The sequence below is a fragment of the Adiantum capillus-veneris genome, chromosome 5 (assembly GCF_014529385.1).
Source record: "Adiantum capillus-veneris isolate H3 chromosome 5, ASM1452938v2, whole genome shotgun sequence".
Classification (NCBI taxonomy): domain Eukaryota; kingdom Viridiplantae; phylum Streptophyta; class Polypodiopsida; order Polypodiales; family Pteridaceae; genus Adiantum; species Adiantum capillus-veneris.
This window is the reverse complement of record NC_140935.1, coordinates 104,392,777-104,536,955: the sequence shown is the minus strand read 5'-3', so window position 1 is coordinate 104,536,955 and position 144,179 is coordinate 104,392,777. Positions and strand designations below refer to the sequence as shown.

Sequence of the window (144,179 nt, the reverse complement as noted above, 5' to 3'; positions counted from 1 at the left end):
CTCCCCCCCCCCCCCCAAATCCCCCTGCCCTTCTCTCTCTCTCTCTCTCTCTCTCTCTCTCTCTCTCTCTCTCTCTCTCTCTCTCTCTCTCTCTCTCTCTCTCTCTCTCTCTCTCTCTCTCTCTCTCGCCAAAGGTGGAGTGGGAAAACCCATCGATAGACCTTTTTGGAACACTAGTTAAATGCTATACATGAAGCTAATACTAGACCAGTTTCTCTTAGTGACGTGGTGTCCGTGGTCGCCCCTCCATCAAACACTGCCACCTGTAGGTCGCCACCAATTGTGACTTTAGGAGGTACATGTGTTGCAATTCAAAAAGTCATTTTTTGGGCTACCCCATGTTGCAAGCTTTAGCTTTTGTCTCTCTCTCTCTTTCTTTGTCTTGGCCTCCAATCCCTCTCCTTATGCCATGTGGCAAGGGTCTCCATAGATATAGTAGAGAAAGTGAACTTACAATGGGTGGGACAGTCTTGATTGTTTGTTTACTTGGTGAGCCAAAGGCCCTTTTTTTCTTTTTTAAGTGCACAAGTGACCACGTGGATGCCCAAATCCATGAAAAGAAATTGCATTAAAAACAGCACAAAAGCTCCTATGTGCAATATAAAGGGTCTTTCCCTCGCCAAGGTAGGCCTCTTTGTGACTCTTCTATTGGAATTAAGTTGCAGAGAAATGCACACAGCTTGGAGAAGAAAAAGGAAGCTCAAGGCACACAATAGAGAGTGTGTTACTTAGTGTGCCATGGAAAGATAGATAGCCCTAGAGTGATGGGCGTATATACAATGCTCGGGGAGCAAAACCTCCTAAAGAGGGAAAAAATGCCCCGGCGGTCCTAGTGTGTTCACACACATCACTACCACATGTATATGGTAACAAATCCCCCCTGGAGTGATGCAGTGAACGAGAGCTGGCACATGAGTAAAGGGAAGTGCCATGCCCTGAGGACATGATCAATCCACAAAGGGGAGTAAGCCCAAAGCTTTGCGGAAAGCTTCAAGCTTCTCACGAGACAATGCCCTTGTGAAAAGATCTGCAAGGTTGTCCTATGTTGGCACATAAGCCAAGTTGATCTCTCCTACTAAGAGCCTCTCCCTGACATCGTGGTAATGCACCTCAATGTGCTTTGTGCGAGCATGAAAAACTGGGTTCCTCGCAACTGCCAATGTGCTCTGACTATCAGTGTAGATAGTGTTGGCAGTGTCTTGTCCAACACCCAAATCAGCCATAAGGCGTCTGAGCCATACACACTCAACCGTAGCTGTGAAGACTGCCCTGTACTCATCCTCACAACTCGAAGAGACCACAGTAGGTTGCTTCTTGCTCAACCATGATATACATGAACTGCCAAGCATGAAACAACAAGCATGTTGTTTGGACACTCACGTGTCAAAACAACCAGCCCAATCTGAGTCCGAAAAAGCATGTAAGTCTGGCGGCAATGATCCCCCCTTGGGATAAAACAAGCCAAGATGTAAAGTGCCACTAAGGTAGTGGAAAATACTCTTGACAGCCTGCCAATGCTTAGACCCTGGGCTATGCATAAATCTGCTGACCTGTGAGACTGCAAATTGAATATCCGCCCTCGTGTTGCATACATAAATGAGGTAGCCAACAGCAGTTTAATAAAGAGTGACATCAGCAGGATTGCCAGCATCATGTAGACTCAACTTCAAACCTGTTTCCATGGAGTGGCAATAGGTTTGCAATCCTCAAGTCCAAACTTACATAGCAATGTCTCTATGTAACTTTTCTAACACAAGGCAATACCACCATCACACTGCTTAAATTGTATACCCAAGTAATGATGCAACAACCCCAAATTTTTCATCTTGAAAGTAGCATTCAATCAACCTTAAATTCAGCAATATGTCTCTCATTTGGTCCAGTGATTAGCAGATCATCGACATAAAGAACCATAATGAGAAGTACATCACCCTCACGCCTTACATACAATGTGCTTTCTGTTGGACTGTTACGAAAGCCTCGTTTGACCAAATGAGTCTCAGCTTTCTCATACCAAGCACAAGGAGATTGCTTCAACCCATACAAAGCCTTCTACATATGCACACTTTGACCTCTTGTCCTTTTATGACAAATCGCGAGGCTGCGTTACATAAACTTCCTCAAATATGTCACTATTCAAGAAAGTAGTAACAATGTCTGATTGATGCACATCCCAACCAAAATGAGCTGCCAATGCACATTGAAAATGCACAGTAGTCATACGAAAAGTGGGAGCAAAAGTCTCTTCATAATCTATGCCTTTTTGCTGTGCATAACCCTTTCCAACAAGTCGAGCCTCATGGCGATCGATCTCACCATCTGGCTTGTGTTTCAACTTGTAAACCCACTTCGTACCAATGGCCTTTTTTCCAGGATGCAAATCACATAAAGTCCATGTGTCATTTTCTATAAGTGCATCATATTCTGATTGCATGGCATCCATCCAATTTTCTGAATTATGTGCTTCATCAAAAGAAAGAGGCTCCTCAACATCATGTAAGCTAGACACAACCAAAGCATAAAAATCTGATGCATAAGATGCATGGTGAGAGCCTGAACAAGTACGACTAGACAAAGGTGCATCCAATTTACTGTCACACAAAGTGTGCACCAGCCATTTTGGCATACCTCTAGCCTGCTCATTTTCAGCCCTTTCCTCATCAAGTACATCATGTACATCTGCATCAGTAATAGGCTAATCTGTAACATTTTCAGAAACCCCCATAGGTTGTACATTTGCCTCATTAGAACTTACATTCGTATTTCAACCACCAAAAAGAGGCAACAGAGTGTCATAAATGTCATGTGAGCTTACATTACTATGTCTAGTACATGACAGCAAGGGCTGAACAGAATCTTCCACAAACACTACATCCCGTGAAACCAGAATACGTTTTGTTTGCAGATGATACAACCTGTAACCTTTGCTTTCATCACTATAACCAACAGAAATACATTTGACAGCCTTATCATCCAATTTTCTGCGCTGTGTTTGTGGCACCAAAGCATATGCCAAACAACCAAAAACACGCATGTGCTCAATAGAAGGCTTTCTATCATGCCATACTTCATATGGAGTAATAGACTCCAAAGCTTTCGTAGGACACCTGTTTAGTACATAAGTGGCACACATGATGGCCTCAAGCCAAAAAGAATGCGACAAAGCTTGACTTTTGACCATACATCGTGCCATTTCTGTAAGTGACCTGTTTTTCCTCTCAGCAACACCATTTTGCTGAGGTGTATAAGGCACTATACATTGGTGTTTGATCCCACGACTAGCCAGAAATGCATTGAATTCATGAGACATATACTCCCCCCCTCGATTGGAACAGAGGGTGTCCATAGTACATTTCGAGACATTTTCAGCCATAGCCAGAAATTGTTTGAAGCACATTAAAACTTTGGACTTCGCTTTAAGCGGAAATACCCATGCATGCCTGGAGTAATCATCAATGAAAGTCACGAAGTACAGGTAATTGCCCAAGGACGGAGTTTGCATGGGCCCACAAAAATCACTATGCACAAGCTGCAACCTGCATGTGGCCCTATCTGAACCATCTTTTGGAAACTTAGAACACTGCATTTTACCCAGAATACAGCCTTCACAAACATGTTTGACAGGTGCTTCAAGAGGCGGCAAAGAAGCAACCATATCAGATTTCTGCAAACGCAGCAAACTGGCAAAATTCAGATGACCAAAACGTGCATGCCAAAGTTTTGCATCTGAAATAGCCCTTGAATCTGCAATTGCATTTGCAAAATTTTGTCCACACTTGTCATACAAAGTGAGCTTATACAGCCCAGGGCACAAAAGGCCAGATGCAACAATTTCATCACCAAAACTGAGATCATGAACTGTACATTTGTGATCCACAAATTTGACTACAAGTCCAAGTTTAGCAAGTGTGGATACAGACAAAAGATTCTTCTTGATCCCAGGTACATAAAGTGCTTCAACAAGTGTGAAAGAACTGCCATTAGCAGCAGTAAGCACAATCTTTCCAACTCCTTGAACCAGATAAGAGGCATTGTTGGCACAAGTGACTGAATTTCCATGAGGGACAGACTCGAGAGAGGTGAACAATTCATGATGTGAGGTAATGTGCTTTGTAGCACCACTATCGAAATACCACACATGTGAATATGTAGCAACTGACAAGCATGCATCATGGACAGCAGGATTGTAAGTGCACTCTGCGCTAAAAGCCAATTCTGCATCAACATCAACATTACAATCCCCTTTTACAAAAGAGTCAACAATGGCTGCATTTGTAGTGGAACCAGCATTTGCAGTGGAACCACCCTCTTTCTTCTTAGCCTCTTTGGCCTTCAACTTAGGACACGACTTGATCAAGTGATCATTAGCTTTACAATAATGGCAAACACATCTTCTTTTTTACCTTACCACCAGAATCTCCAGACGAAGTGCTGCCAGCAGAAGCATTGGGAACATAAGTTTTGCCACTCTCGCAGCAGAACCATAAGAAGTGGTTGCATTGCTGTTACCACCCTTTCTTTGAGAAGCAAAAGTGACTCTTGCAACAACAATGTGCATAATGCATCAAACTTGACAACTTCTAGATTTCCTTGGGTCATAGGTCTTTAAGTACTAGCAAAAGTCTGGTAAGAATCAGGTAAGACATCAAGAACAGTCTGCACAAGGGAACTGTCTAAAATGACTTCACCTGCAGAAATAAGTTGCCATTGATATCCTTGACACTAGCAAGGAAAGTGTCCATATCATCTTCCTCATGCATAATCTTCAAAGTCCAACTCTTTACGCAGCAAAGCAATTTTAGCTTCATTGCGACTTGCATAAAGACCAGCCAAAATATCCCAATTCTGTTTTGCAGATTTTGCTGAACGGATGTGAGGAACAATGGTGCACTTCACAGACAACACAATCAATGCATGAGCATGTGCATCCTTTACATCCCAACAAGCTTGTTCTGACGTAGGTAAAACAACTCTAATAGCAGCAATCCTTGCAGCAAGACCTGCAACATCCTCAACATCGCCTGCATCCTCAAAACCAGGACGTGTTAAGTATGGAGCTTGATTTACCCTTGTAATTTTCTGTGGTAAAAGCGCACATTTGTAAGGCTCCCACTATGAGGAGAAGCCATCGTGCGTGAAGGAAAATCACTCACCGGAAACCAAAATTTTCACGGACAACAATCAGGGGCAACTTTAAAGGCCTTTTCTTTGCTAGAATATTCTTTTTCGCCGGAATATTATGGCCGGACGGCGGCCTGAAAGTGGTCGGAAAACAACCGGTCGGTTGGCCGGTAGTCAATGGCCGATGGCCGGTGGTCGGAAGTCAGTGGCCGGTGGTCGGAAGTCAATGGCCGGTGGCCGGTGGCCGAATTCAAAAGCGGACTTGTCTTCTCAAGGGCGGCCACACATGGGCGGATTGGAGGGTCCGATTTGGACTTATTCGCACAAGGGCGGCTACACATGGCTGTCTCTCATAAGAGAGGGCAGCCCTTTTGGCCTATAAAAGGAGGCCATTTCTACACACATTTCATAGTGTGAAGTTGATGCAACAAGGTGAGTGTGAGGTGGTGAGAGTGAAGCAAGGCGGGAGCTCCATTAAGGGTATAATCCCTTTGTAAACTACTTCTTGTTTTGAAGTACTAAAGCCATTGAGTGGTTGCTTTCCCGTGGACGTAGCCCACATTGGGTGAACCACGTATATCGTGTGTACTCTCTCTCTCTCTCTCTCTCTACTCTATAATCTCGTGTATATAAATCTGTCTCTCTCCATTAAGTAATCTACTCAATTATCTATTTAGCTATGTCTTATTTCCTAACAATTGGTATCAGAGCAAGGTTTGCTCGTAGCTAAATTATCTCAAGGAAAGGATTCCTTGAATTGTGTGGGAGTTATGGCGGAGGAAGGGAAGCTCAAGATTGAGAAGTTCAACGACAAAAACTACCAACATTGGAAGATGCAGATTGAAGACTATCTCTACCAGAAGGACCTCTATTTGCCACTAGGCGGTCTTGCGAAGAAGCCCGCAACAATGGCAGATGAAGATGGATTGTCCTTGATCGAAAGGCACTGGGAACAATCCGGTTAAGCTTGGCGTCAATGGTGGCCTTCAATGTTTCGGAGATGAAGACCACGGAGGACTTGATGAAGTCACTTGACGACTTCTACGAGAAACCATCGGCATCCAATAAGGTATTTCTTATGAAGCGCTTGTTCAATCTAAAGATGGCAGAGAATGGTTCAATTGTAGAACACCTAAACGACTTTAACATAAACATAAGTCAACTTCGATCAGTGAAAATCAATTTCGATGACGAAGTGCAAGCTCTCCTTATACTATCATCTCTGCCGGATAGTTGGGACAGCCTTGTGATGGCTGTAAGTAATTCTATCTCTGGCACAAATACTCTTAAGTTTGATGATGTTGTGGGTGTTCTCCTAAGCGAGGAAATGCGAAGGAGAAGCAATGGAGAATCATCAAGTGCTGCACTATCAGTGGAAACAAGAGGAAGGCTTAAGAAGAGGTTCAAAAACCAAAAGGGTCGTGATCGCTCAAGGCGGAGCAAGTCACGTACAAAGTCAGCTCTTGAATGTTGGAACTGCGGCAAGAAGGGCCACGTCAAGAAGGATTGCTGGTCCAAGAAGAAGAAGGAGACAGAGTCTGAAGACAATAAGCCAACATCGAAGGCGAATGTGGCAGGTAAAGTAGAGCAAGATGCTCTAATTCTCTCATTAGACAATGTGTCTAATTCCTGGATAGTAGATTCCGGGGCTTCATTCCATGCGACACCACACAAGCAACATTTCCAAGACTACACCAAAGGTAATTTTGGGTATGTATACTTGGGAGATGATGAAGCTTGTGAGATTGTCGGCAAAGGTACAGTTTTTGTCAAAACTGCTAACGGAAATGAATGGAAGCTTAAAGATGTTAGGCATGTTCCTTCTCTTCACAAAAATTTGATCTCTACAGGACAATTGGACGATGAAGGTCACAACATTGCATTCGGAAACAAACGGTGGAAGATCTCAAAGGGATCTTTGGTGGTTGCCAAGGGTGAAAAAGTCGGTACACTTTACTTGTGTACTGTTAGCACACAACCTTCAGCTTGTGCAGTAACTACAGAAGTTGACAGTGCGGTGTGGCACTACCGACTTGGGCATATGAGTGCCAAAGGAATGCAAATCCTTCAAACAAAGAAGCTTCTACCACGTTTGAAAGAAGTGGACTTAGAGTTCTGTGAAGATTGTGTTTATGGTAAACAAAAGAGGGTAAAATTTCAAAAATCAAGAAATGAAAGAAAAAATAAAAAACTTGAGTGGGTTCATTCTGATGTTTGGGGTCCTGCAAGTACACCATCACTTGGTGGCTCATTGTACTATGTAACATTCATAGACGATGCGACTAGAAAAACATGGGTTTATGTCATGAAGAATAAATCCGATGTATTTTTCATATTTCAAAGGTGGAAAGCCTTTGTGGAGAATGAAACAGGTACCAAGGTTAAATGCCTCAGATCCGACAATGGAGGAGAATATTGCAGCCAAGCTTTTGAAAGATTTTGTGCTAGCAATGGCATTCGGAGGCAAAGGACAACCCCAAGGACACCTCAACAAAATGGGATTTCGGAAAGGATGAACAGGACAATCATGGAACAAGCACGAAGCATGCGGCTACATGCAGGCCTACCGCTTGAGCTTTGGGCGAAAGCTGTAAGTACGTCTGTGTACTTAATCAATCGGTCACCCTCAACGGCATTGGATGGGGGAGTTCCAGAAGAGGCATGGACAGGTAAACCGGTGAATTATGCATTTCTCAAAGTGTTTGGGTGTGAGGCTTTCATGCACATAGATAGAAGCCTAAGATCAAAGTTAGATGCAAAGTCCAAAAAGTGTTTCTTCATTGGCTATGGAGAAGGAGACTTTGGGTATCGCCTATGGAATCCTGAAGATGGTAAAATCTTAAGGAGTAGGGATGTAATTTTTAACGAACAAAATATGTACAAAGATTACTTGGAAAGAAAACAAACAAAATAAACAGGTGATGAGTACATGGAGCTTGAGGACGGTGAAGACTCAAGGACTGCAAACGGTGACAATGTGCAACAACGTCAACCAAATGAGGAGCCTCAACCTATTCCCCGAAGATCTACAAGAGCAAGTAGACCTCCAAAAAGGTTTGTTCCTTCCTTCAACCATCTCTTGATCTCAGATTCTGGAGAGCCAGAATCATATGAAGAAGCTATGCAACATGAATCCAAAGAAGAATGGACGAAGAGCATGCAAGTGGAGATGGACTCACTACATCGCAACCAAACATGGGAGTTGGTTGAGTTGCCTAAAGGTAAGCAGGCACTTCAAAACAAATGGGTGTACAAGCTAAAGGAAGAAGAAGGTGGGAAGAAAAGGTACAAGTCTAGGCTTGTGGTAAAAGGTTTTTCTCAAAAGAAAGGTATTGACTTCAATGAAATATTTTTTCCTGTTGTAAAAATGAACTCAATTAGGCTTGTCTTAAGCCTTGTGGCTGCTCATGATCTAAATCTCGAGCAAATGGATGTAAATACGGCATTCCCTCACGGTGACTTAGAGGAGGAAATCTACATGCTTCAACCAAAGGGGTATGAAGTAAAAGGTAAGGAGAAAATGGTTTGCAGATTAAAGAAGAGTTTGTATGGTTTAAAGCAAGCATCAAGACAATGGTACTTGAAGTTTGATCGATGGATGTTGGATCATGGATTCACAAGATGCAACTCGGATCACTGCGTCTACACGGAGAATTTGGGAGATGGGAAATTCATCATCCTAATGTTGTATGTTGATGACATGTTGATTGCAAGTGCTAACATGCAGGACATCAAAGACCTAAAAGAGGAGCTGTCCAAATCTTTTTCAATGAAAGATTTAGGTGCTGCAAAGAGGATACTTGGTATGAAAATATCAAGGGACAAGACGAAGAAGACAATAAAGCTATCTCAAGAAGATTACATCAAGAAGGTACTAGAAAGGTTTGCAATGCAAAATGCAAAACCAGTTTCTACACCTTTGGCTGGTCATTTTAAACTAACGAAGGATATGTGTCCAAAGACACAAGAAGAGATAGCCTATATGTCTAAAGTTCCATATGCTGCAGCGGTAGGTTCTCTAATGTATGCTATGGTCTGGACAAGGCCAGACATTGCACATGCAGTGGGAGTTGTGAGTAGGTTCATGGACAACCCAGGTAAAGAGCATTGGCAAGCTGTGAAGTGGATACGTAGGTATCTAAAAGGGACAACAACAAATGCTTTGTATTTTGGAGGAACTGATATTTTTCTAAAAGGGTATGCTGATGCAGATATGGCAGGTGACAAAGATACTCGAAGGAGCACTACTGGCTATGTGTTCACGGTTGGAGGCACAGCAGTAAGCTGGGCTTCAAAGCTGCAGAAAGTGGTTTCACTTTCTACCACGGAAGCAGAGTATGTAGCAATGACGGAGGCAAGCAAAGAAATTATGTGGCTTCACAGATTCTTAGAAGAGCTTGGATTCAAACAAGACAATTGTGTCTTGTACAGGACAATTGTGTCTTGTACAGTGATAGCCAAAGCGCTATCCATCTTGCGAAGAACTCAGCCTTTCATTCAAGGACAAAGCACATTGAGGTGAGATATCACTTCATACGCACTCTTTTGGAAGAGGGACAACTAAAGCTAGGAAAGGTGCATACAAGTGAAAATCCTGCAGACATGTTTACAAAGGTGGTCAACAAGGAGAATTTGAGCTTTTGCTCATCTTCAATCGGCATTCAAGGATAAGAAGCCATAATGGAAAGCAGTCACAAGTTTGGTTTGGAGATCAGTCTCCAAGTGGGAGATTGTTAAGTATGGAGCCTGATTTACCCTTGTAATTTTCTGTGATAAAAGCGCACATTTGTAAGGCTCCCATTATGAGGAGAAGCCATCGTGCGTGAAGGAAAATCACTCACCGAAAACCAAAATTTTCACGGACAAGAATCAGGGGCAACTTTAAACTCCGCCCCCGAGACTTTTTTTTTGCCGGAATATTCTTTTTCGTCGGAATATTATGGCCGGACGGCGGCCACAAAGTGGTCGGAAAACAACCAGTCGGTTGGCCGGTGGTCGGAAGTCAATGGCCGGTGGCCGGTGGCCGAATTCAAAAGCGGACTTGTCTTCTCAAGGGCGGCCACACATGGGCGGATTGGAGGGTCCGATTTGGACTTATTCGCACAAGGGCGGCTACACATGGCTGTCTCTCATAAGAGAGGGCAGCCCTTTTGGCCTATAAAAGGAGGCCATTTCTACACACATTTCATAGTGTGAAGTTGATGCAACAAGGTGAGTGTTGTTACCATATACATGTGGTAGTGATGTGTGTGAACACACTAGGACCGCCGGGGCATTTTTTCCCTCTTTAGGAGGTTTTTTCCCCCGTGCATTGTATATACGCCCATCACTCTAGGGCTATCTATCTTTCCATTGCACACTAAGGAACACACTCTCTATTGTGTGCCTTGAGCTTCCTTCGTCTTCTCCAAGCTGTGTGTGTTTCTCTGCAACCCTAATTCCAACAATTGGTATCAGAGCAGGTCACGTCCTCCCGGGCTTAGTCGCCAGCTGCTCCAGCACACGCCTGCTCACTTTCTCCGATTTCAGTGAGCTTTGGCAAGCGTTTGCAGGTCGACAAATATTTTGGGAAAGCTCGAAGAGCTTGGTCTGCTCAGAATTTTGATTTGGGCTCATTTCGGCCTCCGTTTCCACTACGGGCAGTACTGCACAGGTTATTTCGTCATTTTGTGCAGATTTTCTGTCAGTGCCGTTTTCTGCATAACAGGTGCCTTATAGTCTTCTACGGTTTGTGCTATATAGCACAAGTTGTTCCCGCTCCATTTCTCCTATTTTCGGGCAGTTTTCACATCAGGTGCAGCATTTACCATGGCTGACAACAACAACACAGATGTGTTCAAGATGTTTGCTGCTGAGGACAGGTTGGATGGGGACAACTACCCTATGTGGGCTTATATGATGCAACACGTTCTTGTGTCAAAAGGTGTCTGGAACATTGTGCAGGGCATTGATGTACGTCCTGGTTCTGAAGATGTAGGCGATATTGAGGATGTTGCAGGTCTTGCTGCAAGGATTGCAGCTGTTAGAGTTGTTTTGCCTACAGCAGAACAAGCTCGTTGGGATGTTAAGGATGCGCAGGCTCATGCATTGATTGCGTTGTCTGTGAAGCGCACCATTATTCCTCACATCCGTTCAGCAAAATCTGCAAAACAGGCTTGGGATATTCTAGCAGGTCTTTATGCAAGCCGCAATGAGGCTAAAATTGCTTTGCTGCGTAAAGAGCTAGAGTCGAAGATTATGCATGAGGAAGATGATATGGACACTTTCCTTGCTAGTGTCAAGGATATCAATGAGCAACTCATTTCTACAGGTGAAGTCATTTCTGACAGTTCCCTTGTGCAGACTGTTTTTGATGCCTTACCAGATTCCTACCAGACTTTTGCTAGTACTTGGAGACTGATGACCCAAGGAAATCCTGAAGTTGTCAAGTTTGATGCATTATGCACATTGCTATTGCAAGAGTCACTTTCTAGAAAAAACAAGACTAGGCAGCGTGCAGTTGAACAGGCTTTTATTGCTTCTCAAAGAAAGGGTGGTAACAGTAATGCAGCCACTTCTTATGGTTCTGCTGCGAGTGGCAAAAATTCTGTTCCTAATGCTTCTGCTGGCAGCACTTCGTCTGGCAATTCTGGTGATAAGGGCAAAAAGAAGATGCGTTGCCATTATTGTAAAGCCAATGATCACTTGATCAAGTCGTGTCCTAAGTTGAAGGCCAAAGAGGCTAAGAAGAAAGAGGGTGGTTCCACTGCAAATGCTGGTTCCACTACAAATGCAGCCATTGTTGAGTCTTCTGTGAAAGGAGATTGTGATGCTGATGTTGATGCAGAATGGGCTTTTAGCGCAGAGTGCACTTACAATCCTGCTGTCCATGATGCATGCTTGTCAGTTGCTGCAGATTCACATGTGTGGTATTTCGACAGTGGTGCTACAAAGCACATTACCTCACATCGTGAATTGTTTACCTCTCTCGAGTCTGTCCCTCATGGGATTCAGTCACTTGTGCCAACAACGCCTCTTATCCAGTTCAGGGAGTTGGAAAGATTGTGCTCACTGCTGCTAATGGCAGTTCCTTCACACTTGTTGATGCACTTTATGTACCTGGGATCAAGAAGAATCTATTGTCTGTATCCGCACTTGCTAGACTTGGACTTGTAGTCAAATTTGTGGATGACAGATGTACAGTTCATGATCTCAGTTTTGGTGATGAAATTGTTGCATCTGGGCTTTTGTGCCGTGGGCTGTATAAGCTCACTTTGTATGACAAGTGTGGACAAAATTTTGCAAATGCTGTTGCAGATTCAAGGGCTATTTCAGATGCAAAACTTTGGCATGCACGTTTTGGTCATCTGAATTTTGCCAGTTTGCTGCGTTTGCAGAAATCTGATATGGTTGCTTCTTTGCCGCCTCTTGAAGCACCTATCAAACATGTTTGTGAAGGCTGTATTCTGGGTAAAATGCAGCGTTCTAAGTTTCCAAAGGATGGTTCAGTTAGGGCCACATGCAGGTTGCAGCTTGTGCATAGTGATGTTTGTGGGCCCATGCAAACTCCGTCCTTGGGCAATTACCTGTACTTCGTGACTTTCATTGATGATTACTCCAGGCATGCATGGGTATTTCCGCTTAAAGCAAAGTCCGAAGTTTTTATGTGCTTCAAACAATTTTTGGCTATGGCTGAAAATGTCTCCAAATGTACTATGGGCACCCTCCGTTCCGATCGAGGGGGGGAGTATATGTCTCATGAATTTAATGCATTTCTGGCTAGTCGTGGGATAAAACACCAATGTACAGTGCCTTATACACCTCAGCAAAATGGTGTTGCTGAGAGGAAAAACAGGTCACTAACGGAAATGGCACGATGTATGGTCAAAAGTCAAGCTTTGCCGCATTCTTTTTGGCTTGAGGCCATCATGTGTGCCACTTATGTACTTAACAGGTGTCCTACGAAAGCTTTGCAGTCTATTACTCCATATGAAGCATGGCATGATAGAAAACCTTCTATTGAGCACATGCGTGTTTTTGGCTGTTTGGCATATGCTTTGGTGCCACAAGTGCAGCGCAGAAAATTGGATGATAAGGCTGTCAAATGTATTTTTGTTGGTTATAGTGCTGAAAGCAAAGGTTACAGGTTGTATCATCCGCAAACAAAACGTATTTTGGTTTCACGGGATGTAGTGTTTGTGGAAGATTCTGTTCAACCCTTGCTGTCATGTACTAGAGACAGTAATGTAAGCTCACAGGACATTTATGACACTTTGTTGCCTCTTTTCAGTGGTGGAAATACGAATGTAAGTTCCAATGAGGCAAATGTACAGCCTATGGGGGTTTCTGAAAATGTTTTAGAACAGCCTATTACTGATGCAGATGTACATGATGTACTTGATGAGGAAAGGGCTGAAAATGAGCAGGCTAGAGGTATGCCAAAATGGCTGGTGCACACTTTGCGTGACAGTAAATTGGATGCACCTTTATCTAGTCGTACTCGTTCAGGCTCTCGCCATGCATCTTATGCATCAGATTGTTATGCTTTGGCTGTGTCTAGTTTACATGATGTTGAGGAGCCTCTGTCTTTTGATGAAGCACAGAATTCAGAAAATTGGATTGCTGCCATGAAATCACAATATGATGCACTTATAGAGAATGACACATGGACTTTATGTGATTTGCCTCCTGGCAAAAAGGCCATTGGTACGAAGTGGGTTTACAAGTTGAAACGCAAGCCGAATGGTGAGATCGATCGCCATAAGGCTCGACTTGTTGCAAAGGGTTATGCACAACAAAAAGGCATAGATTATGAAGAGACTTTTGCTCCCACTTGTCGTATGACTACTGTGCGTTTTCTATGTGCATTGGCAGCTCATTTTGGTTGGGATGTACATCAATCAGACATTGTTACTGCTTTCTTGAATGGTGACATATTTGAGGAAGTTTATGTAACGCAGCCTCGCGGTTTTGTCATAAAAGGACAAGAGGACAAAGTGTGCAAATGTAAGAAGGCTTTGTATGGGTTGAAGCAATCTCCTTGTGCTTGGTATGAGAAAGCTGACACTCATTTGGTTAAACGAGGCTTTCGTAACAGTCCAACAGAAAGCACATTGTATGTAAAGCGTGAGGATGATGTATTTCTCATTGTGGTTCTTTATGTTGATGATTTGCTGATCACTGGACCAAATGAGAGACATATTGCTGAATTTAAGGCTGATTTGAATGCTACTTTCAAGATGAAAGATTTGGGGCTGTTGCATCATTACTTGGGTATACAGTTTAAGCAGTGTGATGGTGGTATTGCCTTGTGTCAGAAAAGTTACATAGAGACATTGCTATGTAAGTTTGGACTTGAGGATTGCAAACCTATTGCCACTCCCATGGAAACAGGTTTGAAGTTGAGTCTACATGATGCTGGCGATCCTGCTGATGTCACTCTTTACCAAACTGCTGTTGGCTGCCTCATTTATGTATGCAACACGAGGCCAGATATTCAGTTTGCAGTCTCGCAGGTCAGCAGATTTATGCATAGCCCAGGGTCTAAGCATTGGCAGGCTGTCAAGAGGATTTTCCGCTACCTTAGTGGCACTTTACATCTTGGCTTGTTTTATCCCAAGGGGGATCATTGCCGCCAGACTTACATGCTTTTTCGGACTCAGATTGGGCTGGTTGTTTTGACACGCGAGTGTCCACAAGTGGTTTTTGTTTCATGCTTGGCAGTTCATGTATATCATGGTTGAGCAAGAAGCAACCTACTGTGGCCACTTCGAGTTGTGAGGCTGAGTACAGGGCAGTCTTCACAGCTAAGGTTGAGTGTGTATGGCTCAGACGCCTTATGGCTGACTTGGGTGTTGGACAGGACACTGCCAACACTATCTACACTGACAGTCAGAGCGCATTGGCAGTTGCGAGGAACCCAGTTTTTCATGCTCGCACAAAGCACATTGAGGTGCATTACCACTATGTCAGGGAGAGGCTCTCAGCAGGAGAGATCAGCTTGGCTTATGTGCCAACACAGGACAACCTTGCAGATCTTTTCACAAAGGCATTGTCTCGTGAGAAGCTTGAAGCTTTCCGCAAAGCTTTGGGCTTACTCCCCTTTGTGGACTGATCCTGTCCTCAGGGCATGGCACTTCCCTTTACTCATGTGCCAGCTCTCGTTCACCACATCACTCCAGGGGGGATTTGTTACCATATACATGTGGTAGTGATGTGTGTGAACACACTAGGACCGCCGGGGCATTTTTTCCCTCTTTAGGAGGTTTTTTCCCCCGTGCATTGTATATACGCCCATCACTCTAGGGCTATCTATCTTTCCATTGCACACTAAGGAACACACTCTCTATTGTGTGCCTTGAGCTTCCTTCGTCTTCTCCAAGCTGTGTGTGTTTCTCTGCAACCCTAATTCCAACAAGTGTGAGGTGGTGAGAGTGAAGCAAGGCGGGAGCTCCATTAAGGGTATAATCCCTTTGTAAACTACTTCTTGTTTTGAAGTACTAAAGCCATTGAGTGGCTGCTTTCCCGTGGACGTAGCCCACATTGGGTGAACCACGTATATCGTGTGTACTCTCTCTCTCTCTCTCTCTCTCTACTCTATAATCTCGTGTATATAAATTTGTCTCTCTCCATTACGTAATCTACTCAATTATCTATTTAGCTACGTCTTATTTCCTAACAGGACGTACATCAATGCCCTGCACAATATTCCAGACGCCCTTTGACACAAGAACATGTTGCACCATGTAAGCCCACATAGGGTAATTGTCCCCATCCAACATGTCCTCAGCAACAGCAGCAAACATCTTGAACACATATGTGTTGTTGCCAGCCATGGTAAATGTTGCACCTGATGTGAAAACTGCTCAAAAAGAGGAGAAATGAAGCGGGAACAACACGTGCTATATAGCACAAACCGTAGAAGACTGTAAGGCACCTGTTATGCAGAAAATGGCACTAACAAAAATTCTGCACAAAATGACGAAATAGCCTATGCAGACTTGCCTGTAGTGGAAACGGAGGCCGAAATAAGCCCGAATCAAAAATCTGAGACGACTGCGAATGCTCGCCAAACCTCAGTGTAATCGGAGAAAGTGAGTAGGCGTGTGTTGGAGCAGCTAGCGACTAAGCCAAGGAGGACGTAACCTGCTCTGATACCAGTTGTTGGAATTAAGGTTGCAGAGAAATGCATACATCTTGGAGAAGACGAAGGAAGCTCAAGGCACACAATAGAGAGTGTGTTACTTAGTGTGCAATGGAAAGATAGATAGCCCCAGAGTGATGGGCGTATATACAATGCTCAAGGGGAAAAACCTCCTAAAGAGGGAAAAAATGCCCCGACGGTCCTAGCGTGTTCACACACATCACTACCACATGTATATGGTAACATCTTCTCGATACCCCTTTTGACCCTGGTGACCTCAGTACCGGCTTTCGCACCTCTCAAGGCCGACATTTGCAGCTTCGTGAATAGCTCTATAGCCAGCTTTGTGAATAGCTCCACAACCATTTGTGAATAGCTTTGCAACTAGCCAGTCCATCAAACACAAGTATCTCTCTCTCCAATAATTGATTGCAATATCCTTGTTCTCGTTAACAATCATGTTGAGAGTGAAGATGTAGGAGGACAAATCCATGTTTCTCGCGGGCCAGTTACAAGCCTAAGGCTTGAGTTTTTATGTCTATATCCTTATAATAACTCGGTAGAAATCCTGTATAACAAGACCACTATGGGTGCTAATGAACAAATAAGGGACCACCTCCTTGCTACGCAACACCTGCTTGCAAATACCCGTAATAGAGACACCCAGCTTGTCTATATATATGATCAAAAACCAACCCACAAAAACCTTGCAAAACTCAGCCATGTTGCATCCTAAGAGGTAGGTGGAAAGGCTCCACAAAGAGGAAGTGACCTAGCTTACTCTTGAGGTGCAAATTTGAAATAGATGAGGCGATGTGCATATACAAAAAGCTTTGCAACGTTCATGGGTATGCCCAGACCACTACGTGCAATGGCTCTATTTTTTACATGTTCAGGGTTTTTGTAATCCTCGTATTCTTCTAAGGTATTCTCAAGAAGTTGTACAACATCTCTTAGCCTCCTAGCAAACTCTCACATTACAAAGGCCTTGTCAAGAAGGCTTCTATGCCTCTCCTGGTCCAAGTCTTGGAGGTTTGTGATGTCTCCCATAGAGTCAAGTGGCATCAAGCACACGTGGACATGGATTGAACACCACAAGTTGATCTTGATGATCAATCCAAACATTGAAGGCTCTGCCCTTGTCGTGTTTAGGGTTTTTGTAGTGCTACTTGTACTCTACTATGGTATTCTTGAGAGGTTGTACTACATCTCTTAGCCTCTTAGTGAATCCCTGCTTTACAAAGCCCTTGTGAGAAAGGCTCCTATGCCTCTCCTTGTTCAAATCCTAGAGTGTGTAAATTGCAAGATATGCCCAAAATGGTTGCAACAAAGGAACATGGGGAAACACAGCCTTGGTCTATCTTCCCAAATACAATAACCTATTCTTGCATGTTGAAGACTTTTGACATTCGATAAGGCATTACCTCGTTGAAACAAGTCACAATGAGATTGCTAGTCGCCTCTTATTGGTGCTCTGGTCTTCTTGTATGGATTAGTGTTTTATGATGCAACAAGCATATTTCACAAAGTAGTCCAACTAGCAATGTAGACAAGCATAAGTTGCACCAGATGGCCTCTCACCAAGCACTTGGGCAAGCCAATGTCAAAACAATTTTTTTTGGAATGCGATAATTGCCATGATGGGCAAAAATGCTTCGGGCTGTTCGCACTTGATGCAAAGAGAATTCCACACTCTAGATGCAATCACCTTTGCTTGCACCTTGATGCTTGTGCAAAAGGTTGACATGGTCAAGAGATTTCATGATGAGATTGTTACTATGATGGTCTCTAATCCAGCACACGACAAGCTGTTAGTAAAGCCTCTAAAGCTTTTTTTTGTCAAAATGTTGTCCCTTGGAATGCATTAAGGGAAAAATGTCCCAAACATGGCCGTGGAAAAAATGCTACGAGGTATTTTCACTAGATGCAAAGGCCAAGCCACTCTGCAGATACAATCAAATTTGCTTGCACCTTGAAGCCCTGGCCTTATGCAAAACATCGACATGGTCTCTGACCCCAAGCCAATAATGCCTCTAAAGCTTTCTAGCAATTTTGTCAATGCTTAATATCTATCAAACATTTTTAAAGCTTGTCTCTTGGTTGCATCTCGAAGGCTAGTTGCCTTATGCAGCACATTGAAATAGGTGAGAGAATTCTTGTTGGTCAAGGGATGCTGAAGAAAGATGCCATGCTTGGCAGTGCTTTGGTTGATATGTATGCCAAATGTAATTCCGTCACAAAAGTAAGAAATTTAAGGGCTACTGGACAAATATGTGCTTCATAAAGCTTTGGTCAAGATGTATGTCAAATGTGGTGCCGTTACAAAATTAAAAAAATTTCTTGATGAGCATTTTTTCCAAGAGCGTATTGGAGAGTGTATATGCCAAATGTGATCCTCACAAAAAGATGAAAAGTTCTCGATGGACTTTTTGTCCAGAATGTCATCACTTGAAAGTCATTGATTGCATAGGCAGGTAGTTGATGTGGCTGTTAGTCATTCACAAAACAATCGAACATTGATGACCTAGTACTGAACATCACCTCCACCAATGCTCGATAGATGGCTTGATACTGTAACACTAGATGGTCGTCCAACATCTTTAACTTCACCAACTAGCCCCTCATGCTCTCTCTCTCTCTCTCTCTCTCTCTCTCTCTCTCTCTCTCTCTCTCTCTCTCTCTCTCTCTCTCTCTCTCTCTCTCTCTCTCTCTCTCTCTCTCTCGGGAGAGGAAGGTATGTATCTAAGTGCGTAGTGACATATGATTTGTTGAGAAAGCATGCAAGACAAACAACTTATACACGATAGCACTGCCTATAACTATTTAGTGTATTGGGATGTTTAATAAGATGCATATTACCATTTTGTAAGTAGTTATAAAGTAGGCAATCAATCAATAGGTTTCCATTTGGGCTAATATCTTGGACCTTAGACATCGGGAAACGTAGAGTGCCAACATAGGACTCCAACTCGATGGGAGCGAAGGGGGTGTTTGTGGAATGGGGAGAAACTAAAAAAAAACACTTATAAGAGAGTGGGTTATGAAATATCAGCCTTGAGCCCTTTAACAATGAAGCTGCTTATAAGAGAGTGGGTTATGAAATATCAGCCTTGAGCCCTTTAACAATGAAGCTGCTTAGAACTTGTCTGGAGGACCCATTCGGGTTCGGTGACCTGAGCCAATTTTCCCTTATAAAAATTTAACGAAATGCAAGTATGGTTTGCAAGATGATTGCAGAAAAGCAGCCATAACTTTATGTAGTGGACCCTTGACATAGAACATAAAGTTAGATTTGCTTCTCTTTAAGCTCAATCAATATTCCGCATCTTTTGTATTTGTCTTAATGCGTGTTTTGTGTCTGATAGAGAGGACGGTTATTCAAAACAGTGGACGTTTTGATTACACAAGCATGACTCCAACTTAACAACACTGCAAGGTCCGTTATCTACATCCAGCTCTTTGTGCCTATGTGTTTGCTTGGTGTAACACATAAATGCTACGGGGCAGGGCACGATATCCATTTCTTATGATTTTTGGAGAGACCACGGTGCCAATATGGCACTTTTGCATGATGTACAATGTATACTTAGCATTTTTATTATGTGACGCTTCATTGCAAGACGAAATGTTTAATTATTCACATTGCTTTTCTATAGCTTGACTCAAAGATCGGTGTGGAGTTTGGACAATCAAAAAGCACCTATACAACATTGCAGGTCAGTAAAGCACTTCATTTCTTATTGTAGTTTGTTGATGCTTTATCCATTTGTTTGTTTTAGAATTTTGCACATTGCTTCCTTTAATTTAGTTCTAAATATTAATGCCATACTATATATTTCCTCGTTTCTCCCATATAGGTCTCAATATGAGGTTTTCAAGGCCTACAAGACTATAGTCCAAGCATCAAAAGACTAGGGAGCGAGCTGCAATCAAATTGAAACTAGCTCATCGTAGGTCATGGTTTGAAATTACTGCATTGTATAAAGATTGGACCATGCAGTATGACATTCTTGCTCACAATCTAGAAATATGTCCCTCTTGTGCGGTGACAGACCTCACATATAACGATAAACAAAATTATTAGACAAATGAAATAGACAATCTTGTTGCATTCACATCAGTACTATTGCTTGGTGCTTTGGAACACGCAGAAGTTAAATACTCATGGATGACTTATGCTTCTTATAAAAACATCTAATTCCCATCCAAGATATGTTGTCATCCATGCACATGACTACCATACAACAAATTCTCTTTGCACGACGACTACATACACAATCTCTCAACATTATCAACGTATTGATTAGTGTGACAAAAACTACACATGCAATAGCTCGAGGATTACTAGAGCGAAGGTCGTTGCTAGGTAACTCACCAATATCTTGGTCAAGTAATGCTAGTCTACACTCTACAAACTCATGGACTGTTTACCTCAACCATTTCAAATGTCCTTGCTTTCGACATAAAGAACACCCATATATTGCAGAGATATAAGGCCAAAAGACCTCACAAAAGAATATGATTGTGCATACTGTCTGAAGAGGTTATAGGCAAAATGATCCGTTGCCATTTATAGCTATCACCCTTTGACCTAATGGATAAGGCAAAGAACGAAAGTAGTTTCTTGATTTTGGAAACATTGGTTGAGCCATCAAGACGACACACATATACTACATCCGATACGCATGAATTTGGCTCCATACAGCTTCTCAACAAAGATATGCTTCTTGGATGTGTTGCTTCCTTCATGTACAAATGGCTTGCCAAGCCCAATGCCAAAGTTCAAATACATCATAATAGAGTCGGTTGTTTTTCCATTCTTATTTTCATTTGGACATGGTCAGTACAATGGACATATTTGATTCAACGACTACATTTGAATAAGAGTCCACACCCTATTCCCTTTGTATACATTATACAAGCCATATCTCCTGCTCATCTACCAGTTGAAGCATGCAATCTTAATCGCGAACAACAGAAAAAATACTGTTATGCACATAGATATTGACAAGTATAAAAGAGCGCACAAGAATGCAAGCAACAAGGAAGCCATCCAGAACATACTTTGCTTCAACTTTCTAGCGACGATTGCTGGCAATCCATCATGGCATAAACGTTCATTGAAGGACTTGATACACATGGTTGATGCATGGTTTACAAAACATATTCATTACATTCATAGATAGCTGATGAAGTGATCACCACAAAATGGAATGAGGTCCACCCAATTGAGAAGAGCGCATCCGCATGCGGGGGTGCTACCCCCGCCCATCATGCATCAGCAACAAGGATTTCCTTTCTCAACTCTGTCAATTTTGGCAGAGTTGGTGCTACCCCCACCTTGGCCAACACATAAGACAAGCCCCACGATCAGCTTTTAGCTTTTGTCGAACGATTTCCTCCAAGCTTGTTGACGTTAGCTTTCCCCCGATGCCCTTGTGTGTGAAATTTCTTGAAGATAGTTCTAACATTTAATCTCGAGTATTCTTGGAAAGACTGCTCAATTGAATGTGCGTTGCTCTTCCACAATTGAGTAAAATAGTTCATGAATCTCTACATCTTACATGGAAGTTAATCCTAGGACGCATTCATCAACACCTTGTGTGGGATGAGATCTAAAACATAGGATCTCTCCATGCCCATGTCATTCTATGGGTGGATGAGAAAGGACATCGAGCAAACAACATAAATTATTTCAGTTCATATCCCTCTCACACTTGCCAATGACATGCATGCAATGAAACTTTGTGAATTCATCCTCAAGAAGAAAATGCACGTGTGTTGTGATGCATGCCATCTGCACCACAACAATGGCAAGTGCAAATACAGATTTTTGTATGATATTCAACCAAATCCTCATCTAGCTCTAGATCCTCATTCCTTGAAGTGGATGTACTATTGGCAAACTTATAAATATTGAAATGTGGTTCCTTACCATGCAACCGTTCTTCTCCTTTGGGGTGCTCATATGAATATCTAGTGTGTCACAAACTCATCACTATCATATTATCTGCTCAAGTACACATTGAAGACTGAAGAAATTGGAACATTAAACATATCTGCAGAGGTAGCCACATAATTAGGCTTGGAAGGACTCGACCAGATTAAACTACGTTGATAGTTGATGCACTTTTGATGAAGCCAATTTCAGCCACATACGTTGCTTTGAACTGCTTGTTTGCAGATTCAAGTTATAACAAAAAGTGATTATGTGTTCTACATAGATTCATCACCTCTAGAACTTAGATAACATATCATGTCCAAATCACACAATGTTGTGATGCACCCTGTTGATTTCTATTGTGCTTGACCAATTGCCCTTGAAAACTTAACATTCTTCGAGTACCATAAAAACCACATTGTTGAAAAACAATCATCACAGAGTGGACAATCCACACCTTTATCGGACAACTATGGAAATGCCATTAAACATAATAAAAGATTGGTCAAGTTCACCAAATACCATCCATGACACCACACAGAGGCCTTCTTCTACGACAACTTGCTATGTCATGTATGCTTCCAAAGAGAGGTCGAGCTATTATCCTTTGATAATACGACGGGCTCTTACTTCATTGAGTGTCATACAAGGAATCTGATCGAAAGCAACGAGGACTTGGAGATGTACATTACAAAGCATATACAATGAAATATACTATTCACTAAACAAATATACCAGCTTGTCCATATGATACTTCAAAAGACTATGCTACAAAGAGCAAATGAAACTATGACATCTTTGAAAGACAATGACTCAACCATGGACCACCATCGGCTGAAGTCACCGGCGATATTAAAGGAGTAGCGTTGTTGTCAACAACTTAGAACTCACAATGGAACAATTGAACATATACAAAAAAAATTTGATCGATAGGAATGGTTTGCACATTGTGATAGGCACATCTAATCAGATATTTGACGTATGAATAAGATGAAACATGAGCGTCATACTTACTGCATACACCAGAGCGAAAACAACAAGGCTTAGCAGCATCGTATCCACAATTCATTACCAGTTCAAGATACCAACCAAAAATCAACAATACCCCCTCTCTATTCACAAGATCGATGAGAGATTTTTGGACATAAAAGAGGTGGATGTTATAATCATAGAAGACGAGCTATCCATGTCAAACCAAACGACTTTGACCTTATCATAAGACAAATTGTCAACGTAATAAGCAGTACATTGGCAAATACTTTTAACAACAAATGTGTTGTCTTGCTTGGTGATCTTGTCCAAATACTCCCAATTTGTAATCATGCACAAGAACTTTGTTACCCATGCCATATCACAAGCTCGGTCCACTGGCTACATGCAACTTTTTACAATATGTCATGCTTTGTAAAACATGCAATGGACCTTGAATTGCTTCAATTCTTGACCATTATTCATGAAAGAAAGCCAACCGTACATGAGATCAATTGTACCTTGGGTGCATGTATTATAGATGAATCACATGTGCATGACTACATCAACAACTCCACTACGATAATATGTACTCATAGATCAGACGGTCAACACTATAACAACCTTGCCTTGACTAAGTTATACAACCAAACTGATATTACACAGGTTGAGATGAAGATAAATGCAAGCAACATAAATGTACTTTATCGGTGGCTCCTAGACCCTAAGTTCAACGAGCTGGACTCGATTGCAATTGGTGCTTGCTGCATGATCACTAAAAACATCGACTTGACAATCAGTGCAGCAAATGGTGCAACATGCACTGTTGATGCGATGACACAAGGTCAAGTTACATGTATCAATGTCCTCATTCATGGCAGTGGGAATAAGATGGCGCTATGTCAAACTAAGCATAAGCGAACATCGGTCAATATATGGGACATGGTACCATAAATCCACATTCCCCTTGACACTTGCATACACCATTACTAGACACAAGGCACAGGGTGCAACAATTTCCATCAAAGTTCTTCTTATCTTTAGAGATGCATTTGCACCAGGCCTGGCCTATGTCACGTTGTCATGAATCACAGACCGTCGAAACCTTAGATTCTCAACCTACCAACTCCTAATATATTCCGCCCTATTCCACTTGACATTGTGCACGAAGTTCATTAGAAACATTTAAGCAACCAGTTGAATATGTATTCTACTAGTTCTTGAAATTTCTCCACGACTTTGTTTTGTAGCATTTGTGCAACAATTATTATGTAGCTTACTGATATCTCGAGAGTTCTTTCTTTATCTTGTGCATCATCATTAGCCTTTAATTGACTCTATATAACTCTGTCCTGCTTTGATTCGTCTCTATTGTTATGACCGCATTCTCAACTCTTTCACATCGTTAAACTAATGATTTCTCACTACAAAATCTAATCTTGTCACAATTGTAAGCAATGTAAACATCCAACATAACACAATGAGCAACTTGAAGGTATACTATTCTATAAAATATAAGATTAGTTCATCGTTGTTAAAATACTTGCAACTTAATTTAAACCAACAACATCTTCATGTGTAATATCAATCTTTGTTCTCTTTAAAATCAACTAGCTTTCAAAAAATCAACCTTATTTTTTCTATTACTTGATGCGCTTAACATTGTGCCCACTTTGTGTCCTCCCATAAACATAATAACGTTTTTGGCATGTCCAAAGGGCTAAGGCCATAGTGATGTGTTCCCTTTTTCCTAATGAAAAAGGAGAGGTTATTTAAAAAAAGGTACATTTTTTTCATTGGTTAGTTGCCAAAGCAGACACTCATTATAAAGATATATAAAGATAGAGCTTCGTAGACACTCATTACAAGGATTTTTGGCCTGCCCCAAAGGGGTGAGGCCCTAGGATAGGAAATGAAGAATCCGAAGAAAAAAAGATTTCCTGTCGTGGATGAATCATGAGATTCAAAGATTGTAAAGATATCCAGCCCTTGAGTTATTAAGTGTGACACCCTTGAGGTGCAGGTTGCCACATCTCTCACTCTCTCTCTCTCTCATGACATACACGCACAGACACAACCGACAATGATGGATAGAGAAAGAGGTGCATTGATGTTCAAGTTGAAAGTGGTGCTAAAAAGTAAGCGATTTTGCACGCAAAAGATTGATCTCAGCTAAGATGGGCCTTTGACATAGGACAAGTACCTTGCAACTATTGCTAGAGCAGGCTCAATATGTGCTAGTACTCTGCACATTCAAAGACAAGCTTCAGCAGCATGTGCGAGTTCACGCACAAAGATGGAGGCAAACATCGGCTACTCTGACAAAGTCTTAGCAGAGTTTATCATCAACATTGTCCTGAAGAGAGAGAAGAAGGAGACGTTCACCGAAACCCTCAAAGAAATGATGTTGAGATACACACACACACACACACACACACACACACACACACACACACAGAAGAAGAGAAGAGAAGAAGAGAAGAAGAGAAGAAGAGAAATTTTAACGTCGTGGGAAACCATCCCAAGAGACCTCAAAGATCTATCCGACGAGAGTTGAACTCAAGACTTGTTATTCAAGAGGGAAATGAGAGAGAGAGAGAGAGAGAGAGAGAGAGAGAGAGAGAGAGAGAGAGAGAGAGAGAGAGAGAGAGAGAGAGAGAGAGAGAGAGAGAGAGAGAGAGAGGAGGCTCGATGACTCGGAGAGGACTTATAGGTCTTTGTGGCATGACACGAATAGTCTTGTCTTGAACATAAGTGTGCACAGCTGTGAGAGCGAGAACCTCTTCTTGCCTCACATAAGACGATTCATCCATCTCTTCTCAATCCACGCAAAAGATTTTAATTGGTAACTCATCCAAAAACCTTGGAGAAAATGACGGTGCTCGCACACACCACACGGATCAATAAGCAGACCAACGTAACATGCATCCAAACTCTTTCGACAATGGAAGCGTTTCAAAGCTCCCACGCGAAGGGCATGTGCATAGAGTTAGAGAGGGAAGAAAAACTGCAAAGTTTCGACTGCCTTTCATAGAGGTGATATTACCAAGTAGAGCGTTGATGGGAAAACGGATGCCATTGTGAATGTTGTCAATACTCGTATGCTTAGACGAGGTGAGTTGATGGAGCAATACACCGGGCAGCATGACCTGCTTTGTATGATGCATGTTTGGAGCTCCCTTTGGTAGGAAAGAGCATTCGGTGTTGGACAGGAGATGCGATCATCACAGAGGGATGGGCTAGCTGATCTTTTCTGTTGTAGGCCAAAAAATTTCAGGTTTTGAAGTTATGTTTGGGGTGGACCGCGAATAACCAGTATGCCTCATTATCAATGCATAGAACCCCTGGCTTGATTGAGACCACCTCTCTCTCTCTCTCTCTCTCTCTCTCTCTCTCTCTCTCTCTCTCTCGCTCTATGCCATCAAATTCTCAGATATCGTTGTAGTCACAGCCACCATAGGCGTGGAAGGCATGTAGGGAAGTTGTGAGGCAGGTGTATGGCGTGGACTAGCATCAATTGTAAGCTGAGTTGTGGGGCAGTGCTCTGGTCAATATAGAGAAGAACATGCATGACATCTGCAGGTTGAGGGCTATGATGGCCTGCTGAGCAGATCTCTCTCTCTCTCTCTCTGTGTGCAGGCCTCGAGGAGAGAGAGAGAGAGAGAGAGAGAGAGACATGAATCATGATATAGGGAGTTGTTAAGCATGAGAGTCTCTGTGCAATGGTGGTGAGCTATAACATCCATGCATAATAGATGTATGCTAGTTGTAGCCATGAATAATACCTTGTCCAATAGCCTGCAATAATGAGAACTTTTCGCCATTGTAAGCTGATCTCTCTCTCCCCCCTCCCCCTCCCCCTCCTTCTCGTGCCCATCCTCTATGTAGCTTACGATTGAAGCTATGCCACCGTCACGATTGAACCTTCCTCCATAAGATCAACTTTATCATATGACCAATAGAATCCAAAGCATCTTCAAGGCACCGCATTCTTTTTTATTGAAAAAACATCTCGAATTAACGTGATGTTTAGAGATTCAGAGAGAAGTTTTCTTCACATTATCCTCGTGATTTTATTACTAGCGGCCAAATTCCTCTCAACTCAATAACGACACCCTCACCCTCGCACCCTCAATTATATTCAATTAGCGGCCAGATTCCTCTCAACTCAATAACGACATCATCACCCTCGCACGCTCAGTTATCAAGTCAAACAAAACAGCCTTGCATTAGATTCGAACCCCCCACCATTCGGAGGTTAATTCTAACTTCTGAAGACCTACACCAACTGAGCCTCATCATTTGGTTGCTCTCGGAGAACTCTACCTAAGATAAATAAAAAAGTCATTTTGCTGTTTGCTTCCCCCTCGTCCACCTCCCCGCACCTTGTTTCGCCGCCTCGCACCTGGCCAGGTCTACTGCTTCATCCCCGTCCTTGTCCCCGCCTCCACCTTGTGCTTTGTCCCTCCCTTCTTGCTTCGCGCGACGGTGCATCTGGAAAGATTCGCCTGTTTGTATTTTTCCAAAATCGTTAGGACATATTCACTTGTTTTATTCATTACTTTACAAGATGCCTCGGAATCCCACCATTCTCCCCTTCCAAATGTACCTTGGCCATCCTTGCTACCATTCAAAAATGTTGGACTCCGATTAGATCTTTACACCTCCCGTCTCGAAGTCACTCTCTCAACCACTCCAGCTATCGCATCATGCTGCACTCAGTAAAAGTCCTTAGCAGTAAAAAAAATAAAAAAAATACCCCTCCCACAGCTCATCTCCAAGGTGCACCCCTGCTACTCCATGTGCACAGCCACGTTCAGCACCCGCAGCCCCAACAGCTCGCCTTGCGCTTCTCGCCTCCGCCTTTTTTTTTTCCCCAAAATTAGTAGCGAGCATCAACCTGGATTCGCGTCTTCTTTTCTTTTTAAAAGATCGGATCATCTACTCACTTGTTTAAACATGTATATGCCTCTTAAATCAGCAAGACTTGGAGTACGGGATCGAACGTCGTCGCTATATTTAGGTTACAATCCTATCACCAGTTAGCTGAGTCTGCTGCGTCTGGCGGCTGATTGCATTCACCAAAGTCCACAACGTGAGACTGGTTGAATGAGCAGCAGGGACCCACAGGCTTACAGCTCGAGGATGGGACGTACGTATGGCTACAGTCGCAAGGTTAGCCATTTTTCTGTCTTTTTTGCATCATCTGACGTATCTTTTTTAAGTCAGTGATTGCAATAGATGCGTTGTGTGCTTCTTGGGTTTGTTTTGATTAGTACCCTAATATTATGGCATCATCTCGCAATTGTTTGATTGGAGAGAAGAGTACGTTAGGCTAGTTTGTCAAGTGCATCTTCTCCCATGTGTGCACAGGAAACAGGATAAGGACGGCTGTTGTTTGCAAAGCCCCTGGTTGTACACAACCTGGGCCCTCTTGAAAAGGCATTTGTAACTATCTGAGCTCAATATCTTGAACTGTGAGGTGATGCTCTAAGCCTTTGCAAAGAACAAGAATAAGAAGGGCACAACACGTGGGAAGCTAAGAGATCTCGTCGATGCAAATCTTGGCCCTCTCCCCCTAACAATCAATACCTCGTTGCAAGCAGGCTGGTTGCGAGTAGTGGAGTTAGTGTTGCAACGCTTCTGATCTAGGCTTCAGAGTCGTCCATCCTCGCATTGTACTCTCAAAAAATCTCCAATCCATATGATCGTAAGCTTTCTCAAAGTGAAGTAGCAAAATGTTCAGCTCCGCACCCCACATGCAGACAGAACAAAGCTTTTGCCTCCTAGAAAGTGAAGATGTCGTCAAGGATGCTATGCTCCTTGACAAATCTAGGCTGTGTATCCTGGGTCAAATCCCCAAGGGGTGGATGGACCTCAAATTGAGAGCTAGGGCAAGTTTAGGATTGTGATAGGCCTCCACTGCTGAAGAGCCATCTAAGGGGCCACCTTGCTTGAGGATGAGTTAAATCAAACCTCTGTTAGACTTTGTTGCATCACACCTGTGTCCATACTGCAACACATGTTGAAATCCATTGCATAAACCAAGCCCAAGCAGCAACTTCGTTTTGCGTCCCAGAAATGCCGTTTCTTGTTACAATGGCTCCAAGACAGGCATTGAAACATGTACCCGATCTGCCGCATATCGGATGAACAAGAGACTACCGAAGCCGGAACTGAACCTTGCATGCTTGGATGGAAAAAAAAAAAAAAAACAAAGAACATTCTCTCCTTCTAGGAGGAAAGAGATCCCCCTTTGTCATCCATAATCCACAATCTGGGTTTATGTCCTTATTTTAGGCGGTTCAATAGAAAGTATGCGGAGATTACTTTGCCATTGTATACCTTGCCTTAGAAAGGTGTTCCGTTCTCTTGGGGATCTTAAGAAATTGCAGCATTCATGTTTTGATTTTACCAGATTTGCAAAGGAGGTAGTAGTTTGGGAGCAGTCTTAATGCAGAAGGGCCATGTCATCACTTACAAGAGTAGAATGTTCTCTAGTCTTGAGAGGGTTGTAAGACCTACGAGAAGGAGCTGTTAGCAGATATACGCTCTGACTGAGAAGTCAATATACAAGGAGTAGATTGACCAATAGGTGGTTGATACAGAGTGGAGGGTTCTCGGGATGGAAAGCCAAAACGCCAAGGCTGCAAATGCAAAAACACTGGGGCTGATCTGGCGTTGGCTGATTTGATGAAAAAGTGCTATGGTTGATGCTTATTTTATACTGAATTTTTAGTGCCAAGTCGGGAAAATTATGCCAGGTCAAGAAAATGTGCAAATGTGTGCACATGGGAGTTAACTTAGTGTTCTGTGAATCATTTACCGAAAGATTTAGTCCGATGTCACAAAATGATGACGTGGCAGTACTGCCCGGACATGACATATGATGACATGGCAGATAGTATGGAGGCCCCAAATTTGCGTTGACATGCCACGTGGACCAATAGTCTTTTCGCGTTGACATACTGACGTGGCATACTGTACGGAATTATGAAAATCACGCTGTCTGCTTTTTGGCAGGTTTTGAGAACCAATTGCTTTTGGTACAGTTTGCTTTTGAGTTTAACTGATTATGGGGCTCTGCTTTTGGCATTTCGTGTAAGAATAAAAAGGACCCAAGGGCCTCACTCTTCAGAGCATCTGGACGGAGAGTCTGAGAGCTGAGGATTCGCGAGAGTTGTACTTTGCTCAAAGATTAATACAAAAAGAAATACCGAAAGGGACGCCAATCTCTCTTGGCATGGAACTACGTTGGGCCATGTTGACCAAATTAAACTGTGATTTTAAAGTTGTGAGGTATTTTAGGCAAATCTCTCGCGTGTCGCAATAGAAGTTAGACTTAGGGTGTCCATGTAATAGGCTTAGACACTCCAAGCGAGAAATCAATAGCAACACACGAATAGAAACTTCAGTGATCTTAATGGCTTATGCCCTGTAAGACATGAGCGGTGAAGACGGGAGCGCGCCCGACGCACGATGTATGAAGGGTGGGAGTGGCTAATAAGTCCGGGGTCCAGACCCGAAGATACTTCAAGTAAAATTCCAATAGCTCTGTCTGCTCTTTTGTAGGACCGGTATGCTTTCAGAAAAGCACACGACTAGTGCTCTGATACCACTGTCACAAGACGGGCACCACGTGCCAATAGAAAAGAACGGACTTTTAGCACTTCAATAACAACCGAACTGAGAGAGAGAGACGACACGCGACACAGAGTGGCGGAGTTCCATCCCAGAGAGTATTGGCCCCAAACCTTGGTGCCCCTTTCGGTATTTCTTTATATTGCATCAAACACAGTACAAGCTGGTACTCTAGACTCTGCACCTTCTCCAGGAAGCATGCCAGAGAATGAGCCCTTAGCACATATCTAAAGGCCCTTGGCCTGTCACAAACTGCTGACGTGTCAAGTCAGTGACGAGCAGAGCCAACCTTTAGATCACGGCCAAGGGGCCTAAACCGTAAGAAGAACAAGCAACAGAAGAAGAAGTCCTACCAACTTATGGGACCCCGTCGAATGGGGCCCAAGTGACATAAAAGATCAATATAAAGCAAGACCTACACACACACATAGCCCGGATTTTCCGCTGATTGCTGACATGACAGAACTGTACGGATTTCCGCAAAACGCGCTGACAATGCTTACGTGGCAGTTGTACGAAATTTCGTGATTTACGCTGACAGCTTTTGGACCAAAAGCTTTTGAGTTTGAAGGCTTTTCATGTAAACTGCTTTTGGGGCCTAGGGCCTTTAAATATGAGTCCATGGGCTCATTCTCTGGCATGCTTCCTGGAGAAGGTGCAGAGTCTGGAGTATCGGCTTGTACTGCGTTGATGCAATATAAAGAAATACCGAAAGGGGCGCCAAGGTTTGGGGCCAATACTCTCTAGGGTGAAATTCCGCCACTTCGTGTCGCGTGTCGTCTCTCTCTCTCTCTCTCTCTCTCTCTCTCTCTCTCAATTCAGTTGTTATTCAAGTGCTAAAAGTCTGTTCTTTTCTATTCGCACGTGGTGCCCGTCTTGTGACAGTGGTATCAGAGCATCAGTCGTATGCTTTTCTGAAAGCATACCGGTCCTACAAAAGAGCAGACAAAGCTATTGGAATTTTACTTGAAAGTATCTTTGGGTCTTGACCCCGGACTTATTAGCCACTCCCACCCTTCATACATCGCGTATCGGGCGCGCTCCCGTCTTCACTGCTCATGTCTTACACGGCATAAGCCATTAAGATCACTTGCAATAGAAGGGTCCAAGATTTGTTTCGAGTCACTGTTTTTCTCAAAAGTAGTGCCCTGCAGATGTGGAAAGTCTATAGCTACCAAGCCGCACACTCCAAAGACTTGGCAAGCTTTCAAGAAAATTTTTGCCCAAAGTTGTATGGTTTTTGACATCTTCCTTCGTAGTGCAACTTCTGGCAGAGTGGGGTATTCTGAAATGCTTGCCATGGAAACCCTAGCAGATTATATCTTGAAATTTCTCGACATCTCTCAGTAGATGTCTCTTCTCGAGCTGATAACCTTGGAGGTTCGGTGTGATTGCTGTTTTGGGATTACCATCGCCGCCAGAGGGACGCTGTCTGTCCAAGAGCTGATGGACCATGCTGCGGTCGGCTACGACCTTATGGAAAGAACCTAACCCTAATTTTTGGTGCAGGTTTTATGATGGAAAGTCAGTCGACTTTTCGAGCTCGATTGATGTCGAGATTGCTTTTTAAGTTTGAGTTCTGTTTGAGAACTTGTTTGGTGATCTTGTTTAAAAATTTGTTTAAAATGGATGGATGGTCTTGGTGTCGATGTGAACTGTTTGACTCTGGTTTTAATACTGGTTTTATTGATTGGTGATTTTACTAGTGGGTGGAGAAGTGAGAAATACTATTTTGGTATCGTTTGAACCTTGGAACGACGTAGGCCGATGCCTGGGGAGCGTTTTATTGTATGTTTGAAAACCTCGTAACGACGTAGGCCGATGCTTGGGGAGCGTTTCGTTGTATGTTTGAAAACCTCGGAACGACGCAGGCCAATGTCTGGGGAGCGTTCTGTTGTATGCTAGAAAACCTCCGAATGACGCAGGCCGATGCCTGGGGAGCGTTTGGTTGTATGCTTGAACCTCCAAGCGACACAGACCGCACTTGAACCTCCAAGCGACACAGACTGCGGTCTGGGGAGCGTTTGGTTGTATAGTCCTCTGAGCTCATGGCCCATACCTTTTTAGGTTATTTGCGGGGGGGTGCCGAGGTAGTCGTTGAGTAGCTTCGTTCCGCAGAACGTTTGTCTCGGGGGAGTGCTCAGTGGCGTTGTTTGTTGTGTCTTGTAACATGCATATGTAAGCATTTGTGTTGCATTGTGATGTGCCAACTACTGAATATTCCTAACTGGATGAGATTGCCTAGGTATGTAATTTTAGTACATCAAGACACCCGTGGAAGATCAGTGCGGTGTGGGTGTGATGACTAATTTAACTACGCCAGCATATCAAGAGTTCCGAACTGGACGAAAGGAGAAGCCAACTCCTTGATCAAAAGAGCCGAAAGAAGAAGCCAACTGCTTGATCAAAAAAGCCGATAGGAGAAGCCAACTCCTTAACAAAAAAATAGCAAACTGATTGTCCCTCGGAAATTTTTGAGCTAACTCGAGTTGTTTTGTAGATATGCTGTAATCGTGGACGATTACTCTCTTTTCTTTATTTATTAAATCAATGTCAAAGTACAAGAGAGCGGTTAGGGTTTCACTTTTAGACTCTGCGTCCAGATGCTCTGCAGAGTGAGCCTTAAACCACTTATTTAAAGTTTACAAGGGATGCCCAAAAGTAGAGCCCCAAAAGCTTCAGTTAAAAGCAAAAATTCTCTCTCTCTCTCTCTCTCTCTCTCTCTCTCTCTCTCTCTCTCTCAAAAATAAAGCAAATTAGTTCTCTCTCACAAACTCCAAATGCGTAGCCAAAAGCTGGCAATTTGCGTCGTTGGGCTGTATTTCCGTACGGTGACACATCAGCATGCTAGCGCATTTTTCGGAAATCTGCTTTTTCTGCTACTAGGGTTAGGGTTAAGGTTTAGGACTGGTTTTTTGGGTTAGGGTTTTTGGCAGATTTTAGGGTTTGCAGGTTTTAGGGTTAGGGTTTGCAAAATGAGGGTTTTCAGCAACAATCAAGATTAGGGTTTCTTGCATGCTCTCGGGCAGACACGTCATCACTTTGTGACATACCCCCCTCTTGAAAGCATTGTAATCGCCCTTGATTATGCCTGCAAAACAGACAGAAGCCATAAACTGTCTTAGCAGACACTGACTGTTAGTACCTACGTACTAGGAACACACATCTAGCACATGTACCAATCGAGAGTCACATCACAGGACATCACATGACATTCAACATTCATTTGGATCTTAGAGCATGATTTATCGGCAATGTAGCTGGCAATCGCATCTAGATCCAATCGGGACCTCATCGATGTCCGATTGACTAACTCCTATTGCAACCATGTCTATTTGAGATCAATCAGACCAAAATGCTGCAGTCATTTCGTCTATCAGTTCTTGCACTTGAAGAAGTCAAGAACAAATCAGTATCATAATCAAGAATTCCATCTCATAAAGTGATACAGCAGAATACTATCAGCTTTCAGTATCCCTGAAGCTCAAAGAGACATCAGTGACTCTAGTTATCTAAATCAAGGCATCTATTGACAAAGGAGCGGAGTGACTCCCCTCTTGTGCATCCCACTGCACCAGATCTCCGGCCAAGCTGAATTCTGGGTTCCGTTTGGAGTAGACTATGCTAAACCAAAAGCATCAAGGTAAAGTTTCACAATCTGAGGAGTATCTCCTAGGTCCTCCTCCTCCATCCACTTCACATCCAATGCACGATAGTTCTTGAACTTAACCAAGAACCGCCTTCGGATTTTACCTTTATTCTTAGTATTCTTATGTGCCAAAATCTGTTCAGGAACAAGGATCTCCTTGTTTTCTTCCACTTTGGGTTGCTGATCAGGCTCCCCATCATTAGGCTTATCACCTTTAAAAGGTTTCAAGCGACTCACATGATATGCATTGTGAATCCTTCAAGTATCTGGCAGTTTCAGTCGGAAGGAGACATCATTTATCTTTTCAGTGATCTGGAAAGGTCCGTAGTATCGCATACTAAGCTTTGGAAAAAGCCTCTCCTTTCCCTTTCTCTTTCTCAGGCGTGCCTTCTCAAAACGTAACAGCACCCAATCATCCTCCTTCAATTTCAAGTCGCGACGATGGCGATCCGCTGCCTTTTTCTGTCGTTCTTGAGACTTCTGCAAAGTCTCGCGAACCTTGGCAAAAGCCGTATCTAAGTCTCGCGTATATTCATCCGATTCAAAGATCTTATCTTTCGTGCTTAGGAACGGTGGAACCTTCGCAGCACCTTCAACAATCTCAAATGGCGCCTTCCTCGTCGAAGAGTGTATCGTGTTATTGTAGGCAAATTCCACCAAAGGTAGGTACTTTTCCCATTGAGTCTTCTGATCTGAGATATAAGACTTCAATAAATCTAGAACCACTGAATTTGCAATCTCAGATTGCCCATCAGTCTGCAGGTGGAACGATGACGAGAACTGCAACCGCGTGCCAATGTTCTCTCTCGGCCAAAAGAAGTATCTCTCTACCCCTTTCATGGTGGTAGCAATGCCGCGGTGACCCGTAAAAGGTGGACAGTGGCATTCAGTCATAACCTTTTCCCTCAACTGCTGTGTAACGCACAACATGGTTTTTCTTATCAAGTAGCCATCCCGAATGGAATATCCCGCTATTGTCTCCCCATCCCGTATCCGTGTGAAAACGTCTACAAAATCTATATCTATGGCATACTGGTCGACCATATCCTCGAAGCTCCTATGATGTATCGAGGAAATAGCCAGAACCAACGGCTTCTGAGACAAAGCATCTGCCACCACATTCTTCTGTCCCTGCACATGGACAATCTGGAAGTGAAACTGTGACAAGATGTTCGCCCACCGCATGTGTTTTTCCGATAGCTAGTTCTGTGACAAGAAGTAGCGCAAACTCTGATGGTCTGTAAAGACAGTAAAATCCTCTCCGAGTAGGTGATGCCGCCACTGAGTAAGAGCATGGATAACCGCCAAAAGCTCTCTCTCATAAATCTGTGCTGTCATCTCCGGCCTTGAGAACAATCGGCTCTCGTAAGCAATGACATGGCCTTCTTGCATTAAGACCGCACCCAGACTACGACCACAGGCATCACAATATACTTCAAATGACTTCAAGTCCGGCAAAGTCAAAACTGGTCCCGTAGTCAATTTCTCTTTCAATGTCTGAAAGGCAGTCACCTCTGTGGGTCCCTACGAGATAGGGACTCCTTTCTCTGTGAAGATATGCAAAGGGGAAGCAACCTTTGCAAACTTTCAAATGAACCGCCTGTAGTACGAACATAGTCCCAAGAAGCTTCTAACTTCATGGACATTCTTCAAATCGGGCCAATCACGGATAGTCTCTATCTCGGCCAGATCCATTTGCACTCCTGCTTGCTGAGACAATGTGTCCCAAAAAGTGCATCTCTGGTAGGAAAAATTCACTTTTCTTTGCATTAATCACTAACTTGTGATCTCGTAATGCGTGAAAGACCTGAACCAGATGATCTCTGTGTTCAGCCTCATTCTTGGAGAAAACAGTGATGTCGTCAAAGAAAGTGCCAACAAATAGCGTGTACTCTCGAAAAATCCTGTCCATCATTCGGTTAAATGTCGCAGGGGCATTGGTTAAGCCAAAAGGCATCACCAAAAACTCAAATAACCCAAAAGTCGTCCGAAAAGCTATCTTGTAGACGTCTCCCGGCGCGATCCTTATCTGATGATATCCACTTTTCAGATCAATCCTGCTAAAGCACGAGGATCCCTGTAACCTGTCGAGTATATCATCGGTCCTAGGAATCGAAAATCTGTTCTTGATGGTGATTTTGTTGAGAGCTCTATAATCGATGCACATTCTCCAAGATCCGTCTTTCTTCAAAACCAACAACGCTGGAGAGCAATACGGTGAAGTACTAGACTGGACAAGACCCTTTTCCAAGAGGTCTTTCACTTGGTTCATAATCTCTTCATTCTGTGCTCGGCTCACACGGTAAGGTGTTCGGTTCAGTGGTGTGCTTCCAGGTATCAATCAGATCAATGGTATGATCTTCAGGACGAGCAGGTGGTAACTCGCCTGGTAGGCCCTCTGAGAAGCAATCGGTGTGAGAGTGGAGAAAATCTTGGCGTTCTTTATCAAGTTTAGACATATCTGTCCTATCCTTATCACTCAATTCTTTCATAAAGATCGAGCAAACAAACAGACTGGATTTCATTAATTTAGAAATGGCCGAAGCCGATACAATAGGGATAGACTCGCCCTTCAATTTAATATCAAGTACAATGGTTTTGCCCTTCTTTGTAGTCAATGTCGCTTTCCTCGCTCGATAATCGACCACGGCGTTGTTCTTGTGGTACCAGGGAATCCCTAAGAGAACATTACAACCCTCCAAAGGCATTATGAAGAAGTCCTCATGCCCAAATACCTCTGACAATGCAACCGAAGTTTGCCAATGACAGGTGTAATGGCTACGTCCCTGCCGGGTGCTGCTAGAACTGCCTCCGCAAGTGGTCCCATCCGATTGGGAGTGATCTCGAGCTGCGTCGCCAATTCGGTGAAATGAAATTGGCCTTGGCTCCTCCATCAAAGAAGATCGGAGCCTCTTGATCTTTCACTTTGCCCCAAGCTCGGCAAAGTTCTGTACTCTCGTCCATGGTGTTGGGATCGGTACCCACACAATCTGGAACCAGTCCTGTTTCCATCTTGCCTTTTCGTCCACGTTTCTCAGCTGCTCTCGAACTCTCAGGCCTGTCGTCGTCCTCATCATTCTGTTCTTTCTGTGCCTTTTTAGGGCACTTCGCGGAGAGATGTCCATGTTCCCCGCATCCAAAGCACTTCCCCTCCTTGATGAAGCGAGCTCGCTCCTGAGGAGTAAGCTTGGGTCGTGCATCCTTTTTCTCTGGGTTGCTCTTTTTCTTTCTACTTTCATTCCCAGAAGTCTGTTCGGCTCGTTGTGTCATGGCCTCATCTGTGGGGTAGGTCAGATTGCCAGAGTGAATGCCAAAGCCCCGCTTCGCATGACTCATCAACTCCTGAATAGAAGCTGACTTCTGTTCCAAACAGTGATCTCGGATCTCTGTAGGTAGACCCAAGGTAAACCGCTCAATCTGTTCTCTGAACGAGATCTTCTTGAATGAAGAGGCGGGTAGAAAAGAGCTCCAGAATCTCTCACAGTAAGCATTTATTGTATCTCTCTTGGTCATCCGAAGATGGTTCCAAGCAGCTCGTATATCGCGTTCATACTCTTGCATCAACCAAGAAGAAATAAAAAGCTTCTTAAATTTCAGCCATTTAACTGACGCAGTCTTGTTTAAAAGAAGCGTGGACCACCAAGTGCGAGCATTCCCTTTAAAGTAAGAGGCAGCTCTCCAAATCTTGGAGTGCTCTGAGTAGCATCCTCCCGCGAAAGCGATATCAAACTGTTGTATAACAGACAAAGCCTTCGAAGCATTTGAGTATCCTGAAAAAGTGTCAAATTTGATCGAGTGTCCACCTTCCTTAAACTCTCAGACTTTCTTGCTTTTATCTTCCAGAAGGTCATACTGGTTGGCTTTATAAAAATTCTTCTTGTTCGCATAAAAGTTTTCGTCATCAGAGTCTGAGCTGTCTGTAGACGAGTCCTCTGTATTATTGTCAGTCAATCACTGGGCAAGTTTTAGGCTTTTTCTTGCCCTTTCCGAAGTGTTGTTTCTTGCTTCGCTTTTTGCCTTTTCGGTCTTCTTCGCTCGAATCTGAAGAGCTAGAAGAACTGTCAGAAGAAGAAGAAGAAGAAGAACTGGGTACTCCTTCAAAGTGAACATGCTTCTTCTGTTTCTTTGCTTTGTCAAATGTCGACTGACGACCCAAATAACCCGGGAAGTTAGTGCCTTTCTTCTGCTTTTTGCCGTGCTTTTTGGCTTTCTTTTGCGCGTCAAAAAGCTGAGCAATCCGTGCATCAACCACCTCTTCTAGTTCCTTCTCTGAATATTGCTTGCGATCAGAAGGTTTCTTGAGAGCGGGTTTTGGGGGTGGTGTAGTGGTTTTCTGCCACTGCGCATGCACTTCCTGAAAAGAAGTCTCGCTCGTATATTTAGCTAGTTTCGGATCCTTCGCAAAACTGAGCATCATCTTTGTTGCATCACCGATCAATTGACGACGCTTCATCTCTCTTTGCTCCGCCTCAATTGGCCGAGGCGGGCCATACTCTCTGCTTGGAATCTTCGTTGTGATCCCTGCTCGCATCTCCAAATGCAGAGGGAGTCCACTGATCCTTGCGTGAAGCCATAGGTGCCGCGGAAAAAAAATTGGGGATCGGATTTCCCGTAGAAGAGAAATCGGCCATGCTCTGATACATTGTAACAGACTTGGACACTCCAAGTCAAGAATCAATCATGACAGCACCAAATAACCACTTCAAAACAATTCACAGATCACAATAGATTTGCACTGGCCCGGCGGAGTTCCGTGCCTAGAGATATTGGCCCCAAAGACTGGCGCCCCTTTCGGTATTTCTTTATGTATTAAATCAATGTCAAAGTACAAGAGAGCGGTTAGGGTTTCACTCTCAGACTCTGCGTCCAGATGCTCTGCAGAGTGAGCCCTAAACCACTTATTTAAAGTTTACAAGGGATGCCCAAAAGCAGAGCTCCAAAAGCTTCACTTAAAAGCAAAAATTCTCTCTCTCTCTCTCTCTCTCTTAAGAGAGTAAAAATAAAGCAAATCAGTTTTCTCTCTCACAAACTCCAAAATTGCGTAGCCAAAAGTTGGCAATTTGCGTCGTTGGACTGTATTTCCGTACGGTGACACATTAGCATGCCAACGCATTTTTTGAAAACCTGCTTTTTCTGTTGCTAGGGTTAGGGTTAGGGTTTAGGACAGGTTTTAGGGTTAGGGTTTTTGGCAGATTTTAGGGTTTGCAGGTTTTAGGGTTAGGGTTCACAGAATCAGGGTTTTCAGCAGCAATTAGGATTAGGGTTTCCCGCATGCTCTCGGGCAGACATGTCATCACTTCGTGACAAAAAGCCTTCAAACTCAAAAGCTTCTGGTGCAAAAGCAATGCCAAAAAGCTGTTAGCGTTAATCACGGAATTCCTTACAAGTGCCACGTCAGCACTGTTAGCACGTTTTGCAAAAATTTGCCACGTCAGCATTGTCAGTGCAAAATTTGAAAACTGTCCGTACAGCTGCCATGTCATCAATTTTTGGCGCAAGTCTTTCTTTGTGGGTCCTGCTTTATATTAATCCTTTATGTCACTTGGGGCCCCATCGGACGGGGTCCCCATAAGTTGGTAGGATTTCTTCTTCTGTTACTTGTTCTTCTTAGGGTTTAGGCCCCTCGACTGGCATCTGTAAGTTGGCTCCATTCTTTAGGGCTTTGACACGTGAGCAGTTTGTGACACTCAGACTCTGTGTTCAGATGCTCTGAAGAGTGAGGTGTAAGGTACAGCGGAATGAATGTTGTATTTTCTCAAGATTAGTGATCTTTATTGCTCAAGGTTCCTTTTAGTTCTTAGGGAAAGAGAGAGCTTTCCGTCTTATGGAGAGTGCTATGATCACGAACAAAGTGAGTGGATTGTGCGTGCAAGTGAATGAGACTGAGAGGAGGAGAGAAAGAGATACGACACCCGAGAGGTTGTAAAACCCTCCTCCGAAGGCCCCACTCTTGTCGGCGAGAGTGGTCTACTTTGATTGCACAAAGGTGTACAATGCGAATGAAATGGACGGATGCAATGGGACTATGCCGATGCCGACGACGACTTGATGGCTGAATCTGTGATCTTCTTTGGCTGAACTTGTGGACTGTTTTCGGGGCTGAAAATGACTGGTTTCTTGCTGTGGTTATGGCTGAAAATGATTGGCAATGTCGGGGGTCATGCTGAGGATGAAAACGCTGATGCTGCTGCTCTTTAGGCTGCGTTTTTGGAGAGAGTTCCTTGGCTGAAAAACGCTGCCACAGCAGGTGCTATAGTGCTGAAAACGCTGGTCTGGAAGGGTCCGAATACTTGAACAAAAACGCTGAAGGGATCTGTCTTACTGGCGTTAGTGCATGGGCTGAAAACGCTGATGTTGGTGCTGAGGTTTGGTGAGCAAAACGCTACAATGCTGATGGTCTTGGCGATGATGCAAGGGGGGGAAGATGCTGGGGATTTGGTGTTGCCGCGGTACTGCAAGAGGACACGCCGTCTGATCTCTGTATCCAAAACGCTAGGGCTCTGATGTTGTAGGCGAGGATGGAAAACCAAAACGCCAGGCTTCTAGGGGGGTACTGCTGAGAAGTGACTTGTTGAGTGGGAAGCTCTTGTTGCCTCTTTTGCCAGAAAGTGCTAACTTGGGTTTGCTTATATATTAACTTAGCAAAATTGCCCTATCTACTTTTGTTGGAAAGTCACTTAAAAATAATAAGTGAAAATACCAATAAATAGGAAAATAGGCTAATTGCATTGGAAAATTCCCCTAACTGATGCTAATGGATTCTGATGGGAATTCCGATGATCATGTTGTGTGCAATCGGAGGATATGACTAGGCATGCACGGTCTACGAATAGACTCACAAAAGTGCCAGATCACTGCTAATCTAAACTTAACTTGATTGAGTGAACCCTGCTGTGATGTAGCTTGTCCACAGACACATAGGGTTGGGATGTGTCACGTGACATGAGGTCCTTGGGCTCCTTTTATTCTTACAAGGGATGCCAAAAGCAGAGCCCCAAAAGCAATTAAACTCGAAAGCAATGAGTCCCAAAAGCAACTGGCTCCAAAAAGTGCCAAAAACAGCCATCGCAATTTTTGGAATTTCATACAGTTTGCCACGGCAGCATGTCAGTGCGAAAGCGGAAATCTGTACTGTTGGTCCACGTGGCATGTCAACACAAATTTCGGGCGTCCGTACAGCTATCGTACAGCTTGCCACGTCATCTACCTGTCCGTGGGTGGTCATGCCACATCATCAATTTGTGACATACCCCTCTCTTGAAAGAATTGTAATCGCCCTTGATTAGTTGTCAGGGGATATGGGTTTGGAACGTGAGCCAGGTCAGCGTCCCCGACTGCTGGCTGTGGGAAAATTGAGAGCCATTAGTTGCTGCATCGCATAGTAAGGTAGTTATTACTTACTTGGTAATGCTAATGACGCACAAAAACTGCTTGAAAATTGACAACACTGACGAAACTGACGCACAATTATCGAAGCAGTGCCATTAACATCACCTGTTAATTAATTCAAGTGATGGTTTAGGAGTTTAAGTTCCCTTTTATAGTTTCCTTGGGTCGTTAACGGCTCCGTGATTCATCAAAACGGATTAACTAAACCTAAGTTGTCGTCGGTGATCAAATTTTTTTCTGTGTTGGGTTTCTAGATTCAGCCCTGCTTAACTTCATGTGAGCTTCTTGAGCCCTTGCTTACTGAGCTCCCTTCAACTTGCTTCGATCGAGTTCCCTTCCACTTGCTTCTTCAACTCTCTTGCATACCTAGTCTAGGTCGAGATCGAGAGAGAAAGTTCCCCGCTTAGCTTCGAGAACGAGGGAGAGAGTCTCCCCTGATTGCTCCTCCACTCCTTCCTTGCTTAGATCAGAGAGAGAGAGAGAGAGAGAGAGAGAGAGAGAGAGAGAGAGAGAGAGAGAGAGAGAGAGAGAGAGAGAGAGAGAGAGAGAGAGAGAGAGAGAGAGCCTCCTATCCTTACTTAGATCCGAGAGCGAGAGAGAGAGTGGCTCCTTTCCTTGCTTAGATCCGAGAGCAAGAAAAATGAAATGAAATGAAATGTTATATTAACGTCTTTAAAAGGCCAAAGTGACCTATGAGACCAGAAAGTTACAGTGTGGTGGATCTGATACGAAGTCAAAGTAACAAAAGTAACAAAATGACAAAATGAAAACACTATGCTATGGAATTCTAAACTGCTAGGTGTGAGGTGAACTAAGCAGCTAGCTGGGATAGCTAAATCACAAGAGAGATCACAAGAGAGCTGGTGGATCTCATCAATCTTCTCCATGGTCAATAGTCTGACCGGGCGTCGTGCATGTCGGGCCAAAGTGATTCGGATCCTCTGTTGCAACCTCCGTCGATGCTATGTAGTCCTCCACAGTCGTGGGCGTCTGGATCTCCCCATCTCGGTCGCTCCATCGATCAGTGTGCCTCTGGTGTAAGGCGACGAACTCTATTGTGGTGGTAGCTCCTCCGGGTGTCCAGTGTCTGCTCTAAAGAAGTCCGTGATCTGTCTCTGAGATTGCCTAGCCTGTCCTCTCGTCAGGCTCTCTCTGTGTCTGCGTAGCTCGAGCAAAAACAAACCCAGGCATCTTTGATCCTCGTACCGCATGACTCTGGAGAGTGGTCCAAATCCCTCTCTGAACAAGCAATGGAAGCGGCCTCCTATCTCGTAGTAGACGGGGCAGTGGCATGTGTAGTGCAACTCTGTCTCAGGCTCCATGTCACACATGGGGCATGTCCTGGCCTCTGCTGGTACTCCGCTGTATCTCCCAATCTCGATCTGTAGCTGGTGTGAAGATGTGCGTATCTGGCCAATAGCACATCGTATCCCATGTGACAAGTGGGTGTTCATGTATCCGGGCCTCCTCACAAAACCGTCCTCCGTAAGCTGGAGAAGATGCTCTCTGTAGAAAGCGATCTTCGTGCCCAGCTCCTGTACTGGCTGTTGAGTCAAGTCCTAGCAGATGAGCCTGGTGATCTCGGCTTGTGTAAGAGTCAGAGAGGGTGCATCCAGTGAGTACTGGAAGGGGGGCAATCTGTCTATGTTGAACCCATGCGCGTGAAACCATGATGTCATCTCCCCATACCAGCATGTTGTATCTCCCTGCATGGCTAACCGTCGAGAGGACTCAAGTGCAAGGCGGGCATATTTGTCTCTGGGAAGTTCCCACATGCGGCGTATGAAGGAGACAGATCTTGTGAGTGCCTCAACCACTAGTGGGGGGCAGCTAGCTCTGCTCGGATAATGGCACGTGGTATTGAAGCCTTGGCTCTAATGAGCCGCGAGATCATAGAGACCAGAGGCTTCTCCATGTCTCCCCATCCAATGAAGGTCCCCATATCTCAGCTCTATAGAGCAATGCAGAAGCCACCAAAGTGTCAAAGAGCCAGAGCTTCGTCTGCGGTTCTTAAAACTGAACCTGTGAACACATCCTCTCCAGTCTACCCAATGCTGCATGGGCTATGGTCAATCTAGTCTCTGCTGCTCTCCTCAGTGAAAATCCTGGTCCACTAAGTGAAAATGTTGGTCCACTAAAAACCACTCCAAGGTAAGTGTAAGCATCTGTATACTCCACTGTCTCCTGGCCGTATGTGAATGCGGGTGCTGACCTCCTGATCCACTGTGGGGTGCTATTAAATACCATGACCTTGGTTTTACCAAGGTTGACAGAGTCCTTTCATGGGCAAACCTATGCAAAGCATCCAAGTGACGTTGCATCCCCTCTGGAGAGTCAGAGATCAACACTATCATCAGCATATAACAATAGTGGAATCCATGTCCCTGCCTGATGTGAACCTCTATCACCATCTCTCTGAATGTAATCAGAAAACTCATCCATATACATACCAAATAGAGTAGGAGAGAGAGGGCAGCCCTTCTTCACCCCAATAGTGGAGTAAATTGGTGTAGAGAGACCCTCCGAGGTGCGTACATGCCCCACTATTGACCTGTATAATGCCATGACCCTCCAAACGAGCTCTGTGGGTACTCCTATTTCCTGTAATCTGCGCATCAATCTAGCTTTGGGTACTATGTCAAATGCTTTGCGGAAGTCCACAAAGCTACAATAGATCCGTCTCCCATGTGATCTGCCCTCCTCAATGAAGGCTCTGAGTGTCAACATATGGTCAAGAGTAGAAAAACCTCTCCTGAACCCTACCTGTCTGGCTGCGCGTATCCCCTCCCTCTCTGCCATCTACTCGATTGCTACTCAAGAATGGATGTGTGCAACCGTGCCAATCATGATAGTGCGATAATTCCCAAGCTCCATAGGGTCTCCTGACTTGAAGATAGGTACAATAGTAGATAGGCTCCAAGTATCAGGCAAGCCCTCACTGTAACTAAGTCAGACTTTGTAAATAATTAATTTATTTACGAGAACAGAATCATCTAATTAGTTGTGTGTACACCAGAATAGACCTAGCAGTTCTAAGGCCTCAGGTGAGCCTAAATGCGGGTCACAACACCTCAGAGGGACCTTAGCAAAAATTACCCTGAAGCCCTAGTGATTGGGAAATCGGGTCTTCAGAAAGGGGTAAGCAGTAGCCTCAGATTTTAGGCTCAGGAAAAATACGCGCGTTAGTACAAGCACATGAATGAGATGGGGTCCTTAGAACAGTGACCCTAAGGCTAATAAAGCTAATAAAGCCTTAGGGTAAGTTTCGTTAAATTAAATTTAACGGTCCGTGCCCGGGATGGCGGTCGGACAAGTGTTAACAGGTAAAGGCGGTGCAGTGCCAGTGCGGCATTGCGCGGGCAGACCTTTGGTGTTCTCATAAAAGAATCATTGGTAGCATTTGTTAGTTAGTTGCACATTTTTAATTAATGAGCTAGAAGTTTTTAAAGTCAAAAGTTGAATGGTTTTTAAGTTTTTAAAGTAAGTGTGCCAAGTGGCACACTTACCAATGCAAACTAACTCTCTCTCACTCTCACTCTCACCCTCTCTCTCTTCCTAGCGTCCCCTCTCCCTGATGGCTATTTAGGAGCCCCCCTCCCCCATGTTCAGGGCTGGCAGTGCACCTACCCCCCCAAATGTGAGCGTGCTCTACGCGGTGGAGCCCTCCATTGAAGCTTGAGAGCAGCCCCTTGCGACATATGTGGTAGCCTTGTGCTCCCATTGTCAAGAACAAGGGATCTCACAGTCATAGACACCTTCTGGTGAAGTTTCATCGCTAGAAGCTGCCGTAGACGCTCTCTTAGCAGAGTGCGGCTGCTGTAATTCTCTGTTTTCAGCCCCTAATCACCTCAATTAGGGCTGTTTTCAGCAGATCAGCCATAGAAATTCTCTTCTCTCTCCTTATTCTAAGTCTACATCAAGTTTGGCGCGATTCCATCGCGAAGAAGACCTCTGTTTCGGCGTAGGGGTGTGCACATGTAAGAATTTCAGGTTATGTGCAGAAAATTACAGCAAGCATGTGCGTGTGCATTTTGCTTGTTTGTCTTTTGTGTTCGATGCATGAATGAATGAGCATGAAGGCAATACATAACGGAAGATGGACTCTCCTCTGTGAGAGCTTCCGATGAGCTGTTTTGGAAGATAGACTCTCTTTTCGAGAGCTTCCAACCAGTCTCGCAGAAGATGGGAAATCCCCTAAGCAGAAAGAAAGTGGAAACACTTTCTCAGTCAGTAGTCAGAACAGAACATAATAGAAGAAAGAATAGAGGACGGGCGTATGCCCCGTTCCTGTGCTTGTAAAGATTCTCCCTTAGTAATAAAGATATTCTCTTTAAGGGGGGAGACCAACCCATCTTCTGGTCCCCAATGGAGTGTCAAGTTTTCTCTCTCCCTCTAATTCTCTTGAGTATTTGAAGTGCAATTAAACGTTAGTTTACGCTTCCGTATATTTTTTTTGTGACAGTGGTATCAGAGCAAGGTCCTCTCTCTCTTCCTGAAGGGATTGACGACTCTTGGCAGACTGCAGAAATGGGAGGACGCGAGATAGAGTTCTCTCTCCTTCAATAGCAGGTGGAAGAGTTGTAGAAAGCTCTCTCCCATCCATAAGTCCAAAAGATTCTCCATACTCTTGAAAAAGGGAAGGAGAAAATGCCGATGGGGTCGGGAGAAATCCCGCAGAACCCAAAGGCGCCACAACCAAGGAAAGATCCTTTGATTGGAACCTCCCGCATGCACGAGAGACAGAAGAAACCTCGAGAACGTCATGTGCGGTTTAATCCAAAAGTTCAAGAGCAGGATCCCCCTGATTCCCCTCAGTTCTCTTTCATGAAGGATCTGGATGACATAGTTGCTCCGGAAGACACGTTTCTCTACGATCCGTCGCAGCAAGAAGTGCATTCAAGGGAAAGGACTCCTGTCCACAAGGAGTCTAAGCATAGGAAGAAGGAGCACCATAAGAAGAAACACCATAGGCAGAAAACATTCAAGTCGGGAGATAAAGATGTGAATTTCGACACCTACAATGGAGGGCGTGATAATGACAAAGCTTTGGCTTTCATCTGCCAATTTGAAGTTGCATTTGCAGAAGGGAATTTCAAGGAAAGATCCAAGCTTCGCCATGTTAGTTTGTACCTGAAAGGCACCGTTAGCAATTGGTGGTTAACCCTTATCCTGGAAGATCGCAAACCCCAAGATTGGACTGCCTTCAAGAAGGAGTTCTACGCACAGTTCCTTCCTCCAGACTATGAGGAAGAGGTAAAGAAAGAATGGGATCGACTTTCACAGTCAGAGAACGAAATTGTTCCACGCTATGTGGATAGGTTTTGGGACGTTCTCTTGAAAGTCACTCCTTTCAAGAAGATTGACGATTCGGAGAAGATGCGCAAGTTTGAAGCAGGTTTGCATGAAGCCTTGCAAAAGGCTATGAAGCTTTACCCTCGAGGTAACTTGCAGATACTTATGGAATCAGCCCGCATAGCTGATGGAATACATGACAAGGGTACTCCCAGGAAGATGGAACGAAGCACTTACCATGCCAAGCAGAAGGCTCTCCATGAGCAGCCTACCTCTTCTACTTCTTCTCAAAAGAAGAAAAGAACCGCCTCCGAAGCAGAAGCAAAGCCAAATCAGCCCAAGAAAGGGAGATATCTCTTTCTTGCTGAGTTGCGAACCTACATTAGTGAAGGAAGATGCTTCAAGTGCGGACAAGTTGGTCATATGAAGGGTGACTGTCCAACCAAACCTCCACAACCACCCTCTTCCAATGCAGTCCAAGATGTACAGGGAAATACAACCAAGGATGGAAAAGAAAGAGCTCTTCTCAAAGCATGGGGTAGTATCAACAACCAGCGGGCTCTTATTTTGTTTGACCCTGGTAGTACAGACAACTTCATCTCTACCAAGCTAGCTGACGACCTGAACTTGCAGCCCAATCGTTTTGGAGTCTCTATTCAAGCGCAATCTGCCTTCAAAGGGCAGAACTCAAACTCTACTCCAATCATAGGGAAGTTGAATCTAAAGGTCGACGACTACAAGGATCAAGAGTCTTTCTTACTAGCTTCACTTGAAGGATGCGATGTTATCTTGGGAATGCCTTGGCACTACAAGATGCATCCCATTCCTGACTATGTTCAGAAAACCTTATCTTTTGCTCATAAAGGAAAGGAGTATCTTGTACTTGCAGATGCAGGTGATTGGCGTTTTCCTATCGCCAATCACATTGCCATCAAGAAAGAAATGAAAAAGTGTGTTTCAGCGTACTTGATTTTTGCAAGAGAGAGAGATGTGTCTGTTTCACAACTTTCTTCCTCTTTAGAGAAAAAAAGACTTAAGTTAATAGAAAGATATAAAGATTGTTTTGCAGATGAACTTCCAAATGAACTCCCACCTTCGCGACCTGAGGATCATACAATTGATTTGATCCCAGGAAGTTCTCCTCCAAATCAACCCCCTTATCGAGTTAGTCTAATGCAGCAAGAGGAAATTCTCAAGCAGGTTAACGAACTTTTGGAGAAGGGCTTAATAAGGCCTAGTACTTCTCCATATTGTTCACCTGTCTTGCTAGTACAGAAAAAGGATGACACATTCCGCATGTGCATACACTATAGATCTCTAAACAAGATCACAATCAAGAATCGATTTCCAATCCCTCGGATTGACGACATTCTTGATAAGTTACAAGGAGCCAGTGTCTTTAGTCGTATAGACTTGAAGAGCGGTTATCATCAAATCCGCATAGCTCCTCAAGATGTGCATAAGAATTCATTTAGAACAACCTTTGGGTTGTATGAATTTCTAGTGATACCTTTTGGGCTCACTAATGCACCAGCTACATTCAACAGAATGATGGATAGAATCTTCCACTCATACAGAAGCTTTACAGGCGTTTTCTTTGATGACGTCTTAATCTTCTCAGAGACGGAAGACGAACACTATAAGCATATCGCCTTAGTGTTTGAAGAATTACGCAAACACAAATTATTTGTGAATGCTAAGAAGAGTGAGTTCTTTCTAAAAGAAATCCACTATTTGGGCCATATAGTATCTCACAACCAGGTGAGAATGGACCCTGATAAGATTCAAGCAGTTGTAGAATGGCCTACGCCAACTACAGTACATGATGTACGAAGTTTCCTTGGCCTCTGTTCTTATTATCGGTGTTTCATTCGAGCTTTTGCCGCGATAGCAGGTCCCCTCCATGACCTGACAAAGAAGCGGATTCTATTCCATTGGGGGTCTGGACAAAAACAAGCTTTCGAAAAGCTTAAGTATCTACTCAGTCACGGACCTGTTCTCACCGTCCCTGATCTTCGCAAACCTTTCGAGGTATACTGCGATGCATCTGGAGATTGTGTAGGAGCAGTTTTGAACCAAGAGGGTCACGCGATAGCCTATGAAAGTCGGCGCTTTAAAGATGCAGAGTTGCATGCCTCCATATACGAAAAAGAGCTAATGTCAGTAATTTATGCTCTTTCCATTTGGAAACACTATCTATTAGGAGCTGATTTTATTATCAAGACAGATCATCAAAGTCTTCGCTACTTTCTCACACAGAGAAAGTTATCAGAAAAGCAGATGAGATGGGCCAACTTGTCTTTCAATGTTTCATTTTCAGATTTTACACACTTCTGGAACAAAGAATGCACAGGCGTCCAAAAATCAATGCACTAATAACAATTTATCATGAGGAACTAGAATCTCTCAGCGAGATGTATCCTCAAGATCCAGACTTCGCCACAATTTGGGCAGATCTTCAAGCTGGTCACTCAAAGCCACCTTATTCTATCAGGGATAATACACTCTATCGTCAACAAGCAATATGCATAGCTCAGCCCTTACGACAAAAGGTGATGGATGAAGCACATAATTCTCCTTATGCCGGGCATCGGGGAATTGCTTCCACCACTAGTGCCCTCGAAAGGTATTTCTTTTGGCCAACACTCCGTGCGGACATTGAAAAACATTGAAGCGGTCCGGGGCGGGCAACAAGAAGAGCAACCTCTAGACACCCTTCAAGGCTCCCGTGTTGCTCAATGGGGCTGGGGCACAACACAACACAAACCAAAACAACAAACCCCCAGCCAAATCCAAATTACAGAGAGCCGAAAAACGGCTATCATTAGCCCTCCCCCAGGATGATGGTATATTCATGTACCATCATAAAGAATCTTTTCCAAAGAGAGTGCTTCAGAGTCCTTGACGAAATCTTCATTGTTTGGCCCCTCAGAATTTTGGCTGGAGTTACACTCATGCTTCATGTAACAATACTTACATGAGATAGTTGCCTTTTGCTCTGGTAGATCCTTTGGTAGAAGGCGACTTAAGTAAGGCTTCAAGCGATAGCCGTTTACCTTCCTGGAGTGCTCTTTTCCATTCAAGTCTATAAGTTGATAGTAACTTGAATTGAAAGCCTTCTTGACTATGTATGGCCCCTGCCATCTTGTTTCAAATTTGGCATCAAAACGATTATCGAGTCGATTGTCATACCTTAGCACAAGATCTCCTTCATTGATGCCTTTGCCCTTCAGTTTCTTGTCAAGCTTCTCCTTTGTCTGTGTGGCTTTCCTCTTGTAGCACTCGTATGCTGCTTCTCTTTTCCACTCAAGCTCCACTAACGTAAGAAGTCGATCCATCCATACCTCTTGATCATCTTGTGCTCCTTTGCCATGAAGTCGCATTGTTGGAATGTTGAGCTTGAGCCTCTTGACCATAGACCAAGTGAAATGGTGTGAACTCCGTGGCTTCCCTATATGTGGTTCGATATGCCCACAAGGCACCATCCAAGAAGTCATCCCATAATTTTGTCTTGTTTTGCACCATCTTTCTAATGATTCCTGCAATGACACCATTAGCCTTCTCCACCAAACCATTTGACTGTGGGTAGTATGGTGTGCTATGACGATGTAGAATGTGAAGCTCTTCACAAACTTCTGTGAGCAAGCCCTTCCTAAACCCTGGACCATTATCAGAAACAATCTCCAAAGGTGTGCCAAATCTGCAACAAATGTGATTGTACACAAACTTGCTAACTGTCCTCTCATTCACTCTTGCCACACTTTGAGCTTCCACTCACCTAGTCATATAGTCTACAGCCACTAGAATGTAGAGTTTACCATTTTTTGTCCTAGGCAGAGGACCCATAGCATCAATGCCCCACTTTTCAAAGGGTCCATTTGCAAGCACTATTTGCCTCGGGCCATGCATCAACCTTCTATTTCCATTTATCTGACAATTGTGACAGCTTTTACACCAATGTTGAACATCCACATGCAAGCTGGGCCAAACATACCCCGCAAGCAAAATCTTCTTTAGAGTTGATTCTTGGGCAAAATGACCACCACATGCCTCTTCATGCAAACCTTTTAGAATGGCTGGAATTTCCTCGATAGTTGGTACTCTTCTGCACACTTGATCCTTCCCTCTTTGATAGAGGGAGCCTTCTAGGAAGAGATAGAAACTTGCCTTCTTCATGAGTCTCCTCTTCTGAGCCTTTGTGAAGTCTTGTGGGAACTCACCCTCCAAAATGTAGCCAATAATGGGAGCCAATGACTCCAATCCCTGGTATCTCGGTTGTTTGACAGCTGCTGCCACCATGATGACCTGCACTTCTCTCTCAACACATGTAACTGCTTGTTGTGCAAGTAAATCGGCATCTTCATTTTGTTTCCTCGGAATATGATATAGTTGCACTTCTTCAAATTGATTAAACATCCTACGAATGGCATGAACTTTTGTCCTTAAGCTTTCATTCTTGCATGCCCAAATGCCTAAAATCTGTTTAACAATGAGAAGTGCATCTCCTTTTACCATGAGACGTTTTATCCCTTGGCCAATGCACATCTTCAAACCATGAAGTAGTGTGTCGTATTCTGCTTCATTGTTGCTAGTTGAACCTGGTAGATTGACCTTCTCTTTCATGACCACCTCCCCACTTGGGTTGAGCAACACTAGCCCTCCCCCTGCTTTCCCTGTGGCTCGTCGAAAAGCTCCATCAAAGAACAAGGTAAAAGCATTAGGAATACTTTTTGGTGGTGGCAATGGTAGGGTATTTACTTGAGGCACCTTAATTTCCTTCTCATGTACCCTATAAGTGAGAATCCCTGCCAATTGTGCACGCACACTATCTTCTACCTTGAAAGAGTATTGGAACTCTTGCAACTCCATAATCCACTTTGAGATCCTAGTACTAAGATTCATTTGAGATGACACCCAAGGGAACAAATTTTCTGCAGTGAGGATTACAAAAGGTTTTGGTAGCAGGTAGGATCTAAACTTTCTCACCGCAAACATGAGAGAAAGCATCATGAGTTCTGCTTCTGTGTAGCTTCTCTCCAAGGCATTCATGACCCTACTAGCAAAGTAGATGGGTCGCATCCTGGTACTATGGGGATCTTGTTGTAATAAAACTGCACCAATTGTTTCCTTCCCAACACTAGAGCTAACAAAGAATGTGTACTCCCAACAAGGAGGCATGAGTGTTGGTAGCTCTGACAAAATGACTTTAATGTTACAAAAGTACTCTTCAAGCTCATCAGACCATGCAAATTCTACTTGTTGTGTCAACTTTTGCAAAGGATGAAGCAACTCCGAGGCTAAGTGAATGAAGCGTCGCATATACTTCACCTTTTGAAGGAAAGAGATGACCTCCTTAAGACTCTTCGGTGATGGGAGCTCAATAAGAGCCTTTGCCTTTGAAGGATCCACCTCAATGCCTTTATAGGAAACCTTGTGACCGAGCAAGATCACTTCATCCTCACCTATGTGGCACTTGTCGGGGTTGAGTTGACCTCCCATGTCGTAGAGTTTCTTTAAACCTTCTTCTACCCTTTGTAGATGCAATGATTTTGAGCTATAAATGCAGAAATCATCAATGAACACCCTAATTGACTTTCCAAAGAATGCTTGAAACACCATGTTCATGAAACGTTGGAATGTTGCAGGAGCATTTGTTAGACCAAATGGCATGACTCTAAAAGCATAACAACCCCAAGGAGTGATAAAGGTTGTTTACAATTGATCTTCCAATGCGATACCTATTTGAAAGTAGCCTGAGTAGCCATCACACACAGTGTACTTCTCATGACCAGCTACCTCATTTAGTATCTCATCCTGAAATGGGAGGGGAAAGTGATCTCTTTTTGTTGCCTCATTGAGTGGACGGTAATCCACACACACCCTCCACTTTCCGTTTTTCTTAGGAGTGACAACAACGGGAGAGACCTTACCCCCATGACTTCGATGGAAGACTCCTCTTCAGTAATGCTGCCGCTACTTTCTTCTTCTGAAGTGTTATCGGTCCAACCTTCTTCCGTCTCACTTTGAGATGATTCTTCATGGAGCTCCTCTTGGCGTTGCTCCTTCATGTCAAAGACAACCTTCTTATGATTGTCGTTCCTGCAAATTAGCTTTCCACTATCCCAATCCTGCAAAGCTCGCATTTTCATTAGCCATGGTCTCCCTAGGATAAATGGGTAACCATTTCCTTTGGTAGACATGACATAGAAATCCACTGCCTTCTTAATGCCAAAGGCCTCTACAAAGACATTTTTACAAATGCCTACACACCTACCCTTGCTATTGTTTGCCATCTTGACTTTGATTTCAGGTGTCTCATGGATGTGCATGCCTAGTCTTTGCATGAGTCCCTCTGTCATGATGCAAATTTGTGCACCCCCATCCACTAGACCTTTCCTAACCAATCTTCCTTTGATGTAACAGTCTAGCACCAGTGTAATGTCCTCATTCATTTCAGCTTGTGCAATTTTTACAACAGGCACTCTCTCTTTCACCTTTCTCCTAGTGCTAAGTGCCCTTGTTAAATCCCTCCTAACTTGTGGACATAATGCAAGAAATTGAGACCATGAGATATCAGGACCCTTACCTCTCATGTCTTCCAACAAGTTGTATGGAGCCAATCCATGTTCAAGAGGGAAGTCTTGGAGGTTGATACGACGTCGAGTCCTCTTAGCCTCCTTGGTCTCCTTTGCCTTCTTTTCTCGTCCATGGTCACTTTGTGATGTAACTCCTTCTTTCTCCTTACCTTTCCCTCGGCCACGCTTAATGCCATTTTGCTTCCATGTCAACCTCTCTTGAATTTGTCACCTCTACCACATGCACGTTTGGGTTTGGCAAAGGTGGAACTCCTTCCACTCCTTGTGGAGGTGGTCTTGCTCCATTTGTCCTTTGTATAAGCCGTGGTTGTTGACTAGTTCCTTCACCTGCATTCATCACTGGGTAATTCAAGTTAGGTCTCCCTGGCTCCCCACGGGGCCAAGGACAATTATACATCCAATGTCCAGACTCACCGCAATTCCAACATTGCAAAACTCTGCTAGTTCGTGGCTCTCTCTCTTCTGACTTCTTTGCTTGTCCCTTTGGACCTACAACTTGTGCAAGGTGAATTGACAGGCTGCTTAAAGATTCATTTAACTTCTCAATCACTTCAGCCGTTACCTTAGGAAGCTCCCTAGATGTTGATGCTTGTGACTTACCTTTGGGTCTAAGACCTTCTATTGGAACCTCTCCCCTTAAGCACTTGAGTTTTCTATACTTCTCAGCAGCCCTAGTTTTCGCTGCATCAAAAGTAGCAGGTGCACCCGCCTCAACTTTTACCTTAAGGTCAGGAAAGAGTCCGGCTATGAACCTCTCCTTCTTTAGAAATTTTGCACCATCACCAGTGTTAGCAACATTTCGTATCCATAGAGCCCAAAGACGTAGAAACTCTTGCTTGTACAAGTAGTAGTCATCTAAGTCTTTTTGCTTATGAGAAACAATGTCTTGCCATAATTTCGGAGTGTTTTGGGGATCAAAGAAGTATTTCTTGAAACGATTCAAAACTTCCGCGTAATTCCCTTTAACTTCCTCAGGCAAAGAGTCAAACCAAGTGCTAGCATCTTTCCTAAGGACCACCTCAAACATTTCTACACATTCTTGATCAGTTACTATCCTCTTGATACGGCAAGACATCTTGAAATTCGCTAGAAATAATTCTGCATCCTCTCCAGGCTCTCCAAAGAAAAGAGGATATCCAAACATTTGGCGTTGGCTCTCCATTGAATTGATTTCAAAGTGACGCGTTTTTGTTTTTTCTTTCTTTAAAAGATTTACACAATAATATTTTCTAAATTGCAATCTATTCTACAACAAAATAAAAATATTCACATCAAATGACCTATGATAATCAACAAGAGGTAGAATGACAGGGTTTTGTGACGCGAGAATTTCTCCTACTCTATGGACACCAAACATGAATACCATACGTTGTTGAAAATGGATTTTTCTACTAATTGCAATGTTTACTCTAATGTGTGGAGTGAAATGAAAGGAAAAAACCTGTATTCCTGGGCCATTATCCATGGTCTATGCATGACCTAATTCTGAAAACAAAACAAAAATAAAGACGTCCAAACTAAGGTCGTACCTAATGAGAGGCAAAATAAAAGGATTTACTGATGCGTTTATCTCTACCAACCTAAGAGGACCTAAAATTCTACGAATTACTCGCTGAAATTGCAACTTAGTACTAACAATTATGTGTACCTTTTGCCTTGCAATGGAAATGAAGGGATCATACAAATTCTCGTGATTCATGCAAGCTACTTGATTATGCTAAAGGTTGAGCCTTCACAAAACATACACAAGCCTGTCCTCAGTGGGGGCACCAATTTGAAGCCTGTCCTCCGTGGGGGCACCAATTTGAAGCGGTCCGGGGCGAGCAACAAGAAGAGCAACCTCTAGACACCCTTCAAGACTCCCGTGCTGCTCAATGGGGCTGGCGCACAACACAACACAAACCAAAACAACAAACCCCTAGCCAAATCCCAACTACACAAGGGGCACCACCTAGTTTAAGAGCGAACTAGGACGCAAAAGAGGAGAATCGTTAGAGCAACCCACAAACAAGCAAGGAATTTACACTAACCCTAATACCAATGGAACACTATCACACTAAAACACGAGAGAGAGAGAGAGAGAGAGAGAGAGAGAGAGAGAGAGAGAGAGATGGTGCTCGGGCTGCTTTGAAGTGTATCGTTAATGATCAAGCAAACATAAATATATATATGTAAGAAAGAGAGAAAAGGGGGAAGGGGGTGCTTGTTGCACTAATGCCTTCTTACAAATCTGTCATGACCAATCAAAGTGAGATTAGTATTTGTTCAACATAGCCTGAGTAAATTACACCACAACACATCACAAGAAAAAAGCCACCCCAATCACTGTCTTAAGGCCAGGGGAGTCCTCTCCACCCTGTCGCCCTCTTACAACATGTGGGATTTATGGCTAAATTGATAACAATACCCGGAGACAAGCTATCAAGAACTTAAATAAAACACCAAGACACTTACACATCATTATCGTCCATGACTTCACGTTGGAAGGGAGACAAAGTATCCAAGCTTAGTCCAAATCCACCCTCCTTGATTCAGTAAATGTTGGGCTTACACTAGTAGGAGAAATGATAGATTTCCTACTCTCAATTGAATGATCACTCTCTCTCTTACAATGGCATAGATTTCCCTAGCTAATCCCCTATTACAACACATGCACATGCATAAGACAATGAGCTTCCACTCAAGAGCTCCTTCTAGAGAGGTTGAGCTTGGCTTCTCAAGCTATAGCATAGTGCTCTTGCTTATGGCTCCCCCCTTTTTGTGCTAGCTACACCCTCCTTTTATAGCAATTTTGAAGGCTAGGGTTACTCCTCTAACCATGGTTGGGTTAGATTTTCAGCAATTTATCTAATTTCTTTTGCTTGGAATTATCAAGAAGTTGGTGGGGAAAGAGAGAGGAGAGAAATGGAGGTGATAGGACTTTTCATAGTGGGTTAGTGTTAGTAGAGTTAGTATTAATTTACAAATGGAATTGGATATTTACAATGGGAATATCCATGTAGGATACAAATAAGGAAGAAAAACTCTTAAGAGGAAAGAAAAGGTGGATTTCTTACAAGGTTGATGTTCCAAGTGTCTTGAGTAGGGCTAATTTTGACGCTTGTTGACGGTCCACTAGCTTTGACGGTACATTTTTTCTTCACTCTTGACCTTCCTTGAGAGACAAGGTAATTGAAGCTGAGTAATCAACCACCATGATGCTGTCTTTTAAGAGAAGAGACTGAATTTTGTGGTTTTTTTGATAGATATGGATAATTTGGAGGAGGAAAAATGAGACTAGGTGGTCAATTTTGGAATGGAATTGTGTGTGGGAGGTATGAGTTCACCATGGTTTCTTTTATTCTTCAAGGTTGAGGAGAAGGTGAGTAGGGTGCAGAGAGGAGTGGTGAGAGAGGTGGGGATGATGAGTGGAGAAGTGTGTGTGAAAGAGGAAAATGATAAAGTGGAAGAGAGAGTGTGGCTGCATAGCATTGGAAAACTGGGGTCCACTAATAAAATCATAGCTCACAGCTCGTAGCTCAAAAAAATATGAAAAAATTTGAGGCAAAAGTTCAGCCCTCGAGCTACAACTTTTGTTTGTATCACCTTTTCAAATTCGGAGAGCAAGTGAACTTTAAAATTCAGCAAAACGGATCGTTTTTTTCCACTGCACAAGGTCCTTGTGGGGTCCTTCTCTGGATGATTCTTTTGAATACCTCCAAGAGTGAGCCCTCCATAGTGCATGTATGCATGCCACCTACCCTTGACCTTATTTGGTAGGTTTATAATTGAAGATATTGTTGAGATCATGATATAAGTGAATAGTACAACTAAGAAAATCAAATATTGAGGGGTCTAAAAAATATGTACATGTCAAATATAAATAATATAAGTGGAAAAAATATAAAGGGGTCAAAAGAAATCTCTCTCATTATGAGGCTACCATAAAAAGATAAATATTTTTGGTGTTTTAATTTTTTAGAAAAAAAAACAAAATAGATGTAGGAAGAAAAAAATCACAATAGTGAAAAAATATACACATAAATAAAACTAGTTTTTTTGGATTTTTGTTGGGGTGGAGTTACACTAAATATAAGAGAAGCTTACATGAAAATATTTCTATATGGAATAAAGAGTATGAAAAATAGTAAGAAAAATTGTGGTAATGGTGAGGCAATGTACAGAGCATAAATAACACACACCTAGGTAGAAATATTTAAATAAATACCAAAATAATTATGAAAAAATCTTTTATTTAAGCCCTATATACAAATAAATATTTACATACGCATGGGCCATAATATACTTATATTTGTTATATTTTTTATTTTTTTGGCTCAACTAGCCCAATGACTAGCTAATTGAGGGTTTTTTATTTCAGTAAGGAGATATGGGAAAAGTCCCCTAACTCACACGCACTTATATACAGTGAAATGGTAGGGATAGCCATAGCGTTTGGGTGAATTTGGTAGGGTGAGATAACTCACTATGGCAATTACAGAGAGCCGAAAAACGGCTATCAACATGTACGTGAGTGTTTAGTCTGCCAAAAGGTAAAATATGACAGACATAAAGTTTATGGCAAGCTTCAGCCGCTCCCTGTGCCTAACACGCCATGGGAAAGTATTGCCATGGATTTTATTACAGATCTTCCTCGATCCAAGAATGGAAATGATGCAATCTGGACTATAGTAGACAGATTCAGTAAGCAAGCCCATTTTCTTCCAGTAAAGAAGACGATCAAAGCTGATCACATGGCTAGAATATTTCTAGCTCAGATTTTTAAACACCATGGATTGCCAAAGACTATTGTGAGCGACAGAGATCCCCGCATGACTAGTCTATTTTGGCAGGCATTGTTCGAAAACTTGGGAACTAAGCTTGATTTTTCATCAGCTTATCATCCTCAAACAAATGGTCAAAGTTAAATCGCTAATGCCACTGTTTTAGATCTCCTCAAGTGCTATGTTTCGGAACGACAATCCGAATGGGAACAGTACTTACCAATAGTTGAGTTTGCGTATAATAATACCATACATTCCTCAACTGGTAAAGCCCCTTTCGAAATTATTTATGGGAAGCCACTCTTACTTCCTGTTATGGTGACCAAAGAAAACATCTTCGCTGCAGATGAATTTATGCGCAATATTGATATTGCCCATCAACAAGTAAAGCAAGCGATGCTTCGTACTCAAGAGCTACAGAAGAGAAAAGCAGACACGCAAAGAAGGAATCTCAACCTTGAAAAAGGACAATATGTCCTGCTTCGGTTTGAGAAAGCTAGATTGAAAAAGCGGGTCGGCAAAGGGAAAGTTGTCAAACTTTCCCATAGATTTTACGGCCCTTTCAAAATTACAGATAAAGTCAATGATGTGACTTTCAGATTGGATTTGCCTTCTAACTGGCGCATCCACAATGCTTTTCATGTCAGTCTCCTCCGACCATATGTTGGACCTCCTCGAGTGGCGCCCGTACAAGAAGATCCTCCAGAAGTCGAAGAGGCTGAGGAAATCCTTCAACCTGAACAGATAATATACCACTCGGAGAGACAACTCAAGTCGGGGAGTCTACATTGAAAGTATTTAGTCAAGTTCAAGAATTACACTCCTTTAGATGCAAAATGGATAACTGAGTTCGATCTTAAGGACTACCCTGACATCTTGCACAGTTATGTTGACGCTCTACAGTTGAGGTCAACTGTTTAGAACCAAGAGGAATGTAACTAAGTCAGACTTTGTAAATAATTAATTTATTTACGAGAATAGAATCATCTAATTAGTTGTGTGTACACCAGAATAGACCTAGCAGTTCTAAGGCCTCAGGTGAGCCTAAATGCTGGCCACAACACCTCAGAGGGACCTTAGCAGAAATTACCCTGAAGCCCTAGTGATTGGGAAATCGGGTCTTCAGAAAGGGGTAAGCAGTAGCCTCAGATTTTAGGCTCAAGAAAAATACGCGCGTCAGTACAAGCACATGAATGAGATGGGGTCCTTAGAACAGTGACCCTAAGGCTAATAAAGCAAATAAAGCCTTAGGGTAAGTTTCGTTAAATTAAATTTAACGGTCCGTTCCCGGGCAGGCGATCGGACAAGTGTGAACAGGTAAAGGCGGTGCAGTGCCAGTGCGGCATTGCGCGGGCAGACCTTTGGTGTTCTCATAAAAGAATCATTGGTAGCATTTGTTAGTTAGTTGCACATTTTTAATTAATGAGCTAGAAGTTTTTAAAGTCAAAAGTTGAATGGTTTTTAAGTTTTTAAAGTAAGTGTGCCAAGTGGCACACTTACCAATGCAAACTAACTCTCTCTCACTCTCACTCTCACCCTCTCTCTCTTCCTAGCGCCCCCTCTCCCTGATGGCTATTTAGGAGCCTCTCTCCCCCATTTTCAGGGCTGGTAGTGCACCTACTCCCCCAAATGTGAGCGTGCTCTACGCGGTGGAGCCCTCCATTGAAGCTTGAGAGCAGCCCCTTGCGACATATGTGGTAGCCTTGTGCTCCCATTGTCAAGAACAAGGGATCTCACAGTCATAGACACCTTCTGGTGAAGTTTCATCGCGAGAAGCTGCGTTAGTGTGCACAGGTAAGAATTTCAGGTTATGTGCAGAAAATTACAGCAAGCATGTGCGTGTGCATTTTGCTTGTTTCTCTTTTGTGTTCGATGCTTGAATGAATGAGCATGAAGGCAACACATAACGGAAGATGGACTCTCCTCTGTGAGAGCTTCGGATGAGCTGTTATGGAAGATAGACTCTCTTTTCGAGAGCTTCCAACCAGTCTTGCAGAAGAGGGTAAATCCCCTAAGCAGAAAGAAAGTGGAAACACTTTCTCAGTCAGTAGTCAGAACAGAACAGAAGAAAGAATAGAGGACGGGCGTATGCCCCGTTCCTGTGCTTGTAAAGATTCTCCCTTAGTAATAAAGATATTCTCTTTATGGGGGGGGACCAGCCCATCTTCTGGTCCCCAATGGAGTGTCAAGTTTTCTCTCTCCCTCTAATTCTCTTGAGTATTTGAAGTGCAATTAAACGTCAGTTTACGCTTCCGTATATTTTTTTTGTGACACTCACACATAGCACGGTTAAACATAACTACCAAAAGCTTTGCTAGTAGATCTCTGGCATGCATGAAATGCTCAGCCACTAAGCCATCATGATCATATGCTCTCCCAGTCCTCATCGTGCCAATGGCCTTCTTCACTATCTCAGTGGTGAAAAAAGCACATGTGTGTGGACATGGATTGGGGGGGGTCGGGAAGCGGTGGCTGTCTAGGAACTGTGTACAGAGATGATGCGTACAGGTCCTAGGCCTCTGTAGAGATAATGGCGGGGAGGGGGGGGGAGTGCTCATGAAAGAGCCGCCATGCCTCACGTGAATCCTGACTGAGAAATAGCTGGTATAGATCTTGTTCTAGGTGAGCCAAAAATGCCCTCTTCTTCCGCCGCAATAGGCGTCAGAAGTCAATCTGTGTCTGTGAGTGATGTCCCCTAAAAGCACCTGTCGCCCTGGCTCCTCTGTGCATAGGCATCTGTAGATTCCATCTATGTATACAGAGTCTGTCTCCTGCGTGAAGGTGTAGCGAGTAGGGGTTGTTGCCCGTAGCCTGTGTGCTACACTAAACTGGAAAGAGATGGTCAACGACATAAGAGCATGATCCATTGCCACACGAACAGGATGCCCTGGCCTCTTCTGGGTACGCCGTGATCCGCACTCGAGGGACGGAACCGCAGGGCACGTTCCTGTGTCGAAGTTCCTCGGTGAAGTTGTACCCCGGTATTTGGGTGCTCTGCATAGGCGAATGGGGAGATAATGCTTTTCTTCCTATGCTGTTATTTTGAATCCGATCCCTTCCAGGGGAAATGACGTAATTCTCCCCAAGCGAAGCCAAATGAGCTACAAGAGAGCCTAAGTGCCATTCCCCCCGGGGGGGTCAACTTCACCTAAAAGGGGTTGGGAGGTGCAAACGGGAGACATCACCAACCTCAGCGGACGCCACCTGTGAGCCGACGCCCTTCCAAGCGGGTATGGCATTTCCTAGGGGAAAACCGTCGGGTTGTAAAGGCAGTTTAGTGAGGTTAGCGATAAGTTACCTAGAGGAGGCAACTCCAAAGGGAAGACCGAAGCAAGTCCGGCAGTACCTAGGCCTCTGAACAGAGGTACTTGGTTGTTGTCACGCCCAAATCAAGTTGGCAAAATGGGTCTCTCAAGGGATTAGTCATGGCCCTAAGAGTGTAGATAATTCTGGACTCTCGTAGTCCAGAGGAAACTAGTGACAAAAGCGTCTACCTTCGGTTTCTGGGTGCATAGTCCTGGTCGTTCTTCTTGTTTACTTTTTTGGTGTATTATGGGACGGCCGGGCGTGCCCTACCCGACTCCAAAAACAAAACAAAACAAATCCATTTGATCAAGCTCCAAATCCAAGATAGCATAGAGCAAAGAACACACGGAGAGTAGACATCTTCACTACAAGTGAGAAGATTCCCTGGAAGTCAATGCCTTCCTTCTGTGCATAACCCTTAGCAACTAAACTCTCTTTGTATTTGGGTTTATCATCAACACATTTGATCTTATAAACCCACTTGTTAGGAATAGCTTTCCTACCTTTGGGCAAATGCACAAGCTCCAATGTATATTTTGCATACAATGATTGCATCTCAGATTTCATAGCAAGCTCCCACTTACTTTTGTCTTCACAAGACTGGGCTTCTTTGTATGTAAGAGACTCTTCCTCATCAATCAACAAAATACAATCCAAAGATGTCTGAAACCTCTCTGGTTGACGTCTCTGACGCGTAGATCTCCTCACCCAATGATCTACATTAGCAGGTAAAGGGTCTACATTCTCAGGAATGATTCCGTTATCGTTTAGCGGCTGATTTTCAGCATTAATACCTTGCTGTAAATCATTTTCATCCGGCTGGTCATTGTGCTCTACCCCATTTTGTGCATCTATTTGCTGTCCATTCTCCTCTGGCTGTTGCACAAAAGGTTGCTGCTCATTTTCAGCATCAATAGGCACCATATTTTCAGCCAAAGATGGCTTTATGGCTGGCTGGTCATTATGAAATTTGACTCTCTTTTTGTCATGGTCTACATGTGTAGCATTTTTGTAGCAATTTAGCCTCATTAAATACTACATCTCGACTGCGTACTACTTTCCTATAATCAAATAGCCATACTCTATAACCCATCTCACCCTCATCTCCATAACCCATGAAGATGCCTCTGATGGATTTCATGTCTAGCGTAGTCCTCTGATCTACAGGCACATGCACAAACGCCTCGCAACCAAAAACATGCAAATGGCCATATGAAGCAGGTTTGTCAGACCAAACCTCTTCAGGGATGCCATTGTCCAAAGCACGATTTGGAGAACGGTTGCAAACATGAACTGTAGTTTTCAAAGCCTCTCCCCAAAATTCTTATGGATTAGCTATGGACAACATACAACGTATCCTCTCACAAATTGTGCGGCTATACCTCTCAACCACGCCATTAGATGATGGATTATAAGGGCTGTTAATTCCCTTTTAATACTATGCATCTCATAAAAAACATTTAAACTCACGTGATACATACTCTCCCCCATTATTTGTTCTTATGGCCTTTAACTTAAGACCCTTTTGTGTAATCACAAAAGCATGAAATCTTTTAAAAGCATCAAGAACATCACTCTTGTTTTTAAGTACATACACCCAAGTCTTTCTACTGAAATCATCAATGAAAGATACAAAATAACGTGCACCACCATGTGAACTCACAGGCATAGTTCAAACATCTGAATGTACTAAATCAAGAGCATGCAACTTTTTAGAGACACCATACGAATAAGAGAACTTCACTTGTTTTCCATAGATACAATCTTTACAAAATTCAAGGCCAAGACCTTTTACATCAAATCTCCCAAGAGAGGAGAGAACGTGTAGTCCTTTCTCACTCATATGGCCAAGTCTCTTATGCCAAAGTTCCATTGGACAATGAACTTCAACAATAGCAACAAACATGCCCGGTAAGGCCTTGCAATGCAAATAGTATAAAGTTCCCTTTTTACTACCCTTTACAATCAGCATAGAACCCTTTTGTATTTTCCAAAAGCCACCACCAAAAGTAGTGAAGTAGCCTTTTACATCAAGCTGCCCAACTGACTTTTCTTAATGCTAGGCACATACCTAACATCATGCAAAACAAGTTCTTGGCCATTTTCAAGAGCCAAGTGAATGGTGCCAACACCCTCAATGTCACATGCATAGTTGTTACCCAAGTAAACTTTGCCCAGGCTAACTACAGTGTATGTGGCAAAAGACTTTAAAGACGGAGTTACATGAAATGAGGCACCACTGTCTACTATCCAAGACTGAGACATCCCATCATGTGCTGAAAGCAAAGCGTCAATAAGATCTGGCTTTGTGATGTACGTATCACTTGCCATAGCCACAACCTCATCAAAAGTACTCGAAGCTACGACAAGTGCTTCGTCCACATCAACAATTTTCTCTATGACCACACTGGAGGCCACATTGGCCTTGCGAACATCCTTAGAAGAAGAAGAGGTGTCATCGTCACCTTTAGCATCTTTTGCATCCTTCTTCTTCTTACCCTGCTTTGCTGCTGCTTCTTCCTCTCAAGCTCTTGCTTGTAAAACCTGCAATCGGGCTTTTTATGGCCTTTGCGTCCACATTGATAGCAAGTTATGTCTTGAGATTTTCCCTTGCTCTTACTCTTGCTCTTGCCTCTATTGGCCACATGGTTCCTTTTCTCTGACCTGCCCCTTACATGATAAGCTGTGCCACTGTCTTCACCACTTGCTTTCCTCCTAATCTCCTCATTGAGAATGGAGCCTCTTACACACATCATAGGTTAAAGCAACATTGTTTGACATTGACACAACAAGCGCTTCTCAATTGTCAGGCAAAGTCATCAAAAGAAAGATAGCTTTCAACTTGTCATCAAATGGCTGCAGCCCCGAATCCTGAAGCTGACTCAAAACACCTGTAAACGCACTCAAATGCTCAGATGCAGGCTTTGCCTCATCTAATTCCATGTTTACAAGTTTCCGCATGAGATGAACTTGATTCACATGAGTTTATTCTCATACGAACTAGTCAACTTCTGCCAGATAGCATGTGTAGTGTCAAGACGCTTAATGTCAGTAAGCACATTATCTGACACAACCATTTTGATATAAGCAATAGCCTTTTTATTCAGCTTTGCCCAATCTACATCCGACAAGTTTTCAGGTTTAGCTGCGAGCAATGCATCTTTGCAATCTTTAAGGAATAGAATACCTTGCATTCTTTCCTTCCACAAATTAAAACCTGTGCCATCAAATCTTTTGATTTCCATCAAAGATTTTGACTCACTGCTATTGGTAGATGCATTGGAAGCCATTTCGGTGCAAAATAGACAAAAAATTCACTGCTGTAATTTTATAACAGCAGGCTGCAAGTTGTAATTTTAGCCTCTTACAGGCTTAGAAAACACTGTAAAAGTGTAAGGGAACGTAACAATGCGTTACAAACACTTTATCCAAAGTGTACAGTAGTAAAAGAGGTAAATTTTAGTAAGAAATCTTGAAATTTCAGCACACACATAAAGCATACATCCAGTGCATGAATGCTCCCACTTCAGCAGTAAAACCAAAGTGCATTTGCAACAACCTCAAGTTTGCAATTGAGGTAAAAGCTGCTGCAAAATGTATTTTCAGCAATACATAGACTCAATGGGAAGCATCCGCAGGTAAATACATGCGTTTATTGTCACATAAACCTCTTGTATATGTGAAAGAAGTCTCAAAACACTGCTCAATTGGACCATAAATTGTAATACATAATACAAATTGTCCGGAATTGCATCACATTTGCAAAAGCCCCAAAAGTTACTGCGCAATTTGCTGAAATTTCTGAAAAATCTGCAAAAAACCCTAAATTTCCCAACTTGAGTCCCCAAAATTTCTCTTGTAATTGCACTTGTAAGACATAAACTTGAATAATCTTGCACAAATGTGCAAAACCCCCAAGTTTAAAGTGACAATTTGCTGAAATTTACTGAAATTTCAGCAAATAGGGCAAAACCCCCAATTCTACGGGTGAATGGGTGTTGCCCAAAGTAACACCTGTGCTTGCTGTAATTAACAGAAAAAACCTGTTTTTGAAGAAAAAACAATCCCAAAAGACCCGTTTTCAACTTGTTTTCAGCATATAAGCACTTGTAGGCTGAGGTATCGTCGTCCTCGAGTCCGGGGAGGAGAGAGAAAATAACTGCGCTGCCGTTTTTCGAGAGAGAAAACTGCGTAAGAGAGAGAAAATGAGGATTTCTCGCGAGGGAATGCACGCGAGAGTAGGGAACTTTGCGTTGATACCAGTTTGAAGGAAGAGAGGGGCTGGCGATGGATGCAAACAAGCCCACGAGCAGAGAGAGAGAGAGCGTGACTATTGTTACAGAGAAAGATAGAGAAGATTGTACGCTGGTTTCGTGTGTTTGATAAGCACACACTCAAAAGCCTTGGGTTTTATTATGTGGGTATATTTTGAGGGTCACTTAAAGTGACCCTCGGGGTGGTTCACACCCAAGGTATAAAAGAATGAAGAAATACATATGAGAGGTGTCCAAAAGGGCCTTTAGACTTAACAGATTTGTGTCGTCTAGTGCGTCGCTACTTAGTCAATGTCTACTGAACTGGTTTATGACTCATGTCTAATTTTACAGCGTAATCGAGGGCGATTACAATTCTTTGAAGAGGGGGGCATGTCACAAATGATGATGTGGCAATACTGCCCGGACATGACAAATGATGATGTGGCAGATGATGATGTGGCAGACAATACAGAGGCTCGAAATTAGTGCTGACATGCCACGTGGACCAGCAATACATATTTTTCTTTTCGCATTGACATGCTGACGTGGCATACTATACAGAATTCCGAAAATCATGATGGTTGCTTTTTGGCAGTTTTTGAGAACCAATTGCTTTTGGGACAGTTTGCTTTTGAGTTTAATTGCTTTTGGGGCTTTGCTTTTGGTATCCCTTGTAAGAATAAAAAGGACCCAAGGGCCTCACTCTTTAGAGCATCTGGACGCAGAGTCTGAGAGCTGAGGACCTGCGGGAGTTGTACTTTGCTCAAAGATTAATACAAAAAGAAATACCGAAAGGGGTGCCGGTCTTTGGGGCCAATCTCTCTTGGCATGGAACTACGCCGGGCCGTGTCGACCAAATTGAACTGTGATTTTAAAGTTGTGAAGTATTTTAATTGAATCTCTCTTGTGTCGTGACAAAAGTTAGACTTGGGGTGTCCAAGCCCGTGACATCCGACACATTCCTCTAGCCTAGACCTATATGCATGTCATGTCAAATGCCCACGGAAGCGTAATACCATCTTTCAAAACGTGTGTATATACCATTTATGCAAAGGGTTATAATCTAATTGACTTGTTCGGACATGCAGGTTCTATAAGTAGGCTTGCAAATTTGCCGGTACTAATCCTTCTAGGAGTCTAGACACTCCTATCCAAAGACATGCACATAATTGGCTCTGGAAGTTGATGAAGGATGTCCATGTGGCACACATAGCCATGTGCACGTGACACCGCTAGCATCAGTTTTCAACCATAGCCTTTCCAGAAGTTGTAGATCTTCAACCAATAGCACCAAGTTCCAACGTTTTCCGATTTGAGCTCTTCATCGTCATTTGCACTAGCACCCTCGACATCGGCATTAGTAGATCAGCCCATAGCCTCGTCAGTTTGCAGATCTAGACCTAGATCCACCAACGTTCTCTTCTTTCAACTCGTAGCCTCATTGATCCAAGCATCTACCACAAGATACCATAAGCATCTTAGCATCTAGATCCATTGTATTTCAGCATTTGTGCAGTCTAATGCAAATACCTCTTCTTCTTCCTCTTCTTCTTCTAGGAATTGGAGAGGAGTTTGGGACCCCATCTGGTGTTAGTCTTCTTTCTCTCTCTATCCTTCACTCACAATATCTCTCCCTCTGTCTAATGTACATCTCTCATTGAAGTAAAAGGAACCTTGTGTACATATTGAGCACTCATTTGGAGCCATCGCCATCAGTCACATCCGCTGCACCTAACACTTTTTAGTTAGTGGATACTTCAACAAGCTCCTCCAGGGTAGCGGAGAGGCATAGATGCTCTTTTCTTCACATGTGCATGATCTTTAGTTCTTTTCAGTCAGGATGGGACCATGGTCACGTCGCATGGCATTATGCATCTTCCCAATGGTTCATTCTACATTCCTCATACAGGCCACCTTGATATCTACGTAGCCCTCACAATGTCCTCTCTCTTTTGGACAACCTTTGGGTGAGGCCATTTAGCATCTCCACATAGAGAGAGAGAGAGAGAGAGAGAGAGAGAGAGAGAGAGAGAGAGAGAGAGAGAGAGAGAGAGAGAGAGAGAGTCCCCAAAGCGCTAGCAAAGCATGAGAGAGAGAAGGGGGGGGAGGGGGTTGTTAGACTTACACCACTCTGCTGCTTCACAGGTCTAGGGCATACTTGTACGGCTAGTATGTCTCCGAGCTAGTCACCCATAGTCTAGGTTGTACCTGATCCGGCCGCCCGAGTTTGGGGTTGGCTGCCCACTCTTGTCCAGGCGCCCTCATATATTTCCATATATCATTGTCTTGTTGGGTCATGGGTATTTTTCCAAGCTTTGACCTACCTCCCCTTGGGCACCTATTTATGGGAACGGGGGGGTACCCACTTCCACATCTATCTGATCATTGTACAGGTCTTCTGCTCATGGTAGTCACAGAGGCCTGCTCGCCCCCTCTTCCACCACTCTAGTGTTTGTCTCTCTCTCTCTCTCTCTCTCTCTCTCTCTCTCTCTCTCTCTCTCTCTCTCTCTCTCTCTCTCTCTCTCTCTCTGCACACTCACGTGGTATCAGAGCTCAGGCATCACATGGTATCAGCAGCTTCAGGCTCTGCCGTGTTTCAAGGCGCATCTCCACATCAGGTACCTCTTCCCAAGCGATCATATCAGCAACGTTTTTGCAGATCAGGCCTAGCGTTTTTGCCAGCTGGCGTTTTGCAGTTGCAAGCATTGCTCTGCATCTCCCACTACAGGCGCTCACTTCTCTGCACCAAATCGCACCAAAAACGCATCAGAACTGCGTATTCTGGACCCGATCTGCATTTTTGGGACAGCTTGCTTTTTTACATCTTGCTGCGTTTTTGGTTTGCTGTCTGCAGAGGAAGGGAGCATTGGGCTTTGCTCCACTATATCTTGCCTACGACAAATAGCCTTGCATCCGGTGCATCGCCCGTCAAAATCCTCTTTAGATCAACAGTTTTCAGCCACAAACACTTGCTGTGTTTTCTCTGTTTTCAGCCCACCTAGGGCTGTGTCATTGATTCACCATGCTCCTCACACCCTATGCATCGCTTCGGACCATGCTGGGAGCGTACGAGCATGCTGAAATTCAATGGACAGCAGCGTTTTCATCACCTCGCAGTTGCGTTTTTTGGGTGGACAACAGTCTCTTGGCTTGTGTTTTTCACAGAGAATGAAGTTACCTCCTGCCAGGACACCATCCAATGGTGGTTCGTGCGGTCTCTAAGTGAATGCTGTAGTACACGTTATCTTCGACATTGGCTTGATCATCTACGGGTGTACGATCCCTGGGAGATCCATTCATTCCAGCCATCATTCGGTGGTTGCCCACTCCAAAGGGGGTGGTGACTTGTGGTATGCTATGGATACACCTATGCACTCATGAGAGGAGTTCACACGAGATATGGCCATGCTCATGGCATATGGGATTTCGACATTTCCCAGAGAAGATACCACCATCTTGGGTGGACAGACCACTTGACCTCGACACGTCAGATCACTTGCTTACACAGGAGCGTCTACATGGACTTAGGGAGAGGATCCTCGATCTCTTCTTGGACAGGTTCATTGCTTGGATCTACAGATTGGAGTGGGCCTTCAGTGCTTTAGACGCTTTTGTAGAGTTTACCCAAGAGATGCGAGAGATCATGCATCCCACGACTACATTTGGAGTGACCCGGAGCTTGGCTTGGATAGTAGTACAATTGCTCTTCTACACTCCTGATCATTTAGATTGCTACCTTGAGAGTTGCTTACACTCACCTCCGGTAACCTTAAAGCAAACTTATCCCCAAACCTGGATAGTAGGCCCCCAACTCATTCACATGAGAGCCACACCGAGTTGCGGTTTGGTGGTGTCCGTTGGCATGGATTCTGTTCTGGTTGACACCAGAGGATTGAAGGTGGGAGATATAGGCTAGACGGCACGCAGAGATTGGTCTGGCCTTTCCTCTTCTCTGAGGTTCTTCACAGCGCAGACTTCTCAGTCTGGCTTCCCTTCTTCATACAAGATAATTATGGTGCAAATAGCATGGTCTTCTCAGAGGCCCATCACAACGTAGACTGTTGAGTTTGGCTTTCCCCTTATCTTGGATTACCCTACCTACTAACAGGACACCATCTGGTGGTGGTCTGTGCGGTCTATCGGTGACTGCTGTAGCCTATGGTAGCTTCTACAGTGTAGACTGTTTAGTCTGGCTTTCCTTGTTTTGGAGGACGTTTACGGCTCAGATTGCTACATCTGGCCTTCTTGGAGTTTTTCACAGCTTAGCCACCTGGCCATCCTGGGTTAAAGGTTCATGCATTGACAGACTTTGGGTCATTCTCATGACAGTTCCTGGGCTTTCTCATTTTCTCCAGATAGTTTGTCTATAAACACCACAAATCCTAAAGGATAGGACACTTGCAGATCTATTGACACTTCTTTCATGACAAGGAGTTGTTTTCACACTCAGTTTGGGACCTTCACGCAGTACCTTCACATTGCATTAGCGGAGTACAACAGTTTGCTACACTGCTCGTGATGACATCTCTACCATGAAGATTTCTTGGCGATCGGGACATCCAAGACTGCTACGGACATTGCAACAGACATCTTCATCATTTGCTTCACATCTTCGGTTTCACGCGGTTTGTTCAGCATCACGTGCTGAAAGGGGGTGTTAGACTTACACCATTCTGCGGCTTCATAGGTCTAGGGCATACTTGTATGACTAGTATGTCTTCGGGTTGGCCACCCATAGTCTAGGTTGTACCTGATCCGGCCGCTCGAGTTTGGGGTCGACCGTCCACTCTTGTCCGGGCGCCCTTATATATTTCCATATATTATTTTCTTGTTGGGTTGTGGGTATTTTTCCAGGCTTTGCCCTTGTTGCTAAATTGGCTTTATCTGATAGAAAAATAATTCTAAATGGATTGTTGGATTTATAAGTGAGAGGGTTTTCTCGCTTGAAACACCAAGAAAAATAATTCTAAATGAATTATTGGAATTTTAAGTGAGAGGGTTTTTCTCACTGGAGACATCCGAGTATAGAGTATTCCTAGTGCGTCATTCAGAGTAATGACGGGAGCACTGAGAATGGGAATATCTGTAAGGCTACCAGGAACGGGTACTTCTGATGTATCACATCGGATGGGTGACAAGGAGCATCGGAAAGAAGTATCCGACCATCCGGGAACGGACATCTCTGATGCGTCATAGGATGGGTGACAGAGCATCGCGAATGAGATTGTATCGTAAGTTCGGTAGGAAAGGACTAGGTGATGGGTATTCCTAATGCGTCACAAGGTGGGTGACGGGTGTATCGGAAAGAGAATATCCATAGTCGAGAGGAAATTCCGAACTATGTTAGAATTGTGCATAGGGAAAAGCAAGCACTTGAATGAAGATGGGTTCAGAGGAAACTTTGAGGAAAAACGGATGCTTTCTGAGAAAGCGGGATTGCTTTTCAGGAAAGCAGATGCTTTCACGCGAGGAAGTCTGTCTGCATTGCAACTATGCATGTGATTGCATCCAGGGACGCCTGGGAAGTGCTGTGAAAGCATTGTTTTTAACTTATAAGGTTTTATTGAGTTTTTGGACAGATTTAGACCATTTTTAAAGGTGACCGACCGCCCACTTAATAAGTAGGTAGCCTATGATTAAATAAAGCAGTATAAACCAGCCAGCGATTTTTCTCTCTTTTTTGGCAGAACAGTGTTAAAAAAAAAAAAAAAAAAAAGTCGCGATCTCAATGCGAGCAACCTGCGCTCAGTTTTTCATGCTGTGGCAAGGAGCTACAAAAGCATCACATGCCCTCACTCAGAGGAGGAGATCAGTTTTTGCAAGAAGAAGATGCTGCGGCAGATTTCATCCGCAAAGAAGACGTTGCCGGTGATGCCCATGGCTGCCCCAAGTGTACCAGATGTCACCAAGACCCAGTGCGCGAGTTCCCTCGCGAAGAAGTGCCTACGGAGCGTGTTTCCATCGTGACAAGTTACTGTTTTTCTCTGTTTTCAGCCCATGAACGTTGTAGACGAGGCTGATTTACGAGAAGGAATTCGAGAACGCACCTCGTTTGTGTGTAGGAGTGGAAGAGAGGATTTTCTACGTAGAGATCTCTTTCGGGGAATTTCTTTTTGAGAACCAAGTTGCGTTTCGAGCGTCGAGACTTTGAAGGTAACGATTTTCATGTTATGATCTCTAAGTATTTGTTTGCAGGTGTACTTCCTCTTAGTGAGGGAGTAGGAGCAGAGGAAGGCATGAGCCTCTGCAGGAGAGAGCACTCTAAGGAACTAGAGCCAAATGAGCCCAAGGATTTTTGGGAAGCACGACTTCGTGTCTAGGAAAGCGGAGTTATTTTGCAGGAAGAGGACGCGAGCGCATAGCAATATAAAATATACTCGGATAAATAAAATTTATCACTTAGTATTGAAGCCGGAGGATATAGAGAGAAATAGATAGAGAGAGAGAGAGATAGAGTGAGAAGATCGACACAGTACTAGGGACCAGAAGATGGGATGGTCCCCCCTCATAATAGTATCTTTATTACTAAGGAGAAGTCTATACAAGCACTTGAACCGAACGTATTACCACGTTCGTTCTAGAATAAGACTTGATGGTTCTCGGAAGCCCTAGGGCAAAACCCTATTCCAAGAAACTTCCGTTCCTTATTCCAAATCCTCGAGAATCGAGGTTCTCGCCTCTGGATCTCACCTTCCAGACTTAGGGCATGACATCCCTGTAACTCTTTTCCGACTCTGTTACGACAGTGGTATCAGAGCATGGTCTGCTCTCTTTCTCTGTAAAGGAGGACGACTTTGGGAAGATACGGGAGGAAGCCATGACAAGCCAAGAGAGAAGTAAGCAGGCGGAACCCTAAGTCCTTCAAGAAAAAGCTCGCAGAGTTGGAAGAAAAAAATAAAAATCTTTGCAAGAAGTCGGCACAAGACTTGGGATTCTCTGAGAAGGCGACGAGAGCATGATGCTCAAGAACCTAGAGAATCCAAGGAGCGGAATGCTTAAGATTTTTTAGAACCTAGAAGATATCCATGAACATCAATCCAAAACCATAGCCAAGAAATCCCGTCATTTTTGGAAGGATATGAAGATCTCTAGACCTAGGAACACTCCAGTCAAGTTTGATACTTTTGACGGAAGGGAAGATGTCCTGAAAGCTACTGCTTTCATTCGACAGTTTGAAGTTGCCTTTGCAAACGGCAAGTTCTGAGAAGTGTCGAAGGTGAGGCATGTGACCAAACACCTCAGGGGGGATTGCAAGTACTTGGTGGTATACCAAAGCTCTGCAAGGAACTTACAACAAGACTTGGATTCAATTCAAGGCTGAATTTTCTGACAAATTTTTTTCCTCTATGCTTTGAGGAAGGCATCCAAGAAGATTGGGATCGGTTTACCCAATAGAAACACGAGCGAGTCAAAGCAAGTAGTGGAAAACATTGCTGGTGGTAATAACTCGCAAGAGGAAGAGATTGGAAAGAAGTACCGCCGTGCACAAGGAATCTTCGGATTGGAACTGTCTGCCTACGTTGAGCGACGGCCTGGAACAAGAACCTTCTTTAATGTGATCGCAAACTCTGTTTGTGAAAGAAAAACATCAAGCTTAATGCTCTATGACTTGGGCATTCCCTATGTGGGAGGATCCAAGAGGTTTAATACCCTAAGGACTAACAGCGCAGGATTATGCGCAAGGACAGAGACCTGGATGGATTTCTAGGAGGATTATTCTTCTCCAGGTTGAGAACGCGAAAGTGAGTTAACAAATCCGGATAAGGAAACTTGCAATCTGTTGGAAAGACGCGAATAACGAGTTCTTACATGGCTCGTAAGTTTGATGATTGGTGAAGGATATCCTCGAGGTACTAGAGGAACCACAAGAACCGGTAAGGTAAGTATTAAATTATTGAATTTTTGTTTAATTTAATTTTTAAGTTCTCTTTTGAGAAAGGACTAGCTCAACTCACCATTGAGCAAGATTTGGAATCTTTCCGGTTTCTCCCCAGCAGTTCAGTTGGATCTCTATGATTGAGAACAGGTGTTTATAAGTGAGAGGGATGTTGATAAGTTGGCTTTATATGATAGAAAAATAATTCTAAATGAATTGTTGGATTTATAAGTGAGAGGGTTTTCTCGCTTGAAACACCAAGAAAAGTAATTCTAAATGAATTATTGGAATATTAAGTGAGATCACTAGAGACATCCGAGTACAAAGTATTCCTAGTGCGTCATTCAGAGTAATGACGGGAGCAGTGAGAACGAGAATATCTGTAAGGCCACCAAGGACGGGTACTTCTGATGCGTCACATCGGATGGGTGACAGGGAGCATCAGAAAGAAGTATCCGACCATTTGGGAACGGACATCTCTGATGCGTCATAGGATGGGTGACAGAGTATCGCGAAGGAGATTGTACCGTAAGTTCGGTAGGAAAGGACTAGGTGATGGGTGTTTCTAATGCGTCACAAGGTGGGTGACGGGTGCATCGGAAAGGGAATATCCATAGTCGAGAGGAAATTCCGAATTGTGTTAGAATTGTACACAAGGAAAAGCAAGCACTTGAATGAAGATGAGTTCAGAGAAAACTTGAGGAAAAAGGAATGCTTTCTAAGAAAGCGGGATTACTTTTCAGGAAAGCAGATGCTTTCATGCGAGGAAGTCTATGCCTGCATTACAACTATGCATATGATTGCATCCAGGGACGCCTGGGAAGTGTTGTGAAAGCATTGTTTTTAACTTACAAGGTTTTATTGAGTTTTTGTACAGATTTAGACCATTTTTAAAGGTGACCAGTCGCCCATTTATGATTAAATAAAGCAGTATAAACCAGCTAGCGATTTTTCTTCCTTTTTCTAGCAGAACAACGAAAAAAAGAAAACGGTTGCAATCTCTACGCGAGTAGTCTGTGCTCAGCTATTCATACCGTGGCGAGGAGCGATAAAAGCAACACATGTCCTCACTTAGAGGAGGAGATCAGTTTTTGCAAGATGTTGCAGCAGATTTCATCTGCAAAGAAGACGTTGCTGCTGATGCCCACGGCTGCCCCAAATGTACCAGATGTCGCCAAGACCTAGTGCGCGAGCTCCCTCGCGAAGAAGTGCCTACGGAGCGTGTTTCCATCACGACAAGTTGCTATTTTTCTCTGTTTTCAGCCCATAAACGTCGTAGACGAGGCCGATTTACGAAAAGGAACCCGAGAATTTTGTGTAGGATTGAAAGAGAAGATATTCTATGTAGAGATCTCTACCGGAGAATTGCTTTTCAAGAACCGAGTTGCGTTTCGAGCGTCGAGACTTTGAAGGTATCAATTTTCATGTTATGATCTCTTAAGTATTTGTTTGCAGGTGTACTTTCTCTTAGTGAGGAAGTAGGAGCAGAGGAAGGCATGAGCCTCTGTAGGAGAAAGAGCTCTAAGGAACTAAAGCCAAATCAGCCCAAGGGTTTCGTACCCAATTTGGGAAGCCAGACTTCGTGTCCAGGAAAGCGAAATTATTCTGCAAGAAGAAGACTCTGTTACAGAGGACTCTGGTAACAAAGTCGGAATAGAGTAGCAGGGATACCATCCCCTGAGTCTGGAAGGTGAGATCCAGAGGCCAGAATCTTGATTCTCGAGAATTTGGATAAGGAACGGAAGTTCCTTGGAATAGGCGTGTCAACACCAAATAACCACTTCAAAACAGTTCACAGTTCACAATTTATTGGACACTGGCCCGACGGAGTTCCGTGCCTAGAGATTTGGCCCCAAAGACTGGCGCCCCTTTTTGTATTTCTTTTTGTATTAATCTGAGTCCAAAGTACAAGAGTGCGGGTAGGCGCTCACACTCAGACTCTGCATCCAGATGCTCTGAGTTGTGAGAGGCTTGCTCTCATATTTAAGGGTAGAAGGGTTGCTAAAAGCAGAGCCCCAAAAGCTGAAATCAAAAGCTTCAAGTAAAAGCTTTGAAAATAAAGCAAAAGTTTTCCTTCTCTCTTTCTTTTAATAATAAAGTAGAGAGGCTTTCTCTTTCTCTCTCTTGCTAAAATAAAGCAAAGAGGGTTCTCTCTCTCTCTCTCTCTCTCTCTCTCTCTCTCTCTCTCTCTCTCTCTTTCTAGGAAAAGCAACGCCAAAAAGTTGCACAGCTTTCCATCACTTCAGCAAATCAGGGTTAGGGTGAAATTTGTTGACGTGGCGGATTGATTTGATGGTCAATTTTCGAGTCGATTTGATGGTGCACATACTTGTGTGTGCAATGATGCGTTTTCGCGTGGAGCAAAGGAATAGCTTGGAGTGTAATTACGATGTAAGTGCACTCACTTGCTCATGTCAATTTTTGATTGATTAATGTGGTTCAATGTATGTTAATCATTTGCTAAAATTAGGTGTGTAACACAAATTGACCTACACTTTGTACCTAATGTGATACACTTGGAATGAAATTGATAGTCAAATTAAGACTAATAACCTTTGTGTGTATTCAAATAATGCTTAATTATCATTAAGAATTCATGTGTACATAAAAATCATTGTGTGTGCATGCATAAAAAGAGGGAAAAAAAACTGTCAAAAATTTCAAGTGTGTGTGCACCTAATCTTGAATGTGTGCATACATAAAAATTGATAGAATTGATGATTTATGAGTATGCGACCATGTAATTGATGTGTCTGCTAAGCTAATCCAATCATTGGATAAGGTTAAATGTCAAAAAATAGGGCAAAGATTGAGTGTGTGTGTCCATCCTTAACGACTTGATTTTCAATGATTGATGGTCAATTAGGGTACTTAAATGATTTTTAATAGAAAAATGTTCATAGAAAGAATGTGCAATCATTAGATGTAAGCCTAAATGCATTGACAATTGAGCCAAATTTGATCTTTTGTGCTTAATTTTTGAATGTGTGTACATTGCTTGATTGGGTCAAAATAGTGTTAACTTTTTAGAAATTGAGCATGCATGCATTAAATTATGTTTGATCGAGTTTGCAATGTGAAATTGATGTAATTTTTGCATAAAATTTTGGGCCTAAATTTAGGTGTGTGTCCTACTCAATGGCATGTGCAATCCGGTGCTTGAATGAGTAATTGGTATTTTTTATTAATTATGATGATTAATTTGACCAAATAATTGATGTGTGTGTCACAATTGGCTTGAAAATTGAGATAAGTCACTCAATTGATGTTAAATTGTGTAGATTTATAGTGTATTTCCATGGTAATGATGAATCAATTTGATGAACATGGAAAAAATGCATTAATGTGTGTGTATGCAATGGCATGATTTACCAAATGAGAAAATGAATTATTGGTGCCACTATTAATCATGATGATCGAAAGACGTAAAAGGTTGATATGTATGATGAAATGACTTGGTATGACTCTCAATTGTATACAATTGAGAATAATTTTATTACGATTGCTGTGAATGTCATTTGGATATGGTAAAAATTTGAATGATTTGTGCAATTTCTAGTGTCATAATCACAAGGACGTAGCAATCTAAGCGTAATTGACAAGCTTAATTAGGTTTGACGCTTTTGCGTGATGAAAATGAACAAATTTTGTTGCAATGATTATGAAAGGGTCAATTTTGATTGGAAAAAACATGTCTTCTATGCATAAATTCCAAGCCATTTCAATGTGTGTATTTCGTTCATCAAATCTTGAATGATTGTGTATTGATTTTTTATTTATTTTTTTAAAATAACCTTATATGGATGTGCACAATTTGTTGACGTGGCGGGTTGATTTGATGATCAATTTTGGAGTCGAGTTGATGATGTACCTCTCGCTTGCCAAGTGCTACTAAGGCGCTAGGCCTCACATGGACACAACATAACATGGAATTTTTTTTTTCATGTATCTAGTAACATTTTTGCTACTTTTTTTTGACACTTTTTTGCTTTATTGTTTCTTTTTTTAGTACTTTTTTTGTTTTATTGTTTGCAATTGAAATGCTAATGGCAATTGGAATAAAGGACTAAAGCTTAATCATAGTCATAGGTTATGTTAAAAATGAATGGAGTATTAAAACTATCACTAAGAGTTTATGACTAATGAGAAATGGACCTACATTAATTTAAGGTCAAAGCCAATTACTTATGATTAGCATATAGGTCTATTTCTCATTAGTCATAAACTCTTAGTGATAGTTTTAATACTCTATTAATTTTTAACATGACCTAGGGTTATGATTAGGCTTTAGTCCTTTACTTTAATTGCTATTAGCATCTCATATTGGAAGCAATAAAAAAAAAGTGTTAAAAAATGAAACAACGAAGTAAAAAAGTGTCAAGAAAAAGTAGCAAAAATGCTACTAGACACATGAAAAGAAAATCTCTATGTTATGTTGTGTCCATGTGAGGCTTAGCGTTTTATTAGCACTTGGTAGGTGAGGGATGCACTATCAAATCGACTCCAAAATTGACCATCAAATCAGTCCGCCACGTCAACAAATTGTGAACATATATAAAAGGTCATTCTTTAAAAAAATAAATAAAAAATTAATGCACAATTTTTCAAGATTTGATGAACGGAACACACATTGAAATGGCTTGGAATTCATGCATAGAAGACCGGTTTTTTCCAATTAAAATTTACCCTTTCATAATCATTGCAACAAAATTTGTTCATTTTCATCACGCAAAAGCGTCAAACCTAATTAGGCTTGTCAATTACGCTTAGATTGCTACACCCTTGTGATTATAGCACTAGAAATTGCAGAAATCATTCAAATTTTTATCATATCCAATTGACATTCACAACAATCGTAATAAAATCATTCTCAATTGTATACAATTGAGTCATACCAAGTCATTTGATCATACACATCAACCTTTTAGGTCTTTCGATCATCATGATTAGTAGTGACACCAATAATTCATTTTCTCATTTGGTAGATCATGCCATTGCATACGCACACACATTAGTGCATTTTTTTTCATGTTCATTAAATTGATTCATCATTAACATGAAAATACATTAAAAATCTACACAATTTAACATCAATCGAGTGATTTATCTCAATCTTCAAGCCAATTGTGACACGGACATCAATTATTTGGTCAAATTAATCATCATAATTGGTAAAGAATATCAATTATTCATTCAAGCACCGGATTGCACATTGCCATTGAGTAAGCACACACACCCAAATTTAAGCCAAAAATTTTATGTAAAAATTACATCAATTTCACATTGCAAACTCGATCAAGCATAATTTAACGCATGTATGCTCAATTTCTAAAAAATTAACACTATTTTGACTTAATCAAGCAATGCACACATATTTAAAAATTAAGCACAAAAGATCAAATTTGGCTCAATTGTCAATGTATTTAGGCTTTTACATCTAATGATTGCATATTCTTTCTATGAACGTTTTTCTATCAAAAATCATTTAGGTGTCTTAATTGACCATCAATCATTGAAAATCAAGTGGTAATGGATGGGCACACACACTCAATCTTTGCCCAATTTTTTGGCATTTAACCTTATCCAATGATTGGATTAACTTAGCATACACATCCATTGTATGGTCGCATACTCATAAGTCATCAATTCTATCAATTTTTATGTATGCACACACTCAAGATTAGGTGCACACACACTTGAAATTTTTGACAGTTTTTTTTCCCTCTTTTGGTGCATGCACCCACAATGATTTTTATGTACATACATGAATTCTTGATGATAATTAAATATTATTTGGATACACACAAAGTTGATTAGTCATAATTTGACTATCAATTTCATTTCAAGTGTATCAAATTAGGTGGAAAGTGTAGATCAATTTGTATTACACACCTAATTTTAGTAAATGATTAGCACACATTGAACCATATTAATCAATCAAAAATTGACATGAGCAAGTGAGTGCACTTACATCGTAATTACACTCCAAGCTATTCCTTTGCTCCACGCGAAGACGCATTATTACACACACTTGGCACCATCAAATCGACGCCAAAATTGACCGTCAAATCAATACGCCACGTCAGCAAATCAGGGTTAAGGTTAGGGTTAGGACAGAATTAGGGTTTTTGATTTTAGGGTTAGGTTTTCAAGCAGAATTAAGGTTTCTGGTTTAGGGTTAGGGTTTGAGCAGAGTTAGGGTTTTTGGTAGCCATGTCATCACTTTGTGACATACACCCCTCTTGAGAGTATTGTAATCGCACTCGATTACGCCTGCAAAACAGACTGAAGGCCTAAACCGTCTTAGCAGACAGTGACTGTAAGTACCTACGTACTAGGAACGCACATCTATCACATGTACTAATTGACAGTCACATTACAGGAGATCACTAGACATCACAGGAGATCACATGACATTCAATATTCATTCGGATCTTAGACCATGATTTATCGGCAATGTAGCTAGCAATCGCATCTAGATCCAGTCAGGATCTCATCGATGCTCGATTAACTAACTCCTATTGCAACCATGTATATTCAGATCAATTAGACCAAAAATACTTCAGTCATTTGGTCTATCAGTTCCTACACATAAACAAGTCAAGAATAAGTCAGTTTCATATTTTCCGGAATTCCATTCATAGTCATCCAGCAGAATACTGTCAGCTCTCAGTTTCCCTGAAGCTCAGAGAGACATCAGTGACTCTAGTATTCAAAAATTGAAGGTATCTGTTGACAAAGGAGCGGAGTAACTTCCCTCTTGTGCAAACCCACTGCACCAGATCTCCGGCCAAGTTGAATTTTGGATTCCATTTGGATTAGACTATGCTAAACCAAAAGCTTCAAGGTAAAGATTCCCATTCGGAGAAATATCTGCTATGTCTTCCTCCTCCATTCGCTTCACATCCAATGCGAAGTAGGTCTTGAATTTAACCAAGAACCGTCAGTTCGCTTTACCTTCTTACTTTCTTTCTTGTGCCAATGTCTGTTCTGGAACGAGTATCTGCTCGTTTTCGTCCAATTCAGGTTGTTCATCAATAGGCACATCGCCTTCAAAAGGCTTAAAGAGACTCACATAAAAAAAAAACAATGTGAATCCTGAAAGTATTTTGACAGCTTCAGTCCAAAGGAGATATCATTTATCTTTTCGGAAAACCTGGAAAGGTCTATACTTTGTCATGCTAAGCTTACAAAGAAGCCGCTCCTTTCCATTTTGTTTTCTTTCTCGGTCATGCCTTCCCATAATGTAAGAGCACCCAATTCTTCTCCTTTAATTTCAAATCGCGACAATGGCAATTTGCTGCCTTTTTCTATCTTTCCTGAAATTTCTGTAAAGCCTTTCGGACCAAGTCCCTCGTAAATTGGTCGGCTTCAAAGAAAAGTCTTATCTTTCGTGCTAAGGAAGGGTAGAACCTTCGTAGCAAATTCAAAAATCTCAAATGGCATCTTTCCCATTAAAGAGTCAAACGTGTTTCTGTAGGCATATTTCACAAAACCTTTCTAGTAGTCTTCTGATCTAACCAAGAAGACTTCAGTCTTCAACAAATCCAGAACCACTGAAATAGCAATCTCTGATTGCCTGTCAGTCTGCGAGTGGAACGAGAACTGTAATCGCGTCTCTATGTTCTCCCAAATAGCCGTTCTAAACAAACTCGTGAACCTGGGGCCTTGTCGAAGAAAACCGTCTCAGGCATGCCATGTAATCTGAAGACCTGGGCAATAAACAATCGTGCCTACGCTGTGTTCTCGGGAGATGAAATCCATTGCAATACTTTCCCAGGGCGGGTTGGTATGGGTAAAAAGGTTGTAACAATCCCTGTGCTTTTTGCCTGTCAAGTTGTCAAACTTGACCTTTTGGCATACCAAGCAACTGCGCACAAACTCGTCCATATCCTTCTTGGGTCTCGGCCAAAAGATGTATTTCTCTACCTCTTTCAAGGTGGTAGTAATGTCGCGATGACTCGTGAAAGGCGGACAGTGGCATTTGGTTAGAACCTTTTCCCTCAACGATTGTGTAACGCACAACATGGTTTTCTTCATCAAGTAGCCATCCCGAATGGAATAATCCGCTACTATCTCTCCTTGCTGTATTCAACTGAATACATCTGCAAAATCTGTTCTGTGGCGTACTGACCGACCATATCCTCAAAGTTTCTATGATGTATCACGGAAAAGCTAGAACCAACGGCTTTCGGGACAAAGTATTTGCCATCAATTTCTTCTGTCCCTGCACCTGGACAATCCGGAAGTAAACCGTGGCAAGAAGTTTTGCCCACCGCATCTGCTTTTTCCGATAGCTGCTTCTGTGACAAGTAGCAACGTAAACTCCCATCATTTGTGAAAACCGTAAAATCGACTCCGAGTAGGTAATGTCGCCACTGAATAAGAGCATGGATAGCTGTCAAAAGCTCTCTCACAAATCTGTGCTGTCAATTCTGGCCTTGAGAACAATCGGCTCTCATAGGCAATGACATTGGCCTTCTTGCATTAAGACCGCATCCAGACTAGGATCATAAGTATCACAATATACTTCAAACGACTTCTACAAGTCCGGCAAAGTCAAAACTGGTCCCGTAGTCAATTTCTCTTTCAAAGTCTGAAAGGTAGTTACCTCTGTGGATTCCCACGAGAAAGGGGCTCCTTTCTGTGTCAAGATATGCAAAGGGGAAGCAACATCTGCAAACTTTCTAATGAACCGCCTGTAGTACGAACACAATCCCAAGAAGCTTCTAACTTCATGGATATTCTTAAAATCGGGCCAATCACGTATAGTCTCTATCTTGACCGGATTCATTTGCACTCCTACTGCTGTCCCAAAAGTGTATCTTTGGTAGGAAAAATTCACTTTTCTTCGCATTAATCACTAACTTGTGATCTCGTAATGCCTGAAAGACGTGAAGCAGATGATTTCTAGGTTCTGCCTCATTCTTGGTGAAAACAATGATATCGTCAAAGAAAGTGTCAACAAATAGCCTGTACTCTCGAAAAAATCATGTCCATCATCTGGTGCGATTCGGATCTGATGATATCCACTCTTCAAATCAATCCTGCTAAAACAGGAGGATCTTGTAATCTGTCTAGTATATCAACGATCCTAGGAATTGGAAATCTGTTCTTGAGTGTGATTTTGTTAAGAGCTCTATAATCGATGCATATTCTCCAAGATCCGTGTTTCTTCAAAACCAACAACACTGGAGGGCAATACGATGAAGTACTAGGCTGGACAAGACCCTTTTCCAAGAGTTCTTTCACTTGGTTCATAATCTCTTCGTTTTGGGCTCGGCTCACACGATAAGGTGGCCGGTTCGGTGGTGTGCTTTTGTAGGACGAGCGGATGGTAACTCGCCTGGCAGGCCCTCTAAAAAGCAATCGGCATGAGTGTGGAGAAAATCTTGGCGTTCTTTTGTTCAGGTCAAAACATATTTGACCTTTATCCATCGTTCAGTTCTTTCCCAAAAAAAAAGAGTAAAGAGACCGAAGTTCATCAAGTACAATCTCTGAGCCCTTCATTTGTCAAAGTCTCTTTCTCGGCCTGATAGTCAACCACGGCGTTGTTGTTGTGGTACCAAGGGATTTCGAGTAGAACGTCATAACCTTCCAAGGCAAATACCTAAAACTCCTCGTGCCCTAAACACCTCTTTTGCTAGGTGCAACGGAATGAATGTTTGCGCTTTGCTCAAGATGAGTGCTCCGAACTGTGCTCAAGGTTCTTTTTGTTCTTATGGAAGGGAGAGCCTTTCGTTCTTAAGGAGAGAATGCTATGATCACAAACAAAGTGAATGGACACTGTGCGTGCAAGTGTATGAGACTGAGAGATAGAGAGAGAAGAGAATACGACACCAGAGACATTGTAAAACCCTCCTCCGAAGGTCCCACTCTCGTCGGCGAGAGTGGTTGACTTATGATTGCACAATTTGGTACAAATGGTATGCATGAGACTGATGCAAGTCTAGGCTATGTCGATGATGACGATGGTGATGACGAAGTCGACCTAAGGGCTGAAATTTGCAATCTTTATTGCTGTCCAAAAACGCTATGGGCTGAAATCTGCAATCTTTCTACCGCTGTCCAAAAACGCTATGGGCTGAAATCTGCGACTGAGCCAAAAACGCTGATTTGGGGGTGGTTCTTTGACGTTGAAAATCTGCAGGTTTAGGGCTGAAAACCGAGGTTCTTACCGGGCTGAATCTGCTATTTCTTAGGGGCTGAATCTGCTACTCTTTGAGGGTTGAATCTGCAACTACTTCATTACTGAAAAACGCTGCAGTTGTAGCTCTTCAAAAACGCTAGGCATGCTGAGTTTCCAAAAACGCTAGGAAAGGTCTTCTGCTGGCGATAGTTACTGATGCAAAAACGCTATTTGCTGGGGTCTTCTGGCGATGGCAAAACTGATGTAAACGCTAGGATCTGGAACTTGCCGGCGATGGCTTGTGGAAGGAAAAACGCTATGCTTGGAGATCTTTGCTTGGAGGGAAATCACCAAGGCTTGGTCTTGCTAAGAAGTTGTCTGCTGAGTTAGCTTCTATTGCCTCTTCTGCCAAATAGTGCTAGCTCTAGTGTGCTTATATACAAACTTAGCAAAATTGCCCTACCTACTTTCCAACAAAAGTCACTTAAAAATAATAAGTGAAAAATGTCAAAAATATGTAAAATAGGCTAAATGCACTGGAAAATTCCCCTGAAGGATTCTGATGGGAATGCTTATGATCATGCTGTGTGCAACCAAAGGGTATGCATCTACACTAAGTGACTGGGCATGCACTGTCTACGAATAGACTCACAAAAGTACCATATCACTTCTAATCTAGACTGACTGGACTGATTGAACCCTGATCATGCTCTAGCTTGTCCACGGACACACAGGGTTGGATGTGTCACGTGACATCCCCTCCTTTTCAAAGTGAGGTACTGATACTGAACTGTATGGCGTCGAGGGAGATCGCCAATAGCATCTGGAATCCTGGAAGGGACTCTTCGCCGGCCCACTCTGATGTGTGGGTCGTGCGGTACTTAAACTTCTTAAAGGTCTGCAACGCTTGCTTCTTTGGCCCGCGTCGGAAGCGACACAAAGTCTTCTGTGGCTCCTTCGATGCTTCATCTTCGTCTAGAGTCATGCTTCTTTCTTCATCTCCATGGCTGAAAATTCCTGAAACCATTTCCAACACAAAAACATGAACATACTCATTCCATGTAAAGTGACTGGAAAAAATCTTGTCTTCCTCAAAGACTGTGCATGCAATGTAGATGAACAAATAGACGGAGTGCCAAACCGTTCACCACACACACGCAAACCATGAGATCGAATCTTTTTCTTTTGATCTAAAGCAATCAACTGTGGCAATTCACAACGGAATTCCCATGCTTGGTGCTCATACTTTCATGTACTCTTTATACAAATGTGTCATGCCAAGGAAGAGATATGGAATGTGACTTCCTTGAATGCATACTTTTCAGCTTTTTATGAATAATCCGTATACATCCGTGCTCATTCATGAGTAAACGTGCTCAACGTACAATGTCATGCCTAGGAAAAGGGATCACATAAAGACGCTGACTAAAATACAGGAAACGATCACGAATGAGATACTCGTACAATGCGTGCGTACTAATCATGCGAGCACATAATACTTCCTGTGAGGGTTCTTTGGGCCTAAGCTCGAGAACCAAGATCGATCCTTCGTGATTGATCGAATCTGCAACGAGGTTAGCTTCGCTAGAAAAAGCATCCACTAACACATCATCCTTGTGAACAATCACATCATCTTCATGCAACTCATCATGCTTGTGAGAAATCACATCTTGATCATGCCAATCATCATGCTTGTGAGAAATCACATCTTGATCATGCAAATCATCGGCATCCAAATCATCATGCTTATCATTGTCCTTCAAATCATCATGCAAATCATTATCATTTAATTCATCATGCTTCTCATAATCATGCAAATCCTGTATGTCATGATTTGGAGAAAAAGAGACTGAGAGAGTCTCCTTCTCATGAATCCGTTCAATCTTGTCCTGCATATTCGCAATGAGAGATGGAGAATGAACAATGTCCTCTCCACGAATGACAATGGGAGAATCACTTTTGGCATGGAGAGTGAGAGTGTTAACCTCCCAATCAATGAGAGGGTTAACATCACCAAACCATCGAATGCCCAAAATCATATCACATCCTGAGAGAGGAGAGACAACAAATCTTCTAGTGAAGGCAGCTTGTTGAATTGCAAACAACACACCAAGACACTCCTACGAGATGAGAGCGTCCATTCCGGAAACAAAGCGGGAGACCGCGAGAGGAGATTTCTGACTATCTTCTAGGCGGGCTCTCTCAACAAGAGAGGGACTGATCACATCATGCATACTACCTGGGTCAAACAATATGACAAAACGCTGCCCCGACACCTGACCATAACATGTAATGAGAGAATCATCAATGGGAGGGTCATGAGAAACTTGGGGCACACTCGTGTTATCATTAATTGCATTGACAGAGGAAGTGGGTTCTGTGGATTCTTTAGATTCATTTGATTCAAGCTTAGGACATGTTCTTTTTATGTGACCCTTAATGTGACAATGAAAACAACGACCTTCCTTAGAATAAGTGCTTTGCTCTTCCGACGTGATGTATCCTTTTACAATTCCTTGTGCTATCTTTTCATATGGAGTAAGCTTAGGTTTAGCAATTGTGTTAGCTTTACCCTTCGATTCATTGGAAGAATTCTTTTCTGAGAGACTGTTGGAAGATTGGTTAGAAGAGTTACCATTCTTACCATTCTTACCGTTCTTACCGTTCTGAGGGTTCTCAGAAGTCAGTGAGGTACTTGTGGAAGTCTTGTTCTCCTTAGGCTTTCCCTTGTTGTGCTTCATCTCCTGCGCGAGAGCAATCGCTACCGCCTTGTTGAGATCGATTGGATCGAGCACCTTGACATCGTACTTGATATACTTGTCCAATCCATAAAGGAATGCCTCTTTGTGTTCATCATCCGACTTGCGTAATTGGGTACCTAGCTGCAAAACACGATTAGAAAAAGACATAACCAGTATACCATTTTGCTTGAGAGCGCGCCAATCGTCCTTCAATCGTGCGAGGTATTGAGGTGGCATAAACCGCACCTTGAGCTTGTCTTGGAAATCAGCCCAATTGAAGGAAAGGGGCGTGAATTCGTCGGCTTTCTCTAGGTGCGCGGCTAACTGTGCCTCTTGCCATGCGTGGTACCAATTGATGGCATCACCGGCAAGGTACATGGCTTGGCTCTCGTCAAAACTTTGCTATTTCCTGTCTTCTTAGTTGTCGCAAAATAAGCATTAAATTGATGCAACCAAGAATGAATAACCGTAGCATCCATCTTACCATCATACTTATTGAAAGTCAACTTCTCTGTGACTGGGTGGTTGGAATCTGCCTCGTGGCTTGCGCTACTTGAGGAACTCCCACGATCTTTAGCTGGTTCGGACTTCGAGGCAAGTACTTGTCGAACCAATTCTTGAGTGCGTAGTTCTCTTTGAGCCTCACATTCGATCTCCAAGGCCACTCTTTGAGCTTCACGCTCGGCCTTTCTTTTTGCTTTTCTTTCGTTTTGTTCATCGCGCTCGCGTGCCAACGCAATTCGATTCGCTTCTTGTAGTGCCAACGCAATTCCATTCGCTTCTTGTTGTTGGGCCATCATGTTCATGCGAGTCTCTTCTTGTTTTGGCCATCATGTCCATCATTGGCTTGACCATTGCCTCCATAGGGTTTCGTACACTTTGTGGCGTAGATGGCGAAGGGGGAGGGTCGGAAAAATCTCTTGGTGGGGAAAATTCTTCGTCGCCTCTCTGATGCAAAGTATCCATTCCGCTTCGGGTGATGACCATGCACTATGATCTTTGGTTCTTAAGTTCACGAGAAACTTGGGTTCTTGAGGGTCTTGGGTTCTTGGGTGCTTGAGGGTCTTGAGGTTCTTGAGGTTTTCTTTTGCTTGCAAACCGCGTTTGAGAAGGATCTTCTCTTCACCCGAGTTCTACTCCTTTCTGCGAGCGCACCCCTTGGCGGCCTTGCGCTCACACCAAGGTTGCTTTTTCCCACCTCACGTCGATTGACCGGCCGCTAAGTGCACGGTCCGCTCTCAATGAGTGAAAAGAGACACAAGGGGAGGCTGGACAAGCCCTTCTTTCTTGGGATTCCTATCACTCTTCAAAAACACGATTAGGAATCGACACGCCCAAGCGAACTTGAGTTCGTGTGACCGCAACGAGTAAAAAAAAATTCTTGTGATTCTTGTGGTTCTTTCCTTGAGTGATACAGAACATTGCCAAAGCTCTGATACCAAATCACGTTGATGTCCGTACAGCAGGCCATGTGTGAGTCCGCCACGTCAGCAAATCAGGGTTAGGGTTAGGGTTAGGACAGAATTAGGGCTTTTGATTTTAGGCTTAGGGTTTCAACAGAATTAGGGTTTCTGATTTTAGGGTTAGGGTTTCAAGCAGAATTACGGTTTTTGGTTTAGGGTTAGGGTTTCAACAGAATTAGGGTTTTTGGCAGCCACGTCATCACTTTGTGACATTTTGCCCTAGCAATAGGAAGCCGAGGCTTCCGAGAACCATCAAGTCTTATTCTAGAACGAACGTGGTAATACGTTCGGTTCAAGTGCTTGTATAGACTTCTCCTCAGTAATAAAGATACGATTACCAGGGGGGGAAGGGGGGGGGGGGGGGGGGGGGGACCTTCTCGTCCCCAGTACTGTGTTGATCTTATCACTCTATCTCTCTCTCTCTCTATCTATTTCTCTCTATATCCTTTGGCTTCAATATTAAGTGATAAATTTTATTTATCGAAGTATTTTTATATTGCTATGCGCTTCCGTTTGTCACAGCCCTACCTACCCTTGGGCACCTATTTATGGGACCGGGGGGTTACCCACTTCCACATCTATCTGATCATTGTATGGATCTTCTGCTCATGGTTGTGAAGAATTGTATATTACTTCATATATTTTTGCATAAGACTAGAACTAGAAAGATAACTCTGAAAAGAGACTCAAGAGATCGTGTTTGGTTGAATGAATAAAAACTGAGTACAAAGGGTTCCTTTTATAGGAAGTGAAGAGTCACTAGTGAAAAGGTATGTCTCATGGTGAAGAGACCTGACTTTAGACGTAAAGGCAGATCCTTTCGGCAAAGAGCTGCAACCATTGGGCCAAGGGTCGCACCCGTAGAGCGAAGGGGTGTAACCAGTTGTCGAAGGAGTGTGGCTATTGGCGAAGAGGCATGTCTTTTGGGCGAAGAGTCGCAACCATCCAAGCGTAGGGGTCCTCCTTGGCATGGTACTTTGCCTATCTGTATCCATGAGTGTATGTATATTATGTATCTTAGTTACAATCGTAACATTCCCTCCCTCTTTAAATAAAACCCACGGTAGTTGTAGAAACTCCGGGAGAAGGAAAATGTATTCTGCTTGTTTCTGCATCCAAAGCTCTAACTGTCAAGTCCCCTGTCATGGCATTGTTATTGACCATGACTATTTTGCCAAACTGAAAACTGATCATATCTGCAACTTGAGTTGTGCCTTTGTCAAAGTCATTTGTAACGTCAAGCTTTGTCCAAGAAAAGATTGATTCTTTATCTGCTTCGAGTGAAATAATTGATAAACTGACTTGAGTTTTCTGTTGAGTGAAGACCAATGGTTGGAAATCTTCAAGGTATTCCATCGGTTTATCTGGAATAGTAAAATCCTCTTGAAGGGATGTCGTAGACTGAAACAGAGTAGTGTTTGGAGGTATATCCATCTGTAAAGGTTTACTTGTGGAACAAGTTATGTCCAAAGATTCATTTGCAGTGACTGAAGCCGTGCTACAGGAGTCTGCACTTGTTTTATCCTTTGCACCATTAAAGGCAAGGACTGGAGTCTTCAAGTTTGAAGGATTATCATTCACCACTGCATTTGAGAGAGAAAGACGTTATTCTGCAAGGGCGGTGATAAGGCGACTTTTTTTGCCTGGATCACGGCCATAGAAGGGGTTTTGTCCTTATGTGTTGTCACACAAGAACCGGAATCTTTTGAATCTTCAGCTGTTTCAGCGGGTATGAAGGCTTTCAATTGAGAGGGGAGGTCGAGGGAGTTGTTGCCTCTTAGACCTCTGAAGGATCCTCTTGCACAAGGAAACGATCAATAAATCTTCAACTTTACACCATCAGACAAGAAAGACTTAAATGTAGGGCATGGCTCGCGAGGGAGAACTTGTCCAGCGTCGCGGCATTCATGACCGAGTACTCGATTAGGGTCGGATATATGTGTCACAAAGTAAGCCCATCTTGATATCGCTAATGATCCTTTGGAAGCTTCATGTTGCTGGTTTTGTTGCTGATGATTCCGATAAGAAGTTGGCTGCTTAGAACTGTAGCATTTCCAAGAATATGCATGCTGAGACTTTTGCTGCTCACACGAAGGTACTTAGTGTCTAGTTCTCTCTGAGAAACCATGCTTTGGGTGAGAAAATTTGCGTTCTGAAGCCTTTTGATTGAGTGGTTCTTCCAGGTCGACCACTGAAGCGTCGGAAGAAGATGACAGAGAAATTGCATGTGCAGTCCGAGAAGCAGTTTGGTGACTCAGAGAAGAGGTTTGCATCTGTATCTGATCCAAGCAAATGTGAATCGATGCGAGGCTTGTTGAAAGTGCTTCCATCTGCTCTTTGAAAACTGCTATCGAATCCTTGGGTAAAATATTGTCGTCGCCATCTTGTGATTCGGCCATGCCGATTGTTAAGCGAAAGTAATTGTTTCTCTGAATAAGCTTAAGGATTGATACTTCGAGAGCAGAAACTGTGTCTGGAATGGGTTTCGGCTTGGAAGTCGGAGAATCGGGAATAATAATAACCTCTGGCTTGGGTAGGGTGAATCCGGAATAATGATAATCTCGTGAAGGGAACAAATTTGCCGCAGTTTGCTTGCGGGAACTTTATCTATGTACAAGAGATAGGGTACCGGAATGTCGAAGTCCTTGTCCATGGTAGAGGGGAGCCCCACATGTGCAAGGAGCCAGTGGCAAGGGCTATGCGGGAAGAGAACACACGAGTAATACGGTTGCCCACAAGGAAAAAGCCACATTGTTGTCCCATTTTCTTTGAATATAACTCTTAGTGAGTTCACATTGGGTAAGTTTAGAGGTGGTCACTTAAAAGATGCGTCCACATGGGTTTTAAAAAATTGGGGCTGGCTAGCCACTTTAAATGAAAACCTTTGGGCTGAGTTTTTTTAAAAGTATTCGCTGTTGGAGTTGTACGTAAAAGGCTTGCGCTGCTGGTTTTAGACATTGCACGTTGTCGAGGTTTTATGTATGATAAAGGTTAGCGAAGAGGCATGCCAGCGAAAGGTCACAAGAGGCAGCCAGCCCAGCGGTTCAGCACCAAGGGGCATGGCTACGAGCACCGGCGAACGGGTGTGCTAAGGGACACGTCTTCTTGAGGAGAGGGTGCGAGCAAGGGAGGCTGCCAGCCAGGTCAGTAACCTCTCACATGAAGGGGTGCAAGCACACGGGTGCGAAGGGGCACACTTTGATGGAAGGGCGCACAAAGAGGCACCAACAGACGGGTTCACAATTGCACCGGGTACGTAGCCGACACACATCTGTGTTCTGTTCTTTATTTATATAAGTGAAATAGAAAAATAATTGTTACCTCATGCTCACGTATATGTGCGTGTATCACCTTTCTTCTGCTTCCATACAACTCCGGGAAATGGGTAGAGTGTAGCGGCGAGGGTGAGAGGCTCACAACCTTCGGGTCCTGGGAATTGTTTTTGCTCTGATGCCACTGTGAAGAACTGCATATTACTTCATATGTGTTTATTATATTTCTGCATAAGACTTGAACTAGAAAGATAACTCTGACAAGAGACTCAAGAGACTGTGTTTGATTATATGAATAAAAACCGAGTACAAAGGGTTTCTTTTATAGGAAGTGAAGAGTCACTAGTGAAAAGGCATGTCTCATGGTGAAGAGACATGACTTTAGACATAAAGACACATCCTTTCGGCAAAGAGTCGCACCCGTAGAGCGAAGAGGTGTGACTAGTCGTCAAAGGAGTGTGGCTTTTGGCGAATAGGCGTGTCTTTTGGGCGAAGAGTCGCAACCATCCAAGCGCAAGGTTCCTCCTTGGCATGGTCGCCCCTTCTATTCTCACCTCCACTTTTTCTAGTAATTTTTGGCTTCGTGCATGAACTGTTAAGAGTTTCATCTTCTGTCCGGTGGTGCCTCCAGTATCTCCCAAAAAAAGGTTATAGAGAGACCGTTAGACAGTTTTTTTTTGGGTGTATCCAGCTGTATTCGAGGTAGACCTACCTTTTCCAATAGTACGAGCCATGTAATTGCCCACCCGGTAGGTTTGCGTGGCTATAATTTTCAGTTTATGGCTGATGTGTTTCCACGGAGCCCCCCATTTCTGGGTCATCGGGTATGTTCATAGTTTTTTTCAGACACGTTTGATTGGGCAACCAATACTTCCGGGCGCGCCCGCGTGAGATTGGCGTTTGATTGGGGTTTTTGGACGTGGGCCGGGCCCATTTGACGATGTTGCATTTTTTTCCCCCAAAGGTCACAATGCCCGTAAACTCCTCTGCGCGTGTCTTCTGGAGTCTGCCGTGCTGCACTTTCTGCACAGCCGTGACCCTATTGGTTGATCGTGGGCTTGAGCCCGTTAGCCTTACCCACACACTCTCTCCCGCGGTTCTCATCTTCACCTACGCTCTCCTTTTACCAGTGGGCTGCTCCTGAGGCCTCCACTTTGTCAAGGTTTGAACTTTGAAGTTTAAACTTTGCACTGTGCAGAATCCAGATGGGCCGAGTGAAGCGTCCCGAATGGCAGTATGTAGAACAATTGAAGCCTCAAAACAAAGGGAAATTTACATGCAAATGCAAGTATTGTGGGCATACTTGGGACGGAGGTCCCTCTCGTATTTGTGCACATTTATTGTCCATCTTTGGCCATGGTGTGGGCCCATATGATAGTGTGCCAGAGGACGTCAAAGAGGTGGTCACAAGATTGCATGTAGATGTAAAGAATGATGGGAAGGACCCAAATGCATATGTAGATGCCTTGGTGGATGGTTTGGGAGGTAATGCCTCTCTATCTCAAGGAGGTGCCTCAGGTTCAATGAGTACACATGCATCAGGGAGTGCACATGTAAGTGCCACTGGGACTTCGGCTTCCAAATCAAATGTGGGGTCCTCAAGCAAGAAGAGGAAGGTTGCACAAGGGCCTTTGGCAAGTGCATTTAGCTTGCAAGTACGCAAGCAAGCAAATCAAGCCTTGCGCAAGGTTTTTTATGCAGAGGACATTCTCGAATGAAAAGTGCGGAGTCCTTTCTTTTTGGAAATGGTCAAGGCAATTGGACAAGTTGGTCCATCTTATGTGCACCACAGAGTTAAATGATGAGGTCAAATGCATTGGTCATGAGATCATGGGTGTGCGCGAGAAATGGAAGAAACATGGATGCACAATTGTATGTGATGGATGGTCTGACACTAGACGCAGGTCTATCATTAACTTTCTTGCATGCCCTTCTGTGTTTTTGAAATCTGTGGACACATCTGGGGAGACAAAGACATCAGAATTTATTTTCAAGCAGCTTAAGGATGTGATTATTGGGGTAGGACCCTCCAATGTTGTGCAGGTGTGCATGGACAATGCAACTAATTGTGTTGGGGCGCCGGGCAAATGGTGGAAGAGGAATGGAAACACATTTTTTTCACGAGGTGTGCATGCCATTGCTTGGACCTCTTGTTTGAGGATATTGGGAAGCTCCCTTAGTTGCAAAAATTCTTGGAGATGCAACAAAGGTTGTCACATTTGTCACAAGGAAGTCCACTATCTTGGCATTGTTTCGAATGCTTAGCAAGAATGAATTGTTGAAGCCATTGGCCACTCGATTTGCCTACTACTTCATCATGTTGGCTAGTCTTGTGGATGAGAGATGTATTCAAGGTGTGCCTAGGCTTATGATTGATGCAAAATTTGTGAAAATGAAGGCATCGAGGACTACAAAGGCCATAGTGGGACATGAAACGTTTCGTGGTTTCGGTCGTTTCGGGGTTTCGAGGTTTTGAAACGTTTCGTTTCATAGCGTCAAAAACATGAAACAGGTGTCATAAACGACATTAAATTATATATTAATAAAATATGTATACAATGTAGCACACATGACTCTAGACTTTAATATCCACGAGAGAGGAGAGAGAGAGAGAGAGAGAGGAGCACGAACCCTGCCCCTGCGTGAACTCTGTGCCTGCGTCTCGAACCCTAACCCTGCTGCCTGCGCACCGACCCCTAACCCTGCTGCCTGCGTTCGTAACTTCACTGAGGCTGCGCGCGGCGAAACCTGCTGCTACTGCGCGAACCCTAACCCTGCTGCCTGTGCGAAGCCGCTGCAACATCAGCCCCCCTGTCGCGCGCCCTGCTGCCTGCTGCGCGCGAAACTTGTTGCTGCCTGCTGCGCGCCCTAATTCCCGCAAATCCTAATTACCTCTGCTAACCCTAAATCCGCTGCAAACCCTAATCTCGATAACCTAATTCCCAGAAACCCTACTCCCCTACACCATACCTGCCTCAGCATCAAACCTTGACTACCACCTACAAGAGAAAGAGAGAAAGAAAGAAAGCGAGAGAGAGAGAAAACGTCCAAGATTCCTAACGGGTTTCCCTTTTTCCCGTTCGTCAGTCTAGCCTATTCTTCATGGCGGCTTTGCCGGTCTCGAGTGCTACGCACGGCGCTCCATCACCACTTGCCTGTCGCGTGGACTGTACTGGTGACCTGTTGACACGCATTGACTCCAAAATACAACACTTGGCACAGCATGCCTTGGTTGGTCGGATGATTGGACAGTCTCCACCTCGCTCTTCCATACGTGATTGGTGTCAGACTGCATTGGGCACTACTCAGGGACGGGTCTCGGAGCTTACGCTTCTTGGCAGAGGCATATTCATGGTACGTCTTTCAGATCCCGCCACTGCTCGGTCTCCGATACTCTCTGATTGTAGGATGATATACTTGACGAGGTGGTATCCCGAGTTTACTACTGAGGAGTTTGACAGTCGACACCTTATTCCGAGATTCCCTCTGACGCTCTTCTTCTCGGATATGCCTCTCCATTTTATTGATGAGCATCTCCTTCAGATGATTGCTGCTCATTTTGGCACAGTAGTTCCAGGATCTTGCATCTTTTCCTCTGGTCCACCTCGCATCCAGGGCCTGGTGTTTGGGGATACTTCATTACCAGATACAGTTACTTTGGCTGTGCGCGATCGAGACTACTCTTGCCGAATGGTAGTCACTGGTCGCCCAGGGCAGTGCTTACGTTGTCACGAGATGGGACACTTGGCACGAGATTGCCCCACTTTGCCCCGCCATCGGCGACAACAACAGCCAGCTCCTGGCACTCATGCTCAGTCACGTGGTCAGCGTCAACAACCGATTCCTCCTACTACTACTCGAGCACCTCGCCAGCCTGCAGGTGCTCCTCGAGCTTCGACCCCCCATGTCCCTCCCTCTGCTTCAGTTCCTACTGAGAATGCATGGCAGACAGTGGGTCGTAACCATTCATTCTGTCCTCGTCAGCAACCTTCACCGCATGCAGCCCCCACTGTTACCTCTCCTGCTCCCTCTCAAGTTTCCACCACCCCATTACCCCCTGCTTCTCCTCACCATTCTTCCTCTTCAGCACAGGATCACTTACCTCTACTACCAGCTCCTCCTTCTCTTGCCGTTCACCCGCCCGCTCCTTCTCTTCCCGAGATCCCTATTCCCATGCAGATGGATCTTTCCCCGCTATTACCTCTCCCTTTTCCTCCTCCCCCTCTCGCCCTTGCTCCCCCCCCTCCACCTTCTGGTCCTCCCCCTCCTTCAGCCGCTCATACTTACGTCCCACGCAGTTTTCTCAGCTCCTGTCCTCTTTCCTGGGGCACTCATCGGGCTGAAATGTGTGGTGACTCAGAAGGACCACTGCGGGGTACAGCTCTACCTTATGCATCACAAGCCAGGTTGTGTTTCCTCTTTAATAGGCAGTCGCTCTCAACCCACCCATTCCTTTTTCCTTCCATTCCACGCAGCTCAGGAATGGTCTGAGGATCAGGTTCTACATTTTGTGCATGCCCAATCTATGGCTCAGCTTCATTCATGGTTGTCTACTTCCGCTCCGGATGTACTGTCTCCACACTTCCCCTCCTGTATTGGTGCTATGGAATGGAGTGATGTTTATGCTTGCTATTCATTGCCTATGGTCATTCATGTATCCTCAGATGTGGTGCTTCCTATGTCTATGCGCATTTGGGGTGTCAAAGCTGCAGCATCAGTAATGCAATGTAAACAAGCTGAGGTCCGTAGTTGGTGCAATGAGACGCCATATTTTAGAGAAGGCTTGCGGGTTGCTTTCCTACTGCCCGAAACACACCCCTTGGATGGTCCAACTGCCTCCAAGAAGATGCGCAGTTAGTCAGATGCTTTACCAATTCTTTCATGTAGACTATGGATTTACATGTAGTTTCTTGGAATGCTAATGGTTTACAAACTTCTCGAGTAAGAGGTTCACGCAAGCTTTTACTTCGCAGAGATTTGCACGCTCATGTAGTAGGCATTGTGGATATATTACTAGTACAGGAGCATAAGATTGCCACTCCCTTTGGTAATCTCATGCCCTCCGACGCCCACACTTTTTGGGAGCCTGCTCTAGGCATTCATGGACAGAGTTGCGGTGTATGCATTTCAGTGGGGCCACGTTACTTGGCCTCAGTTTAGCAGCATGGCATCCTTGTCGCTGGCAGAGCAATCTATGTGTCTCTTCGGATTCAAGACTCTATCATTGGTTTTATGTCAGTCTACGCACCCACTACTTCTCGGGAGAGGGCTATTTTTTGGGCCTCTTTGGCTACTGTTCTACCTGCTGTAGACTCTTGGGTTGTAGGAGGCGACTTCAACAATGTCGAAAGCGACTCTGATTGGCGATCCATCACTCCTCCTGTTCTATCATCCATCTCTCCCGATGAGTAGTCAGATTGGGATCGATTTCTTCTAGCTATTCAAGGTGTTGATGCATGGTACATACCCTCTTTTGCTCATCACCCTGCTACACTTCATTACTCGTGGGGGTTTCAGAGACAGCAGGAGAGATTATTAGAGCGACTTGATTGTTTTTACATTGGCCCTTGGGCAGTAGCTCTAGGTGGATTTACTACTATTTGGAGAGGGACCAACCTCTCAGATCACTTACCCATCTCATTGTTTATCTCCTTCACTAGATCCTCTGCACAGAGACGGGGCTGCCGTATCCCTGACAGTGTTCTCACCACTGAAGTTTTGCAGCAACAGATTCGCGACTTATGGTCCACTGGTGCTTCTTATTGTGGTCCCCCTGGAGAGTTCCTTGCTCATTGCATTACTCAGTCTAGTATTTACTGCCGCGATCAGACTGCTATTATTCATCGACAGTTGAGAGTACGTGAGTCTGATCTTCACATTCCTCTTGGTTCCACATAGCGCTTGCTTGAGGAGTGGCCTCAGGATGCTTATCTCGCTGCTAGACAGACAGAGCTCACAGAGGAAATTCGTCGCGTACAGGAGGCTAGGTCTGAGTTCACTCATCATGCTTAAGTATCTCATTGGATAGCTAAAGTTGATCGAATGAATAAAGCCTTTCGCTGCGCATAAAGAGCGCCCTCCTGGCACCACCCTTCGGACTTTGTGCGATGCTTAGGGGACACTTCATATGCATCTTGATGTTATTCTCGATATGTCTGCAGATTATTTTGAGGCATTGTTCACTGCTGATGTATGCACTACTGAGGTTTTACTTGCCCGTGAGCAGATCTGGCATCACACTCGACGCCGTTGTACAGAAACTATGGCCGAGATCTTGTTGGCACCCTTCACACTTGCAGAGCTTCATGCTGCTATCGAGAGTCTAGATCCATCCTCCTGCCCAGGAGAGGATGGCCTCACTAGAGCTTTCTTTTTGACTTATTGGGATGTATTGCATATACCACTGCTTCGCGGTTGTTAGGACATCTTTGCATCAGGATATATGCATCCGGATCTTTGCTCAGGTCTCATATCTCTTATTCCGAAAGGGGGTAACACAACTCAACTCCGCCAGTGGAGATCTATTACCCTACTCCCTTCGGTCTATAAGATATTAGCGTTACTGATCAGTCATCGCTTGCGACCGTTCTTACCAGATATTATTCATACTTGTCAGACAGGCTTTGTCATGATCGATGCATACTGGATAATATCTTCACTTTTTATGAGGCAGTAGAGTGGGCCAGATCATCTTCTGAACCTCTCGCTTTTTTCATTCTTGACTTTGAGAAAGCATACGACCGTGTTGAGTGGGACTTTCTCGAAGGATCATTAGCTAGGATGGGTTTCCCCTCGCAATGGATCGCAGGCATTTCCGCTCTTTTCAGGACTGCCAGCAGTGCTATTACTATTGGTGGTCGTGTCAGTCGCAGTTTTGAGCTCTCTCGATCTGTCCGACAGGGATGTCCTTTAGCAGCATATCTGTATCTGTTTGTTGGAGAGACTATGTCAGATTTTCTTCGTGCTCAGAGTCATGCATTTCGTGGCTTGACCATGCCAGTACCTTCAGCTCCGGACCTTATTGATCAGGAGTTCGTTGATGACACTATGCTGATGCTGCACTATTTGCTACCAGCTCTTGATGCCATGCGGGAGGCCTTGACGGTTTTTTGCATTGCCAGTGGTGCACGTATTAACCGGCATAAATCCTATGGGTTACTAGTTGGCAGTGATGACATACCTACTCGGGGGGTAGCTGATGGTTTCACATGGCTGCAGCCGGGTCAGACATGCAGATATCCGGGCTTTCAGGTTGGATTTGATGTTTCCTCACAGCAGCAGTTTGCACCCGTTCTACAGTCTATTCGCAGGAAGCTATGTCATTGGTCTTCACGTCATCTGTCGTTGGCTGGCCATGCATTGGTCGTCAACCAGGTCATTCTGGCTAGAGTATGGTATACGGCCTCTTGTTGGATGCTACATTCAAGAGTGATAGCTCAGCTCCGCAGACTATTGCGGAACTTTTTATGGAGTGGCACAGATGGGACTACTGATACTCGTGCTCGGGTTCGTTGGTCCACGATTGTTCGAACTCGGTCAGAGGACGGCCTTGGCATTATTGATCCAGAATTACAGAGTCGCGCCCTTCTTACTAAGCTTATTGTTCGGGGTCTTTTTCACGGCCAAGAACCTTGGAAGATGCTTCTTCAGGCCGCTATTTGCACAGCAACTCCACGCCTCGGCACTAGAGATGGTCATACTTGGCGTACAAGGTATCGTTTCCTCTTTACGGATGCCCCCTTGTCCACCAGCACTCTCTTACCCTTCATCCGATCACTCCTTTAGATTTGGGTTTCCATGAGACGAGCTCTCATACGCTCACTTCCCTCATGTCATGAGGAGATTGAGCGTCAGCCTCTCATTTGGAATGATGCAATTCTTGATTCTTCGGTTAACCCACTCCGTTAGCTTGGAGAGAGGACTCACATTGATTGGGCTGCTTGGGACACTGGCCCTGCTGCCTCTGTGCGGTTGTTTCATGAGACGCGTATGCTGGATGCAGATTTTGTAGCAGAACATTATGACATTGGTCGCGGGGTGACAGACAGACTTCTTGAGATTGACTCCGCCATTCCTTCACAGTGGGACGCAGTCATGCGAGGCACGGTTCAGATGCCTCCACATAGTGGTTGGGAAGGTCTCTTTGCTCAGAGCACTCTGTTATTAGTTTGTTTAGACGCCATGCTGTTCACAGTTGATTCAGACTCCTCTCAGGGGATTCATGCTAGATTGACATTTGCTCCCACCTCTCCGCACCTTGTCTACACCGGCGCTCGATGGGAGGCCATACGAGTAGTTGGCTCTCGCGGAAAGCGTCGTTGTGTTGACCTCCGTTTCGCATCCGTTGATGCCGCCCTTTGGAGGCTTTGGGTGTGGGAGGGTCGTGCCTTATCTCAGCTTTATTGGGACCCAGGAGAGTGGCATTGGCCTCACTCTTAACTCCACTGATGCACATGTATCATTTTTTGAGTACACTGTCAGAATTGGAAGATTAGCATTGATGAGACAGCACCCAGAGCAGCCCACTCGTATGCGTTTCTGGTTACATTCAGGTCTCTCCCATGCCTATCTACAACAGTTTTGGTCAGCCATCTGGGATTTACATGCGGCTCGTCGTATTTCTTTTTTCATGTGGATGATTGCACATGCAGGACTTCCAGTTGGGACTTGGCTAGCTACTATGGGTCATGATCTCGATGTCCTTCGCGACTACATGAGTCACCGGCCCACTGTCTTTGGTCATGCTCCTCTTCTCATACAGTGTGGCTACCAGTTTGCTTTTTACTTAGCAGAGCAGGTGTTCAGGATGGATTTCTCACTTGGGGCTCTGTCTCATGGTTGCCCGGACCGCATCTTTTCTATGAGGGCTCAGACACAGATCCAGCTCTTATGCTTACCTCGACTGGTTATTGGCGAGGAACTTTGGCTATGTTACCACAGATTGCATGGCAGGGGGATCCTCAGACACGCGATGAAGTTTTTTCAGTCATCACTAGCATTACACTATGGAATATTTGGAGAGCTCGTTGTCTTCACATTCTGAGTGCGGCTCCACAGCTCCTTCAGGATATCCTTATTGCCATTTGGTTGGACATCATTCACACCCTGATTTGGCAGTGGGATTCTTCCTCATGTACATCTAGAGCAGCCGAGGCTCGACGATTTGCCTTTCTTCGGCGTTGGGCCCGAGCTCCACTCTTTTTCACACTTACAGGTGGTCAGATTATATGGCATTATGCCCCCCCTCGGTGGTTTCTACTCCACTCATCACACAGACCACCATGAGATTGTACTAGCCGAGTTGTCACTATAGTGGCTCTCACCCTTACATTCAGCTTGTACACCCCACTTGACAGGCTATTTTGACATCCGTTGGGGATCATATTGTACTCAGTAATATATAGCTCTGATTTTTCCAAAAAGAGAGAGAGAGAGAGAGAGAGAGAGAGAGAGAGAGAGAGAGAGAGAGAGAGAGAGAGAGAGAGAGAGAGAGAGAGAGAGAGACGTGCTCATTGCTTGGAAGCGACTTCAAGCGAGCACGATCAAAGAGATGTTAGTATTGATGAAAGTTAAAACACACCCACTAGTTTCATGAATCATAACTGATGCATCATTGATTCATTTAGCAAAGTACTTCTATTGAACAAAGTTTCTGGAAAAAAAGCCCCAATTTTAAACGTTTCATAAAAAATGCCTGTCCGTTTCATGCGTTTCGGCAAAACGTTTCATAGGTTTCGGGGTTTCGGGGTTTCATCTGCATGAAACGCGTTTTTATGTCACACTGGTGGTCTCGGACATTGTGTTTAATGCATCCTTTTGGCAAGAGGCCAAGTTGATTTTGAAGATTTGTGCTCCCATCTTGAAGATATATATATCTAGATAAATCCAGGATAAGCCCAGATTCACCCTTAAAGGAAAGTGCAAGGTATAGACCTTCGTTTGGTTGATAGGGAAGGAGCCACCATGGGGCTTGTGTAGGAGCTTACGGATCGCATGGTTGAGCAAATTCAAAACATGCAAGGTATTGATTCGACAAGGATGCAAGAGATCAAGGACCTATGCGTTGATAGATGGAATATGATGCACACACCATTGCATGCTGTGGGATACTTGTTGCATCCTTTATGGCGAGGAAGAGTGCAATTCAATGATAGTGAGGTTCATGACGGGTGGATGACATTTTTGGACAGGTGTACCAAGGGTGATTTGACCATGCAAGGTACCCTCATGGATGAGTTGGACACTTTCCTCACTGAAAGAAAGTCATTTGCTCATCCTATTGCAAAGGATCCAAAGAGAATGCAAGAGGGTGTAAAATGGTGGGAGACTTTTGGGACTTGCACGTCCACATTGTAGACTCTTGCACTTAAAGGTGCTTTCTCAAGGGACATGTGCCTCTCCATGTGAGAGAAATTGGAGCATCTTCTCTCTCATTCGCACCAAGAGAAGAAATAGGCTACTTCCTGCTCATACGGAGAAGCTTGTCTACATATACACCAACTTGAGGCTCTTATGCAAGATCAAAGAGCGCGGCTATGAGAGAATGGAGGTGACATTAGAGATGCTTAACAAAGAGAAGGATGAGGAGCGCTTGCTTGAGTTGCAGGAAATTCAGGAGGCTATTGCACAGAGCACTAATGATGTTATGGAGTCATTAGCATGCCCAGTGATATTGGAACTTCATGCTCCGTTGCTGAGGATGAGGCTTGGGATCATAGTGACATAAAAACCCGTTTTAGCCCTCTGAAACCCCGAAACGGCTAAACGACCGAAACATTTCGACGAAACGAGTTGATTTTTTCCTTTTTGCCCCCTTTTGACCAGTTAACCTCAAACCACCCGTTTCGGGATTTTTTAAGCTATGCACAAAGGCCCTCATGCACATCGAATAATCTCTCTCTCTCTCTCTCTCTCTCTCTCTCTCTCTCTCTCTCTCTGTGATCCTTACACGTCAGCATGGCCCCCTCATCTTTACCTCCACATTGTTGCAGCTCGTTGCCGACTTACCTTGTTCACTCATGACTCGAGTCTCACATTGACATTTTGGTATTTCATGTCTTTACAGATGAATTTGTATCTATATTCAATGTATAATTATACGAACATACATATAAAACGAAACCTGTGTTTCGCTTCTTTGAGCTCCGAAACGAAACGTTTCAGAAACCTCGAAACCCCGAAATGCACGAAACCCCGAAACGTTTCATGTCACACTGCTTGGGATGAGGATGAGGATGAGGATGATGAGGGTGATGATGAGGATGATGATGATGATGAGGTGGCCTGCGATGAGAGTTAGAGCTGATTGCATTTTGCTCTAGCCTCGGTCCTGACTCCTCTTAGCTCTACTCGTGTTTTGGATTCACTATTTAGCATCGAGCGGCTGGACTCCTATGTTTTGTCATTTGGAGTACTCAGTATACAGTCTTGTTGGTTTTGGAGGCTCCATATTTTGCCATCTCCTGCTTTGCTCTAGCCTCTAGTATGATGTATCTATTGATCAGAGATCTTGATCTGTTTCTCGACTCCCGACTCCTTGATTTAGCTAGATTCTACATTTTCTATGATGTTTTAATGCATTATGTGGCTTTGGGCTGCTCTCTAGACTCTAGTGTTTTAAATTTAATTGCTATTTGTTATGATATATATATATATATATATACATATATATATATATATATATATATATATATATATATATATATACATATATACTAATTTCTTAGTGCCGTATGGTATTCCACGTATGGAATCTTCGGGGGGTCTGAATTAGGCTTATATCGGGCTTCCATACCCGTCCGAGTGAGACGCATGGTTGACCTATGAAAAAACTATGGGTATGATTATGGGACTTGAGCATTTGCTGGAGGTCCATATAATGGGAACACCTTGTGATGCCTAAGCTACTATGTGAGAGTGCGCGTGTACGGAAGAGAGAGAGAGAGAGAGAGAGAGAGAGAGAGAGAGAGAGAGAGAGAGAGAGAGAGAGAGAGAGAGAGAGAGAGAGAGATTTTATTTACGTCTTCAAAATGCCAAAGAAAACTGGCCTATGAGACAGATCCATGTACAAAAATGTGAATATTCTCTGGATATCTAGTATGTGCAAAATGACCGGGTAATAATGGCATCCGGTGTACAAAGTGTAGTGTGGTAAGTGACCAGGTAATAACAAAGCATCCGGTGTGCAGATGTAGGGGCGACCGTGTAATAACAAAACATCCGGTGTACATAAAGAGGCATGTATTTGTGTAGTGAGAGTGAGGGGAGGAGGGAGGGGGGTGGTGTGGTACATCAGCTCCATCCAGTAGTGATGGCAGGGTGTAGTATCTGGTACATCCGTGAGCCTGATGTGAGGACTCTGGCTATGCCCGCCATGTCTAGTGTCTGCTCTGCCCTCCTCTGAATATATGCTGTATGTCGATCCCTGATGGCCTGGACCTCTTGTCTGTGTCTCTGAGAGGATATCCTGGTAGTCGTGGTCTCCGCCTAGCTCTGGCATCCTCATCTCGTATCAAAGTCATCGCCTGATGTGTGGATGGCTGTGGCTGCATGGGTACTCTAGCCTCGAAGTAGTTTGTAAGGTGTGTCTGTCTGTCCGATCCTCCATCTTCCCCCATCTGGAGGGCTCTCTCTCTATGCTGGTGCATCTCCACCAAGAGTCTCCCAAGTAGTCTTTGATCTAATGATGTCATCACTGTCTGTAATGAGACCTCTGGCCTGTCAAATAGAGTGGGGTACCGTGATCTGATCTCCGCATAGTGAGGGCATCTGCATAAGAAGTGGCTCTCACACTCTACCTTCTGCCTGCATAATCTGCATATCCTGGCCTCGCGTGGGACCCGTGCTGCTCTGCCGCTCTCAATCTCAAGGTGGTGAGATGATACTCTGAGCTGTCCGATGGCTACCCTCATGCCATGTGGTAGATATATATCCATGCAGTGGGGCCTCTGTATGAACCTGTCCTCTATGAGCATAAGGAAATGATCTCTGTAATATGCCATCTTCATGGCCAATGGCCGCGAAGGTGTGAGCCAAGTCTGCTCTACATGCCTTTGTATGAGCTCATATCTGACAAAACTGTGTTCCTCTCAGTGTGTGAGAGGGCCTGGCGTGGTGCATCTAGATCATACTGTGAGGGAGGCAATCTGTCCATAGAGTAGCCGTATGTCTGAAGCCATCTAGTCACACTCGCGTCCATGATCTCTCATCCCCAGAGTCTGCTAGCCCGCGGGAGGCCTCAAGAGCAAGGCGAGGTAGTCTATCTGCCCTCATGTCTCGTAGCCTGTGGAGGTATCCCACTGTCTGAAATAGCGCCTCCACTACCATGGGTGGGGCACCGAACTCTGCTCTCACAATATCATGTGGGACTGATGGCTTGCTCCGGATCATACGGGAAAGCAGCAATATCTGTGGCCTCTCGAGTCTGCTCCAAGCGTGCTCTGATAATCCTGGGGTCCACACTGGGGCAGCGTATAGAAGAGCTAGTGTCACCAAAGTGTCAAATAGCCAGCTCTTCGTGCGGGGCTCCTGGAAATGTGTCTGATGGCATCCCCTCTCAAGCATGGCTAGAGCTGCATACGCTCGTGTGGTGCGATCTCGGGCTGCCTGTGCCATATATAGAGAGAGAGAGAGAGAGAGAGAGAGAGAGAGAGAGAGAGAGAGAGAGAGAGAGAGAGAGACGCTAGATGTGGTGGAAGAGGGGGCGATCAGCCCCCCATGACTACCATTGTCACGATTGTGACTAAGATACATAATATACATACACTCATGGATGCAAATAGGCGAAGTGATTCTGTTCTTGTGTAGAATTCCTCTCTTGGGTAGATCTTGTTCCATATATATGCAATAGAATGAACTTTACAACACGTGTAGTTGTTTGGCATGAATTCGTTTCAAAATATTCACCCAATTTGTGTGGTTGGGAGCAGTTTCTCATCACTGAAATGATTAATGATCAATCGAATAAATTCTAACACGTGAGTGTCCTTGTGTTACTTCTTGTGTGTGTGCGGGCATCATGGGTTTACTATTTACTTTGATAGGTATCACATTCATATTTTGACCACTGATCTATAGGAGGTTTATTGATTCTTACAGGGTTCACTCAAGTCTGCAGCTGAACCATGGATTTCTAGCTGGCGACGAGAGTTAAAAACTTCCAAAGGTGTACCCAGCATCCAAATACAGAAGAGAGTTTTCTTGCTTTCACCTAGACTGCTAAATAGTCATACTAGCATTTGCTTGTAAGCTGTGTTGTGGTCCATTTTTACTGGTTTAACCTTGACATTCTTAGGTGGTGCAAATCTTGGCAGGAAGTGTACCCAGCACCCGAATACAGAAGAGAGTTTTCTTGCTCTCACCTAGACTGCTAAATTGTCATACTAGCATTCGCTTGTAAGCTGTGTTGTGGTCCATTTTGACTGGTTTAACCTTGGCATTCCTAGGTGGTGCAAATTTTGGCAGCTACTTAAGGCTCAATGGCTTTCAATTAGAATGACAAAAGGCAAGAACGACTGTGTAAATGCCCAACTAATAGCATGCTTAAACATATTCGTGCATGCGATAATTCAAAGCTCAGAAAGGCTATCCTGCTTTTGGAGGCTCTGTATATTCCTTTTTTTTGTCTAGAACGTGCTACTCCAAAGAAATGGTACTGAAAAATAAACCAGGGCTTGAACAGTGCCAATGACAAGTTCAACAAAGATCCTTTGACTGAATAGACAGAAATGAGGTCTTCCATCTCAAAGTTTTATGTGTTTCCTTTGAAAAATCCAATTAATAATCCAAATGATCAAGAATTAGCTTATCTAAACCGTACGATGTCAAAGAAAGACGCCCATGGAAACTCAACCTCCATGGGCCAACTTCACGATTCATGTAGCTCTTTGGCTCACTGGTTTGTTGATTTGGATGTGTACTCTCTTAGTTGCTAAGCTTAACAAGGTAATGAACGCAGGCAAAAGGATCGAGAGCTTTCGAATAACACGCGAGTTTGATATGGGTGACTCCGTATGTTCATCATAGGATCATAAGAACGGAAAGGAACAAAGTATGACTGATTATTCCCTCAATGCGATTTATTGATGCATTCCTCAATAGAAATTGAGCCTGCAAAGACTTGCGATATACAGAAGATGTCTTAGTATTAGCTCATGTTTGTGAAATCTACTAGTCCAGAATTTGAAACATGTTTTCTCTGGAGAAAGAGCTCAAACTCGCCCATTAACCATAAAAATCGTGATCAGAGACCACAACAATGTGATTGTCACGCAGGACAGCTAAAGGCACGAATGACCTCGCAACTTACAAGTACAAAGGTTTTGGTATCCTGCCATGATCTATGGTCTCTTCAAATGCTAGGCTGAAATATTTCACTTTAAAAACAAAGTATTCAAAGTAAACCTCAGGTTGATCACACCGTCAGCCCAGACAAAAGACTGCATTACATGAAAATTGGTACGTCCTGCTTACTTTGATTCCATAGTGGTTCCATACTTGTATGCTAAATTCAACATAGTTACATGCTCGCATGATATTGAATGATCGCACCATGCTTAATCTGCAAGACTAATCAGTAAAAGGTCTGCGTTTAAACGTTGGACAAAAGCCAAAGTGATGTTTGCAAGCTTTTTGAGCAGTGGCTATCCAGTTTTCGCACTCCAAATATTACAGTTGCCACATGTAGCATTTTGATCCGATATGGTATGGTATGCGGAATTTCTCGATGATCTGAATCATACTGCTTCCATACTCTCACACCTGTAAGCATTTGTGAAACTAGATCTGAATCTACATTACTCTTTGGAACTTTACATGAACAGTGACAGACCATCTGAATCATACTGCTTCCATACTCTCACACCTGTAAGCATTTGCGAAACTAGATCTGAATCTACATTACTCTTTGGAACTTTACATGAACAGTGACAGACCATCTGAATCATACTGCTTCCATACTCACACCTGTAAGCATTTGCGAAACTAGATCTGAATCTACATTACTCTTTGGAACTTTACATGAACAGCAACAGACCATGGATCAACTCGAGTCATGTTGTGGGGTATAGGTACAAACATGAACATAATGAGGTCTTTTGTCTATTTTCCAGTGAATACATAGAGCTACAAGGTGCAAAAGGAGTCGAGCATATAATCAACCTAAAAGAGGTGTCAAGCCAAATGGTAAACAACTTAGGAGATCGAGGGTCATTCGTGAGAGGGCACTTTTTGAAGAGGTGACAAAGCTTTAGGAAGCAGATTCTATCTTTCAAGTGGAGGTGTTTGAATGGGTCTCCTCCATTAGTTATTGTGACCAAATGAAAGATTTATGGTATGTGTTGATTTCAAACCTTTGAATGCTACCATAAAAAGGAATCATTATCCAATACCCTTCCAAGATGAAATCCTCAATCAGGTTGCAGGTCATGAATGCTACTTAATCACGGATGGATTTTATGGGTACTTTAAAATCTTGATAGTAATTGAAGATCATTTCAAGACGACCTTTATCACTCCTTGGGGTTGTTTTGCCAACAAGAGAATGCCTTTTAGTCTGGCTAATGCAAATGCTACCTTTCAAGGGTGCATGAATACACTTGTCCACTGGTTCATTCACGGTTGCAGGGAATTCATGTTCTTCGATGAGGTTTTGTCATTGGTGTCTAATGCCACACACACTTCCAAGATTTGATTCCCTACCTCCTCAAGCTGCTGTGGAGTGGTACCCAACTCTCTCCACCAACCCCTCTCTCCTACAGATGGCAGTTTGACTTCGAGAAACTTGGCAGCAAGCCAAAGGGCCGCAGCTGCAATGATGTGCGGCTTGAATTGCAAACTGAGAGAGGTAAGCAAGGAGTCATTTGCAAAATTCCATGCCACTTGGAGTAAGGCCTTTTCGCCAGCATTTTGAAGAGAGACAGGTGGGGTAAACTTCGGATCTTGTCGTTGTACATGCATGGATTCTACTGGTCGCTGCTGGGTTTCGAGATCCGCATGATTGGCTGAGGTTTCTCGGTGTTTCAGGATTGGCCGATTAGGTTGAGTGTTCATGGAGGTGGAGGCTGACGCTTGCCCAAGCACACGGTGATCAATTGAGCTTCTATATCTGCTTTGGTGTTGCGCTCGATTGTTTAGAACAGGCACATTTCTGGAAGCCGATGGTGCGTTCACAGGGCCTTTCTCCATAAACTGGTGATCACCCCTATCATTGTTCCTATTGACCTTACTCAGAGGTGCATGTGTACCTGCATGTACTTTCATGGCATTGCGTTCTCCGAGCATGAACAGCTCCTTTTCCATTTGAGGGTTCTGTTTTAGCTTGTCGAGGGAAGCGAGGAGTGGCTTGTAGGGGTGATCGACGATGAGGTCAAAGGCAATGGTGTTGAGGATGTGGAACTCGGTCCGCAGTAGGATTTCCTTGTCCTGAGAAGATGCATAATGGGAGGGTGCGGAAGGGTGAGCATGTGAAGAGGTAGGGGCAGAGGAGGCACTCAAGTTCGCGTAGTACATGTGGCGGAGTCGTCCGGAAGCAGAGGCAATGAGGGAGAGGGGGCAAGGGAAGTCCTCAGATTTGGTGGCAAGAAAGAGGCAGGCAGAGGCAATGAGGAGGGAGTCGTTCAGGGAGTGCGATTGTCGCAGGAAGAAGCGGTGGCAGAGGATGGTGGCGGAGGAGATGACTCGCTGAGGGAGGCTCAGCGATATGCCAAGCTCGCGAGTGAAGTGAACATATCTTCTGCGCAGGCGCTCCTCGTGCTGGAAGTCAATGCCGTGCCGGCGTGAGGGAGACATGGACATGGACATGACTTGACTGCGCGATACGCTGCTCCGCTGCGTTTGGTGCTTCTCGTCCACCATCGCGATCGCCTACAAGAAGCTTGCCCCCATAAACCCATAAATCTTACGAGCCCGACACACGCACTTCAATTTTTGTAATTGCATATTTTCCCCGCTTGCTTTTAAGGCGACTTTATCTTCCTAGGCTAATGTATCTAGAAGATTACTTTGCCCAAAGGTGGTTGAGTACTTGTCCTCAGTGACTCTCGGAGCATGAGTTTGAGAGCGGCCAAGCGACCCTAGTCGTGCTCATGAACGATTTGTAACACTTCGCACGAGAAATTGCGATTTTCTACCAAAAAAAATAAAATTACTTGATATTCCTACATACATTTTGGCACATAGTGCTATGCTTCCTTTGTTTGGTTTTAGATTTTGCTTATATCAAATGCTATGAAACATGAGGTTATGGGCCGTTTTGACATGGCCAATCTGGTTATGCATGAGCTACATCGACGACTCGTAAGCAAGCCTTTGTGGCAACCAAATGTGTAGGCCATGGAGGCATACGCCCCAGACATCATATCCGTTTACTTTGAAAGTCTCAAATCTAACAAACGTTAGATCTTTCTTGGCAATTTGGATATTTTTATATATTTTTGATGCTTATGTAGCAAATGGTCGCACTAGCTTGGCTATAACAATAGTCAATGCTTGCCCAATTAATTTTTTGGTTGCTTTCTTTAAAAAAATGAATTTTTATCATAAACACCACTTGCCATATTCTGGTGTGGTCGGACAGGCCGTGGTATGAACTCCCATGTGGTTAACCGCTTGCTGCTAGTATAAATAGAGGCGCCTTCTTGTTACCATATACATGTGGTAGTGATGTTTGTGAACACACTAGGACCGCCGGGGCATTTTTTCCCTCTTTAGGAGGTTTTTTCCCCGTGCATTATATATACGCCCAGCACTCTAGGGCTATCTATCTTTCCATTGCACACTAAGTAACACACTCTCTATTGTGTGCCTTGAGCTTCCTTCGTCTTCTCCAAGCTGTGCGCATTTCTCTACAACCCTAATTCCAACAATTGGTATCATAGCACGTTTCATCCTCTCGGGCTTAGTCGCCAGCTGCCCCAGCACACGCCTGCTTACTTTCTACGATTTTCGTGAGGTTTGGCAAGCGTTCGCAGGTCAATAAAAACTTCGGGAGAACTCGTAGAGCTCAATCTGCTCAGATTTTTGATTCGGACTCATTTCGGCCTTCGTTTTTACTACAGGCAGTACTGCACATGCTATTTCATCATTTTGTGCAGAATTTCTGTTAGTGCCATTTTTTGCATAACAGGTGTCTTACAGTCTTCTACGTTTCGTGCTATATAGCACGTGTTGTTTCCGCTACGTTTCTCCTCTTTTTGGGCAATTTCACATCACGTGCAACATTTACCATGGCTGACACCAACATAGATGTGTTCAAGATGTTTGCTGATGAGGATAGGTTGGATGGGGACAATTACCCTATGTGGGCTTACATGACGCAACATATTCTTGTGTCAAAGGGCGTCTGGAATATTGTGTAGGGCATTGATGTACGTCCTGGTTCTGAGGATGTAGGCGATGTTGAAGATGTTGTAGGTCTTGCTGCAAGGATTGCTGCTATTAGAGTTGTTTTGCTTACGACAGAACAAGCTCGTTGGGATGTAAAGGATGCGCAGGCTCATGCATTAACTGCGTTGTCTGTGAAGCGCACCATTGTTCCTCACATTCGTCCAACCAAATCTGCCAAACAGGCTTGTGATATTCTAGAAGGTCTTTATGCAAACCGCAATGAGGCTAAAATTTCTTTGCTGCGTAAAGAGTTGGAATCGAAGATTATGCATGAGGAAGATGCTATGGACACTTTCCTTGCTGGTGTCAAGGATATCAATGAGCAACTTATTTCTGCAGGTGAAGTCATTTCAGATAGTTCCCTTGTGCAGACTGTTCTTGATGCCTGACCAAATTCTTACCAGACTTTTGTTAGTACTTGGAGACTTATGACCCAAGGAAATCCTGAAGTTGTCAAGTTTGATGCATTATGCACATTGCTGTTGTTGCAAGAGTCACTTTCCAGAAAAAACAGGACTAGGGAGCGTGCAGTTGAACAGGCTTTTATTGCTTCTCAGAGAAAGGGTGGTAATAGAAATACAACCACTTCTTATGGTTTTGCTGGGAGTGGAAAAAATTCTGTTCCTAATGCTTCTGTTGGCAGCAATTCGTCTGGAAATTCTAGTGATAAGGGCAAAAAGAAAATGTGTTGCCATTATTGTAAAGCTAATGATCAATTGATCAAGTCGTGTCCTAAGTTGAAGGCCAAAGAGGCTAAGAAGAAAGAGGGTGGTTCCACTACAAATGCTGGTATCACTATAAATGCAGCCATTGTTGAGTCTTCTATGAAAGGAGACTGTGTTGCTAATGTTGATGCAGAATGGGCTTTTAGTGCAGAGTGCACTTACAATCCTGTTGCCCATGATGCATGCATGTCAGTTTCTGCAGATTCACATGTAAAGTATTTTGACAGGGGTGCTACAAAGCACATTACCTCACATCGTGAATTGTTCACCTCTCTCAAGTCTGTCCCTCATGGGAATTCAGTCACTTGTGCCAACAATGCCTCTTATCCGGTTCAAGGAGTTGGAAAGATTGCACTTACTGCTGCAAATGGCAATTCCTTCACACTTGTTGATGCACTTTATGTACTTGGGATCAAGAAGAATCTCTTGTCTGTATCCGCACTTGCTAGACTTGGACTTGTAGTCAAATTTGTGGATGACAGATGTACAGTTCATGATCTCAGTTTTGGTGATGAAATTGTTGCATATGGGCTTTTGTGCCGTGGGCTGTATAAGATCGCTTTGTATGACAAGTGTGGACAAAATTTTACAAATGCAGTTGCAAATTCAAGGGCTATTTCAGATGCAAAACTTTGGCATGCACGTTTTGGTCATTTGCCAGTTTGTTGCGTTTGCAGAAATCTGATATGGTTGCTTCTTTGCCGCCTCTTGAAGCACCTGTCAAACATGTTTCTGAAAGCTGTATCTTGGGTAGAATGCAGCATTCTAAGTTTCCAAAGGATGGTTCAGTTAGGGCCACATGCAGGTTGCAGCTTGTGCATAGTGATGTTTGTGGGCCCATGCAAACTCCGTCCTTGGGCAATTACCTTTACTTCGTGACTTTCATTGATGATTACTCTAGGAATGCATGGGTATTTTCGCTTAAAGCGAAGTCCGAAGTTTTTATGTGCTTCAAACAATTTCTGGCTATGGCTGAAAATGTATCGAAAATGTACTATGGGCACCCTCCGTTCCGATCGAGGGGGGGAGTATATGTCTCATGAATTTAGTGCATTTCTGGCTACTCGTGGCATAAAAAACCAATGTACAGTGCCTTATACACCTCAACAAAATGGTGCTGCTGAGAGGAAAAACATGTCACTTACGGAAATGGCACGATGTATGGTCAAAAGTCAAGCTTTACCGCATTCTTTTTGGCTTGAGGCCATCATGTGTGCCACTTATGTACTAAACATGTGTCCTACAAAAGCTTTGTAGTCTATTACTCCATATGAATTATGGCATGATAGAAAGCATTCTATTGAGCACATGCATGTTTTTGGCTGTTTGACATATGCTTTGGTGCCACAAACACAGCGCAGAAGATTGGATGATAAAGCTGTCAAATGTATTTTTGTTGGTTATAGTGCTGAAAGCAAAGGTTATAGGTTGTATCATCCGCAAACAAAACGTATTTTGGTTTCACGGGATGTAGTGTTTGTGGAAGATTCTGTTCAGCCCTTGCTGTCATGTACTAGAGACAATAATATAAGCTCATAGGACATTTATGACACTTTGTTGCCTCTTTTCAGTGGTGGAAATACGAATGTAAGTTCCAATGAGGCAAATGTACAACCTATGGGGGTTTCTGAAAATGTTACAGATCAGCTTATTACTGATGTAGATGTATATGATGTACTTGATGAGGAAAGGACTGAAAATGAGCAGGCTAGAGGTATGCCAAAATGGCTAGTGCACACTTTGCGTGACAGTAAATTGGATGCACCTTTGTCTAGTCGTACTCGTTCAGGCTCTCGCCATGCATCTTATGCATAAGATTGTTATGCTTTGGCTGTGTCTAGCTTACATGATGTTGAGGAGCCTCTGTCTTTTGATGAAGCACATAATTCAGAAAATTGGATGGCTGCCATGCAATCAGAATATGATGCACTTATAGAAAATGACACATGGACTTTATGTGATTTGCCTCATGGCAAAAAGGCCATTGGTATGAAGTGGGTTTACAAGTTGAAACGCAAGCGGGATGGTGAGATCGATCGCCATAAGGCTCGGCTTGTTGCAAAGGGTTATACACAACAAAAAGGCATAGGTTATGAAGGGACTTTTTCTCCGACTTGTCGTATGACTACTGTGCGTTTTCTATGTGCATTGGCAGCTCATTTTGGTTGGGATGTACATCAATCAGAGATTGTTACTTCTTTCTTGAATGGTGACATATTTGAGGAAGTTTATGTAATGCAGCCTCGCCGTTTTGTCATAAAAGGACAAGAGGACAAAGTGTGCAGATGTAAGAAGGCTTTGTATGGGTTGCAACAATCTCCTCGTGCTTGGTATGAGAAAGCTGACAGTCATTTGGTCAAACGAAGCTTTCGTAACAGTCCAACAAAAAGCGCATTGTATGTAAAGCGTGAGGGTGATGTACTTCTCATTGTGGTTCTCTATGTAGATGATTTGCTGATCACTAGATAGAATGAGAGACATATTGCTGAATTTAAAGCTGATTTGAATGCTACTTTCAAGATGAAAGATTTGGGACTGTTGCATCGTTTCTTGGGTATACAATTGAAGCAGTGTGATGGTGGTATTGCTTTGTGTCAGAAAAGTTACATAGGGACATTGCTATGTAAGTTTGGACTTGAGGGTTGCAAACCTATTGCCACTCCCATGGAAACATGTTTGAAGTTGAGTCTATATGATGCTCGCGATCCTGCTGATGTCACTCTTTACCAAACTGATGTTGGCTGCCTCATTTATGTATGCAACACGAGGCCAGATATTCAGTTTGCAGTCTCACAGGTCAGCAGATTTATTCATAGCCCAGGGTCTAAGCATTGAAAGGCTGTCAAGAGGATTTTTCACTACCTTAGTGGCACTTTACATCTTGGTTTGTTTTATCCCAAGGGGGGATCATTGCCGCCAGACTTACATGCTTTTTCGGACTCAGATTGGGCTGGTTGTTTTGACACACGAGTGTTCACAAGTGGTTTTTGTTTCATGCTTGGCAGTTCATGTATATCATGGTTGAGCAAGAAGCAGCCTACTGTGGCCACTTCGAGTTGTGAGGATGAGTACAATGCAGTCTTCATAGCTACGATTGAGTGTGTATGGCTCAGATGCCTTATGGCTGATTTGGGTGTTGGATAGGACACTGCCAACACTATCTACACTGACAGTCAGAGTGCATTGACAATTGCCAGGAACCTAGTTTTTCATGCTCGCACAAAGGACATTGAAAGGACATTGAGGTGCATTATCACTATGTCAGGGAGAGGCTCTCAGCAGGAGAGATCAGCTTGGCACAGCACATAACAACCTTGCAAATCTTTTCACAAAGGCATTGTCTCGTGAGAATCTCGAAGCTTTCTGCAAAGCTTTGGGCTTACTCCCCTTTGTGGATTGATCATGTCCTTAGGGCATGTCACTTCCCTTTACTCATGTGCCAGCTCTCGTTCACCGCATCACTCAAGGGGGGATTTATTACCATACACATGTGGTAGTGATGTGTGTGAACACACTAGGACCGCCGGCGCATTTTTTTTCTCTTTAGGAGGTTTTTTTTCCGTGCATTATATATACGCCCATCACTCTAGGGCTATCTATCTTTTCATTGCACACTAAGTAACACACTCTTTATTGTGTGCCTTGAGCTTTCTTCATCTTCTCCAAGCTGTGTGCGTTTCTCTGCAACCCTAATTCTAACACTTCTCCAAGGACACACTCAATTTGGTTGAGTCTCATGTCCACATGTGAGCACTTCACATTGGTGGAGTTGACGGGCAGGGGAGTAGTTAGGAAGGGTTCTTGATTTTTTTGTTTTTGGTTTCTGAAGGGATGATGGATTTCCAGAGCTTCCGCCTTACTGCCTTTGCCCAATCTTTGTCTGTCCATTAGCTCTCACGAATTTGTTATTGCTGCAATTGTCGATGCAAGTCTACCATGGTACCACTGTAGTCAACATGCCACTCCTCCTAGATTTTCGAGATTGCTTTGATGCACCATGTTTCTTGCACATTACTGTATCTACCCCGAGTGCTAGCCCAAGCTTGTGCACTTGCGGTAAACAACATGCATAACCAGATTGGCCAGCGTTGCAGCTCGCCGCGAAGCGAGTTTATCAAGATTCAAGTTGACGTTAACTGCAATTCATCGTGTTACTTTTTTTCCTATTGCTCAATCATTGCTGCATGTGGAACAAGGCAATAGTACTAGGTCTTTTCTGCACAGCTATCTAATCAGGCCGGGAAAGCTATCTACCATGCATGCAGTTCCAAGGCAATAATGGAACAAATTTTCTTTACCAAGGTACTAATTTGGTGCTTTATGCTGATATTTGTGGGCGAACCTTGTGATTGTTCCACATCAACAAAAAGAGGGCAACAGAAGGCGCAACAACAACTATTTCAAACGAGTAAAGATTTAGAGGTCTGTTACGACTTGCATATCGAAATTCACGTCTAGCAGGTTGAGTGCTTCTGTTTGCTTCTGGAACCATTGAGATGAGCAACTTGCCATGGAAATTGTTGATTTTCACAAGGTAATTCAATTGAGAATGCATATATTTTCCCTTTTGGTTGAAGCAACAGGAGTTACTGCAACGCGGTTGTAGAGGTGCCTAATACTTTTGCTTCCATAGTTAAGATGCACATTGCCATCTTGGAATCTTGGAGTTTAACCTTTCTTTATGTTTTGGTCATAGTTCTTGTTGAATAAACATGCATCATGATCACACCAAACCCCTTTTGGATGAGACGTTCTTCACAAAAAGATCGCACTCATGTCGTTATAGCACAACCCTTAGTTAGTCATTCCTCGTGTAGCCATTAGCATAGGGATTGCCTATGTCAAGATGTTTGTCCTCTCTCTTGCCGAGTCTAGCCCTCTAGTTCAGTCCCAAAGTTGAGTCCAAGTTGTTGTAAGACCTTCCCCCATATGAGGCGTTGAAAGAGTCTGTGTGTGTCAAGCCCATTAGAAACTTGTAAAAGATGTCCATCTTTTTCTCCTTAAGGGGGGAGGTGTGGTGTGTGGTTGGACACATCGTGGTATGAACTCCCATGTAAGTGGTTGCTGCTAGTATAAATAAAGCTGCCTTCTCCAAGACGAACACGCTCACTTTTGGTTGAGTCTCTCATTCACATGTGAGCACTTTACAATATTATATAAAGATATGATAGCCTAGAATAATCGAATCACCCATTAAGTGATTGAGTTTTCCCTTGAGTGATTGAGCTCCTTTATATATACGCTTCGTGCTCATGCTTGTGGGAGAGGCTTGCAATAGACCAAGGAGTTGTATATTCTCTTTTCCTTAGGCTAATCTTGTGAATGGCTATTCAGTGTTCGCCATATAGTGAATTTCCTCTTTTGCATATATAAGATGGATGCTCTTACCACATCGGTAAGCCATTTGTCTTCCATTGTGAGATGGAATGCTTGCAACAATTAGAAGCTTTGTAAAACAAGTGAAAATTTCACGAGGCCTACCTGGTTGCTATAAAATAACTAGTGTTTGTGAAATCCTAGAATTAGGGCATTGCCACATGATACTAGTTTAATCAACTATTTGAAAGTAGCTAGCCAAAATAAGTGATGAAGACCCCTAAATCTTGTTTCTTTAGATCTTGACTTGCACCCACTCGGAATCCTCATGTACCAGAACATGAAAACCACGCTCAAGGGGGATAACATTTTTTAAAATCAATATATTTTTCAACTAGTCTTGCTTGGTAGTAGGCCTAGTAAATGTGTGAATGTGTAAATAGGCACTATGGGTAAATTGTTTGATAAGTTTTTCTTTTGGCAATACCCTTTTATATTAATACAGAAAGATTAGGGTAGAGGGGCTAGTATAGAGACACCTTACTTGGATGGGAGACGAGCAACTTAAAATTTGGGTAAATTTTGGGTTTAGGATGCTAGCCAGGATTGCTATAAGTAGACGAACATGTCGAGGTGAGATGGTGACCTAGAAGTGAAGGTTAGTGGGTTTTCAAAGATGTTTTGTGAATCATGTGTAACAAATTTGGGTGTGAGAGGAGAGACTGACCTACCCTTTGCACGTGCCACTCTTCCATTCTTTCTTGTGGTGGTAACTCTCGAAAGAGTGGATGGTCAGTTAGGCTATGGTCACGCGAGGCTTAGTTATCACTTATAGATAATTATGCCAACTATGCCCATACAAAGAATTAAATGAATAACTAAGCCTCTTGCATGGTCATGCAAGGCTTAATTATTCATTCAACCTACCAACTAAGCATTGAACTTCACAACTATGCCAAAATCGGCATAGTTACAAAGGATAGGCATAGCTCTTTTTTGAGTTTTACCATACAACGAGCAAAATTTACCGAGCTAATGGAAAAACCGAGCAAGAACCGCAAGGGGGGGGGGGGATCTTAATGAATACATTCCATACCAGATGTGACGGAGTAGAATGCAAGACATCTCCAAAACACGGATATAAGAAAACCAACTACCGCCCATGGAACACATATGCCATCCCTCCTTTACCCAACATTTGCTGATAGAAATTTGTAAGTAGATCAATAACACAAAAATCAAAAGCCTTCAACAAAGATAACCATAGAATCATATTCTCTATCTTTGCATCGTAAAAATCTATGAGATTAGTCTTTTCTAGGACCTTTAGCATAAAGAATTGAACAAATCATAAAATTGCCATCAATCTACATCTAGCCAAAACAGACATAAAATTCTTGACCAAAATACGTCCTCATTGTTGGCAAGGACCACTTACATAAAGTAATAGGCAAGAGAGATATTTCCTAGTAAGAAGATGTCATGGCTCTCATCATTTTGTCCCTCTTTTTCAAAGCTTGTAATAAGTTTTTAATCTACCTCTAGTAAAGCATGCAGATAATCTTCATGATCGGTCACACAAATATTTGTACAACTAACAAACCCATTCTCAAGTGAGAGATAACCAAAGGACACATATTTGTGCTAAAAAAAAAAACCATAAAAAATTTTGAAGTCCTGCGACATAAAGAAACTTAACTTTAAGCTACTCTGAACTCACAACTTCATTCATTGAAGACATGTCAACCGAGAAATGTCTAACGCCTTTGTGGCATTCATACTATTGTTTGATTTGTTTCCATACAAGATTCCATTTCTTCATAAATGGACTTTGCAGGAAAAAAAAAAAAAGAAGATACTATCTTATTGAGAAAATATAATTTTAATATTATAAGATTATATTAGAGCTTAAGATTATCATATCAAACCTTAAGCTTTGAGCTCTCGCATGTGGCCGAATGAGCTTGCATAGTGTCACAAGAGGACACCCAAAGTAACTAGACGATCTAGTTCTAGACAAGATGTCCTTCTCTTTGTCCATATGCAATATGCTTCCATCCTCATCAACACCACCTCCTAGTTGGATCTTGGGACTCATTTTATCTTCATTCAGGCTTCAAATGTAGTTGCCTTCTGGTCTAATTTTTACAGAGACCCTAAACCTATATCTTGAATATCACTCTTGTCATGAAACTCTATCTCAATGATCGAGCTCACCTGATCACTACACAATGGCAATGGAGTTGATGCACTCTGACTACATCTTCTAGAACCACCAATAGAGGAGGGACTTCATACATACAAGCTAATGTATAACCTACAATTAACATTGTACGGGATAGGGAACCTACAATGATGCCCCAATGTAGACAAGGGCAGGACAAGGGAACAACAAGACCTTGTTTGTTGCTCCAAAGGACACTGCATTGGTGCAGTATGCTTTTGGGAATGTGACCTTGGCTGTCAAAATGGCAACAATGCTGACACAATTGGATACCGACAATCTTTTCATTGCTGTGCTTCCAAACTAGAGCTCCAAAATGACACCATTTTAGATCCGATTGAATCCACGGAAAAAAATAACGGATCTAGGTGAAGAGGGCATGGTGCCTGCTGTGAATGATAACTATAATCGATGTCTTGAGATCTAATGTATACTACAGTACAATGATGGCAGTAGTGGCACAATGTCCATGGCAAAGCTCAAATTAACAATTCAATATTTTGTACACACCTCCTCCTCTACCAAGCATGGGACAATCTATGAAAACTATCAAGCACCGGCATGGGACAGTTTCATGGATTGTCCCATGCTTGGTAGAGGAGGAAGCAGTCTACGGGACAAATCATTTTTTCAAACATACAAATTTCCTTCCCTTGAGTTTGCCAAGAGGAAATTTTAGAAAATTAGGGGTATTTTTTGGTTTTTACACTATTTTTCTCTACTCTTTCCCCTTGGCCTCAAGTGGCGTTTTTGAAATTGGAAACGGCACGATATTAAGCTGAGACACATTTTTCCCGAACACTAGGAGGAAGGGAAAATGAAGCAAGAGCAAGCAGTTACTCTAATTAAAGCCCAAGGACAAAATGCGGGTCTAAGGTCAAGAGGACATGCGTAGATATGAATGATTCTCATGTGAGGGGTGCATTGAGATCTCATGCACGACGAAGACAGCAACACATAATGTCCATGGTCAAACTTAAATTATAAGCAACACATCTTTTATCCCCTCTTCCTCCTCTACCAAGGTTGGGACACTCTATGAAACTGTCCCGCGCCGATGCGGGACAGTTTCATAGAGTGTCCCAAGCTTGGTAGAGGGGGAAGAAGGGATGATTAAGCGCAATCGAGCATAACCGGGAGAGAGGCGCGGCTGTGGCCGTCAATGCCGTCACAATCCTGGCCACCGGCGCCGGATAGTTTCATGGAGTGTCCCAACCTTGGTAGAGGAGGAAGAAGGGATGTTTAAGCGCAACCGAGCATAACCGGGAGAGAGGTGCAGCTGCGACAGTCAATGGAATCATGATCCTGGCCACAAAAATGTAGTCGTGCACCACTTAAGGGACCAACACATGGGCATACCAGGACAAATACAAAGCTGACGAGGTCACTGGAGTTGTTAGCCAGTGCATGACGACGGCGGAAACACACAATATCCAAGGGTCAAACTCAAATCAGCAGCTCATTTTTATCCCCTCTTCCTTCTCTACCAAAGTTGGGACACTCCATGAAACTGTCCCGCGACGGCGCGGGACAGTTTCATGGAATGTCCCAACTTTGGTAGAGAAGGCTACAGGTTTGTCGAGCTGTGGGCAGACCGGGCTCTGCGTCTTCTATGCTCATCGTGCTGATCCAAATATTTAGCAGAGCCATCCATACACACGTGCGCAATAGACAGTGAGGATATAGGACACGCCTTCACTCCCAGCAGCTTGTGATCTACCAGACCCAGCTGTAGCAAGGCATGGGCAGGAGGATGTGGTGAGGTGCAAGGATTTGGTCCAAGGATCGACGCACGCGAGCATGGTTTACTACAAAAGCACATAAAATACAAAAGAGGGTAGAATGGCGCTCTCTGTGTGTGTGGTAAAAGGGAGAAAGAGCATGTTATGATTTTGCTTCAAGAGATGCCTCTGTCGATACTCATAGGAGGGAGCGCAGCTCTATGTGCATCGGAGTGGAGAGAGAGAAAGAGAGAGAGAGAGAGAGAGAGAGAGAGAGAGAGAGAGAGAGAGAGAGAGAGAGAGAGAGAGAGAGAGAGAGAGAGAGAGAGAGAGAGAGAGAGACGATGTTAAGCTGCAACACATTTTTCTCGAACCCTGTTTCATTAATGGCTCATTCACACGAGTGCTTCCCAAAGCAAAATCTCAAGGGAGGCCTTTGGTCACCTGACGACGATGAGAAGCTCCTTGCCTGCATTATGCAGCATGGCCCTGGTAGTTAGAGCTTGATCAGATCATGACTCCATTGGCTGCATCAATTGCACCTCTCTCTTGATCATGCCCTCGGTACTGGCCTCGTTTAATGAGCGGTACGCGGCTAGCCATATTGTTGGGATAATGACGCCATTGACCTCATCAGTTGCAGCTTTCTCCTAGCTAGATGCCCTCGGTGCTGGCCCCTAATTGAGTGGTGCGCGACTAAACTTTTGTGATACTCCTGCCCCCCTCGTATTGCACACACAACCTCGGACGCATGACTCCTTTCTCTGGCTGCATGGGAAGGGAGAGAAAAAGATAGTTCACACACACAAATATGTCTCCCCTGTTGAGCTGGAAACAGACACCACCGCCATCGGTCTGCTTTTAACTCTTGAAGACTAGTTTTTCTTTAGAATTGAAGTGGAATGAAAAGTGATTCCTCTTAATGAAGCCCCAAAAAAACCGTTGAACCAAACTACTCATGCGGTTTTCAATTTCAAAAATGGCAAGGGGAAAATAAAAAAATCACCTCGAAATAGAGAAAAATAGTGTAAAAGAGCAGAAAAATAACCCATTGTTTTGAAATATTCTCTTGGCAAATTCAAGGAACGAAATTTTGTATGTTTGGGAAAATGATTTCTCCCGAACACTACATTGTAGGTGCCAAAAAAAAAAAAAAACACGGGCCACAAAGAAGGCCAAAACTATAGCCACGCACCACTCAAGAGTCAAGAGGCTAGCGTTGAAGGCGACATCAGATGCAACTCACAAGGACTGGCTAAGTTAGACTTAGACCTTCTGTAGCCGCTCAAGGAGTCTAGAGGCAAAGCGTCAACAAAATTGTCCCTAAAGTTTCACATTAGCTTAAAATGTTGTCCCCAAAAAAGGTCCGTGCCAGGGTTACCTCAAATTGGTGTGCAATAGGTTACTAGGCACAAACTTAACTGTTATTTTGAATTTCACAAGAAAGATTCTAATCTTCTAGCAAAAAGATCAACCTTGTATACTTATATTTGTTTCTTTGCAAGAAGGTCGTCCACAAACTTTATTGTTATATTATTTTCTTTGCAAGAAGGTCATGTGAATGAATGGCTTGGCATATTACCATCATCGGCCTTGCGCATGGGAAAAGGTTTTTGTTTATGTTTGACGGTCAATATAAGACAATCAGGTGTAACCTCTCAAAGATAATTATTCTGAAATGGAAGATTTAAATTTTGCATTGTAGCCACTAGCATTGCTTAAGGAGCAGCTAAAGCTTGAACATGCCTGCAATGAAGCAAACAAGTTGTTTTATTTGTTAGATCACGAGGTGTCATAGTACTACAAGGTTGAGGCCACTGAGAATCAAGCTACATCTTTGGTTGGTTCCAAGATATCACCGATCATTTTTGAAGATGGAAGTATACAACCAGACCTTGCGACCACCAAAAGTGTTCCTAAAATCATTGATGCTCTTCCATTGCAGATGAATCTATATGTTGCCCTTTTCTTTGTTTAAAAGGTTGTAGGCATTTTGGAAAAGCCAACTATATAAGATGGCTACATTGCTTAGGTGCTTCTTCCTCAAAAAGAAAACTAGTCAACTATGTATTGAATGTAGTAGAGTTTTGATGGACATGCTTTGAATAAAGTATGTAGCTTGTGGTAGGATTTGTTTTAGGGAATGGTTTTCTGTAGTCATTATGATAGAAATTTGAGATTCTCTAATGTAGATTTTTCTTATTTTCGAAGAAGAAAGACATTGAACGAGTCTCACTAGAGAGCCAAACTAGTGCATACCCCAAGTAAGGGTATGTTGAATGCAGACAATGGGAAAGATGTATGTATTGATTTTTGTCAAATGCTAGAGTGCATTTGGACTTCTCTAGCGGTAATATACTATTGCCAAGAAAAGATCCCCAAGAAGAAGAAATCATGTGTGTTTTACTGGGAGAAAATCTAGTAAAGGGAAGTAATATTGGTGCCAAATGGGTTGCACTTTTTCAATGGCAGCACAATTGGTTTAGTTCAAAAGGGGGTGACTTATAACATGGACATTGTATTTTATTAGCTTAGATAAACTAGGTAAGTACGCATAGTGTATCAAGTTTTTGACTAGATTCGCTCGAAAAAATGTCTCGCTCGGTTTTGTTTGCTCGGGATATGGATCTCCTCCTCTTTTTTGCTTGTGACCAAGAATGAGGCTTGGTTAGCAGTTCAAAGAACTGATAACTAAGGCTATGGTCACATGAGGCTTAAATAACAACAACTTTTGATAAGAGCTCATAGCAGGAATCATTCGTGGCGAGTAGAGAGAGGAAGAACCGGGTACAGACAGGAGAGGGAAACAGGATGTTGACCTACAATGGAACCGCATAGTTTTGTAACTATGCCTAAAAAGGCATAGTTGCAAAACGATAACGGTTCTACAACTTGTCAGATATTTTGTGCAATACTTATAAAAAACTAAGTCTGTGTGACCATGCCCTAAGCCTTGCATGAGCATAGCGTTGATCGATAGTGGAACCACATGGTTTTATAACTATGCCTAAAAAGGCATAGTTACAAAACGATGCCGATAAAAAGCTGCAACTTGTTAGATATTTTGTGCAATACTTATGAAAATCTAAGTCCGTGTGACCATGTTCTAAGCTTCGCATGAGCATAGCTTTCTATACTATATATAATGGAACTTAAAATTTTCAAGGAAGAAGAGACCCTCCATTTGTCACACTTTGCTTCATTCAAAAAGAACCTTTAAAAAATATTTAGTGTAAAATGAAAAAGTGAAAACATAAGTACTAAGATGGTAAAAAAATGAAAAGACTTCGTGACAATGGAAAGTTAAAAAAAAAAAAGAGCCTAGACCGCATCTAGAAAATCATTTAGTATGTTTAAGGCCTCAATTTGTAAAGAGTAGCTCCACTAGCAAAGCTTTTGGGTAAGTAGTTGTTGAAAATAGGAGACCGTGTGCTTCATTTAAAAGTAAGGAGCTCATTGGTTAGTCAAGTTTCATCTCTCCTTTTTTTGCAAAACTCACAATTGTGAGTGGATAGTATTAAGAACAAAAATATACACCAATCGTCGAGCTCAGACCGAGCCTTGAGGGTCAAAGGATTACAAGTTATTTGCTTGGCAGAGAAACCATTCCTACTCCTTGGCTTTACTTATTACAAGATGTTATGTATTGTTCTAAACTAGTCCTTTGAGGCTTGTTTCCATTCGATCATGTGGATCATCAATCTGCTCTCTTGTGTGATTTCATCTCTCCTAATGCAAATAAATTCATGTATATTACTTATATCACTAGGAACTAGAAAGATGTCTCCTTCACCTTGCTAAATCAATCTTGAGAAAGCCAGACACCTACTTTAACTGATTTTATAAATACCACTAATCATATAAATCCATAGGGGAAATCCATAGGGGGACCGATTCTTAGTACTCTATCTAAATTTATAATACTTATGTTTTTTGGAAAGGCAATGTAGTTTAACTCCACTCTATCTAAATTTATAATACTTATGTTTTTTGGGAAGGCAATGTAGTTTAATTCCAGCCCTCAAATTTCAAGACTGACCATCGAGCTACACTTGGATCTTCTGTGCTGATAAAGTAGTGGTTAGGAGTTCATTTTTTACCTCTGTTAGCTGTGATATTTGGTCTTGTAGGCATCGGATAACTTGGTTAGAAGTTTTTCCATCTCCTCCATTTCTTTTTGCTTCTTCTCTTTTGCAAGCTGGTGTTGTTCGGCTTCATCCTTCAGCTTTTTGATCTGTCCAACATCTATAAATAGGGGCCATTACTTAATTTGACGAGAGATGATTTGTGGAGGGACAATCTATTGTATTGTACTATTGAGCCTAGTGTATTGGAGCTCATTGCTCTCTTGTATTCTCTTATCAATAAGCTCAGAGCAATCCATTTGTGCAGATTGTACGTTTTGTTCCATTTGTACTAATATGATTTGAATACAACCCAGTTGCTGTTTTAGTATATATGCCATTTCCATTTCAATCGCTATTTCTATTTTCATTTCAATGTCAGTGTCTTTGTCTGGTCTATTGTCTAAAGTTTTTTTTTCTAAACTGACAACTCACTCTTAACCCAACCTGAAATAACTGTCTAAAGAGACCAGCTTATTTCATTTTGGCAATCATGGTGGCTTGAATTGAATTGTTCTTGATAGTGGATCATTCTCCTAGTTATTCTTGGGGCTAGTTGCTTCTTGTATTCATGCCACCCACAAGAGTTACCCGTGCAAAAAGGCCATCAACTAGATTCATGGAGAATCCAAAATGTGTCCACCCAATATAAGAGAAATAGGAGCACAAATTTGACATTGACATGGAGGTTGGTAATGAGACTCATCCAAATCAGCAAGAGGCTAGGAAGCAGGAGGACATCCAGCACTCTATGGGGGCCAAGCATCGACAATCAAAGAGAGCAAAGAGGTGCTCTTGATCCACTGAATCTCAAAAGATGGCTAAGGGAAAAACCAAAAAGCATAGTGATGATAGTGAAGGTAGTAGAGGTAGTCATAACACATGACATAGGAAGACTGAGCAAAAACCAAACCCAGAGAGACTAGCTGAGATGGATGATACTAACAAGTGGGAAGTAGACATTGATGTCACGGCTAGGGACTTGCTACGGGCCGTGTGCGAGCCACAAAGGCTCCTAGCACACAGTCATACAACAGACAAGCTCACAAGGAAGAATGGTGTGTCACTCACCTTCCTGCGTAGTTGCAAATGAAGGATTCCCGTGCCGCGAAGAAGAGGGAGACGCCGCTACGCCGTGCTCAACCGCCTCGCCGCCGTCGTGCCGCCGCAACGCTCGATCACACACACACTCTCACACTCTCTCTCTCACACGTACACACACACACACACCAGGAGATGGTGAAGGAGAAGGTGGAGATGGAGCAAGAGCGGCTTCTATTGCACAATGAGAGAATGAGTAAAAATTAGGTTTAGTGGCTTTTATATGAGCTCACCCCATTCACACTTGGGCGCCCATACTTAGCCAACAAACTCCTTGAATATTCCAGTTAGAGTGCGCCTGTCATCGGCGATCACCCTTACCCTGTTCCTATTGGTCCGACAAGCCCGGTACCTGACTCTAAATAATACGACGTTTATAGATCATAGGGTGTCCGTGTGCCGTGAGGGTTAACATGCCCCCCTTCCTGATGTAGATTCCATCCTCGGAAGCTATCCAGTTGAAGCTCGTTCGTCGAGATGGGAGAGCAGTCGACATGGATGTGCGTAGTCTTCTTCAATCACTGCAAAATCAAACAACATTGCCACAGTAATTGCATTCTCATATACAATTAAAAATCATATGCAATAGACAGACAATTTGATTGGTAGCAGAATTTTAGACAATTTGTCAGCAATAAACATTAAATTGCAATATAATCAAATGCATAAATAGTTGTAAAGGTAAAAAATTAAACAAGTCCGGGGGTCGCTAATTGAACGGTCAAAAGGCACTAGAGCTCGACTATTAATACCATGGGTAACTTCTCATTTTTTCCTCGTCAATTAAGTTGTTTAATCGCGAGAGCCAAGTATTTGATGTTCGAGGGCTGACTAGAGGCTATACCTAGAAGACCTTGTAGTCAAGCTACGATAAAAGGAATTTCTCATGAAATCATCGCCTGACTGATTACCTTTTCTTTGACCCCCCAAAGTCTTTTCACATTGATTCAATTTTGATGTGTGTGCTTATTTTGTATGCCTTGAGTTTTTTGCTTTTCAAGGAAAAGTGCCCACACTGGGAACCTCTAGGGCTCTAGTACCATAGGCGATACATGTGAGTGAAGTATCCATTTAAGCAGGGATTTCTCTTCCAGCTTAAAATTTTACATTGTGGCACTTTGATTTTTTGTTTGTTCATTTTCAGCATTTTAATTTTGTAACTTTGGGGGGTCATATAACACTGTTACCCTCCCTAGGCTCATCACATTAGTAAACTCCCTTTATAATACTTAAGCTAAAGGTCAATAGGGTTAAGCCCACTAGAAAGCCCTAGTACATTTCACACAATGCTGCCTAAATCGGATTAAGAACCTAAGTAACCATTGCTTATTTGGAAGGCATTCCCCATGGTATTAAGAGAAGATTTCTAATACCTAGCTTGGTCAAACTAGCTTAGTCGGACTGTTTGATTTTTAAACCTAGACAAGTGATTATGACAAAACATTACATTGAATTAAATGTTTGATACTAAGCAAATGTGCTGAATATTATGCTACCAATCACAATCAAAGCAGACAATCATGGATGCAAAAAGATAAGGGCAATGCTAATGGACATAAAACACCTGTTTGTGTTGCTGGTCGCGCTTGATTTGAAGTGTGAACGAGAGAAAGGTTCCATGAAGGTCCAAATCCTATCAATAGCAACACGCTCCTGTACACACTAGGAAACAAAAGGAATACCTCCAGGAGGCACATTAGTGGGAAAAGGTACCAACACTTATTGAACACAACAAAAAACATAAGGAACCCTAACCTAATTATTTGCACTCCCCCTAAAGAGTCAAGGGAATAGGATATTGTAGAGGTTGGGGGGAAACCCTAAGGCTAAACCCCTATCCTCGTCGTCGAGATAAACAAAGTCATCATCCATGAGACCATATGTGCCATCCGTGTAGTCATGTAAATTTTCTTCTTCATCATAGGTGCCCATGTTTACTAAGAAGGTCACTAGACGCCTATAGTCATCTTGGTCAAAAGGATAGGCTTGTGCAATGGGAGAAACGCTCTCTACTAAGTATGGATCAGACGTGGTCAAGAGACGTATCAGCCATTCTAACTCCTCAAAATTTCTCTCACATGCTAGCGTACCTATCAAATCCCATTCACATGCAAGCACTGGAAAGACCATGTGAAACATTTGTGAAAAGTAACGAGGGTACCTATCACCCAAGGCAGGAGTGGATGACTCTAGCGTACTAGCCATATCTGTACACGCAAATAGATGATGGTTAGAGTGCAAATATTACAAGGGTCGTGTTCTTGTGCATAATTTGTTTTTATGATTTGTGTGATGGCTCTTGCTCTTTTACTTTTTTATCTTGTTTTTGTGAGTATAAGGATTTATATATACATTCCCTAAGATCGGAGATTAAGAGGTCAGGGAGAAAGGTTGAGAGGGAAGCAAGTGAATGATGGATGTCCACAAACACTCCCCCCTTCCTTGGGTAGATCATACCGTTTGAAATGAGCTTGTCACCCTTTGAAACCAATTGTTCCAGTTGGTAATAGGTGAGGATTTTTGCCAGTAGTTTTCTATTACCCTAGGTGCCTCGTCAAGTTGCAAGGGTGGTAAGGTACTCTCCCAGGATCGAACTTGAAGTGGTTTATCAGGTGATTCTTGAACACTGGGAGGTGTGGATTCTTTTGTAGCTTCATTGAGGTCCATTACTATAGATGGAGGATGTGTAGAAGCTTTTACCTCTATGGATGTATTACATGAGGAGCTAGAAGCTTCATGGAACTCCCCCCTTCCTGAGCTAGGTGGAATAAATTGGGTTTGCCTTGGAGCCCAAACTAGCTCTGGACTAGGTGTGTAGCCTTCTGTGATCTTTCCCTTCCCACGGTCTGCCATTGGCTTTAGCGTTACACTGTTTGACTCATATGGGTTTGTTGTCGATAGGGAAGGACACATTTTACGTTTAGGTACCCAAATTTTCTCATTTCCATCATAGTATCCTTGGGCTTTTAATAGTTGTTTAGGAATCCAACGCCACGTTTTCTTACATTTCTTGGAGCGAGTGGGACGTTTCTTACGAGGCTTCCGTTTTTTAGCATCAGCCATGGTTACTAAAGAAGCTTTAGGGACCCACTTGTATGCTTTCTTTGTTATATTAGGATGGTTCTTGTGTGTCTCAAGATTTCTTTCAACTACATCAGTTGAAGATCTAGAGAGTTGGGCTATGGAGACGTATGGTTCAACCTCCTGGACATGCAATGTCTTGGGTTTTATTTCCTTAGGCAATATCTCAGGGACTATGGCTTGAGTGGTAGGGATAAGAGTTGGTTTTTGCGTTGTGACACCCCCAGTCCCCCAATCAATAGTGCATTTGGTGGCTATCATCCACGTGCATCCTAGGTTTATATTACCCTCCATAGTTCCAGTAGGCATGACCAAAAAGTCTTGAGCTACAATTCCATTGTCATAACTGACAGAAGTGTGCCAGATTCCAAAAACCGTAGTTTTTTTCTTGTTGACACCCTTGACTTGGATAATACTCTCAGATAGAGGTGGCTTCCCTAACTGACACCACACCCCATAGGATAGCAGATTATATTTAGCACCCGTGTCCAATAAGGCGTTATATAGCACTTTTCCATAGGCACTATTTAACTCAATAGGGTATCGTAGAGGTGTGTCAGAGTCCAACCAATCCTCTTAGATTTCCACGTGGAATGCATTTGTGACTCCAAGGTTAGCCTCTCGTTTTTGTCTTATACGTTGTTGTCGCTCCTTAGCCTTAGCTTGAGCTTGTATCTTCTTTAACTCGGTTTGTGCTTTGGCGGCCTTCTTTTGATGAATGGCCCGTAGTTCTTCTTGGCTTAAAGGATCATAATATCTTTTGAATTTACTCCCATTGAGGAATCCAATGGTTTCAACTCCATCAAGAGTTTCCACACGAAGGGTACCTTGTGGGGTAATTTCACATACTCTATATGGTCCTTTACCCGCATATTTCAACTTTTTCTTCTCTTTACGTACTCCATACATAAGGACTTTATCACCAACTTTGATGTCCTTGTCCTTTACATGGCGATCAAACCACTTCTTTCTCCTATCCTTTTCCACAAGAGCATTTTGCACAGCCAACTGTCTCTCTTCGTCTAGTTTTTCTAAGATATACAAACACTCGGTTAAGGGGTTACCATTCCATCCTTCTTGCGAAGCTACCCTAAGACTAGGAATGACAAACTCCCAAGGCATAACCGCTTCTTGGCCGTATACCATTTTGAATGGCGTACAATTAATAGCCACTTTATAAGCAGTACGATAAGCCCATAGAGCAGATGTCAACTTCAAATCCCAATCAGTGCGATGAGCTTCTACCGTCTTGGTTAAAATAGAGATTAGAGTCTTGTTGGTGCTCTCGGCTTGTCCATTAGCTTGCAGGTAATAAGGTGTAGACTTATGGTGGGATATCATAAAGGTCGTGGTAAGCTCTCTTATTACCTCATTTATAAAATGGGTACCATTATCACTAAAAATTTCAAAAGGGCAACCAAATCTTGTGATAATGTTCTCAAAAAGAAACTTAGCCGTTGTCCTTGCGTCAGCTTTTTGTGAAGCCTTAGCTTCAGCCCACTTTGTTACATAGTCCGTAGCAACTAGAATATATCGAGATTGAGTGTTACGAGCTGCGGGACTAATTGGACCTACAAAGTCTAAGCCCCATTTTTTAAATGATTGGGTTACTTTAATAGGATGTAAGGGCATTCTGTCTTTGCGCTGTGTGGTCTTGTAACATTGGCACTCATCACACCCTTTTGTAAAAAGTGATGCATCCTTAAATAAAGTTGGCCACCAATAGCCTGATTGCAGCACCTTTCTAGCAATCAGGTCTCCTGAAAAATGTCCTCCTGCTATGCCCATATGTGCTTCTTGCAAGATATACAAATATTCATCCTCGTGGGCACAACGCCTAAGAATTTCGTCCTTGCCTAATCTATACAGAGTTCCGGCAATCAAACAATAGGGTTCACATTCTTTTACTAGCCTTCGAGCGATATCCTTACGAAGTTCCTTGGGTGGAAAACCATTAACTAAAAAGTTAACAATGTTCTCACTCCATTCAGGCATAGTCTCAACTATGAATAGGGAAGTATCGGGTAATTCATCATCAACTCCTGTAGGGGCTTCACCATTGGGTATGCGAGACAAATGATCAGCCATGACGTGCCTTTTACTGGGTCTCACTACAATCGTGAAATCAAACTCCAGAAGAATTAACAACCATCGTGTGATTCTTCCTGTGGAGCATGGCTTGTTTACCAGATACAGCAACGCTTGATGATCCACATAAAATACAAACTTGTTTGCCAGAAGGTAGTAGCGAAATTTCTTTACTGCATAAACCATTGCTAAGCCTTCTCGCTCTGTAGTGGTGTAGTTCCTTTCAACATCGTTCAATTGACTGCTTGCAAAGCTAATGGGATAGTCCAATTTATGTTCTTCTGGTTGAGTGAGAACACACCCAATAGCAAAGTTTGATGCATCAATATGCACATGGAAAATGACATCCCAGTTAGGTGTCCTTAAAATCGGAGCACTTGCTAGTGTTTTCTTCAATTGTTCATAGGCCTGGTCACACTCTTCAGTCCATTTAAATTCAATGAGAAGCTTGTACAAAGGACATGCTATCTCAACGAAAAATAAAATAAACCGTCGATAATAACCCATGTGTCCCATGAACCTTTGAACTCCCTTGTAATTGGTTGGTGGTGGTAACTCTAGAATCACTTTAATTTTGCTCTCATCGGTTGAGATACCATTCTTAGATACTATATGCCCTAAAATAACTCCATGTTTGACCCAAAATTGGCATTTGCACGGGTTCAATGAGATACGATATAACCTACACTTTTCAAACACCTTCCGCAAACATGATAGATGTTCTTTCCAAGAAGAGTAAACACAAAGGTCATCTAAGAAAGCTTCACAAAACTCTCTCAAATATTCTTTAAAAGCAGTGTTTATTAATCGTTGGAATGTAGCAGGGCATTTGTTAAGCCAAAAGCCATCACACGAAATGCAAGCACGCCAAATTCTATGATGAAGGCAGTTTTAGCTTGGTCCTCTAGCGCTATCGTGATTTGGTTGTAGCCTGAGTACCCATCTAGAAAGCTATAAGCTTCCTTGCCTGCAACTCTTTCGAGTACATGTTTGGAATATGGTAGGGGGTAATGGTCTCTTCTAGTAGCTGCATTAACTTTTTTGAGGTCCACGCACACCCTGAGTTTCCCATTCTTTTTTGGCACGATAACTATTGGAGACACCCATTCAGAGTGTTCAATAGGATATATGAACCCACATTTGATAAGCTTTTCTAGTTCTTCTTGAATGATCTTTGCGTACTTAGGATTCATCGGGTAGGGTCTTTGTTGTACGGGCTTCGCAGTGCTAATCATAGGGATTGTATGTTGGACCACAGAAGGTATGTCCAAGCGAATACGTCCTTGAATTCCTTGAGAAGCTCTTTGAGGACCGCCTCTTCAACTTCTGTGAGGTCTTGGGCAATAAAAACAGGTTTTGATTCTTCACCGGGGTCGGCTAATTCTATTTCTTTAACTATTGCCTGACCATCATAGATTCCATTATTCCCATCGATAGGTATTCTTTGGGCTTTTGTGTACACAACCTTTGCTTCCCCTGTGGTGTAAGATTTGAAATGTTCTGGTGCAGGATGCAAGTCTGTGGATTCTGGTTGTGCTTTGGTCTGTGCTTCCATTTCTGCTTTCTTGTGTTGTCGAGCTAACTCTTGGTTTTGACGTCTCCTTGCAGTGAGGCTCAACTTTGGCTTGTCTATGATCTCTAATTGGGCTATGTCATGGGGTCGCGGTCTACACCACATAACATTTTGGAGATATTCACCCCAATCGTCTACCAATTTTCGATGAGCATCACATGCTCCTATATAACTGAGCCATTCTGCTGAGGATCTCTTCTTTTTTATCCTAGCACGTACATTGGCTTGATATCGACGCCTCTTAAAGTTTTTCTTTTTCTTATTTGAGACCTGCTTTTGATTTGCATTTAGATCTGGCTCACTAAAGGAGTCCTCGTTGGTGTCCTCTTCACTCTCGGAGGAGCTAACATCGGTTGATGTGCTCGGTCCTTCCGAATGTTTTGACCCTGAACTTGCTCCACTCTCTAATTCATGAGATTCAGAATCCGTTTCACTCTGGGAGTCAGTGTCTGAGTCGTGTTGGTCAAAGTCTTCTATTGAGCTATTGGTGTCACTGTCAGATTGGTCTACAATTGCCTTGCCCTTAGAAGATGCATGTATGGCACTTATCATGTTCAAAGGTGCAATTTGTGGTACCTCTTCCCCCTCTGGTGTGACCCAAGTGGTTCCTCTATTTCCCCAGGTATCTATGGTTGCAGCTAGGTGTACCCAGTCTACGTTGTCTGATTCCGTCATACCCGGTAACACATCCATGTAAGGAGAATCTTGGCCAATGTCTGTATCTCTCTTACAAGTGTAACTATATTGTAGTGGGGCCGAGTGAATTGTGGTGTCAGAGCGATGATCAATAATGGTTTTACTCCCTAAGGGGTGTACCTTACCGGTCACCAAATCCACTCTAAGGACAGAGTCTTGGAATTGCAAATAGACATGATTTTTAGACCAATCATGAACCATTTGTGCTTCCCTCATGAATGGTCGTCCTAAAATCATTTCATATGACATAAGCTGTTTAGAGAAATCCATTACAATGAACGTATGTCGTACCTTGTGTCCTAGAACTTTGATCTTAAGATCCTTGAGCATCCCCATAGGTTTGGCTATGGTTCCATTTGCCATCTTTACCACAATGTTAGTAACACTGAGGCGGGGTTTTCCCATGGATTCCCAACAATCTTTTGTAACGATGCTAACTCCCGCACCACCATCAACAATTCCCTTTATAGTTAATCCCTTGGTAGTGATGGGTAGGGTCGCATTAGACTCGTCGCCTTCAAAATACTGCCCTAATTCGTTAATGGGTACCTTGATCACAGACTCGTGTCCATCTAAGTCAAGTGATTGCACATGATTTTCCTCATCAATCATAATCGAGTCAGGCCTATTTGGTTGCGAAAACTGCGGTAATCCCGTTTGTAGCTCTCTATTAAGGAATGCTCGAAGTGCAAAGAATAACTCAGGATCTCCATACAGCTTTGCTATGATCGTGGTTCGGACCCCAGAAGACATGAAGTCCACTAGTTTGGCAACATTCATTGGCATTTTGCAGGGTGTAGGTCCTTGACTAGGAACTGGTGAGGATGGAATCTCATATTCCTCAATGGGATCAGGTATTCCTTCGTTAAACATCCTTTCCAACAAGAAAGGTGTATGCTCACTTTCTGATGTCCCGTCCTCACTCCCTTCTTGGATGATACTAGATATGGCTAACGGTCTATGGTTCATGTGGGGTGGATGAACTTGTGTGGGAAACACTGTGTCATGAATTTTGACATGCATGGGTTCTGGTTCTAGTTTCCTTTGAGTCTCCTCCACTAAACCTCTTAGATGTTTCACCTGCTCAATCTCGTCTACTGGGCTTGGGTACGTCCCAATCTTCTTTTTACGATTCTTCCCTTTTTGCCCCTGCGGTTTATCTTGGGGGTCTTGGATTGGATTTGGAAACACTTGTGATGTTTTCAGAGGCTCTTTATGGTTTTCTCTTATTCGGTTTTCATTTGGTTCCATGTTACGGTTTTCTTTGTCGGTCTTTCCCTTTGTGGTATTGGTTCTAGTCTCCATTGTCTCGATTGAATCTGAATCATCCTCGAGGTCATTCATATACACGGGGTCATCTCCTGTTCCTATGTTTGTTTTGGAACTTGGCTTTGAATTTCCTGTATTCTGTGACCTCTTCCTTCGTGTCTTCTTTTTCTTTGCTTGGATAACTGACGCGGTATCTCTCTCTTCGAGGATATGGCTTGGCCCTTGAAGCATGGACCGTGTAATTGCATAAGCGGGTGCGACGGGTGGTATTGGCGATGTCACACTAGCAATTTCGACCAAATTTAGGGGTGTGATTTGAGGCGCATTTGGGTTATAGGGGCATTGGGCAATCAAGTGATCTATGCCACAACGATTACATGTGAGTATTGGCATTGCAGACGTGCTCCCTTGATTCATTTGCATATGTGCAGCATTCTTTTGCAGCCTAATAGGGCACTCCGCTGCCTGATGTGGTCCACCACACTCGTAGCATTGAAGAGGTGGCCTCCTAGCCTGGGTGTTGATATTTTGACCTCTGGATGCGAGAGCAGCAGCTTGATAAACCGTCTTGACTTGCCCCCAACAATCTTCCATGTAGTATATAGGACACTCTTTAAATGTATCAAGCCCGTAGGCAATACTAGTGTCTATTTCCTCCTCACAGCCATCTGCATAAGCATTAGATGGCTCGCAACCCACTTGGTTCATAGGGGCGACTCTTGGATGCGGGGGCTACGGTCCTAGCACAGGAGGTGGTAGCGGTGTAGCTTGTACAACATTTTGAGATCTAGGGACCATGTGTTGCGGTAGTTGCTCAACAGGTGGAGCAGGCATCAATACAGGAGCTCGAGGTGCATCCGTCCAGGCTACAGGTGGTCTATTTTCCATCATACGTTTGATCATTAAACAATCCTTAGCTTGGTGACCATACCTACCACATGCGTTGCAAGTTCCATTAAATTTTACTCTAAATGTAGGGCACTCACTAGTGCTATGTGGACCTAAGCAAATGGAACACCATTGTTGCTCCCTTCTTGGATACATGTGACTATTTTGAGGGGGTCGATTATCCTTAAGAGACTCTTGGATTGCCTTGGTGAGGTCTGTCAAGAATGTCTCAAATACCTTTGGCTCATTGGCAATGGGCTTTGCAGTCATGGGTTCATACTCAATGGCTTGTGAGCTAGTGGATCTCGTGTCAGTAGACACCCTCATGCCTGCTATCATCAAGTTGTCCTCTAATTGGATTGCATTGGCAGTGACATCTTCCCAGGTTTTGATACCTCTAATCACTAGTCCATTATAGATTCCTTCATTCCTCAACCCTCGAATGAATCGATCAAGCAGTTGGTTATTGTTGAAGCGCTCATTTACAGGGCAACGAGAGTTTAAGTGCTTTAGACAACTAATGAAGTCCCTTACTGACTCTCCTTCCTTACGTTCGGCCTTCTGTAGCTGAGATGCTACACCCCAAAGCACACCTTCTCGTATGTACTCCTTTAGAAACAACCTTCGAAGGGTAGGGTAGATTGTTTTCGCGTCCACCCTTAGGGTTCTATACCAATCTCCAGCCTTCCCACTTAATGTCAAGCTTAAGGAATTGCACTTATGTAGTTCGTTGCGTTCCCCTAAGGAATCACATACTTGTTCAAACACTTCAATGTGTTTTCTAGCATCTTCGTCCCCATTGAATTTTTGCGTGAGTTTGGCAATTTGTACTGCCTTACTTCTAGGCTCTCTATCAGATGCATGACGCATATTTTCCGCGATAGATCGACCTATGGTTTGAGCAAATGCTGCCAAGTCACCTATGTGAGGAGGCAGGGCCAGTGGAGGTACTCTTGGAATCATATGTGGGAGAGGGACGGGTACCGGTCTTGGCATATGTGTGGATGATGCACGATATGGAACATAACCGGGCATAGGTCCACTCGGATAAGGGCTAGGGAGCGGCACTCGAGGAGCATAAACAAGTGGTACAATTGGAGGTGTGGGGGCCATGTGTGCATAAGGGGCTAGAGGCACATACGGTCGAGGCCCCATATTAGGTACTACGACACTAGGTAGTGGCACTGCGCTAACCGTAGAGTCATCGGTACATTCTGTGTCACGCCTATCCCTGGAGTGAGCACTGTGTTTTCCTTAATAGAGGGTTGAGCCAAGTTAGGGAAGCTAAAGTTGTCGCTCGGAGGCTCAGATTGCATAGAGACCCCAGGTGAAATGACGTAAGATGGGTCCATGGGACTCATTAGAGGAGTCTCCATTTGTGATAGAGTAGGCTGTTGAGCCTTGCTCGTATCCAGAAATCTCATGGGGCCAGTTGAGAGTATATTTACCCCTCGGTTTTGCCTTTCTGATTGAATAATGCCATGGATAACATTGCAGATCATTTTCTGTTGATCTTCGATGCTCGTGGCACTAGAGGTGGATTGTACAATCTCTATCCATCCTACATGGTAGGCGTGGCCAGAGTGTAGATCCGTCAACACCTCAGTGTGGAGGTCGTATGTCCAATGATCATTAATGAACAATCCTTCTAGAGTCGACGTGTTAACGGTTTCTTGTGAGGTAGAAGCAATGTTGCTCCCCGTGGTTTTACTTGTCACCAACGGTACTCTAGAGGGAACTTCTGAAGGAGGCAGCTCAACAGGGCCTTCTTGGTAAGAAGTTGGCAGGATATCCACATGGACACTCTTTGGGGGTGTGGGGTCCACGTGCGATGTGAAAGGAGAGTCCACTTCCCCACCCCGTTCGTGTGCTTCATTTGCATCAGGTTCCGAGCGAGTAGCTCTACCTAATGTTTCCATGAAATGGCTAAACATACTAGTACTAGGCTGTGGAGCTTCGGGAGGTGCATGGCCTTCTCGCTCAGTGTTTTGGGTAGGGTATGCTTCCATGATTTCTGAGTCGGAGGAGGAATCACTAGCGGTTAGGGTCTTGGGTGGTGCTACCTTGTGTCCCCGCTGAGGGTCTAGAGCCTATCGTGGATGGGTAATGGGTGTCCGTATGAACAGAGGCACCCTCAATATGCTCGTGTTCTAGCACCCACCCAGAGCGTAAGTGCATGTGCTTTTGATACCCTCAGGTGTCAAAAAGCTGCTCTAGGAGGCCTTGTGACTAGTTTTTTGTGTGTTTTTTGTTTGTTTTTTTGCTAGATTTTTTAGAGCGTGTCGTGGAATGGGCCGTGTGATAGCTCGAAACGAGCGTATCGCTAGGAGGGACGCGCTGTGCTTTATAGCCCACCGTTTGGTTCTATTTTGCTCCAGAAAAGCCCGAAACAGTCTTTTCCTAGCTGGGGAACTAGGCTCCAAATAGCAAGTCTAAGGGTGCAAGTGGGAAGAGAAGGGAGGAGAGTGGAGGACTTGCCCCACATGCTCTCATTCCCTCTTGAGGGGGTAGGGTATATATATAAGAGTGAGTCTAGTATATATCATAAGACTAAGGACTAAGGCCTGGGCCTGGGCTTGGGCTTGGGCTTGGGCTTGGGCTTGGGCAAAAGATCTTGATCCCGATCAAAATTTTAGTGAACCACCCAGTCACTCACGCTTAAATATTTTCGATTTTTTCCCGTCCGTTTTTATAACCTCCCCCTCACTCACGTTTTTATTTTTTGATTTTTTTTTTAGCAAAATTTTTTTTTTAAAGATTTTTTTTTTGGGATATTATTTGGTACGCGTTTTGGTGCGCGTTGACCTCACCTAACTATTTACTGTCCCACCTACCTACTGACCTGCTAATCAGTGGTTCACCTAATTACTAACCTACTTAATTAACTAACTGTGCGCCTAACTGTGCACAAACCAGAAAACACTGAAAATGCAGAAAATTGAAACTTGACAGAACTGTGCAGTGCAAACCAGAAAATGCAGAAAACGCAGAAACGCAAGAAATGCTAACTGTGTAAGCTGAAATCAGAGCTTAAGAGAACACAGAAAACTTGAATGCAGTCAACAACATTGTGTCTTTCTCTACTGTTTTTGCATAACAACAATAATCAAACTTAAGCCGCACCTTTCCTACAAAAAAAATAGCTTCAATACAATTTACAGGTCGCCATTGGAGCTTCACGCGCAGCAGCTCCCCGGCAGCGGCGCCAAAAAATGTCACGGCTAGGGACTTGCTACGCACCGTGTGCGAGCCACAAAGGCTCCTAGCACACAGTCATACAACAGACAAGCTCACAAGGAAGAATGGTGTGTCACTCACCTTCTTGCGTAGTTGCGAATGAAGGATTCCCGTGCCGCGAAGAAGAGGGAGACGCCGCTACGCCGCGCTCAACCGCCTCGCCGCCGTCGTGCCGCCGCAATGCTCGATCACACACACACACACACACACACACACACACACACACACACACACACACACTCTCACACTCTCTCTCACACGTACACACACACACACACACACCAGGAGATGGTGAAGGAGAAGGTGGAGATGGAGCAAGAGCGGCTTCTATTGCACAATGAGAGAATGAGTAAAAATTAGGTTTAGTGGCTTTTATATGAGCTCACCCCATTCACACTTGGGCGCCCATACTTAGCCAACTAACTCCTTGAATATTCCAGTTAGAGTGCGCCTGTCATCGGCGATCACCCTTACCCTGTTCCTATTGGTCCGACAAGCTCGGTACCTGACTCTAAATAATACAACGTTTATAGATCATAGGGTGTTCGTGTGCCGTGAGGGTTAACAATTGATCACTACAATGGGAAGAAGTCCAAGGAGCACAACTCAGATTCAAAAGAGAAGACCAGACACCATGAAAGATCCACTGATCTAAAAATCACCTTTCCCGTGTTCAAAGGAGGAAAGAAAGACAACCTAGATGTTCACATTCAAGATTTTGAGCAGTATATGGAGCTTAAAAACAAAGATTAATGGGGGAAAAGTTTTTTCCTCAAACATTGAAGAACGCAACTCAAAAATGGTACTACCATTATCCAACTTGCCATCTCCAAACATACAATAACTTGTTCAAGGCATTCAGGCTTAAATATTCAGATAAAAGTGGAGCTGAAGATATTTTATGCAACCTATACTAAATCAAACAAGGAAAATCGTTAGTTTGAAGCTATGCCCAGAATATTAAAGAGATGACTAGATAGTTGCATGAGACTCCATTCGAGAAGAAAATGAAGGCTTGGTTCCTTAGTGGGCTCAAAAGTAAAAAGATAAGGGAATAGGAGGTTCCAATCCCGACAAAGAAATATAATACTTTGGTACAACGAGCTCTGAAGAAAAGGACAAAAGACACAAGAGCAGAAGGAATTCTAGTGACATTAGGACAACCACTTAAGACTCTAAGAACAACTCTAGTTCTAGTTCATCTCATTAAGACTTGGATCATAACACGAAGAACAAAAAGAAGGGGTCTTGGATGAAGAAGCTAGAGGAGATGTCCAAGAATATTGTTGATATGTTGAAAACTAGACCTTTAGTGAGAAAGTCTTCACATTGTAGTTCTAGACATCACTGCTCAAATGAATTTTTTCAGTGCACATATGTAAATCTTATGGGCATATATGGATCAATTGTAGAAGGATACGGATTCATTACTTCAACAAAAGGAAGGATTTATCTATGATCACATTATCAGATCTAGAACTAGTAAAGCTAGATGGGGCAAGTGGATCCAAGGAGAATGAGAGTAGCACCAGTACTAGAAGAGGCAGAGGCAGGTACCAATGGGATACTAGTCAAGGCAGAGGCAAATATGACTTTGATAGAAGGAGTTTAATCACTATGCTTGTGGAAAATACAATCACTTTGCAACCTAGTGCCCAAATGTTGCCAACCCAGAGGGATTTAAATAGAAAGCACCTAAACCGATGCCAGTAAGGGAAGTAACTAGATATAGAGGCGTGTTCATTGAGGAAATTATAGAAAATTTTGAAAAGCTATGGGGGAGCTAAAGCTGATATCCTCGAAGAGCATCTACGCAAAAAAAATTGGGGATTCACGATTTAAAGGTAGCACCATTTGGAGTATGAATAACCAACCATAAGATATTTCAAGCCACAACTTTAGTTGAGATTATGCAAATGAGAGTGGGAAAAGAGAAATTTAAAACTAGCTTCTTAGTTTAAGATGTATAGGGAGCATATGGAATGCTTCTAAATTCACCATGGCTCATAACTATCACTGAAGTGCATGATTATCCTAACTAAACACCAAAAATCCAAGGGTCTAGTAGGAGAATCCAAATCAAGATAGAAATACAAGGAGTTGAAAAAAGGCTCTTTGAATAGAAGAGATTTGTAAGAAATATGGCATCAAGAAAATTGGTAAGATGTTAACTTCAATGAATGTCTTTCCACTCATAGAAATATACCCGAATTCTGTTTTGATGGACAAGAGCAGGTTGATAGGCAGAAAAAGCAGAACCCAAATCAGTTCACAAAGTTGAATAGTTGAGAAAGGACATTTTAGTTAAATGGGCAAGCACTAGAATAGGAAAATTTGGAGAAGTTTGATTTCAAACCAGTAGAGCCCAGTCGGGCGAATACAAAAAGTTTATATTAGACTATTAGAAAAAGAGGACATGGAGACTGGAATGGAAGAACTAGGAGACCCATTTAATGAATATGTAGTTGAAATTTGTACTAAAAAGGAAGGAAAATCAATAGCCAAGCAAAAAGGAAGAGGTCCAAAATGGTTACTCTCAGATGACAAGAAGGTGGAAGAATGGAATCTTGACATAGGTATGAACACTAAAAAGGTCAAAATCAACAATCATCTAAAGCCAAAGTTTAGGAAACATTTTAGAGAATTATTAATTGAAAAATATAACGATACAAATCAAATACAACACCACCAGCAACAGTCCCAGAGATCAGTGAAGACACTAAAGAAGCACCTTTGAACTTGTTTCACATTGTCAAATATCACCCATTCAAAATGTTGGAAATATTCCAAAATTCAAAGAAAGGGGGGAAGGAAATGTAGACGGTTGGAATAGTCCATGGATGAGAATCCATGTTGATGGAACTATTGGTAATTACCAAGTCAGCTATTACGGTAACTGCACAGTGGAAAGTCAATTAAAGACCCACTCTGGCACCTTTAAATAGGGGCTATTACTTCATTTGATGGGAGACAGTTTGGGGAGTGACATTGTACTCTTGAGTCTAGTGTCTTGGAGCTCATTATGCTCTTATTATTTTTTCTTGATAAGCTAGAGCAATCCTTTTACTCACACTGTACTTTGTTCCAATTGTACTGATCTGATTTGAATACAATCCACTTCCAGTTCTAGTCTATGTGTCATTTCAATTTCAGTTACTATTTCCAGTTCCATTTTAGTGTCAATGTCTTTGTGTAATCTATTGTGATAAGTCATTTTGTATGAACTGACAACTAACTCTTTCCCAACCTGGAGTAGTTGGTTGAAGAGAAAGCTCATTCTAGAGCCCATGGATGGCCAATCATTGATCCTTAGGAAATGATTGAGAAAGAAGATTTTCATTATCACTACTATCCCACATAGCAAAATAATAATGATGTTAATACTACGTAGTAATGTTAATAAGGACCTCGGGGGGTTCACCGTTCAATACCTCCCTATATAACGTGCATTTGTGGGGTATTAATGAAATCCCTCTTTTAACACGTCTAAATGAAAAAAAATGACCCTTATTTTAGGAAGTATTTTCAAAATTGAATATAAAAACCCCTTATTTTAATGTATCTCTACTAAATTGCATAAAATTTTTGCATTTTAAAACCCCTTCTTTTGAACTCATGTTATACATTAACATGACTACATGGTGCCCCCCCCCCCCCCCCTTGCAAGCCGGTCTCCAGTGCGAGGGGAGCTCTCGTCTGCCCTGTATTCCAGGTGCTGCATCATCTTTGCCTGCTCTTGGGTGCCCTCGTTTTGCCACCCCCAATCTCCATATTCCCCTCGTTTGCACACCTGCCTTGAAAGCTAATCATGGCGATAAGCCGTCACAAAATTTCTCTCTCTCCCTCTGTTGATGTCATTCAAAAATTTCAGGCTCTCTCTCTCTCTCTCTCTCTCTCTCTCACACACACACACACACACACACACACACACACACACACACACACACACACACACACACACACACACACACACACACACACACACACACACACACACACACACACACACACACACACACACACACACACACGTGCAGTCCTCTACCTTGCAAGATGCCGATCGACGAATCTTGTAATTCCAAAGGAAACGAGTACAACTTGTCCCCATCATCCTCTTGGCCTCGTTGTTGTTGCCCTCCTCTGGTGTGTTGTCATGCAGAAGAACAGAGATAGACAAGGGCATGGCGATGGAGAGAAAGATAGTAGGTTTCGCATCCCTCTGCACCATTGTGGATCAGCACCATGTGTAGTCTCCTCATCAGACACGAGAGGAAACCGCCCTGCAACTTGTAGCCTCCTCACTAGAGATGCCTCATCACCAGAAACTGTGCATTATGCTCGGCCTGTTTCCTCAATACCACAAACTACCCTCCGTTGTGAGGCACATTTGCTGATCTATGGCACTTGCACATCATATTTTTGGTTGCTTGCACACCCGGATAGCGAGGGAGAGAGCAAAGAGACAACAAAGAGACAAATATCTCTCTCACACTATCCCCATTGGCGACCACACATGGCAATGATGCCATCTCTCTCTCTCTCTCTGTGTGTGTGTGTGTGTGTGTGTGTGTGTGTGTGTGTGTGTGTGGTGCACGTGCCACCACCTCCACTTTTCCCCTCAGAGCCACATGAGGCATCTCCGTAGATTCCATTCAATAAACCTCTTTGCAAAATGGGCTAGGCCTACTAGCCTAAATGAAAGTGGAAATGACCTCATAGCTTACATTGTAGTGTAGGATGCTAGCATGGAGACAACTCCCACTAGCAGCCATGAGGAAGCATGTTGCTCCCTCAAAACCATGTAATCAATTTGTTGACAATATTTTGAGGTCTATGCGAGTGTGCCCAGCTAAAGCCAAGGTGATCCATTTCCACGTTTGTCCATGTTTGTTTTAACTTTATTGATGCTAACTATTTAGATAGAGATAAAAGAGATAGGTTTCTTACAATTATTGCTAAGTAAATCATTTCATTACATCCTCTCTTGAATCTTGGGGATACATAACATTAGAGTCAACAAACATGACCATCATTGTTCTAAATATGTAAGATCTTAAAATTAGTAATGTGAGTTGTGGGGACATTTTGTGTGGATGGTCTCCATTGGAAGAAGAAGATAGAGTGCTGGTGTGTATGATTGATATTTTTTGTTGTTGGAGCATTCTAGTAGATTCAATATCGACTTTTGAAATACGAGACTCCAATGCTAATTTTCTTCCCTCTCTTT

At 43.2% G+C, this 144,179-nt stretch overlaps 1 long non-coding RNA gene and 1 pseudogene across 2 annotated transcripts; both read left to right on the top strand.

Annotated features, from left to right (window-relative positions):
• Nucleotides 1-27,885: 27,885 nt before the first annotated feature.
• LOC147457858 (uncharacterized) lies at nt 27,886-106,265 on the top strand. Of its 2 annotated transcripts, none has more exons than XR_015188011.1 (3): nt 27,886-28,328; nt 105,624-105,690; nt 105,820-106,265. It is a non-coding gene; the product is annotated as an uncharacterized LOC147457858 (long non-coding RNA). The 2 variants fall into 2 exon arrangements; XR_015188010.1 differs by having other exon boundaries at nt 27,889-28,328; nt 105,839-106,265.
• A 4,484-nt stretch (nt 106,266-110,749) lies between these two features.
• LOC147457857 (uncharacterized) lies at nt 110,750-115,525 on the top strand (annotated as a pseudogene).
• The last annotated feature ends 28,654 nt before the right edge of the window (nt 115,526-144,179 follow it).